This window comes from Gopherus evgoodei, chromosome 4, assembly GCF_007399415.2.
Source record: "Gopherus evgoodei ecotype Sinaloan lineage chromosome 4, rGopEvg1_v1.p, whole genome shotgun sequence".
NCBI classification, from domain to species: domain Eukaryota; kingdom Metazoa; phylum Chordata; order Testudines; family Testudinidae; genus Gopherus; species Gopherus evgoodei.
This window is the reverse complement of record NC_044325.1, coordinates 82,816,695-82,960,873: the sequence shown is the minus strand read 5'-3', so window position 1 is coordinate 82,960,873 and position 144,179 is coordinate 82,816,695.

Sequence of the window (144,179 nt, the reverse complement as noted above, 5' to 3'; positions counted from 1 at the left end):
CCAGTTGATATTATCCTAAACTTTTACTGTATGTTTGTATCTTTTCACAAACTTTACTTCACAATCAATGCAATATTTATTAAGGGTTAGAAGGCCCTGCCTACACTACGTGTCTTTTTTGGAAGCATATGTAAAATAATATGATAGTTTACATCTTTGAAGTATTATTCAAACATTAATTAATTAAAACCAAGGTCCTGACCACTTGTGGTCATTAAACAGCCTTAAAACTTTCTACAAGAGTTAGAACATTAGCCTTAGGCTTCTGGTCAAATTCCAAGTGTGTAATTACTTTCTACCCACCTAAATTTCCCTGGCAATTGTCACTAGATACATTGTTTTCAGTTTCTGTCCTGAACCGTAGTACCATCTAGCTATTATCTGCTTAAAGACCGACACTTTACATTCCAAAGGTGGCTGTATTATACTGATAGAAGAAGGCATCCCATTACAAATAGTATTGTTTGATGCAAGCTTTGGGATTTTCGATTAAAATAAGGTATTATGCCAGTCAATTATTAATTTTAATTATTTTCTTATGCAAAAAAATCTGATGATTTATTCCCAGTCCACCTCCAAACACACGTCAAAAAGGGAATTTGTGTTTAATGTTTTCTTTTTAAATAATTCTCTTCTAGTATATTATATAAGCAGGTGAGACTATGAACTGTGGGAGTAGAGGAAAGAGTTGGTCAGCTTATTAATAAGACTGGGTATTGGAGTAGTTTATGCAATGGATCAAGAGACTTTTGAATATAAACAATTCTCTCTTTTTTTTAATCCCTCACTCCCTGAAGTTTCTGATTTAGCAACAGGGAAAATAAGTGCACAAAGGCTATGTACAATGTAGAACATATTTTAAAGACTTTTCATGTGAACTATGTTCCAGAGTTAATTAAGAAGCAGAAGAGGGAGATAATTTGAGACATAAACAAGACAGAGAAAATTTCCGATTCCAGGAGGTAGCGGAATACAGGAATTCTATTTCATCTGGCTAAAGATATAGAAGAGAGGGCTTTTGCTATGATAAATAGAATGACTGTATTATGTGTATGTATTAAGGGTGTGATACAGGAATTCTTCTAAGCAAGCTTTATTTCCTGTCCCCAGTCACATGATGTAAGTCAGACTTACACAAGGTCAAGAAGCTGTCATGTGACAGGGCTCAGTGTCGACTGACTCCAGTGGCTAAGGGTACATCTACACTACGGGATTATTCTGATTTTACATAAACTGGTTTTGTAAAACAGATTGTATAAAGTCGAGTGCACGTTGCCACACTAAGCACATTAATTCGGAGGTGTGTGTCCATGGTCCGAGGCCAGCATCGATTTCCAGAGCGTTGCACTGTAGGTAGCTATTCTGTAGCTATCCCATAGTTCTCGCAGTCTCCCCTGCCCCTTGGAATTCTGGGTTGAGATCCCAGTGCCTGATGGGGCAAAAATCATTGTCATAGGTGGTTCTGGGTAAATGTCGTCACTCATTCCTTCCTCCGGGAAAACAACGGAAGACAATCATTTCGTGCCCTTTTTCCCTGGATTGCCCTGGCAGACGCCATAGCACGGCAACCATGGAGCCCGTTCAGCTTTTTTTTTACTGTCACCGTATGTGTACTGGATGCCGCTAACAGAGGCGTTACTGCAGCGCTACACAGCAGCATTCATTTGCCTTTGCATGATAGCAGAGACGGTTATCAGTCGTTCTGTACCGTCTGCTGCCATTGTAAATTGGCAGTAAGATGATGGTTATCTGTCGTTCTGCGCTGTCTGCTGCTATCATGGGTGCCCCTGGCTGAGGTAGGCTGGGGGCACAAAGGCAAAACTGGGAATGACTCCCTGAGTTAATCCCTCCTTTATGGTTTCTAAAAATAGAGTCAGTTCTGCCTAGAATATGGGGCAAGTGTACTAGAGAACCAGTGTATCAGAGAGCACAGCTGCTCCGTGTCAGATCCCGCAGAAATGATGAGCTACATGCCATTCACGGGGGGTGCCCCTGCAACAACCCCACCCGTTGCTTCCCTCCTCCCCCAACCTTCCTGGGCTACCGTGGCAGTATCCCTCCCATTTCTGTCATGAAGTTATAAAGAATGCAGGAATAAGAAAGAGTGACTTGTTAGTGAGATAAAATGAGGGAGAGGCAGCCTCCCTCTGCTATGACAGTCCAGGCAGGACATTAAGCGGTGCGGGGAAGAGGTGCCCAGCATCCCGCTGCTTTGATAGCCCAGGCACTACAGAATCTTTTCTTTACACAGGAAAGGGAAGGGGCTAATGGAGCTCAGCCCCTAGTTGCTATGATGAGGATGGTTACCAGCCGTTCTGTACCATCTACTGGGAATGACCGGGAATCATTTCTATTTTTACCCAGGCGCCCCCAGCCAGCCTCACCTGAGGCCAGCCAGGAGCACTCATGGGCTGATGACAAGGACAGCTAGCAGTCCTACTGCACCATCTGCCACCGAGGAGGGGAGAGGAGCGGATACTGCTCTTCACTGCCGCAGCATCGCATTTACCAGCAGCATTCAGTAGACATAGGGTGACATTGAAAGAAGTCAAGAAACGATTTCTTTCCCTTTTCTTTCACCTGGGGGGGAGGGAGTAAATTGTTGAGCTATACCCTGAACCATGCGGGACAATGTGTTTGAACCTACAGGCATTGGGAGCTCAGCCAAGAATGTAAATATTTTTTGGAAACAGCTGTGGACTGTGAGATAGCTGGGGTCCTCCCTCCCTCCATGAGCATCCATTTGATTCTTTGGCTTTCCATTACGCTTCTCACGTAGCACTGTGTAGCCTGGAGATTTTTTTCAAACGCTTTGGCATTTCGTCTTCTGTAACGGAGCTCTGATAGAACAGATTTGTCTCCCTATACAGCGATCAGATCCAGTATCTCCCCTATGCTGGAGCTCTTTTTGGATTTGGGACTGCATGGCCACCTGTGCTGATCAGAGCTCCACGCTGGGCAAGCAGGAAATGAAATTCAAAAGTTCGCGGGGCTTTTCCTGTTTACTGCATCCGAGTTCAGATTGCTATCCAGAGCGGTCACAGTGATGCACTGTGGGATACCACCTGGAGGCCAATACCGTCGATTTGCAGCCACATTAACCCTAATCCGATATGGTAATACTGATTTTAGCACTACTCCTCTCGTTGGGGAGGAGTACAGAAACCAATTTAAAGAGCCCTTTATATTGATATAAAGGGCCTCGTAGTGTAGACGGGCACAGCTTTAAATCGGTTTAACGCTGCTAAAATCGGTTTAAATGCCTAGCGTAGACCAGGCCTAGGAAAGGAGGCTGGTGCAAGAGGAGGGAATGTGGAGAGGCAAGGGGATCAGATACAACCATGCTTCAGAGGCGCACAGTCTGGGTTTGCCATGTTGTGAACTGAGTCCATGAAACCAAATTCACAGATAGTTTTAAAACCAAGGGCAGCAATTTTAATCTGGGTCTTGAAATAAATGTGGAGCCAGCAAAGAATTTTGAGGATAGAAGTGATGCTGTTGCACTTCTTAGTACATGTACAGCTTTATGGGCAGCAGCTTTATGAGTATGCTGTAGTGTCATGAAAACTCCATAGAGAGGCAGAAGAGAGAAGGGGTGGGATAGCCAAAACATGTCAACTATATAGACCTGATTGTCCTCACAGATGTACTTGAGTAAATCAGGAGTATGTCCATCATAGTCAGCATAATAGGGAGAGGAGTACTATACCCTCTACATTGTTCCCATTGGGAAAGCTAAATGGTACATTGCATTAATGTGTAATACATGCACTTCAAAAAGAATCTTCAATAATTTAGTCAAATAGCTGGAATAAAATGAGAATAGAAATGCTTGACAACATCCATTGCTTTATAGTATATGAGTGTGTTCACAATATCATTATTTTAGTTTGTTTCAAAATGTTATTGACAAAGCAATAAAGCATACAGGAGCTCTACTACACACACACAGCAAATTAGTTGAGCCAATGCTTTTTCAGATATAACAAATGGTCCTGGAGCTATACCCATAAGATTATGCAAGATCTACCTGCATGTTAGTCACTTAGCATATAAGCAACACTAAATGTTGAAAGTAGGGCTGTCAAGTGATTAAAAACATTAATTGTGATTAATCACACAATTAATTGCACTGTTCAACATTCATAAAATACCATTTCTTTAAATATTTTTGGATTATATATATATATTTTATATAGATTTAAATTATAACGCAGAATACAAAGTGTACAGTGCTCACTTTATATTTTTTTTATTAAAAGTATTTGCACTGTAAAAAAAAATAGTATTTTTCAATTCACCTAATACAAGTACTGTAGTGCAATCTCTATCATGAAAGTTGAACTTACAAATTATGTACAAAAAAACCGTCATTCAAAAATACAACAATGTTATAACAATTTTATAGCCTGCAAGTCCACTTAGTCCTATTTCTTGTTTAGCCAATCGCTCAGACAAACAAGTTTGTTGACATTTGCAGGAGATAATGCTGCCTGCTTCTTGTTTACTTCACCTAAAAGTGAGAACAGGCATTGTTCTCATGGCACTGTTGCAGTCAGCATTGCAAGATATTTATGTGCCAGATGTGCTGAAGATTCATATGTCCCTTCATGCTTCAATCTCCATTCTAGGGGACATGCCTCCATGCTGATGATGGGTTCTGTTCAACAACAGAACACAAAGCAGTACAGACCAACACATGTTCATTTTCATTATCTGAGTCAGATGCCACCAGCAGAAGGTTGATTTTCTTTTTTGGTGGTTCAGGTTCTGTAGTTTCCGCATTGGAGTGTTGCTCATTTAAGACTTCTGAAAGCATGCTCCACATCCTGTCCTTCTCAGATTTTGTAAGGCACATCAGATTCTTAAATCTTGGGTTGAGTGCTGTAGCTATCCTTAGGAATCTCACATTGGTACCTTGTTTGTGTGTTGTTAAATTTTCAGTGAAAGTGTTCTTAAAATGAACAACTTGTGTTGGGTCATCATCCAAGACTTCTGTAACATGAAATATATGGCAAAATGCAGGTGAAACATAGTAGAGGGCATACAATTCTCCCCCAGTGAGTTCCATCACAAATTTAATAAATGCATTATTTTTTTAATGAGCATCATCAGCATGGAAGCATGTCCTCCGGAATGGTGGCCGAAGCATAAAGGGGCATACTCATGTTTAGCATATCTGGCACATAAATACCTTGCAATGTTGGCTACAAAAGTGCCATGCAAATGTCTGTTCTCACTTGCTGGTGACATTGCATATAAGAGCAAACAAGCAAATAAGAAGAGTGCAGCATTATGTCCTGTAAACGTAAACAAACTTGTTTGCCCTAGTGATTGGCTGGACAAGAAGTAAGACTGAGTGGGCTTGTAGGCTCTGAAATTTTACATTATTTTGATTTTGAGTGCAGTTATATAACAAAAATCCACATTTGTAAATTGCACTTTTACAACAAAGAGATTTCATTACAGTACTTGTATGAGGTGAATTGAAAAATACTATTTCTTTTTAATGCAAATATTTGTAATAAAATAATAATTTTGAATTCAATTACAACATACAATACAATATATAAGAAAATGTAGAAAAACACAAAATATTTATTAAATTTCAATTGGTATTCTATTGTTTAACAGTGTGATAAAAACTGTGATTAATAATTTAATTTTTTTAATCACAATTAATTTTTTTTAGTTAATTGCATGAATTAACTGTGATTAATCAACAGCCCTAGTTGAAAGGCAAATTTTTATTTCAATAGAACTGCATAATTTTACTACTGCATACCCTTGGTGTATTACAGGATGATAAAGGTCAATGATGTGGCTATATTTACTAGCTACTTTTTAAAATTGTCAAATACATAGTCTAGGGAGCATCTGACTTACTGAAGGAGTGGCCTTCTATTAGTAGACATTCAGATATCATGGTGTATGGTCTATTTCTCTTTATCTGTATCTGGGAAATCATCATCTCTCTCTCTCACACACACATTTTCAAAACTAGTCAATAATTTGAGATGCCCAGTTTTGGACAGCTGGGGCCTTATTTTCAGTGAAGTGAAGAACCTGAAACTCTTATTATCTCCAGTTGGAGTTGTGGGTGCTCAGCAATTTTCTAAATCAGACCTAAAGTATCAAAGTGGACGCTCAAAAAACAGAATTCAAATCAGTCACTAGTTTTGAAAAAAAATGGCCTCAGTTCTTTCCCAACATTTGAAAGTTCATAAACAGGGGAAAGAAGAAATGGTGAGAACACTTGTCCAGGTGGAGTAGCTTAAGAATTAAATAGAAACCAGTTAGGTTAGAAAGGGAATAAAATGTAGAGTGCTTACCAGTTCCAAACAAAGTTCTTGTTACATCTGAAATGCACTTCTACATCAAGGAAGCAAAGCCGTCCTTAGGCATAGGCAGAATAGGCAGCCACTTAGGGCCTCACACTGCCTGAGGGCACCACTCTCCAGGCAGCCCAGACAGTGTAGAAGCAGGGCTGCTGGGTCCTAGAGAGAGCTGAATGCAGCACAGTCTGAGGAATGGGATTGGCTGCTGGGGTCTCTGCAGGGCCATCCTTAGGCATAGGCAACATAGGCAGCTGCACAGGGCACCTGAAAATTTGGGGCACCACTGGGTCTTAGTGTCCAGCCCCTTGTTTTCCTATCCCTGTTCTGATCCTTCCTGCAGGCTCCCACAGGAGGCTGCTCTAGCCTGGTGAGTCTTCCTTGGGAGGGAATCTAGTAGTTAAAAGTGAAAAAACCTCCAGCCTGCCAGACCTATTAGCACAACACTGAAACTGTTAAAGAGACATTCAAGGGGTAATAAAGCCATTTAACAGGCATTTGCCAACCCCAAGGCATATATTGACAGGTTTCAAAGTGGTAGTCCTGTTAGTCTGTATCAGCAAAAACAAGGACGAGTCCTTGTGTCACCTCAAAGACTAACAAATTATTTGGACATAAGCTTTTGTGGACTAGAACCCATATCATCAGATGTCCACGAAAGCTTATGCCCAAATAAATTTTTATACTGTCAGTTTCTGACTTTACTGACAAAAACAGTTGTGCATTAATGTAATATTTACACAGAACATGTCAGTCTACAGGACCTTAGTTTAAAATTTGCTTTAAAAATATTTCATTAGTGAGCTGCTGAAGATTATAAAATCACATTTCTAAAAAATGCTTACATAGAGTTTTAGATGCACAATCATCTTTAGCCTTAAATGTGTGGATCTTCACACATAGTTTTTTAAATAAATCCTTCAAAACACCTCCCTTACCTAAAATACACATTTTAATTACTATAGTTTAAAAAAAAAGTGCTTCCAAGTCTTCCTGTCCTTTCTGTCCATCCCTTCACCACCTCTCCCCCCACTCCCCACTGAAGAGAGCCCTTAAAGGGACAACAGTCCTTCCCTTCCAGATAGCTGGACAAAGAGTTCCCTTTCTTTACTTCTGACTATCCGACAAACTAGTTTTAAAAGAACCCTCCAGCAAGACAAAATCCTTGTTATACCTAAAATCTTTTAAAGTTGGTGAAATTTCATAACTATGTCTCTTGTTATGGAGATCACATAAGTAAATTACTGTTCCCTTTTTCTAAAAGCAATGAACATTGTTATGAACACACTAAACCTCTCTGATTTGTTTCAGTGAGTGAAATATGTAGTAATCTGGAATGCTGGCTTAAGATTTGAGTAAATTTAAAATATAAATTCAGCTTAGAAATACTGATGAAAAAAATGTAAAACAGAGAAGAGCTGCATCATGTATTCCATTATATGTAATGTTGTATTCAGCAGGACAGCTGACTCACCCTTACTATGAAGTTTTTGCAAATAAATCTCTGACAAACTTCAGGGCATATCAAAAAACCTGTGACTGACATTTTTTATTCCCAAATTTTAGTGCTTTTAATTAGGTACTTTCTTCATGTCCATTCTGCATGACGGAGAGTGCATGGAAGTCTCTGCGGGGAACTGTGACTCTCCGCCACCATGAGGCAGGCTGGGCATCTCATTATCCTTTGCTGTCAAGTCCATCCTCCCCCTCTCCCACCAGGCTGTGAGCTTGGGCTGCCATCCGGCATAGGGGCACCAGTTTAATAATACTGCGTAGGGCCCCATAAATCCTAAGGACGGCCCTGAAGGGAAGGTTTCATAAAAATGTAATGAAGATTCTACAGTACCTCTGAAAACCAGAGCCGCCTGGGGTGGGGCAAGTGGGGCAATTTTCCCCAGAGCCTTGACCCCACAGGGGCCCTGGGAGCCCTGGCCGAGAATCCCTTTCCTCACCAAGTGGCACTCCGAGTCTGAGGCGGCAGCATTTCAGCAGTGGGAGGCCCTTCAGTGCTGCTGAAGACATGGAGAGAATGAAGGGCCTCCTGCCGCCAAAATGCTGCCACCGATGACGATTCAGAGGGCCGCCCAGTGAGTACTTTGCCCCAGGACCCCTGAATCCTCTGGGTGGCCCTGCTGTCAACTGTTATTTTGGATACATTCACCATGACTTATTTTGGGGAAGAGTCTTGACAAAATTGTTAGCTCTTTGGGGCAAGGAATGTATCTTTTACTAAACTGTACATACATATCACAGATCCCCCTCTATAGGAACATCTAGAAGCTGCTGTCATCTAAATAAACCATAATCAGGTGTTTGGTTTTTTAAAATAAGCCATTCCAGACTTCTCTTACTAAAATCGCATTATTCTGTTTCACTGTGTATCATTAATGTGAAGTATCCACCAGTCAAAATCTACATTCATCTTTTATATCTTCTAAAGATTTGTACGATGTTCCATCACCATGGTGTCTGAATAGCTAAATATGCTACACACATAAGCAAATTCTAGAAATAAAATATTTGTCCCAGCTTGTTAGTTTAGATACTTTGATTTCCTTCCTAGACCTGAGAAAGAGTTCTATGTGGCTCTAGTCCTTGTTCTTTTCACAAACAGAAGCTAGTCTACCCTGTGTCTCTATGCATGCTACATTCAATGAGCATCATTAAAATTTTGATCCCATTTACAGTAGTTAAAATGGAAAAAGAGATACAGAAGTAGGTGTAAGTATCATTATAGGAACACTACTGCAAATGTAAATCCCATCTCACAATAAGGCCTAACACGTATTTCAGATTTTGAAAATGACCATTTCAACTGATAAGGACTGAAAGTAGAAAATAACATGGGATGGCAGCATAGAAAAGAGATTAAGCATAGGACAGCTCACATGTTCTAGGGGAACAGTGTAAGACTTATGGCATGTGAATGTAATGGAATACACATAAGAACTGCTGAAAATACCTGAGATTATTACCAATGCAACAGAGGAGAGTAATAGAGAAGGCAACTTTCCAGACACTAAGGCCTTGGCTACACTGGCGATTTACAGCGCTGCAACTTTCTCGCTCAGGGATGTGAAAAAACACACCCCTGAGCGCAGCAAGTTACAGCTCTGCAAAGCACCAGTGTAAACACTGTCCCAGCGATGGAAGCGCGGCTCCTAGAGCTGTAAGCTAATTCCCATGGGAAAGTGGAGTACCTGCAGTGCTGAGAGAGCTCTCTCCCAGTGTTGGTGCCGCAACCACACTCACACTTCAAAGCGCTGCCGCAGGAGCGCTCCCGCGTCAGTGCTGTATGGCTGCTAGTTTAGCCATACCTTAAGGTCCAGATCCTGAGCTTGGTCCTACAGGCATAACTCAGGAAGAGTGGAAAGATAGTTTTAAGTCACCCAAATCCTCAGGTCCTTCTGCAATGGCATAAAGCAGAAAAGCCTATATGATGGCTGCTCATACCCCGGGAGGCCATACCAGCACAAGGATTGCCTGGGAATGAATGGAACAGCAAGAATTCTGCCAGTCAAGAATAAAGTTCAGAGGCTGTGTATATAAACTTTCACAGAGTCTGCCAAAATTGCTCAAAGCTCAGAGTATTTTATTTTTCCATAAAGACAATCATATTTAAAAACTGGGCTTTTCTAAAAGTTCAGCTGTGACATTATTGACATAAACTGTAATCATATAGATGATTGTTGCAACCACTGTTATACATTTGCAGAAAATATTGTACAAAGGTTGTTGTGTGAGGTGTCTAAGACAAGATTATGATGTGCTGGTTATGATTATGTTATCTGTATGCATATATAATTTTTGTATTCAAAGTTATAAGTATTGACTCTACACTGTCTGTATTTCAAACTTGTGCCATGCTTCTGGGTGACACCTCAGATAATGTGGGGTCAGCACTGCCTAGCCTGATTGATGGCTCATTAAGGAGTATCAGCTACACAATTGACCCAATGAGAGAAGGCAGATACACTTTGTGAGTCAGCAAAACTTCTAAGTTTTTCTATGCCATGTGCTGAAGTTTGTCTTTGGGACAAAGAAAGCAGAGGCCACATGACAAGAGACTATAAAAGGTTGCTGCATTTCCTCCATCTTGTCTTCAATCCTGCTTCTGACCTATGGAGGAGCTTTGCTACAAACTGAAGCTCTGCACAAAGCTCTCATCCCAGCTGTGGACATACTCCGGAGACTTAATTTTAGCCTGCAGTTTATTCCATCATTGCTACAAGCCTGAACCAAGAACTTTGCCATTACTGTATGTAATTGATTCCATTTAACTAATTCTAGTTAACTGTCATCTATATCTTTTTACTTTTATGAATAAACCTTTAGATTCTAGATTCTAAAAGATTGGCAACAGTGTGATTTGTGGGTGAGATCTGATTTGTATATTGACCTGGATCTGGGGCTTGGTCCTTTGGGATCAGGAGAATTTTTTTTCTTTTAGTGGGGTATTGGTTTTCATAATCATTTCCCCCCATAATGAGTGGCACTGTTGGTGATAGTGGGAAACTGGAGTGTCTAAGAGAATTGCTTGTATGACTTATGGTTAGCCAGTGGGGTAAAACCAAAGTCCTCTCTGTCTGGCTAGTGTGGTGTGTCTTAGATGTGGAGAAACTCCAGCCTTGGGCTATAACTGCTCTGCTTTATGCAATTCGTCCTGAATTGATATGCTCAGAAGTGTCCCACCGGAGGCAGCATCATTACATCAGCATTTTAATATTTTCAGACAGTATGCTAGTATTGTAAGAATAATTGTCCATTGTTCTCCTTGCAAAGTAATAAATCTTGAAATAAAGCAATATCCTGTGGAGATCGGTGAGAAATCTACATATTACCTAGCAGCTTTGATAGTGCTATGGCATAGAATCAAGCTAACCTGTCCGAATGGTTGAACTTAGAGCACTGAAATGACCAGAGACATTTTTGTTGTAATTGGCACAACTGTTTAGTTTGTCAAAGCAGCAAAGAGTCCTGTGGCACCTTATAGACTAACAGACGTTTTGGAGCATGAGCTTTCGTGGGTGAATACCCACTTCCTCAGATGCATCTGAGGAAGTGGGTATTCACCCACGAAAGCTCATGCTCCAAAACGTCTGTTAGTCTATAAGGTGCCACAGGACTCTTTGCTGCTTTGACAGATCCAGACTAACACGGCTACCCTCTGATACTGTTTAGTTTGTGTGTTTTCAAAATCATTTTATTTCATCAGTTATCTATGATCATTACTTATCTTCATTTATATTTCTGAATAACTTTTTTTGTAAAATATCGAAGCATTAGAAAGAGGTCCAGCAGTTAATGCTGGGAAAAGTTTGTTCCTGCTGCATTTCCATGAACTCCAGTGTTGCTGCTTCTCCAGTCTCAATATTTTTTAGTCACAGAGAATTGAGACATTGGGGTCATTGCAATAACTCATGGAAGGTTTGTGTGCCAGGTGTGGGACTGCTGGAGTAGGAGCGATGATTAGTGTAGGAGTCTGGTGGACAGGCTGAGAGAACAGTTGGGCAGGGGCAGGGGCAGGGGCAGGGGCTGGGGCTGAGGCTGGTAGGAATGTTGCAGGTGAGGTCTGTGACTAAGTAAGAAGATTATTTATTTATTATTTGTATTATGGTAGCACCTAGAAAAATGGTGGGTAACCTGCGGACGATGGGTAGCACGTGGCCCATCAGGGTAATCTGCTGGCATGACGCAAGACAGATTGTTTATCTTGACCGTCCGCAGGCACGGCCACCCACAGCTCCCGGTGGCTGCGGTTTGCCATTCCCGGCCAATGGGAGCTGCTGGAAGTGGCGCAGACTGGCTGCTGCTTCCCGCAGCTCCCATTGGCCAGGAATGGTGAGCCGCGGCCTCTGGGAGCTGTGGGCAGCAGTACCTGCGGATGGTCAATTTAAACAAACTGTCTCACATCTCACTAGTGGATTACCCTGATGGGCCGCAGGTTGCTCACCACTGATCTAGAAACTCAACCAAGGATCAGTGTACAGTGTGCTAGATATTGGACAAATAATATTACTAAAAAGACTGTAGTCCCTGTCCCCAAAAGTTTAAGTGTGAGGGGGATGGAGGATCCTTAGCATGGGTGCTTCCTCTTTCTGCCCAGGTGTAAATCACTACACTAGTTACAAGGCTGTAGAGAATCAGACTCAATATCTCCAGCCCCTAAAATTCATCCAAAGAACACAAGAACCAGTCCTTGTGTCATATGTGTTCCAAAGGTGTTATGCTTTTTACTTTTTACACATATTCTCACTTTACTATATTAATTTATTATTGTTTGGCTCTAACACCAAACTTTCTAGCTTATCCAGGTCTTCAGGTGCAAGAATAATATCTAAAAAATTAAAAGGATGCAGAAAAAAACATATGTTTCTCATTGAGGGAATTGAAAAATATGAAGTGAAGTTTTTTGTTTTTTTTTGATGGTGGAAAAATGTCATTATTTCCCATGAGGAACAGTGCCAGCAAGACCACATTTATACTACTCTTTCAATGCAAATGTCACTGGAGGAATGAGAACAGAGCCGCTGCCTTCATTGTTCAGGAACAATTACAATTAAGTGGGTGTTTGCAAACGATTTGTAAACATACAGCTGGTATGTAAATTACCACTGTGCATTATTTTCAACATTGTTTGGAATTTCTCCATGGACATGGCTGGAATGAGACAGACACAAACTGTAACTCGTCAACACAGGACAATAGAAAATACATTCCTTTGCTATGTTAATATTTATAGAAGTATGGGAAACTGGCACAATTTGCTGTTAAAACATTCTGGGCCAGATTAAAAAATGTGTGCTCAAAAGCAGAATTCTATTATAATGCTTTAGCACCTAAATAAGTGACCTCATTTTCAAGAAATGATACCCAGTACCTTTCCCTGAAGTGAATTGGAGCTGTTGGCTGCTCTGCACTTTTGAAAGTAGGCCACTTATTTAGGTACCTAAATACAGATTTAGTAGCCTAACCATAGCCACCTATTTTTGTACCATCAGCTCCCACTGACTTCATATTTATGTTGACTATGAACCACGTGGAAATCTCCTGTTTTAAATTTTAGGGTTACCAGGCTCATTTTTGGTACAATGCCTCTCCACAAAATGCTTAACCTACACTATGGGCACTGTTACTTGGTAGCTCAATTTTACTTAATGCTCCAAGACTAAGATAAGAATAGTCTCTTATTTCATGTGCTGTAGAATTAGATTTTCCAAGAAGCAATTGTTTATAAACATAAATTTTCAAACCTATGGATAATGACCACTTTCTGTATTTCTTTATGGGATGAAGCCATGAAACTTTCTTCTGTTGCAACATGGGGTCACAGAAGGGAAAAAATTGGTTACCAGCATTGAAAAATTGCTTTTGAAACCCTACATGTGATGTGAAATTTGACCAGTTGATAGTCTAGTAGCTGAAGTTGCCCATTATTATTGTTTTTTCAGACATAATTGTCTCTTTGATCTGATCAGTATCGTTCACTTAGTATCCTTTTCCTGATCAGGAGTCAGATAGCATAACCCTGATATTACATTTGTATTTTTATCACTTTGGATTTATATCCATGTATATTATAGCAGGAGGTCTCTCCCCACAAATTTTATCTCATTAGATTCTGTGGAATCTTTTGGTACAATGAACCCCCCCACACCTCTATGACCTAAGCTGTCCTCCTTGTTTATTTTATAACCATGTGTTATGATAACCCACTGATTTTTGTCATTCTGCTTTATTTCAATAATGTTGATTATGTTATGAATGAATGGCGGCACTGTCTAGGGTAGCTGATTGAGACCAAAAGACTTACCTGTTACTGATAAAATATGTCTCACATCTTCATGCAAACCTCACTCTTCCTATTTATACTTCCCATAAACTAGATGTATAATTCACCTGCTTGTCCAATGCGCACGCACACACACGCACATGCACACACACTATATTCTCTTAGTACCAAGTAAAGCCAAGCCAAGCCAAGTAAAACAAACCTAAACACTTCAGTCAATTATGTAATGTATGTGTTCTCATTTTTCCCCCTTATATCAGTCCTGATGATCCTTCTAATTACTCCTCTATTGCCTTACACCATATCACCTCTTCCACTTTTGGGACTTCTCTACTTCTTATATACCAAGCAATTTCTCTTTCAGCTTTCGTATCCCTCCTGGTAACATATTTCTTTCACAAAATCATGCAGTGTTGACCTTAATGAAGACATCTGCGCTATTTATTGATCCACCTTTTTGTTGTGCTATAAATGTTTGAACTAGATCACAAGCTCCTTGGGCTAAGAACAGTGTCTCACTTTCAGTTTGTACAGCAACAAGCACATTGAAGATCCTTTATAAATAACAATTAGAATGGAGACAGGAGCTATCTGGAGGTCTGTAGTTCTTCCTAATATCTGAGAAAGCAACTTCACATGCCAGGTCACAACACCCAGAGAGGGAAGCCAGGTCTAGCCCATGGGACAGGAGCTGCTGCTGCACAGTAAGTTCCTTTACAACCCTCTCCCCCCACCACAACTCGCATTGGGCCACTCCTGAGGCCTAGTCTACAGTGGTAATGCTAAAGTGCTGCCACGACAGTGCTTTAACATTGCTTTTGTATTCACAGCAGAGTGCTGGGAGAGAGCTCTCCCAGTGCTCTAAAAAAACCACCTCCATGAGGGGCGCAGCTCCCAGTGCTGGTTCACTGTTTAGACTCAGGGCCGGCGCAACCCATTAGGCGATCTAGGTAGTCGTCTAGGGTGCTAACATTTCGGGGGCAGTGACTGCAGAGGCCGGATCTTTGGCCGCCCCGGTCGTCGGCAGTATTTCAGGGTGGGACCTTCTGCCACCTCTGTTGGGGGTGCCATTTTGGGGGCGGTATGCTCAGGGGAATGTTTTTTCACACCCCTGAGTGAGAAAGTTGCAGCACTGTAAATTGCCAGTGAAGACAATCCATCAGTGCTAATTTCTTTTAAGAGGTGGGAGGAACTTTCATTTCAAATTTGTCCTGGGTCCCCAAAAACCTCTGTGCAGCCATGCAATGCTGAAATAGATACACAAACTTCCCTTGAACCAAGGTTTGTTCTAGGAAAATCCTTGACATTCTAAAACATTTTCATGTTTTGGGGAGAGAGACCTTTTTATTATTTCCTTCCTTTATACTCTTGTGTTCTACCGAGGAGCATAAGTGGAAGTGCATCACAAGAACTGTTTCATAGATATTTCATGGGGATTTGAAGATTAAAACTTGAGAGGACCGGTTCTTGGTTACCTGTCAATTTGTGTGTGTGTGTGCAATTTATGAAGAATACGCACTTCATAACATTCAAATTAGTATTTCAGCTTTTGTTTGCTTATCCAAACCCAAGTTTGACTTGCTCCAATTTAAAACAAAATAATTTTGTGATTTCCTCACAATAAAGTTTTATGTAGCTATGAAAAGAGGCATTTTTTTAAAGTTAATCACCACAACACTTGCTGACCCTCCAAATCAAATATACATATTTGTGTTTTCAGAATAGCAAAGATCAGCCGTCACTGAATTCAGCCAGTCAGATTTTTAGCAGTATGTGTACATTTTTTTAAATCACCTATATAGCTGTATAGAGACATTTTGCAACTATCTTTTGTTGGAAGGAATTATACCCTTAACCATCAAGAATCACTATTCCTTTTCATTATCTAATTTAAGAACCATTAAAATCTCTCAATATAAATAGGAAAAACATTATATACTTGTATTTACTTTTGAGCTTACTTTACTTTGAAATATTTTCAGGACATGTGTCTAGATGCTCTAAGACCTGTTAAATAATAATAAAAAAATGAGTAGGCAGATCTTCACTGATCTGTGGGAAAACAACTGACAGTGTCTTTGGAGGGAGAATGAAGAAAGTTGAAAAACGACTTCAGTGAACTAGGTGAATACATTAACAACCATATCCTGGGCTGAACACATAGATCAGGCAAATGGGGTGCATATTGAGTTGGCCTGGAGGGATCAGGAAATTCCGATTTTCCACTTAAGACTGCAGTGTTATAGTGGGTGCTGATTAAGAGCTGCTACTACAACCTTTTGACTGTCTTAGCCCCCACAGCAGGTTCATGCCGCCTACCCCCAATATTTACTGGGGCTTTAACCAGTGTATTTGCATAATCATAGCTGCACTGGCCTACTTCACTTAAATTTATTTTTTTTCAAAAAGATATGCTCTAATTCAAACAGGAACTAATAGAGGAAAGTCCTATGGCCTGTGTTACGTAGGAGGTCAGGCTAGATGACCACAGTGGTCCCTTCTGGGCTTAGAATCTATGAAAACGCATCCTACAAATTCAAGATGAACTGGGAGCACTCCCTGAAGGAGGAAATAGGAGAGGATTTGCTCTTATCTGCAGGTATCCCCACAAAGTTGGCCTCTGTGCCTTACAGCACACTCCCCGCTCCCAGCATGGTCCCGGCAGAATTTAATTGATTCCATTGTCAAGGGAACCACTGCAACCAGGGAGGCTGGAACAGGATTTGCCCGTATATACATAAACATTCCCTAACAGTGTTTAAGAGTCTATCCTCCTACAGATGTCTCTAACCAAGATATAAAGTGGCACATGAGCGGGGGACATTTCAGGAGCTACTCTTTTCACTGCCTTTACCAACATCAGCATGCTGCTGAGTGCTGCTTCTCCTGATTCCTAAGTCACTCAAATGACTGACTTATCTTCAAACAGCAAACACCTAGAGATGGAGGCAGCTAAAGAAAATGGGCATTTCAAGGTGCATTTGAAAAGCAGCACAGTTCTGTTGAATGTCAGCTAAAAATACATCTACAATTGTAACTATAGACTTTGTTTTTGTGAGTGGAAGAGGCCAGCTTTCTTTTAGCTCTTAAATGAGCAGGGTACAATAATTCTGTTCTTCTTAGGTACAGACACTTGTAATGTATCTGACCTTAAAACTGCAGAGGCATTCAAGGATGCTGAGGGGATATCTGGGTATCTAACAATAGACACAAGCAATAGCCATTAGGCACTGGACTTATCATTGTATATTAACTCTTTCCTTCCTAACTGTAAATATTTGCAAGGTAAGTGAAGTGACTTTGGTCTTACCCCTTTCAGTGCTACCTTGCAAATATATATATAAATATAAAAGGGCTGTTGATTAATCACAGTTAACTCACGTGATTAGCTCAAAAAATTAATTACAATTGTGACATTGTACTCCATATGTTTTATGCAAATATGCTAATGATTGTGAGTATAATGTAACGGGAATATGCTTCATGTAAGGTATAATTACAGAGCTTATAAGCTACTGAGTGTTCATTCCAGTTGTTTGCATGTATTATTTCTATGTCTGGAGTTAGGAGAATAAGATCTAAACTTGTATTACTGATGTAAACATATTAAGTAGAAGCCATTAAGGCTATTTCAGAATCAATCACTGTAAATGGCTCAGTTTACTTGCAGACCTTTCCAGGTACCTGCCGGCCAGCCTTGGAATAATGGAGACTATGGGTATCACGTGATACTGGAATCCATCTTAAACCTGATGCTTTTTCATTTAGAAGGAGGGGTGGGAACCCATAGAGCAAAAGATTCCTGCTTTGTGCCTAAGCTATAAAAGTGGGTGGAACAGAACAAAGAGGGCTACAGTCATGAGAAATCCCCTACTTACCACCTGAGCTGGAACTAATAAGAACTGTAGGGGAAAGGATTTGGTCCAGATTATTGTTATCAAGCAGAACCCCTCATCAGCATGGATGCATGGTCCCCTGGAATGGTGGTTGAAGCATGAAAAGACTAATGAATCTTTAGCACATCTGGCATGTAAATATCTTGCAACGCTGGCTACAACAGTGACATGAGAATGCCTGTTCTCACTTTCAGGTAATATTTTATATAAGAAGCAGGCAGCATTATCTGCTACAGATGTCAACAAACTTGTTTGCCTGAGCGATTGGCTGAACAAGAAGTAGGGCTGAGTGGACTTGCAGGCTCCAAATCTGCACATTGTTTTATTTCTGAATGCAGGGTTTTTATTGTGGTATTTTATTATTGTTTATCAGTGTGATTAATCCCAATTAATTATTTTAATTGTGTGATTAATCCCAATTAATTATATATGATCAGTCAAGTGATATATATGTAACCTGTGGTCTTGTTTTTCTGTGTACTGCACTTTTAAATGTCTAGGTCTCTGTTGTCTGCTAATGAGGCACTGACGTTTTATGAGGTTTTACTTTTATTCTCTTGTTTGTTGTTGCCCATTCTTAAATATAGAAGTCAGTCAGATAATGAATATGTTTGTTCTCTGTGTATGAAAAAGCAAAACATTTTGACAATAACAGGTGAAATCTGAGACAACAAAGAGTTGAGGACATGAAGGAACAATAAGGCAATATAGCAATAAGGGTAAAAAAGATAAAGTGGACACATTTGGAAATATGGACTTTTTTCAGTTTAATGGAAAAGGAAAATATTTTGGATCAGATGTTCAGAGATTTGTTTCAATATTAAGAGAACTATCTATTCATCTTACTAGAGCCAGAATTACTGTATTGCAGGCTTAGAGTGTGTGTGTGTGTGTGTGTGTGTGTGTGTAGGGGTGGGGGTAAGCAAACCTAAAATACTCTGGAAAATTCCAATTTTTTTTGCAACAGATTGTTTCATGTGTCTAAGCTAGGAAACACCACAAGTACCTCTTTTGTTTTAGGCTAATAAAATTTGTTTTTAAAAAACAAAAAACATTTTTCTCCATTATAACACACTGGCTAAGTGTGTATCATGTGTCCTTCTAGTTGCTGATCTACGTAGGGGATAACAGCCTTCTATTGTTATTAACTAATCCTGTTTCTTCTTTACTCAAATGGCTGAGGTACATTCATCAGTGCTGAAAGTACTGGGTTCAAATCCTGGTGACAATCCATATAGAAAGCTGTTATACAATTGGTGAAAATGGTGGGAAGAAACAATGATTTCTGGCTTGTAAAGGAGTTTTAAAGTTTAATTAAACCCACCTCTAGATTCATGAAGGTCTTCTAACACTCAGATCTGGAACAATGAGTTGTTTTAAACTGCAGGGATTTTTGTGATCTTGAGGCACTGAAACCAACTGAATAACTTTTCCACCATCTAATATTTTAAATATATTGTATTTGGTATGTTTTCATTATAAAATATATGTACAAACTAAATATTGGCCAAGAAACTCTGCATTTTTCCTATTGACATTATCCAAATCATGTTTATGCTAAGAAAATTAGAAATAATAGTTAATAAAATATCACTTACTTCACTTTCTGTTTTCAAAGCACTGCATACTTATTAGCTAATAATATAATAAGACTCTATGTTTATGATCATGCCTTACTGAAGGTCAATGGTGGGTTTGCTGTAGATTTCAATGGGAGCACAGTTAGGCATTAATCCAACAAAAATATTTAAGCCTGAAGACACTCAAATTATTCAGTGCTTAAAGTTAAGCATGTGCTTAAGCGTTCTGCTAGATCAGAGCCTTAATGGATTTCCACAAATATAACAAGATATTTTATCATAGCCAAATATAACATTTTGAGAAATGCTACACAGTAATACACTGTGATTCAAAATTCAAATAATTTTTGCATTTTATTTTTTAAGATGTTTATTTTATATTCACAATACTACTTTCAAAACTCAGGACTGGATTTTGAAATATACCATACTTATGTTTTCTGACAAAAATCCAGCTCTTGGCTTCACTTTTTTCTTCAGCTCAAAACCCTAAGTCAAAACCCTCTCACCATAACTTTCTGAATGTAATAACTTAGAATTGTATTGATCATTAAACTTGACACTGCACCAAGTTATTATGCATCTCTCAAAATCAGATATCATAGGGACACTTGTTGCTCATTTTCTTTAGACTCTTGTCACATATGTCATCCACCTAGTGTAGAGATTCATGAATGTATCCCTTCTTTATATCTTGCAGTGGGAAAATACATGCATGTTGGCGTATATGTTGCTAGGATCCATGTCCCCAGGAATAAGTAACATTTCAATCAGAGAGGTGATGTTAATTATATCACAGCTAGCCCACAGCAATGACTCTCCCACCCCTGCCTTCACTGCTGAGATGTAACTTTTCAGTTCGTATTTCCTGAGCCTCCATTAAATTTTCTCATTAGCAACTGTTCTGCCATATATACTAACATTTTCACATCTGTAGGGCTGTGTGGCCCTTGGATGTGAGTTACAATGTTCTCTGTATGTCTGCAATGGTCCGTTGTAAGAATAACTGCTGGGATTTAGCTTTAGGCAGCCTAAGGTAGATTGGGAAAAAAAAGTTTAGATGAGGATAATCTTACTCTTATATAGACTTTTTCATCCAGAAGGAGTCCAAAAGTAGTTCAAAATGTGTGTATAGGAATCTTTTCACCTACCACTAAAATGTAGCCATCTTGGGGGTGAAACATGGCAGCTGTTTAACACCATATCAAAGAATGCCAAATTCCATTTAAAGTACAAAGGAAATTAGAAGTCAGGAAAACATAATTACCCAATTGGAATTTGGGCAGGACATTGAGTTCAACACCATATTCTTGAGAAAAATGCAGTGGGTATATTACACACTGGAGGTGGTCTGGACTTCAGTTTTACTTCTGATGATTGTCCATTTTTCCCTGTTTTTAATAACACTGCCTCTCTCTCTAAAAGCTCTACTGGAATTCCTTTGTCAGGTCTGCTGTAACATCTGGAAGAATGAGCTTTCCCCTAGTGGTGGAAACTCATGAAAATGCATTTGTGAAAAGGGATCTTTTGTGAAAAATCTACTAGACTTTTAGTCAATGCAGCAAAAAGAATTAACTCTACAGCAATATATATGAGAAGCTTCAGTAGAACTGTGTTTAGATTCTGGTTGGAAATTAAATAAACACTGCTTCCTATCAGTTAATCTCTGTGTGAAAAAAACACCACTCAAGTAAAATTCCCCAAATGCCAGTGACTATGCATTCAGATGATATATGGGGAACTACCGTAATAGCAGGAAGAAATGATGTGTTTTCTCTGTTTACAAGTGTTGGGTTAAGAATCTTCCCATGGGGCAGGAAAAGTCAAAGTAGTTTATACAGTCATAAATAAACGTCAAGGCAAAGGCAAAGTCAATGCATGTACTGTAGCTAAACTTGGAGGACTTTTTTCCACAGTGAACATACACTTTCCTATTTTACTGCTATTATTTCACAAAAGCAAAGCACTCTTCAGAACAAAGTTGTGTGTGCCAAGATTACAATATACAGTGAAAGCAGCAAAGAATCCTGTGGCACCTTATAGACTAACAGATGTTTTGGAGCATGAGCTTTCGTGGGTGAATACCCACTTCGTTGGATGCATGTAGTGGAAATTTCCAGGGGCAGGTATATATATGCAAGCAAGAAGCAAGCTGGAGATAACGAGGTTAGTTCTATCAGGGAGGATGAGGCCCTGTTCTAGCAGTTGAGGTGTGAAAACCAAGGGAGGAGAAACTGGTTTTGTAGTTGGCAAGCCATTCACAGTCTTTGTTTAATCCTGAGCTGATGATGTCAAATTTGGAGATGAACTGAAGCTCAGCAGTTTCTCTTTGAAGTCTGGTCCTGAAGTTTTTTTGCTGCAGAATGGCCACCTTTAAATCTGCTATTGTGTGTCCAGGGAGTGAAGTGTTCTCCTACAGGTTTTTGTATATTGCCATTCAGGATATCTGATTTGTGTCCATTTATTCTTTTCCTTAGAGACTGTCCAGTTCGGCCGATGTACATAGCAGAGGGGCACTGCTGGCATATGATGGTGTATATTACATTGGTGGACCTGCAGGTGAATGAACCTGTGATGGTGTGGCTGATCTGCTTAGGTCCTGTGATGGTGTCGCTGGTGTAGATATGTGGGCAGAGTTGGCATCGAGGTTTGTTGCATGGATTGGTTCCTGAGCTAGAGTTACTATGGTGCACTGTGCAGTTACTGGTGAGAATATGCTTCAGGTTGGCAAGTTGTCTGTGGTTGTGGACTGGCCTGCCATCCAAGGCCTGTGAAAGTGTGGGATCATTGTCCAGGATGGGTTCTAGATCCCTGATGATGCATTGGAGGGGTTTTAGCTGGGAACTGTGTGTGATGGCCAGTGGAGTCCTGTTGGTTACTTAACATACAGTGAATTAGTTGTCCAACTTTCCTGCAGTATGATTGATCCAGAAACTTTCTAAATAATCAAATGAAATGAAATCTAACCTGGTCAAGATTTTGAGTGCTTCTGTCTTAAGGGTGCACAGCTTGTTTGTTGCATGGCCCTACATGGGCCTGGTTTTCAGAAGGTGAGCATCTAGCACTTTCTGAAAATCACCCCACTTAAGTTGGGGGCCTCTAAAATCACTAGCTGCTTTTGTAAATCTTGGCCCTCTCTGGACCAGGTCCATTATTTGTTACAAATTTGGCCTATTTCTTGTGATATAAATAATTTGTGAACCTGTCCTTCTTTCTGCGCACGTACTGGTCATTTTTAAGTAGTCACCAATTACTTTAGATAAATAATTCCCATACAATGGAGGTGTTCATGAATGGCTTGCTTGGCTTACTCATGAAAGTTTTGGAATTCCCATACTGTAGATGCATTTATAAAATTTCCTTCTGGTTTTATGGCTATTATAGATTTCAGATAGATACTTTGTACTTGAAATGAGGAATACATAGTAGTGTTTCTAGAACAGAAAATATGCATGAACATGTTCACATACATCAACACAAACAAATAATTCCACAAATCAGCGAGGCCCCAAACTGTAGCTTTTATTAGCAACCTTTATATTCTTTGGTTACATCTTGCATTCCTGTTACAGATAGAGAAATTGAGACACAGAGCAATTAAGTGACTCAGCTAAAGCTATCAGAGTTACAGTCTCATAGCTGGGAACAGAACTCAGGAGTTCTTCCATCCCAGTCCTCTTCTCATTCCACTACACATTTCTGCTTCCTCAACAGAAAAAGAGTAATGGGGAGCAAAACCCATGCAAAGTACTATTTCTGAAAATTAAGTTTTACCTACTAATTAGTACTGTAAAAACAAATTGAAGTCATTTCCCACCTTCCTGACAAATATGATCTTGGTTATTTTTTTCCCCAAATTTCATAATATTGTCATATTTAAATCTCAACTCCCCTAAAACTAATGCATCATTATTCCTTTGAGAGAGAATTTATTCCACTGTACTTTCCTGGAATATGTTGAGGGAGGGTGTCAGGGGAGGAGAGAGAAAGAGAGAAAAGAAAGGAGATGATTAAATCATTTCTGGCAGAGCAGTTTGCAGCTCTTTTCACGGTTTGATGACACACAGCAACAATACAGGACACCAACATTAATGATTTAAAATGAACAATCTGGCAAAAGTCAACCACACAAATCAATCACTCAGAGACATTTTTTCCCTCTTCACTAGTCTCCTCCTTTGAATTCACATTCATCATCCAAGTTCATTTGAATTCATGCATTTCCATTGACTGTAAAAATGATTCCTGGCTAGGGAGATTTATAATAAAAGCTCTCAAAGATACAAGTTTAGATTTAATCAAGGAGGCTCATGGATCAGGGCTCATGGATGGAGGCTCATGTCCTTTAATTCTGAACTGTAATTTGGGCTGTTATGGCCAGGATGCAGTTGAGGATGAGCTTCCAACTCCTATAAAATACTCCAAATGGCTACCAAAATAATTCACGTCTGACAGCCAAACTACCTGTCACTTGCCTTCATGTGACAGAGGTGTTTCTACTAAAAGTGGGGGTGTGAAAGTTGAATGTCTGGTGCCTTTAGAAAAAAAAAACAGACTGCTGAGGGCGAGAGGGGTTCTGCAGCCTTGGTAGACAGCCCACCCAGAAGAAGTAAATTCAGAATTCAACCAAGGCACACCCCTCAAGGCAAATAATCATCCTTGGATGAAAATGGCAGTGGATTCTAGAGAGGAGATGGATGCCACCAACATTGTTGTCCATAACTTATAACAACATGGTAACACTTTACAGTAGAGGTGACATATTGGCTACCATGTTCAGGAGAACAGACATATTTGCATAGGGAAATTTCAGTGGTGCATTCAAGAAGGAATAACTGGATTCCAAGCCAATTAAGTTGGCCAAGAAAGTGTCCTCCATCAGATCACGAAATTTTCATACCATTAAAGCAAGTTACCTCCAGATAGTACAAAATGAGCACTTGTCAGATAAGTGGGATATGACTGGTTTATGAGAGTCCAGAGGGACTTGGAATAGAATGATTACTACAGAAGGATACATTCTGTCATCACCATTCCAGATCAGTATAAGACAGCATAGTGTTGTGCTGCTGATCTGGCAGCAGATCAGGCCTTACGTGATGGTCTGAAAACCAGTCAGCAGCAGCAGTTGATGACCCTCAGGTTGGCAGTGCATTCCTATAAAATAAAGTTTTCCAGTGCTACACTCTAATTACTGACTGTGATAATGAAGGAGTTGAGAAATTCTGTGGCAACATCAAGAGGAAGCTAGCAGCTGTTCTCCGTAGAGACATATTAATTGTACAAGGTGACTGGAATGCATTCACTGGTTCTTAGAATGACAAAGCTGTGTTTGTAAGTTTGGGTATGACATGACAAATGACAGACGACTGAGGCTCATGCAATTTGCAACTGGAAATTGTCTGTTACAGCTATCCCCCTATTCCATTTTGTTTCTTACAGCTGTCCCCATACTCCATTTTGTTTTTGTTCTCCTCCTGTGGCCGCTCTTCCCGGGCTGTTAAGTTGTTTACCAGGGCCACTGCCCTTCTCAAAGGGAGGGCCCCTTGAGTTGTTTAACAAGAGCCATTGCCCTTCTCAAAGGGATGGCCACTTGTGTTGCGTGCTAAATGGGACCACTGCCCTGTTCACCGGGCTCAGTGTAGGGCAGGCAATGTCCAGAGCTGCAAGGCCTATTGTGTTTTTAAGATCCTGGGCATGAGTCATAGGCCTCATGTGCTTTGGAGTCACCTATTGCACAGGACTCTGCCCAGACATGTTTCTGTGCTTAACCTGCAGTTTTTCCCTGTGCCTCCTCCCCTGTGACAGAGGGAGCCTATTAGGATTACTGGCATGAAACTGCCTGAGTTTGCCTTTAAAAACAGACATTTTTGAAACAAACATCAGAAAGGTTCCTGCATTGCTGCCTGGTCTGATGAGCCAGGGGTTTTGGGGGGTCCTTTCTCCGCTCTCGTTTTATTTTTGAGCATACCCCCGGTTTTTTAAACCCCTCCCACGAAGAACGAATTGCTACCTGAGAGATCTCCTGATTATTGAGACCGTACCGAGCCCTCCTTGCTTCTTCTGATGTTGCTCCTGCTTCTGCCTTTGCTGCTGCCTTGGGGACTGGTAAGAATCCCTCTGTGAAACTTTCCCTACTTTTATTTTATTATTTTAGCTGCTGGCTCTGTTTCCCCAGCACACAGACTCAAGCTAAGCCTTGGTTTGTGTCTTAAAACCTCTCTTAAACTCCGCGGCGGTTTGTCGCTAAAAATAAGTTTGTGCTGCTGCTAAGCTCTGCTCCTGTGGGCTTTGCCTCGGGGCTCCCTGCTTTCAGCTGTATCCATTGCTGTAGCCACCTTCCCTTCGCTTCCTTGGGGGCTGCCTTGGGAACTGTATCCTGGGCACATACCACTCTGCCCTCTGTGACTTCCCTATAGCATAAGGTGCACCATAGGTTTTGGTTTTTAGTTTAATATGTCATAGTTTGTTAAGATTGTAGAGCTTGTGAGTACAGCTTCCTTGTTATAGTTTACTGTTTTGTTGCTCCGTATAGTTGCTTGTTATAGTTTTGCTTAGAATTGTGATATCTGTTGTTTTGCCTACTCGTTAGTTAAGATAGATAAGGTTTTTGCTGCTTAAATTCGTCTTCCCACTGTCCCGATCTCTCCCTGAACTTTCCCGTGTCTGTTTTTCCCCCGCTCCAATCTCCCCCTCTGTGTACTTCTCCGTGTCTACAGATAAGGTTTTTGCTGCTTAAATTCGTCTTCCCGCTGTCTCGATCTCTCCCTGAACTTTCCCGTGTCTGTTTTTCCCCCGCTCCAATCTCCCTCTCTGTGTGCTTCTCCGTGTCTCCGTTATAACCCTTTGCTGCTTTTCCCCCCGCATCTGCACTCTCTCCGAACTTCCCAACTCCTTGCTGTTTCCCCCCCCGGCGTCTGCATCACCCTCCGAACTTCCCAAACCCCTTGCTGCTTTTTTTCCCTTTGTTTTTGGTGTCCGCTTGTTGCTCAAACCTCTCTCCAGCCCTTCTTTACACTTCTCCGCTGCCCCTCCCCTACCGAAGATCACCATCACACTGCTCCATTGTCCTTACCCTGCAGGGCTTCAGAGTCTCTCACTGCTTCCAGCCGCACTCTCCTCTCATCAGTTGCCACTAATCATTCACTCCCCTCCCCCCTCCTTTAGGTACACTCTTGCAGGTTATCTGCTATCCTAGCCTCACAAATTAAGTCATTACTTTTCTTTTATACCGTTACATTGCATAATTTCACTTATCACCCATATTGTATTATTGTATTGTGATTCACATTTTACTTGTAATTATAACACCCCATTGGTTGCTTCCACTTTTCTGATATATTTTGTATTTGCATTGATATCATTGTGTTACATTGTGTATAAGGCCACTAACCACGTAATACATTCTATCTAAGATTGTTGACCATTTTATATAGAAGCTACCGTTTTATTTTGCATTTCTTTTGATACGCTTATTGACTGTACTGTATCCCATTGTGCTGAACCCCACTTACTGTACCCCACTGTTAGAACTCCCTACACTGTTCAATAAGAAGAACCCCCCATCATTGTCTATTGTAAACACCCTATACACCCCATCCCATCGTATTTCATTGTTAAATTCCCACCACTTCCTTTTTCCTTTAATAAAGAAATTAATTGGCACCCCACCTGTGTGGTAATTGCTCCCCAAGATCCCATATAACTGCAGGCAGGGACAGAAATAACTTCCTATTAACAAATAGCTTGTTCAAGCACAAAGTGTCAGAGCGATGGACTTGTACATTGCCAGATTTGCAGACTCAGAACCAGATCAACTTCATCATGATCTCAAAGAGGTGGCACTCTGCTCTGATGAGGAGTAGACCCTTCAAGAAGCATAGGATCTGATCAGAACTTAATAATAGCCAAAACAGAGACTAAACTTTGAAGCAAGAAATGACCAGCATACCATCAGAGTCCATTATAACGTTGACATATTGAAAGTCTGTGAAACACTAGTGGAATACCAGAAGATAATTGAACAAAAGCTGCAAGCTGCTGACCTCTGCATTGGTAAATTAGATCAGACAGAGCATAACTTCTCTCACTGTATTACCAAGACCATGGATGAACTCCTGGGGAAACAGATCCTAAAAAAGAAACCTGGAATCATGAAGATTATCAAGTTGTGCAATCCATGAAGGAAGCTAAAAGCTCAAGGGAAGATGGGTGAAACTGAAAGAGAGAAATATTTCTATATGATGTGAGAAATAGATGCACAGATTAAAGTGGCTAAAGAAGATTGGCTTGAACAGCAGTGAATCATATATGCAACTCTTGCAGCAAATGCCACTAGGAATGTCTACCAAACCATCAAGACTCCTCTGAAAGATTTCCCTGGCAGGAAAAATACTATTTCACTCAACGCTTGAGGTAACTATTGCAAAGAACTGCATAATATGAGCAAAGTTAATTCTAAGCTGGAAGTGAAGGCAGAGAAAATTTATGCAAGTAGCTCAATTTATCCCGATGAACTTCCTCTTATGATCGAAGAAGTTGAGGATGCATTGCGACACTGAAAAGCAATAAAACCCCTAGAGTGGATAACGTACAAACAGAACTAATTAAAAGTGGTGGAGAGGCATTCATCCAGACATACTGTAAGTTTGTCAATGTGACTGGGGAGTCTGGAAGATGGACCAAGACTCGTACAGTTGTTGATGATTTCTATTCATAAAACTGGAGACCTTTTTATTACTGCACAACCTTATTATTGACACATCCTAGCAAATACTGCTGCACATCATTCTGAAAAGAATTGTGTAAGAGAGCAAATTTTCTGGATGAAGAACAAATGATTTAGACCAAAATAGGCACAGTGCAGAAAATAATCTATCTACATGATTTATGCAAGAACTTTCTGGAGAATTCTATGTTTGTGTGGATTTTGCTAAGGTGTTTGACAGCATATGGCACAAAATATATTTGGACATTCATTTAGTTGGTTGGTCGGAGTCGGTGTAAATGTAATAAGGCACATCTCTGGAAGCACAATGGCTTCAGTGTTTGTGAGGCGAGAGCAGAGCAGTTGGTTTGCTTGAGGACAGCTAGGCTTGAAAGGATTCAATTTTTATCAGTAAATGCCAATAAATGTTGATTTCCCCAAACACACACAAACCAACAACAAATATTTCTATTTATGATAATAGAAATGTATAGATAGGCAAAGTAATAAAAATGCTACTTGTCAACTTAGAATTTGATTTAAGGCTAAAATGTTGACCTATGATGTTGGAAGTTTCTGTTGAATTCGTGACTGCATTTCTAGCAACACTCAGCCATGTTCGGAGAAACAAATGTTATTACCATGAAGGATAAAATGAAATGCCTGTAGTCTCTTGTCTTCAGCATCTATCTACTGAAACATGCGTGCTAAGGAAACAGGACATTAAGAGCTTTTGGCCTTCAGGTTGAAATGGTACAGGTAATTGCTGCATATTAGCTATACCTCGGGTTATGACTAACAAAGAGGTAAACATCCCAATTTACAGCAAAACTGATGATACCTGGTATCAGTAAGACAATAAGATGAAAAAAGCTGAAGTTTTTGGGACATGTGGGATGGATGAATGGAGAAAGTTTTGCAGAGACTGGTACCAGACGCGGGGTTCCCGTGGCAAGTGTGGTTCGATGATATGGCTGACTGGATGGGTACAATATGGGGCACTTCTCAAGGCTGGGTGAAGACCATGAAATGTGAAGGAAGTTTACTGGCCAATGAATGCTGTATGCTGTGTTTACTGTTCATTTTGAGGTGATTCTATGGCAGTGGTTCTCAAACTTTTGAACTGGTGACCCCTTTCATGTAGCAAGCCTCTGAGTGTGACCCCCTTTATAAATTAAAAACACTTTTTAATATATTTAACACCATTACAAATGCTGACAGCAAAGCAGAGTTTGGGATGGAGGCTGACAGCTCGCAACCCCCCCGTGTAATAACCTCTTGACCCTCTGAGGGGTCCCGACCACCAGTTTGAGAACCCCTGTTCTATGGGGCTTTGCATTGAGAGAGAATGTAAGTCTGTATGTAATTCAGGATATGATTTGTAACATGACTTGTCCAAAGCTACAGGAGGAGCCAAATTCTGGGATGAAATTAGCTTTTCCTTGCATCCAGCTTTGTGTTAAGATCCACAGTCCACTTCCCCTTCATGGATTACAATGCACAAGTTAAACTGAACAAGAGGATTTCCACTACTTTTCAGTGTTCCAAAATATAATAACAATCAGTCATCCTAAAAGATCCCAAAGTGCTTACACATTTTCATAGAGTGAGCATGATTAACATTGCTCAGTATTGCCAGTCCTAAACATTCAAAAATCATGAGCCAGAACCAAAAAGAATCCTGAAATTGGCTTAAAGATATGAGATTTTAAGGAAACTGAGTTTTGATTCTTTTTATTTGCTGTGCTTCCAAACACTCATAGCAACTCCATGCAGTGGGTTTGGTTACAATACTATCATAATACAGTTATTTGGGGTGGGGATTCCAGACCCTGGGGTAGAACAGAGGGGACAGAGAACTCCTATGATGAAGTATCTAGGGAGTCCCTAGATGCAGCAGGTAAAACCTGGTGTGGTAGTCTCCACCACTGAACATAGTGGCATTGCTGAGTAGATCAATGGGATCTTTGGACAGGAGAGTGGTTCTTAGTGAGCTGTTCTAGTCAGCATAACAATTGAGTTGGCTTGTGTATGGTTTGGCCCACAGCCAAGCCAGTGACAGAGGTGGGGATCAGAAAGGTGGCTTAAAACTCCTTTTTGCCTCCAACATTTAGGGTTGTTTTCCAAACATAGCTCAGTTAAACACTGGTCTAGGGGCCTGAGTTTATACTGATGCCAATTTAACTATAGTATGCTGCACTTAGAATATAAAGTCCTTGCCCTAAAGAGGGCTCTATGTTTGTACAACTTGTAGCACAATGGGGTCCTGATCCATGACTCAGACTCCTAGACACTACAGTAATACAAATAATGAATAATAAAATACTTAATGAGATTTCTGAACAGACCATATTTCACATAGAAGTGTAAAAGAATTGGCTAATTGATTACATTTCTACTAAAAAAGTTTTGCAGAAAGCATTTTGTCATGAAAATTAAATGGTTTTCAGATTATATTAAACTAGCCAGTGAAAGTATTGATGTGAAATAGGAGAGCACATTAAAAATCATCATTATACCCTCTTAACCATGTTATTTCACTATGAAATGTAGTCAGTAATAGTACTGGTACATTTCTCATCTGACACCTTTCATCTGAGAGCATCAGAGCACTTCACAAAGAATTACGTAAGCATCATGGACCACTGTGAAGTAGATAAGTGTTTGGGGAAGCAAAGGCACAGAGATGTTACTTGACTTGCCCAAGGTCAAAAAGTAAAGCACTTGGAACAGATCCCACAAGTACAGACTTCCAGAGTCTTCAGTACTCACAATTAGCCCACTTTTCCTCAGTTAAATAACACCATCACATGGAACCAGATTTATGCCCAAGACCTGCTTGGCTTGAAGCAGTAACTGTTTTTAAGAGATTGAAAAGAAAACATCCATAAATCAGTGGCTCCAGCACCTCAGGTGGAGACTTGTGTGGAAAAGTCCCTTCAGATGTTCTCATCAGGAGTGAGAGGCAAGAAAAGTAGAGACTTCATCCTATGTTTTCCACCTGACCCCAGCACCCTGGGACAGCACACTGGGTAGAGTCTACTCAAAGCAGATGTTTTGATTAAAGCTGCTTGTTTATCTTATTACTGGATAACAGTGCACTAATCAAAGGCTCCCAGTAACCAAGGTTCAACACTTCACTCGCCCGGCATGTTACATTTGCACAGAGGGTCAACTCATGTAATGGAGTTGGTGTGCATCAGGAGTTACTCCAGATGAATCCATAACCAGTCTTCAGATAACCTGGGCTGATTTATGTTTTTCACTAAAATACTGAATAAAACCAGGTGAAAACTGACAACTTGATATTTTGTAGTCATCTGAAGCTAAAACTCAAAGCAAAATTTGTGGTGGCTGGAACCCACCTAAATTGAGAGCAAAGGAAATGTAGTCATGAGCCCCCGAGGACTGCAACTGATGAGTGCTAAGAGATGGTTTACAGGACTAGATACACCTCTTTCCTTCTAGTCTGTCTGAGTCCATCCCCTCAGGTGTTAGGTTTCAGACCTTTACCTAACCCAGAGGCAGAATTTCACAGCTCTCCCACTTGTAGACAGGGCCCTGGGTTATGGTACCTGGGTATCAACTGTTACCTTGCAGGTCCAACTGAGTGTTTCCCTTCAGACTCTGTGACTGGTGGTATTCAGTGATCAGGCAGGTTTACAAAAAACAAAAATATTGTTTATTTTAGAAAAAAGCATTAAACAAAAACAGGATTTTAAAAACAAACAGTCCACATCCATGCCTAGCTTCCCTTCAGTCCTGCCATCCTGTTATGATGACCTAGGCAAACCTAGTTCCTCAAGACCCTGCTGGGGTGATTGGATTCTAAGTTTGGCTTCCCCAGACAGCTACTGCTTCTCTCTTTTCTGTGTTTGTGGGCCTTATCCTGTACTGATCAAATCCAGTTTTGTAAGTCCACTGGAGACAGATGCAACATCTAAGATAATAAATCTGACATTGTCCCTCACGTGTTTGCTAAGAATTGGTTATCTTGGACCACTCTTTTCCTTCCTGATTTTTTTTTGTTTTTTTGTTTTTCCCGACAGACAACTAATATATGCATTGGCACCGACTCCGTGGGTGCTCTGGGGCTGAAGCACCCACAGGGAAAATTTGGTGAGTGCTCTGCACTCACGGTCTGCTCCCCTGCCCCAGCTCACCTCAGCTCCTTCCTCTGAGCGCGCCACTGCATCCTGCTTCTCTCCCCTCCCTCTCAGTGCTTGCGCCGCGAAACAGCAGTTTTGCGCAGCAAGCGCTGGGAGGGAGGGGGGAGGAGAAGGAATGCGGCATGCTCGGGAAAGAGGAGGGGCCGGAGTGGAGATTTGGGGAGGGGTACAATAGGGGCAGGGAAGAGGCGGAGTCGGGGCGGGGCCAGGAGGCGTAGGGGCGCAAGCACCCACTGACGCCAAGGAAAGTTGACACCTGTGAATATATGCATACAGTAAACATTCCAATAACCAAGACAACATAAAGGATTAAAAATTAGTAGAGAGTAGCTCCAAATCTGTCACAGATTGATTTTTTTAAATTTGTTAAAAAAGAGAAATGATTGTATGCATTGAATATCTTATTCAAAAAAGAAAAAATAGAACCTCAAGACCTTTAAATGATCTTTCTGCAATGCTTATTCAAGCACACAATTTCTTATTAAATCTACAAGTGCCTTGGGAATGCAAAGAGCTTTCTTTGGCTATATAAAAGCACAAGCTAATAAAATGTAGGGTTTTTTTAGAGGGACATAGTCAATTTACAAATCAACACTTCTAGTTTCACTGCTGGTCCCTGCTGCTTGTGGGTGTCCCTGCTGTTTGGGTGGGGAGAGGGAAGGGACACACAGTGAAAGAGGAAACATAATGGTTTAGAAAAGGAGGGTAAAACCCACAAAAAATAGTAAGATGACTCAGGGGCAGACCCAGGCCCTGAAACTGATTAACATTTTTTATGTAATTGACAATTTCAAAATGACTTTCTTTTAACCCCCTTGATAGTGCAGCCGACATACTAACTATATCTAAATATTGCATGCACACACACACAAAACAAAACTATGGTAAAAGGAACAATAAGGCTGGAAAGTTGAAAGAATTGTCTATGAAGAGTTTATTCACTATGTGATGTTACAGAAAAGAATTAAAAACCTAAATGTTTTTTGTATCTTGCTGCCCTAATTTTTGCTCAGTATATAATCTCCTTTTTTTTTTAATTCATCTTCCATGGGTTTGCATAAAATTTGGCTAATTTAGAAATGGATAGGATTAAAGAGAAAAAACCCAGCTTGCTTATGGGGCAGATGTTTTCAAAATTCCCCCGTTTCAAAATTGTCTATTACTTGCTGTACATGAAGTTACTGAAATGAATCACTATAAAGAATTACATCATCATCAATGTGCAAAATGGAAGAGTTCAACATTCTCACAATGCAAAGAAAAACAAAGCCTGAATGTTTAATAAAAGATCATTTCTAACAAGTAAATTAAAGTTTAAAAGGACTTACAATAGCATGTTTTATTTCTTGTTTAAAAAGTTAATTTAAATTATAATGCATATTGAGCCTTTCAACATATGCACCATTTGTTGTCTAATGGATTATTTCAAGATAATGACAGACACATATGTCAAGATTTCTATTAATTTCATGCTTTAGTACATGTAGCATGACATATTTCAGAAACTCATAATCCACACTAGAAGGTAAGAATAGCATTAATTAGCTGTGTGTATGTCCAATTTTAAACTACATTTAAAATCAAGATGAAGTGGGTTTCCGGTGTTTACTTTATAATCAGATATTTCCCTTCTTTTCTTCAAAACCATTTTCATCTCGTCAATGAGAGAGAAAGAAAACACAGTATAGATTACATACAACATGGATTCAAATGCGAAAGCAATTTTATGTGGTATAAACCCAGAGTTGTGAGTTCAATCCTTGAGGGGGCCATTTGGGGATTTAGTTGGGGATTGGTCCTGCTTTGAGCAGGGGGTTGGACTAGATGATCTCCTGAGATCCCTTCCAACCCTAATAATCTATGATTCTAAGAGTTAAGCTAGTTCCTGAGAGAGGTCCACATAATCACGTGCTCTCAAAAGAGTAATGCAGTTCTCAATCATTCAGAGTAGGACCAAAATTTCAAAATGGCTTCAATAATCTATATATTTACATTGTATGTTCATTATATATACATATTTTGTATAGATGGGTCTTTGTATCCATTTTAACACTCCAAACTTTGGGGTTGTATGGATCTAAGGTATTTAGATTATAAATAAATTATAAACAAATGGGGTAATTTGAAAGTTTCAGATTTCAGCACGAAAAGTTTGGTGTTTGGATCAGGAGTTTTGTTCTGGGCCCATTTCTATCACTTGGATATATCTGTGGATAAATTGTGGCCACAAATTAAGAGGATGGATTGAGATCACTGTGAAAATGTACGTCAGTCTAATTAAGATAATTTCTACAATTATTTTAGCATGGATATAATAAGAAAAAAGTTATCTTAACATCATGCTTCAGGGAATAAACTGATATCCTGGACATGTCATCTCCCCATGCAGATACTCACCATTTACATAAGCACGTAATAAGTAGAATATTGAATTAGGTGGACTAATGGTTGGTCCCTTATATAATTATTTGTGGTTTTGATTTATTCAGCATGCCAGTCACTGGTAGATACATGAACAATGTTTAACACACACACATGCAACATACCTTTATACAGTGACAACTAAAACACTAAAATACTCCATTGGCCTTCAAAACTAAGAGATCTTCTCCACTCAAGTATCAGAGGGGTAGCCGTGTTAGGCTGTATCTGTAAAAGCAGCAAAGAGTCCTGTGGCACCTTATAGACTAACAGACGTTTTGGAGCATGAGCTTTCGTGGGTGAATACCCACTTCGTCAGATGCATGTAGTGGAAATTTTCAGGGGTAGGTATATATATGCAAGCAAGTTCCCTGATTGAACTAATCTCATTATCTCTAGCTTGCTTGCATATATATACCTGCCCCTGAAAATTTCCACTACATGCATCTGATGAAGTGAGTATTCACCCAAGGAAGCTCATGCTCCAAAACATCTGTTAGTCTATAAGATGCCACAGGATTCTTTCCTGCTTTTACTTCTCCACTCAGCCCATCTCCCAAAGTGTGGGTAAATAGAGACAATAAGCTTTGTAAGTATTCTGAAGATCTCAATAAATTCACATTCTGGAAGAGAAAAGCAGGACTCCAAAACTCAGGGTGAGGTAAATTCCCTTCACTGAGAATGCCAGTCCCAGGTGCAAATCTAGAGATTGAGAGTTCCCCCCCATGAGATGTACAGAATCCAGCTGATCTCTAATGCAGTGGTACAACAGGAGACTTTCTTTGAGATATACAGGACCCATAAGGCAACGATTTTATACTCTCAAATCAACACCATAAACAGACACCTGGGAATGCATAGGAAGCCAGTGCCATTTATTAAGCACAAGTGTAATTTGCTCCCTAAAAAGTTCAGCTCAATAAGAGGGCAACAGCAATCTGTACTAGCAGATGTTTATGAATGGACTTCTGAAGTAGCCACTCATGGACTGCATAACAATCATCTAATTTAGAGATGACAAAGGCGTGGATCAGTGATATGAGATCCATACCAGACACGAAATATCTCAGCTAAGCACAAAATGGGAAAAAATGGTGATAGCTTCTCTCTAGATATCTTGAACTATCAAAGGGTTTCATAAGGTGATGTGTAATAACAAGAGGGCACACTCTCCTAATCAAAAGGACAGATTTCATCATATGTATCTCCTCTGGCACCTTCCTATTCATTCTTATATTCTAGCTGATGTGGAAGGTTTTATTGGTTGTGCAATTGATCTGAGCATACTTTCCAAATTCACAATGGGTTAGGCATTTCATTTTCATTCATTTATTCATTCTGGAAAGTGGGAGCATTGGCGTTCCTACATATAGGGACACCAAGACATTGTCCTGACATTAACCCTTAGAACACTGTGTAGTTTCAAGATGTATGATACCCATAATGTAAGTACTGTTAACATTCAGGATGGAACAGTGGGAAGCTGGGAGGGTGGCAGGTCAAGTGGCACCATTTGTCTCGGCATAGCAACAAGATGAAGCCTTTAAGAAAGAATTGGTGCTCAATCTTGGTTCCATTGAAGTCAAAAGCAAAAAACAAACAAACAAACTACCGTTCAATTCACAATGCCAGTTAGACCCTAGGAAAAGGGAAGGATCAACCAGCTGTTGAATAAAGTGTAAAAGTAAATCTGGCCCTCAGATATACACTTACCATGAGTTAATTCGCAAGCTAATGGTTGGTAAGTACTATCTTTTTAATGGAGGCTGCTCTGTGTGCAACTGTACAGTACTTTACTGATTAATAATGTGGCGATGTAAAGATTTATTCTTTCCTTGACCCCACCTATCTGAGAGCAACAACAAATGCCCTTAAATCACAAAGAATGCCCTGGGCTTTCCTGCCCAGAAGACAGGAGCTGGCATTTCATTACTTACTCAGGAAGAAGTAAATTTATTGCATTGTCCATATATGCATAACTTCCTAGTCCATCCTGAAGCTAACGCAACCTTGAAGTCATTAGGGGTGTGTATCATTCAGTCTGTCCCAATGGCTTTCAGGGATCAAGGACATGATGCCGAGAATCTTGATTCTCCACACTGCAGATCCCTGCTATGGGGTATTGGTAAGTGAAATGCAGAACTCTGCAGAACACACTGAGGTAATAAATAAATAAACAAATACTTATGTCAGGAATGTAAATACTTGAGGCATTGCATCTGCAAAAAACAAGACAGTTTCCATTTAGTTTAAACACATCTAGATCCCAGCAATGACAGATATAACTATTATCTCTGTTTTTCATATGTTCTCTTTCTTTGCATCCATTGAAATTGGAGGAAGAAATGCAGACGCAGCAGAGGACATAGTGTCAGGGGATGACAGTGAATTTTGCTTTTAACTACTTTACCTTATAATGCTTTTTTATTATAGGGACCACCAATTACATTTATGCTACAAAAGAAAGGATGTACTTTAATTACACTAAGAATTAGTTGGCACTGTGGTTGTCATGAAAATAACATCATGTAGCAGTCTGCTGGATTGACAGAGTCTTTTACAGATTGCTCAACTATCAATAAGTATTTGTATATTAGGTTTAAACAAGTAAGAAGTTGAAAAGGAATGAGGCCTCTGTCCTTCAAACTCATCTAATGCTGTGCTTGTACAGAACCCCATTAATAGTTTTCCTTTTTCCTTTTAAGTGTATTTCTGAGAGCCCATTATTGGGCTCTGCACAGGTGCCCCCATACATATAAACTCACATGATCAGAACCCAAATGTGCAATTATTTAGAATTGTGTTTTGCAGCAACCAACACTTGACACTTATCTAGCATAAGTCTGGTGCACAGAATCATCAGAAAAAAACACATTGGGATTATTCCTATGCATAGACAGAGAAATATAATAGATCTATATACATGCATATTTTGAGAAGTGTCACCTTCTAATGATTGGCCTACAGAGAGAATAATGTGCCCACTGCTATTGTTAACTAGAAGAGGATTGCTTTATTGCAAGTAACAGGGGTTTGTTTCTTAGAAGGGCAAAGTTCCAATATCTGCTCTGCAGATATGTGCATGTAAAATATTTCTAGCAATTGTCTCTTTTGACTGCAGAATGTGGATTTGTTATGCTCTTTTCCTTGTCAGTATGGGATTGTGACCCTACACACTGAGTGCTAATTTCCTGAGAACTGCCAATAATGAATATCAAGCAGTGGTAAGCTATAAACTTGACATGCGCTCTGATCTTCCCTTCTCTGTGGGCATGGCTACACTTGCAGATGTAGGCCTTGGCTACACTCACACTTTACAGCGCCGCAACTGGGGTGTGAAACCCCCCCCCGAGCACTGCAAGATACAGCGCTGTAAAGCGTCAGTGCAATCAGGGCAGCTGCACGCTATACCCGTAAGGGATGTGGTTTACATGCAGCGCTGGGAGAGCTCTCTCCCAGCGCTGCCACTCTGACTACACTCACACTTCAAAGCGCTGTCGTGGCAGCGCTCCCGCAGCGCTGCCGTGGCAGCGCTTTGAAATTCCAAATGTAGCCATACCCTTAGAGCGCTGTGAGTTAAACCCACCTTTGTAGAGCACAATAGGGAAAGCGCTGCAGTCCATCCACACTGGCAGCTTCTTGCAGTGGCATTGGGAATGGTGCATTATGGGCAGCTATCCCAGCATGCAAGTGACTGCAACGTGCTTTTCAAATGGGGGGGTGGAGTGTGACAAGGAGTGTGTTGTGTGTATGTGGGGGGAGAGAGAGTGGGTTTTTGGGGTGCTGAGAGTGCATCAGCATGCTGTCTTGTAAGTTCAGACTCCCCTCTGCCCCTCACCTCTCTCCAACTCACTCAAAGCGGACAGTAAATGTTTGCTTTTTCTCAGAGCTTATAAGTAGCCAACTTCTCTGAAACAGAGCTTTGAAAGGGCATTTCCGCATTCCTGCAGCTGATTTCACAATGACAAGAGTGGCTACTTGACTTAAGGGGATTATGGGATGTTTCTGGAGGCTGATCACAGCACAGTTATGCAACACCTCGTTCACACTGGTGCCACGGCACTCCAGCAGGGTGCAGCAAACGTTATTTCACTCGCCAAGGTGGAGTACCAGCAGAACTTAAGCCGTGGAGCCAGAGTGCTCTACGTGCCTTGCTACTATAGATGGGGAGTGAGCTACGGTGCCTGGGACTGCTATATTGCTCTGTAACTCACAAGTATAGCAAAGGCCTGAATGTAAGAGACCCTTCATGCTGAAGATATTGTGAGCCGCATCCTGAACTGGTCTAACTCAGTGTGGATCTATGGATTCACTGGAGCTATACTAAGTAACACCAGCTAAGAATGACTCTGTTTCTTTAAATCAATCCATCTTTAAAATGGATCAACCCCTTAACCTCCCCTCCAAACCTTAGATAGGAAATTAGACACTTATACCTGGCTTCTGTTATGAAGTAGAAATGCTTTTCTTTTTTTTTTTTTTGAGATTCATATTGTCTTCTGCAACAGAGAAAGAATTTTTTTCCCTAATGTATTCCCTCCACATTTTTTCCCTAACGTATTTCAAAATCTAAATTAGTGGTAATTTTGTTAAGAATACCTGTGACTTTCAGAATTAATGAGGGGGAAAATCAGAATTAAAGTCATCAAGCAATATAAACACAATTATACAAATATTCCTAAACCTCTTGTTCTGCGGGTTAAGTTTCAATAAGGGGTCTGACTTCCATTTCATTCCAGCACCTATAATTATTGTAATATTTATATGTAAATGTACTTTTGTGCAATAATTTATATTTACATGGACTATCATTTATTTTAAAAAGGCCTGATAAAATATCTGATCTTAAAAATGTCTGCGACTGATCAGCAGCAGTTAGGGATGCGGTAGAAACTTTTAAAAATGTATCCCATTTATTTGAAGGGAATTTTGGGATGGTTTCTCTGCTATTGGTGGAATCGCCCTCTCTTGGTATTGCTAAAGTATCTCTGCCAGAGATGGTTTATCCTTGAGGCATATATTTATTTCAGTTATCAGAGAGAGAGCATTTTTGTTGTTGCTGTTTTTACGCCTCTGCAATAGATTGTACCAATAGCAGGGGAATTTTTTTCAAAAATTTATCACTCATAGGCCCTCTACAAGGTCATTCCTTAATTATTCTTATTAGAAGCAGAGCTGGCAGAGATGTCTATAGTTAATGTTGCCCAACCATTTCCATTATAAGACCCTGCATTCAGAAATTTATGGGGGAAAAAAAAAACTGTAGTGACGTGGTCATTGAGGAGTTAACTGGGCTATTCAGAGTATTATGGATTGGATCCATGCTCCACACCTCCTTTACATCTTGTTTTAGTTACTGTGTGCCCCCCCCAACACACACTGTTTGTACATAGTTGAATAAAGCAGCATGTTCCAAGCCTGCCATACTGTAAGTAAAGTGTGTTTCTTGTACACTGGGTCATCCATTATGAAAACAAAAACAAATCGACCCCTGATTGTTCAGGTTTAAAAAATAGTATGTGATTATGTAAAGACTGTGTCATATGCATGTGCACAAAGGGGAACATTTCCTAACTTTGAGCGCTTGACTTTGCAACCTTAAAGTTTTTCAGTGCAGATTTTTGTATAGCACCAAAGGTAGAAAGGGTGCTGTGACCAAAGCACTTTAGTTTCAATGGGAAATCAAGCTCCTCTCTGCAGCAGACACCTGTTGACACACAAAACCACAACACAAATAACATTTTTTTTAAAGCTGTGGCAAATGAGAAAAAAGAGATGGCTCCCTAGATAGGCTGTTTTCCTCCTTCTGAAAGCCCTTCAGTAGCACCAGGTTCTACATGTTAACTGTAAGCGTATGTATGCATATGCCTGTCCATATATGTATATAGAGCACTTTGTGTCACCCACAACATGCTCCCTCATATTCTATGTCCCTGTGTCACTCTATGCTCCTTCCTCTGTTTTATGTCCCTCCCCTATTTTTCCTGTCCTTCATCTCATCTGAGTCCAGTCTCCTCAGCAGAAGTTTTCTGTTCTCTCCACCTCTGCCAAGAGGGCAGAGGAGCTTCCTCTATTGGTTCCCTTATGCTCCAGTCCTGGGGACTCTTCTTTCCTCTTCATGTACAGTTAACACTGCCTGCCTCTGCCTTTTTAATTGGTGTGCAAGCTCTTTTCCTTTCTCACAAGCTGTTAGGTGGAGGTTCTACCGAAAAGGGAGTGCTAGGTCCTCTGCTGGTGCACCCAGCAGCATATCTGGGGCTGGATGTATGGAGGGATTGTGCTCAGAACTCACTACCACTGGTAGTTCTAATAGCATACTTCTATTGTCTGCTTCCCAGGGCCCTTGAAAAGCAGAAAGTAAATCTGAGCAGCCCTGAGATTGATGTAATCCACAGAAGGAGCCAGACAGTTGCATGGCTGCCCCAAACTATGGGGCATGCAAAGTTGTCTGAGAGCCATCTCCTCTCACCAATCCTGCTCCAAGTGCAAAAACAGAGCAACTGATAATCGGGTCTTGGAATTCAGATTAGTGAAAAAGGCCGCCAGCCAAAACATTTGTCAAGAGAATTGTGAGCCTTTCGTTTAATTCAGATTTACAATTGAGTGTTTTCAGTGTTGGAGATACATAGTAATTACATTTAATTATAGAGACACCACTAGCACCAGTATAACTGTAATTAATGGACTGCCAGCATCTCTTTTGTAAACCTCCATTTTAGAGATTTATAACGCAACACACATACACAAAGGGCTGAGTAGGATTTTGGTATTCTAAGTCTCCAACCATTTTATACATACTTAAATCATTCTGTTTTGGGGGCGGGGGTGTGCGCACAGGAGAAAGAGAGAATGACAGATTGATTAGTGGTTTCAGTTGTTTGTTCTTTTCTTGTGTGCTGCTTTAACTTTTTTTATATTTTAGTGGAAAAGTTGCAGGGAATCATTGTTTGGTGTGCCTCTAAGTTTTTAAAATACCTTCCAATAGAAATACATTCAAGATCAAGGAATTATATAACTAGAGCTTGCTGTGATTTATGAGAGTGACACAGTATGTCAGTTTGTGTTACCGCTCCCCATACAATATATGGGACAAATCCTAGCTGCCTTCCATATACAAGTGTTCCTACTGAAATACATTTGCCTTTTGTGTCCCACATGTCAATTCACTTTCTGCCAGCCACTTTAACATCAAAAGTTATGACCTTGTGAGTTACTCTCTTCATAGGAAATTTGGCATCTGTGTCAGAGCAGATGATGCTGACATAGAATCACTCCCATCTAATTCAGACCTTTTGTTACATTGCGATTTGCGAGAGTTGGTCGTGTCAGAATGGCAAATGAGTTCAAGCACCCCTAACTAATACTGACTGACCCTAAATATTCTTCCTGAGTTCTTACTTCCTGATATCTATGTTGAAGATTTTAATAATCACTACACCACTCTGGGATACAGATAGTGAGATCAAAATGGAGATGACTTATAGTCCTCCCTGACCTTCACCTTATCTATGACCCAAAACAAGGAGTACTTTTCTTTCTTCCAGATGGAAGCAAGACTGCCTGTGCTGAGGTCAGGGGAGCAATCACCCATATCAAGTTACAAGCTGTGTATTTAAAAAACTTTCCACATAGGCAACATCCTCCGATCCTTATCAAATGTAGACTAACCATACTTACTGTGAGCACCAATAAAACCCTTGCTGGAACTAGCCCAGCTTTCTGCAATTCACCAACCGCTACATCGCTTGTATCCCACACATCTCTATTGAAGAAGCTTACATGAAGTTCACAAAATCCATTTATAAAGTTGCGACCAAGTCATTTCCAGGAGGTTGATATAAGACCTATATTCCCTTCCTGGATGAGAAATGTGCAGAACTCCTCAAGCAATATGAAGAAAGTGGTGATCCAGACATCGCCATACAACTTTTAGACCACTTGTATGGATCTAGGTGAGCAAGATGGGAACAGGCTATGATTGAATTAAACATGTCAAGATCCAGTTGCAAATCCTGAATGCTAATCAGAAATTGATGCTGCTCAGAAGCCCGCAGCATACATCACTATCTAGACTCTCCAAACAGCATTGCTTCTTACCTGATAAATGTCACAAAGGCAGATAAGGGCAAAAAGTATGAAGGAGAGTTGAAATAGTAATGGTGGCAATATAAACAGTATCTACCTGAAATACAAGAACACTTCCAGCCTTTCACTGCAGATGAAATAGAAGGAGCAATTGAAACATTGAAAACAAGTAAAGACTGGGGCCTTGATAATATCTCCCCCTAAAATCCCTGAAGAAACTGAGAAAAACTAGCAGACAATGGATAGACATCTTTCTATCAAGAGTCATCCAGGAAAATAATATACCTAAAATCTGGCACAAAGCAAAAGTAATAGCCTGGTCAAAACCTGAGAAAGACCAATGATTTGCAACAAGTTTCTCCTCTCACTCCCCTGCTAAGCTGCATGTACAAAATACTTGAAAAGTGTATGCTTCAGAGAATTGCCCCCACCACTGATGATATCCTCAGTGTAGGTCAAGGCAAAACCACAGTCCTTGTGATCAAGGACTGGCAGTCACCAGAATGGCTTTCAGACCAGGCAGAAGACAAGCACAGTAAGATCTAGGATACTGTGCCTATGACATGATCTGGCATACAGGGTCTACTGCAGCATTGGGCAAACTTTTTGGCCTGAGGGCTACATCAGTTTCTGAAGAGTATGGAGGGCAGGTTAGGGGAAGCTGTGCCTCCCCAAACTGCCAGGTGTGTCCTGGCCCCCCCCGCTCTCCAACCCCCCCGCTGCTTCTCGCCCCCTATGGCCCCCACAGGACTCCTGCCCCATCCATCTCTCCCTGTCCCCTGAACTCCCCTGGACTCCCTGCCCCTTCCAACTCCTCCTCTCATTCCTGACTGCCCCATGGGGACTCCTGTCCCCATTCAATCCCCCTGTTTCCCGCCTTCTGACCTTCCTGCCCCCTATCCACAACCCCGCCCCCTGACCACCACCCTGAACTCCCATAATGCCCTCTATCCAACCCCTCCCCCCACTCCCTTCCCCCTTACTGTGCTGCCTCTAACACCAGTGGAGAACCAGGACAGGTACCCATGCCGCCCGGCTAGAACCAGCCACGCCACCGAGCAGCACAGAGCACCAAGTCAAGCCATGCTCTCTGGCAAGAGCTCACAGCCTCACCGCCAAAAGCACTGCGCCAACGGCTGCAGGGGAAGGGTGTTAAGGGTAGTTAGCATGACAACTTCATTTTGTTAGTTCCCCTATTTTGTATCCATCATTAACTAAATATGAGCACATCACATAGACGGCTCCCAAGGGTAGCATTCAAGAAAGATAAAGTCAGAAACAGGAAGGAGGATAGGAACACAGCTGCAACAACATAATTAAGGAAAAATTCTAGTATGCAAGGTAACAGCTGAACTGTGCACTAGCCAGCACGGGGACAGTGATTAACTGTAATTGTAGAACTGATAAATGAAATTGTTTTCAATTGTTCATTTTATTAATATAACTTCTGTTCACTACACTTGCTTATACTGTAACTTCTGTTCCATATTGTAATTCAAACCCCATTTTAAAACACTCACTCCATTTTGTAAAAGCTTCCTCCAACCTTCAATTTTGCAAACCCTGCTGTAATCTTATTAGTTTAGTTTAGATGTGTGAATGAGGTATGTATGAATGATGGAATCAGTCTCCAGCCCCAGCCTGTCCTGATGAGATAAAGTTCAAATATCAACAGCTGAAGACCTAGACAACAGCCCTAAACAAAGTAAGAAGCATCCACCCTAAAAAGAAAAGGACAACAGAACAACAGAAGGAAGATCAAAGCCAGGTCCAAGGCTGAAAGTCACGCCTGCAATTGATGGGTGATCAATCTAAACCCAGGGGCAGCGTGACACAGCAAGACCTATAGACTTTGAATCCAAACTAAAAGCCTATAAAAAAGAAGGGTGAGATGAGAGACTCTGGGTAACATTCTGCTGCCAACATGGAAGAACATCGGTGCCTGGCCCAACAGAGATCCAGCTCAGCCTTGTGCCCAGCTTTCCTGGCCAGTTAGCTGCCACAAGCTACGAACCCAAGCTGCAAAATCAAGCCATGAACTTAATCTATCTTCAGGACTGGTAACTATGCAGCAGCTGCAGAATACCTGATGAATATGTGTGTGTGTGTGTGTGTGTGTGTGTGTGTGTGTGTGTGTGTGTGTGTGTGTGTGTGTGTAGGTATTATTAGGTATAATGTGAATGTGTGTGTGTATAGGTAATAGGTATAATGTGTGTGTCATAATAAATGTGGCATCTTTGTCTTGTCCCCTTTAAAAAGATCCTGCTGGTTTTTTTTTACTGGTCTAATATAATTGGTATAACATTTTGGTGGAGAATAGCGAAAGGGGGATTATTGGTATTTTTGCCTCACTTATTGTAAACCAATCTGTGTGCACACAACCGGCTCTACAGAGCACGGTTCTATTCTTGGTTAACCAAAACCTGCTGGCCCCCGTGTGGGTAGCAGGAAAATAAAGAGCTCTTAAAATTGTTAACAAAACCTGCTGGCCTCCAGATAGGTAGCAGGAAAAGAAAGAAAAATCAGGGGCAGCAAGATGGTCCCAGGAGCCAGCAGTGCTGCTTGCTGAACAAAATTTAAAATGTTTAAGAAAAGGCAAGGGAAAACAGTCTCAGAGGGAGGAATGGAGTCAAAAGTAGCTTCTACCTCATCTTTTATTAAAGAGATAATGCCTTCTAAACAAATCCTTCAGAGATATGGGCACAGTCCTTAGACTGAACAAGCCTATCTGCACCATTTCGGACCTAGAGGATAGGTTTGGCCCAATATATCCTCATATGTAAACCTCCAAATGCAACAAAAGAGACGCTGCAGGGATCTGGCTGCTGTGGGAGGCTTGTAATGACAGCTACCTCCACCTAACAGCCTGTAAAAAATGAAAAACTGCACCAAGATTTACAAAACCCCTGCTGCAAAAGCAGAGAAATAAAAATGTATGTAGTACTCAAACCTAGTTAGATGCCCTTAAGGTTGAGTACAGAGAGTTAAAACAGCACTCTCACATCTTACAGCAGCAGTAATGTCAGAAAAAGGAACATTTGAGACCTCAGAAGGGGCAAATTTTGGGCGTCTCTGGAGAGTGGAAAGGGGAATATTTGGGTAGATTCCTCCTCCCAGGGCCAAAATGCCATTGCAACAGTAACAACAGTGCCTACTTCTGCCTCAGACCTCCAGGCCATGGCAAAGTGGCTGGAGATTTTAAAATAAAAAAATCTAAAGTCACAAAGAAATGCACCACTTAATTAGCATTTGTGCAGCCCCAAGTACCAAACACACTGTGGCAAAGACTGAGCAGGGTCTGCCATGTGGTAGCACTGTGCTAATTTGTTTCTAAGCTTCTAGTTTTCAGGCTCTAAACCAGAACATCAGGAGAGCTGGTACCAGCTGAAGAGTTATAAATACCATGGTTACAGTGTCGCGACAAAGTCTATGTTCAGTGTTCTGTGTTGCATGTTCTGTGTCTGTCTCTTGTGGTGTCCTGTGCTAGCATTGGGTCCAGAAAAAAAAAAAAAAAAGAAATACTACACTAAACAGAACAAATGTCTTTTCCTCTCTCTACTTCCCCCAAGTTCATCCAACTTAGCAATCACCACTTGTGTCCAAAAAACTTTGGTCCCCAGTGCATCAGGTTTATTTTTTGTTAGGTTATCTAATAGTCATTTGTTGTTAATTTTGTTATTGATACATTTGTATTGTTAGTTACATTGCTTATATTGTTAATTCCACACTTTCCTCTATGCACTCTGGTTCTACTCCCCCAAACCCTAAAGGGTTGTTCTTGGGGCCCTCATAACTTGTAAAACCTTGGCCCATAATTGTAGGGCCCCATCTTTCAGGTTCCCAGAAACCTCTTGAGAACAACTGTTAAAAATAGGGGATTCTGCAACATTTTAGCAACAAAATGTTAGTTTAGTCCAAATCAGCTTAACCTTGCATGACAACTGTGGTCCTCCTACAAAATCTTATTTGCTGTGTGTGCTTAAAAAGGTCCTGAACTTCAGTAACTTTTATTATTTGATGGCTATTACTGCATCAAACTTGGTCCTCATTTTATTTGTCAATGTACCCAATGATTGTAATGGTTTATTGTATTCCCAATTATTATAACCATAATTGTTTTCATTTATGTGTAGGTTATATTTGTTGTTTAGTCAATTGTAATAGGTTAGTTATATTCACTAGTTATAATTATTTGGTTTGTTTGCAACAGATCACCTTGCCCTACAATGTCAACAACTACTGTAATGGTCATAACTCAAGGGGCAAACTGTTGTAGAAGTAGCCCACCTGGTCAGCAGTTCTAAATATAATTTTTCATCCCCTCATTGTCCTATTAGTAACCCTAACTGTTATGTTGGTTCTGCCTTAAAACAATTACATAAAGTGTGACCCATTCAATACCCCTGGATTGAAAGGTCAAAAGGGGGACAATGTAGAACTGATAATGAATTGTTTTCAATTGTTCACTTTATTAATGTAACTTCTGTTCACTACACTTGCTTATACTGTAACTTCTGTTCCATATTCAAACCCCATTTTAAAACACTCACTCCATTTTGTAAAAGCTTCCTCCAACCTTCATTTTTGCAAACCCTGCTGTAATCTTATTAGTTTAGTTTAGATGTGTGAATGAGGTATGTATGAATGATGGAATCAGTCTCCAGCCCCAGCCTGTCCTGATGAGATAAAGTTCAAATATCAACAGCTGAAGACCTAGACAAACAGCCCTAAACAAAGTAAGAAGCATCCACGCTAAAAAGAAAAGGACAACAGAACAACAGAAGGAAGATCAAAGCCAGGTCCAAGGCTGAAAGTCACGCCTGCAATTGATGGGTGATCAATCTAAACCCAGGGGCAGCGTGACACAGCAAGACCTATAGACTTTGAATCCAAACTAAAAGCCTATAAAAAAGAAGGGTGAGATGAGAGACTCTGGGTAACATTCTGCTGCCAACATGGAAGAACATCGGTGCCTGGCCCAACAGAGATCCAGCTCAGCCTTGTGTCCCACCTTTCCTGGCCAGTTAGCTGCCACAAGCTATGAACCCAAGCTGCAAAATCAAGCCATGAACTTAATCTATCTTCAGGACTGGTAACTATGGAGCAGCTGCAGAATACCTGATGAATATCTATGTGTGTGTGTGTGTGTGTGTGTATGTGTGTGTGTGTATAGATATTCGGTATAATGTGAATGTGTGTGTGTATAGGTAATAGGTATAATGTGTGTGTCATAATAAATGTGGCATCTTTGTCTTGTCCCCTTTAAAAAGATCCTGCTGTTTTTTTTTTTACTGGTCTAATATAATTGGTATAACATAATAGGCTAAAGATAAGAAAATGGCTTGTTTATTGGTTAAGGCTTCCGATTCATGAGGGTAGCATGCACTCCTAAAAGATATATAATTTCTGTGTAATCTGCAGCCTGGGTCTCTCCCTGACTAGCAGGGGGACACCACGTTCGAACGTTGTTTGAACCTTGTGCATTAAAACTTTGTAGTTTGGATACTCTGTAAATCTTTCGTTTTTGTGCCTCAGCCTAGAAACAAATGGTGCGTGGCCTACAGGTATAATTCGCAACAAGGGGAACACCAGAGGAGTGGCCAAGGGCGAGCCTCTCAGGCCAGGAGCTCAGGGGCCAGGCAGGAGGGTCCCGTGGGCTGGATGTGGCCCACGGCCGTAGTTTGCCCACCTCTGGTTTACTGGCATACATTGGTCCAACTGAAGTGGGTTGTCATGGCTATGGAACTATTGCTGAGAGGCCACAGGTTCCAAGTTACACTTGGACAAAAAACATGTACTGAAGGTCTCAAAATAACTATCTCAAAGCTCAATTCTAGCACTGATACTTTTCAGCCTCTTCACAAATGATATTCCCAACATCACTACCAGGTGTTTCGTTTACACAGATAACATCTGTCTGGCAGTACAGGACCAGGATTTCGGTCAGCTAGACGTTCTGAATGCTGACATGCAACAGATGGAGACTTTAATCTAGTATCAAAAAAGAGAGTTTCCAGCTGCTTTCATTAATACCACACAAGGGCCAAACAACAGACCATTCAGGAAACAAGCTACTCCATGACCAAAAACTTATGTGTCTAGATGTTACATTGACTGCAACTTGACTTTCAAGGAACATTTTAACAAAACTTTGCTAAAAATAAAGACAAGACCTAACTTGTTCAGCAAACTAGCTGATTCTACATGGGGAGTCAATGCACAGATACTGAGAAATTCTGGGCTTGCCTTGTGCTGTTCTGTATCAGAGTATTACTCCCTAGTGTTGCACAGCTTTTTTTCACCAGGATTAGCAGACATCCAGATGAATGAAACCTGTGCGTATAATTAAAATGTACATGGGACTGACTAACATGGACTGGCTGCTGCTCCTGTGAATATCACCCTACTGACATCAGGTTATAAGTCTCCTTGCAGAATTTGCTCCTTAAGGTGCTAGTCATGCCACATCTACCCCTGTTTAAAGATGTTAATCTACTGAGCCACTGTCTTAGCTCAGGCCACCCTCTTTGGACAATTCTCTAGTATCACCTCTGGGTGGTATACAAGGTGTCAAGAACAAGCTACAAACACAGCCACATTTCACCTTGTGATAGATCTAACAGTCCAGTCCCCTAGTTTTGACCTCCAGCTTTGGGTAAAGCTCAATCACTTCAGGTGTGGAGTGATGAGATGTGTTGCTAATGACTATAAGTGTTCCTCCTTTGCAGACTGCCTGGGACTCTTACTGTTTTGCACAATGTTCTTCCTTCTGCTACTGAGTGGATAAGATACTTAGACTAACACGTGTGGCTTAACTATGTAGACACAATCACGATATGTACATACACACATCCTGTTTGTGAATTTCAGGTGAAGCCAGGGTCTCATTACCTGTCTGACTATAGCAAGCAAGATTTGGCCCTATACTTCATTTCCATTCTTAACTTTAATGCCAGAATTTTGTTATGGATGTTCTTATAATATACTCACTAAGCGATATAGGGCCTGATCCAAATCCCACTGAAATACACTGAGAGATTCCATGGACTTATGGGTTTTGGAACAGGCCCGTATACTATATGTAACATAGATTATCGCATTCATTAAAGATTCCATATCCCTCTTTGCAAGATTAGGGTTGTGAGTATGACAGCCCTGATCAAATTCCAATCTGAGTAATTATTAATCCTGCACCATTCAGCTGAATACTTTATTCTTCACTTTCTGTCTTAGTGGTTGCAGTGGTTGTGGTGATGCTTTTGAGATATTAAATAGTCATGATATTTCTGTCCATTTGTCTGCAGCTCATTTTTTGGCCCAATGAGTTCTTTATTTTTTAGACCTGATCCTGAAAGCCCTCTGCCTAGAGACATTCTGTGGACTTCAGTGGGAGCTCAGCACAAACGCTGTTCTCACAGCTAGTGTAATCAGTAAAAGTCTATAAAGTGTTTGAAAAATATTGAATGAAAGCTATGAAATAAATGCCAGGTCATCATTGTCCTTCATATATTCACCATACTGTATTGAATAAAAGCTGAAGAGCCTCATGGCTTGTTTTGGGAGCGGGATCTAGCATTTTACAACACTGTTCATCACCACACATGTCAGAAGTCCTATGCGTAAGTTATTATGCTAATTATGAGATTCGTCCCATATGATGATAGAGTGATCCGGTGAACCGGGCATTGAACTAGGAATCAGGAGTCCTGAATTATATTCCTGGCTCTGCCACTGACCTTCTGTGTGACCTTGGGCATATCATTTAACCTTTCTGCCTCAGTTTCTCCATCTGTAAATTAGGGCTAATGACACTCATTTCCTCTGTAAAGGTTTTGAGATCTATATAGGAAAAAGAACTTCTAAGCATTGGTAACACCTTGCCCTACTGGAGGAAATAATGACATTTTAATAAGAATACTGCATTGGCCAACCTGCTGTGGAAATAGTTGTATGATTCCTACTGTACCATAACAAAATTCCAAAGTAGAATTTGGGATTAAAAACAGAAGAAAGGAAATCAGTATTTAACTTTTTAGTTTTACTAGGCAGCAGGCCTGCTTAGCATGTCTGTGGTGTTGAAAAGCCAAACAATCAGACAGGCTTTGCAAGCACAGCTATAGGACTTTTTTATATTCTCATTTATCCCATGAGAATGAGAGTTTGTAGTACAATGTCAACTCATTTTATGCTTAGCAGTATGAAAAATGTCCTGGTGTCAAGAGCTGGGGAAAAAAAATACAGCAATGAGAAAAGCTGGCCTGATTGTCTCACAGAAGCAAAGAAATTCAACGTAAAAATTGAAAACCTGGGTTTTCACTCCAGGCTGAAATGACTCTGTGTGCCATTAATGGGTTCTGTTCCATAAGCATGTCAGAAAATTGTTGAGACCTGAAAGCTCACATGCCAACTTCCACATCCTTTTGTCCCTCTTTTCCCCTCATCCTACTATCAAAAGCCCTTCCTAGACCTTTATGTTTCCTGCCTAGTACTAATGCAGCCTTCTCTCTGGCTTATCTTGCAGGCCCTCCTCAACAATCCAGTCACTCTGCAATGCTGTCAACAAACTTGTTGCCTCTCTCACCCTCACAGCATATTGCTTCCTCTTGAGACCCATTTTCTTGCTTATTCCCATCCCACACTACCACCACTTCATGAAAATAAACTCCGACTCCCTACATATGGTTCTGCCATTTCCTATATCTCTTCCCTTGTTTCTAGCCACACATGCTCAGGCTCAAAGGTTTATCACCTCTATTTCCTTTCATGCCCCTTTTATTTCCTATTCCCATAAGAAATATCTCATCTTCTCCTGGGATGCTCCCTATTCAGGGACTATCTTTCCTGATCCCACTTGCCATGCAAACTCCCTCTCCGGCTCCCTTTTCCTATTCTGACTCATGCTAGGCATCAGAGCTCCACAAGGCAGACTCCGTCCACACCTATAAGAAATCCTTTATTGTGCAGAAATGGAACGTGTTTCTTTCAGGGCTTAGGAACACCAGATTGCAGCTGCCTCATCCTGCAAACCTCCACATCTCAAGAGAGTGCTTTGATCCCTTTCTGTCACTGCCTGTGACCCCGTTCTAACCTCCACTTGGGAGCCATGCCAGTTTATTCACATTGCTACATATATCTTTCCCTGCATCAAGTCATGTGGTATCTAACCTAGATTTTATGCCCCTCAGGACAGGGACCATATGTTCACTCTCTGTTAAGCTCTATTCACGCCTATGGCAGCATATAATGATCCTGGTTTCCTACAGTATCTTTACTGTAAAAATTTAGGGGAAACATACTCCAATGAGCTCTGTATGGCAGAACCCAAGTCCTTCAGATGACACCAAAGCAAGAATTCCTGCCTTCCTACAGTTGTGGATTTATATATGGTCTCTAAAAAACCAAAGGGACATACTGCTATGGGTTTTCCAGATCCCAATAGCCAACTCTGTTGGTCTGTGAATAAAACAGTGATTGTAAGGAAAAACCCACAACAAACTTTGACCATGCATCAGCAGGTATTCAACTCTGGTCCTTTGTACTAAAAAGCTTGAGCATCTACCACTTGAGCTAAAGGACTAATACCCTTAGCTGTTAGCCATAGTAGACTCATTAACCTCTTCTGCATACCGGCAACTAGAGAACAAAATCCCACACTGAGGAAATGAGGATTAGATTTTTAATCCTCGTGAGTGACTTACAACAATTTGCAGGAGTTACAATTTCAAGGTTCTTTCCAAGAAACAAAACCACAGGCTTAAACAAAACAAAAACATCCTGCAATAATGAAATTCCCTTTACTTTTTTTGTCTCCTCCTAAACTCAGGTCTAGCTTTGGTACACAATAGATGATGTATAGGACCCGTAAGAACAGGAGTTCATAATGAAATACTAGCAACCCCTTTATTAATAAACATAAAGCAAAATCTATAGAGATCCATGCATTTACCTTCTCCATTGTCAATATTCAGCCTTCAAAATTCTTTCTGAAAAGTATTTTGTTTCATATGCCATTTTGCCAGCCCATTCAGTGAGCAGAGATGGAGATTGTGTAAATACAGTTATTCTCTGAGGATCAATCTATTATGGAAGAAAATATAAATATTACAGTAACTGAGCAATTATGGAGCAATTATGTTGTAATGAATTACAAAGTGTGTACACATGCACTTTTTTCAAATTTATGAATGTTTTTTGCAGATTTTGAAAATGCCAAAATTGAATAATTTACTCCAAGTATCATTATATACAGTCAAAAATTGCTTGTACATCATCTACTTATTTTTCACAATTATTCACATGAACAAATATTAAAAATGAATGACTAATCTGCCCAAATAGTTGGTACAGCTTTGTTCTGCTATGAGAAATAGGGGCTGATAGAATGAGTCAATATTGTCACACATTTATTTTGAATTGCTCCCATTGATATGGTATGCTTATCACTCAGATAATTTTAGTGTGTATTAGAGGATCAAGATCTGTGATCAGAAATGAAAAGTCTTAAACAAGATTTGTTACATTCTGAAATCCTCTACAAATGAACTTGTATTTATAAATGTTTGTTTGAGTTCATTCCCCATTAGGCAAGGTGCAAAAATAAAATGAAAAGAACTAGAAAGGCCTACTGATATAATTCAAGGACTGTGTTAAGATTGTGCCTGATAAACAAGAGAAGGGTGGGAACCAGAAATCAATGGACCAAATCTATGTGTCAGAAATTAGGCCTTATTGGTAAACAAAATAATGAGAGGCCAGGCTATTCCACCTATCACTCCCTTTGGAGTTCCTAAACAGAAAAGGAAAAATAAAACTTTTGAGGGAAACAAAATACAAACAGAAATGAATGTAGACATTTGCTGACTGAAAGAAGGGGAAGGGGCTTCACCATCATGGCTGTCACCCTCTCCATCCTCTGGGACCCTGGGATCCAGCATGACACCATTATGCCTTCTTCATCCTGATACTGAAGGATGTCATAAACAGACAAAACAAGAGAGTGGGACCTGATGACACCACCATCTCCACCAGCTGCGGCTAAATCCCAATCACGACCTGGGATGTGAGACTCTCTCTCTCTCTCTCTCACACACACACATGGCTTTTTCCTTTTACACCTTATTTTTTCTCTTTTCTATCCTTCTTCTTTTGCCTTGTATCTAACAAGAGTCTGACTCAGCGCCCCAAGACTGTTTAATTTGCAACATCGCTGTAAGCCTGTGACCAGAAAGGGGCAGCTAAAAGCAATGCCCTAAACGGGCCAACTGTAGTACAAATTTGCCGGGTCTAGCAGTGGCTGATATTAAGATTATGTACCTTGTCTATATTTTTCCAACAAGAAGCTTACGAATGAGGCTCAACCACAGAGACAAAAGCTGCATTTTCTACCATTGCTGAGCTTTTCTTTCTGTTCTTGTATGCGTTTGTCTTTTTTTGTCTTCTAGGAAATGGGACCAAACTTTAACAACAGCAATAACAAGAGCTCCAGCCCTTCTCAACCACCTTTTGCTCTTTCACCCAAGAAGTTCACTGATTATCACTTTTAATACCATTTAAGAGACTCTCAGTCTGGGGGTTCCTTCTAAATTGAAAGTGAACAAGGGAAATTGTTAAAATGAATGCCTTACTTAATATTTTACTTTTCAAATACTTTAACTTTTCCCCTTCTTTTCTATATCTTTAATAAAAGATTAATAGGTGCATAATGCTGTGTTTGCCATACTATAAGCAGGCTGAGGTCTGTGTATATCAAACCCCCAAGCCTGGTTTAAAACTGTTTAATTTTGAAAAATTACAGGGTCATGTTAACACTTTTGACTCTTTGGGCCCATATATATTCCATCTAAATTATTGCAGCATTCCCAAAGCACTGGAAAGATGGAAGGAAAAAGGACCATTGGGAGACTTTTTCATAGTTTAATTAAACCAATTGAAGCTAGAAAGCAGTGGAAATTCTTGTGAGAAAATCTCATGAGATTTCCACCTTAATTTTCAAGTTAAAAAGACACGTATCCAGTTGAAGCCAATAGGAGTTGAAGGCAGTCAGCACCTTGCTAGAAGTGTTCAGTATTTCACAGGACAGGTCTTATGGTTGGAGCAATTTTTTTCTGAAATTATCCTCTGAATCATTTGAGGTCATCAAATTTTATCTCATCCTCTACTCAACATACTTACTGCAGCAATTAGTACATCAGCAATAACAACAGCAGTAGCCTGGACTTTGGTATGCTGGATTCATTTGTTTCACAGAAATAGAGCCTTTGCTTTCCCTTGTTGCCAGCTGTTATAAAACAAATCGTCTACTGGAATCCTCGGCACTAGGATCTCTCTATTTGACAGTCCCAATTGCATATTATGTAAATATGCAGCTGAAACAAGGAAAAAGTTAACTGTGTCTTTGGGGCTGAATTTTTCACCTTTAACCTGCAGTATTATTTTCTAATACACGTAGCCAGAGTCTAATATAAAAACTGTACACATATATTCCTGTGTTCCTGTGCGTTATATATGTTAAACTGGACAGATTTGCTGTCTTCTGTTTGAATAGGATTTGGTGCTTCTTCTGAATAGGAGTGAGAAAGATACTGTGGCAATCCAGGACAAATAGCTTACCAAAGGAGGGATAGTAATTAGTTCCAGAGGGGCTAAAAGGGCCTCTCCTATTCACTTAGGAAAAATAGCCGTGGAGAAATAAGGTTCAGCTGGAACAGAGGTTGCCAGGGAACTAATTAGGTTCAGCTGGCCCAAATTGCTGGAGACCTTTTTAAACCCTCCCTGGGAGGGCAGTGGTGGGGGAGAGAAGAAAAAGAGGTCAGTGAGTTGGTGTAGCAAAACTCTTCCAGCCAGGAAGACTTGCACCCTTTCCAGAAGGGGAGAAAAACAGAGCAAAGGACTGATTGAGGAAAAGGATCAGCCAGACCCTGTGTGACTGAGAAGGACTTTACTTTGCCCCAAGCCTGTGTCTCCAAGGAAAAAAGGGGACTGACTCAGCAGAGGAGAAACAGGTACTTTGCCACAATACTTTAAAGGCAGACTCCCTGTAGCTTGACTTTCACCTTGGCTACCTTCCTGGGCAATTCTCCTTTCTTTTCTATTTCAGTTTTTTTGACAACCAAATAGAAATGAAAAGATAAAGGCTGATGGACTCAATTTGTCTCAGGCCCTTCAGTCTACAGTCACAGTGAAATGATAAATGTATTCCAATAAATCACACCATGGGACATCTAGTTTCTAACATGGGATTATCTATTTTATCCTTCTTTACCCAACAGGCAGAGAAAAGAAACAGTGAGCCCACCTCACAAAGGGATGATTCAACAGTTTGTTTTCCAAGAGACACAGGACATGCAAATGTGTTTACCTGGGAAATGGTACCTTCCCATCTTTCAGCTCCCAGTGTAAAGTACCTTTTTTCCTTAGAGATCTAGTGATCAGGCCTTTTATTATTGGGAAAGCTTCACATTACATTACAACTATTTTGTGAATAACACCATGGCCAAGAGAAATCAGTGGATAGTTTGTTAAGCACAGTCTGCATGGACTTCTACTCCCATTTGCATGGTGTAAATTTACAGTAGTTTATGTACTAATTAATAAAGAAACACAGTTGGGTTCTTTGGTGTTTTCCAACTTGTACATGAGGGGTACTGAAAAATGATAGACACAAGCATTGCATAAGAGCTAGATGTGGCATACAAGGGTTTAAATCAGTGGTTCTCAAAATGGGGCTACCTCTTGTGTAGCGAAAGCCCCTGGCAGGCTGGCCAGTTTGTTTACCTGCGGGTCTGCAGGTTCGCTGATCGCAGCTCCCGCTGGCCTCAATTCACCGCTCCAGGCCAATGGTGGCTACGGAAAGTGGTGCAGGACCAGAGATTTGCTGGCTGCCCGCTTCCCACAGCCCCATTTGGCCTTGAGCGATGAACCACAGCCAGTGGGAGCGCACTGGCTGAACCTGAAGACCTGGCAGGTAAACAACTGGCCCAGCCCTCCAGGGCTGTCCCTACACAAATGGCTGCCCCAGTTTGGAACCACTGGTTTAAATGCTGTGTGCTGTTTTGGGAAAGGTCTTTTCTCTAAAGAAAGACTGGGAGTGGATGGGTTATTACACAAAGTAAAATCTATTTATCATGCTAATTTCCCCCTTTTTCCCCTTCTGTTGCTCACACCTTCTTGTTCAACTGTTTGAAATGAGCCATCCTGATTATCACAACAAGTTTTTTTCTCCTGCTGATAATAGCCCACCTTAATTGATTAGTCTCATTAGAGTTGGTATGGCAACACCCATTTTTTCATGTTCTCTGTGTGTATATATCTTCCTATTGTATTTTCCACTGCACACACCCGATGAAGTGGGTTTTAGCCCCTGAAAGCATATGCCCAAATAAATTTGTTAGTTTCTAAGGTGCCAAAAGTACTCCTCATTCTATCAACGTAATTTACTTATGAATGTTGCCCACAAGTCTGAGGTATCTGGTTATATGCATGATTTACATATCTTGTGTCAGGAAGTCTTCCACATAAATACACAATTGTTCCCATCACTGTGATCCTGTAGCTATCATCTGCATAACTATTGTAGATGGGTGAGATTACTCAGTCCATTTCTGCTGGTGCAGAAGTGTTTCCTGTTGTAGCTTGTTTCATGGCCTGTCTAGTCTATTTTAAGTGTCTCAAATTCTGCACCTCCCACCATTTTCCTTTGGGAATAATCCCCCTTTTTAAGAGATTTTACTCTTTGGAACTGTCCCCTGATAATAGTCTAAATGTGCCTTTTACTCATGCTACCTCTGTCAACAAGCTTTCTCCATCTTTAGAACCTATCCTGAGAAAAGAATTGCACATATCAGTGTCAGGTTTTATACCCATTTCACACTGGTACATTGCTATCATAACACCTTAGCTCCATAAATATTTTTTGATCAGGCTCTAAATATTTAGTAATGTTAGCCTTTCCTGACCATGATACTGAGACCCATTGGTGGTTCATTGCTCTGTCTCAGCAATTCCTATCAGGCCTGACAAACTTACCATACCTAACACATTTCTGTCATAGTATTTATCTATAAGGAACATGGTAGGAAGTGTCAAATGAAAGTGTATATCATACTAGTCATAAGCATTGCAAGGTGTATGTATGAGTGTTAGTCAGGAAGTTGGATGTATGTATGTACTAATATATTTAAACTCTGTAACAAGGCAGGTTGATCAATAAGGTTGTCCTAGACAAAGGAATGTTGTTTTACCTCGCTGCCTTGGTTTCTGATGTAAATCAATCATTGTAAAAGCCAAAACGCAATGGGAACTTTATGATCATATGAGTCAACAGGAAAATCCAGGGGTTGACATAATTTCACACATTATAGGAAGAAAACAGACTGCAATCACAGAGGATTATCTATGAGTTGGAGGGTGGGGATATGAGGAGAAGCAAAAAGACATTTTGTTGTCCATCACTGAAGGAACAAAAAAGGACAGTGTTTTTTTATCCATAAAAGCTGGATCCTGGCCCCTGGGGGCTGGAGATGCTGAGAGGTTGCTGTAGGTGAGAAGCTTATCTTAGACAACTTTTTCAGGCTAAAACCTTTATGTTTAGTGTTTTAGAAACGTGTTATAATTTAGTTTCATTAGTAACATATCTATTTCCACTATCCTTATTCAGTATCTCTTAAATCTCTCTTTGTTAATAAACTTCTTTCTTTTATCATAAATAGATCTCCAATGTGTAATATTCAGCAGAGTGTGAATTTGTAGTTGAATCAACCAAGCTGGTATGTGCACTCTCTTTGGAAATAGCAAAATTGGTGATTTTGGTAAGTGTCCAGTGGCAAGAGCTTATCATACCTTTAGTCCCAGATTTGGACCTTAGCGTCCAAAATATGGGGGTTAGCATGAAAACCTCCAAGCTTAGTTACCAGCTTGGACCTGGTACTTGCTGCCACCACCCAAAAAATTAGTGTTTTGGGGCACTTTGGTCCCCCTGAAAAACCTTCCCTGGGGACCCCAAGACCCAAATCCCTTGAGTCTCACAACAAAGGGAAATAATCCTTTTTCCCTTCCCCCCTCCAGGTGCTCCTGGAGAGATACACAGTAACAAGCTCTGTGAATCCAAACAGGGTGACTCCCCCTCTCCGTTCCCAGTCCTGGAAACAAAAGCACTTTCCTCTTCACCCAGAGGGAATGCAAAATCAGGCTAGCAAATCCAGCACACACAGATCTTCCCCTGATTTCTTCCTCCCACCAATTCCCTGGTGAGTACAGACTTAATTTCCCTGAAATTTCCCAGTAAAGAAAACTTTAACAGGTTTTAAAAAAGAAAGAAAGAAAAATACATACAAATGGTCTCTCTGTATTAAGGTGACAAATACAGGGTTAATTGCTTAAAAGAAATATGAATAAACAGCCTTATTCAAAAAGAATACAAATCAAAGCACTCCAGCATTTATATTCATACAAATACCAAAGAAAAGAAACCATATAACTTACTATCTGATCTCTTTGTCTTTACACTTAGAAACAGAAGATTAGAAAGCAGAAACTACTTCTCCAAAGCTCAGAGAAAGCAGGCAGACAGACAAAGACCTCAGATACAATTCCCTCCATCCAAAGTTGAAAAAATCAGGTTTCCTGATTGGTCCTCTGGTCAGGTGCTTCAGGTGAAAGAGACATTAACCCTTAGCTATCTGTTTATGACACAAGAGCTAGATACTCCAGAGGGGTAGCTGTGTTAGTCTGGATCTGTAAAAGCAGCAAAGAATCCTGTGGCACCTTATAGACTAACAGACATTTTGGAGCATGAGCTTTCGTGGGTGAATATCCACTTCGTCAGATGCATGTAGTGGAAATTTTCAGGGGCAGGGTGTGTGTGTGTGGTATGTGTAATATATATAAATAAAATGAAGGGAGGAGAAACTGGTTTTGTAATTGGCAAGCCATTCACAGTCTCTTTAATCCTGAGCTGATGGTGTCAGCTTCAGTTCATCTGCAAATTTGACACCATCAGCTCAGGATTAAACAAAGACTGTGAATGTCTTGCCAATTACAAAACCAGTTTCTCCTCCCTTGGTTTTCACATCTCAACTGCTAGAACAGGGCCTCATCCTCCTTGATTGAACTACCTCCTTATCTCTAGCTTGCCTGCCCCTGAAAATTTCCACTACATGCATCTGACGAAGTGGATATTCACCCACAAAAGCTCATGCTCCAAAACGTCTGTTAGTCTCTAAGGTGCCACAGGATTCTTTGCTGCTTATACTCCAGAGGAACATTCTTCCAGAGGGCCCAGGAACTGTGGTGCACCAAGTGTTACCTTCAAGGCAAAGTAAAGGCTGGCAGAGCTTTGGGTGAGATTGTCTGGGTGGCTAACTGTCAGGGAACTGATATAGTGTTTAACCCCAGCAAGTCTCTCTGTGCTATGGCACAGTGGTAACTAGGTGACTCATATAAAATGTCACACTGATGAGTCAGTTGCTCCAACTACTTACAGTGAAATTGACACCACTTGTTTACAGTAATGCCCAGAGGCCAAATTGCAGATTGGCATTCTATTCCTCTAGCAACTGTACAAACACACACTGGGAGAACATCCTTGCTCCAAAGCCTTTACACTATCTTTCTTTGCCTACACATGGAAGCTAATCTGGAAGAAGACAAAGTGTGAATTTAAAAAAAATCCAAATGAAATAAACAAATTTAGAATAATACTCTTTTTTCCACATAAGAGCATCTACATAGGGAGTTCATCTGCAACAGCTGCTCTGGAATCACTCCTCAGGTAGATATGCCCTAAATAGACAAAGGATGGGAAGTGAAACAGAGGCACAGAAAGGTGATGACTTGCCTCAGGTCCCACAGCAAGTCAGTGGCAGAGCCAGGAATAGAATCCAAACTTCTGACTTCTGGCCTATCGACTGGACTATGCTACCTGTCTGTTTACAACAATGCTTTCTATATAGTTAAAGCTTTATTTAATAATCACCATTTCCCAGTTACTCTTTCCTTGGACTTGTCTCCACTGCAACAGTTAAATTAAGTTAGTACATTCTAGTGAGAGTGATCACACTGCAATACATAGGAGGTACACAGAGTGATTTGATTAGCAGAACAGAGGGATGGGACTAACAGTTGACGAGTTGTAATTCAAGCTGGTCTCCATCACTGCAGAATTTCTAGCTTCAGCATCAGTCTATACCCTCCCTTCCCTTGCCCCCTCCCTCCCACAACAGTCCGGCTAGCTTGGGTTTACAGCACCAATTAACATGAGCTAGATATTTTTGTGCGCAGACAGTAGTCAAGTTAGGACCAAATTCCATGTTATACCTTGAGTGAACAATGCAGCAAAGAAAAGCCCACTGACTTAAATATCAAATAGAAATATGTGTTTTAGAAAAATAAAACAAATCAAAGCTCATTTTGTTGGCCTTAGGGAGAAGTCTGAGGGACATGAAATTGACAAAATTTTCTTGAGTTGTCATGTTTGCTCACTAAATACAGTGGCATTTTCCCTCCCCCCCCACACTAGACTAATTGAATAAGAGTGTTATTTCAAACTGCAAATGTCACTTGGGGCTCAGTCTGAGCCATCTGAAGCACCATTCAGTTGTTTTTTCCAGCTGAGCAACTAGGTGGAGTAAAATGGACTGACCTGAATTTCACCTGGGTTGCAGGGAGAGAAACAATCAGCCAGTATCAAACAAGAGATTTCTGAACATCTGATCCTCTTAACTATCAGTAAGGGAATTATAGAGGAAATAGAGCAGATGAAGTTGGCTTGCACATTTTTTGCTTTCTTTTCTCTTTCAAAATCTGTTTAGATTTTCAAACTTTGTAATCAGCTTCTACTATCACAAATTCCATAATACAGAAATTTTGTTAAAGCACACTATTAAAAAAATAATATACATCATCATTCACTAGCAACTGAAGGACACAGCAGTGATGGCCAACCTGATGACTTGTTTCTATGGGAAGAGTAAGGCACACAAAGGCCTGATCTACACTACGCGTTTAAACTGAATTTGGCAGCGTTAAACCAATTTAACCTTGCACCCGTCCACACAACGAGGCCCTTTATATCAATATAAAGGGCTCTTTAAAACTGGTTTCTGTACTCCTCCCTGATGAGAGGAGTAGCTCTGAAATTGGTATTGCCATGTTGGATTAGGGTTAGTGTGGCTGCAAATAGACAGTATTGGCCTCCGGGAGGTATCCCACAATGCACCCATTGTGACTGCTCTGGAAAGCTATCTGAACTCAGATGCACTGGCCAGGTAGACAGGAAAAGCCTCACAAACTTTTGAATTTCATTTCCCGTTGCCCAGGGTGGAGCTCTGATCAGCATGGGTGGCGATGCAGTCCCAAATCCAAAAAGAGCTCCAGCATGGACCGTACGGGAGATACTGGATCTGATCGCTGTATGGGGAGACAAATCTGTTCTATCGGAGCTCCGTTACAGAAGACGAAATGCCAAAGCATTTGAAAAAAATCTCCAGGCTATGATACAGCGTCCACAGCACAGTGCTGTGTGACAAGTGTAATGGAAAGCCAAAGAATGAAATGGACGCTCATGGAGGGAGGGAGGGGTACTGAGGACTCCAGCTATCCCACAGTCTCCGCAGTCCTCTGAAAAGCATTTTTCATTCTTGGCTGAGCTCCCAGTGCCTGTAGGGTCAAACACATTGTCCGGGGTGGTTCAGGGTATATCTTGTCAATTTACCACCCTTCCCCTGCCTTGAAAGAAAAGGGAAAAAATTGTTTCTTGCCATTTTTCAATGTCACTGTATGTCTACTGTATGCTGCTGGTAGACGCGATGCTGCAGCACTGAACAGCAGCATCCTCTCCTCTCCCCTCCCCTCCCCTCCCCTCCCTGGTGGCAGATGGTACAGTGCAGAAGAACTGGTAGCCATCCTCGTCATCATCCTGTGAGTGCTCCTGGCTGGCCTCAAGTGAGTTCGGCTGGGGCGCCTGGGTAAAAGTAGGAATGACTCCCGGTCATTCCCGGCAGATGGTACAGAATGGCTGGTAACTGTCTTCATCATAGCAACTGGGGCTGAGCTCCATCAGCCCCACCCCCTTCATGTCTAATAGTACTGCCTGGACTATTATAGCAGCGGGATGCTGGGCTCCTCTCTCCCCCACCATTTAATGTCCTGCCTGGACTATCATAGCAGCTGGAGGCTGCCTCCCCCTCATTTTATCTCACTAAAAAGTCACTGTTTCTTATTCCTGCATTCTTTATTACTTCATCACACAAATGGGGGACACTGCAATGGTAGCCCAGGAAGGTTGGGGAGGAGGGAAACAACTGGTGGGGTTGTTGCAGGGAACCCCCTAGAATGATATGCAGCTCATCATTTCTGCAGGATCTGACACGGAGCAGCTGTGCTCTCTGGTACACTGGTTCTCTAGTACACTTGCCCCATATTCTAGGCAGGACTGACTCTATTTTTAGAAAGAACATAAAGAAGGGAATGACCCAGGGAGTCATTCCCATTTTTGTTTTTGTGTCCCCGGCCAACCTCAGCGAAGGCCAGCCAGGAGCACCCATGACAGCAGCAGACGGTACAGAATGACTGATAACCGTCATCTCATCGCCAGTTTATAATGGCATGGCAGACGGTACAATAGGGATGGTAACCGTCTCTGCTACCTTGCAAAGGCAAATGAATGCTGCTGTGTAGCACTGCAGTACGGCCTCTGTCAGCAGCATCCGTACACATACGGTGACAGTGACAAAAGGCAAAACGGGCTCCATGGTTGCCATGCTATGGCATCTGCCAGGGCAATCTAGGGAAAAAGGATGCAAAATGATTGTCTGCCGTTGCTTTCATGGAGGAAGGAATGAGTGAAGATATTTACCCAGAATCACCCGCGACACTGTTTTTGCACCATCATGCATTGAGATCTTAACCCAGAATTCAATGGGCTGGGGAGACTGTGGGAACTATGGGATAGCTATGGGATAGCTACCTACAGTGCAACGCTCCAGAAATCGATGCTAACCTCGGTACATGGAAGCACACCCCCTAATTATTGTGCTTTGTGTGGCTGTGTGCACTCAACTTTATACAATCTGTTTTACAAAACTGGTTTATGTAAAATCGGAATAATCCTGTAGTGTAGACGTACCCAAACTTGAGGAGGTAGTTTCCTCCCAGCAGAGGCTCTTGGGGCTTACGAGGAACAATGTGACAGAGCGTAGGCTGATAATAATCATTAGGGACATTTAGTGTCAAGTTAGCAACACAGGCAAGGCTTGGAATATTTTCCCTATTATCTATATTAAAATAAAAGTACACAGAAAGTGCCAGACCCTCTGCTGCTGAAATGGACAAAACTTTATTGACATTAATAGAATTTACTAGAATAGAATTTACTGGAATAGGTCATTTACTAGAATCTGGCCCAAACTGTAGTAGTGAAGGATAGTGCTCAAAAGATGCATAGATTCCAAGTACCTCATGCTACCAGAAGGAGTGCTGACTGACTGTGTTGCTTCCAAATGATCTCTAATAAAGCACTTATAAATCACACTTGCCTCTTTGTACACTTGGTTCCTGACTGCATCAGAATACAACCCCTTGTAGAGGTGCTAAAAAGATTAATCTGTGCATTCTTGTAAAATATTTTGAGATACACGATTCTATATAAGTGCAGTATATGATTGTTACTGTAAACTATCTTAAAGACATATTTTTTAAACTGTGTTTTGTTTTATTTCCATCATTCTGAGAAAGATTTTATTTTCAACCTCATAATTTAAGTGTTGCACCATAATCCAGTAAGCTAGTCTAATTATATTACATTACTAGTCAAAAGTTCTAATCGTTATGCTTTCCTACCCAATGTTACTGATTTTTTTTAACTTGTACATCATTTGCTTAGCAATACACACAAGCACCAACAAACTTGAAACCTTCTGGTTATGGGAAGGGATGTTCTAACCTGCCTGTTTCTAACCACTGATTACTGACTGTCTGAATCTCTGAATTCTTTTAGACTGCCATAATTTCAGATAAAATTAGATGGTTTCTTTATGCTCCCCCAATGATAATATCTATACAGCCTATATAACCGTTTTACAATGAGCTATCTATAAATGCAAAATTAATATAATATAATCCGAAGATGAGAATAGGTCTGACTTGAAGATCTAGTAAAAATTTAAGAAATTTTGAATGATTATTCATGCACTGACCCTTAAGCTGAAAAATCCCTCAGTTTCTCAGTGTAAAATTGTTAAGGAAATTATCAGATTTTTATAAAAGTTACGATCATTTGTGTTTTGATCTGCACACATAGCCAGCTCTGGCTGAAGCACTACAGGCACATTCAGAAGCTTACACTCTCAAAAGTCAAGAAGTATCAGGCTTATCTAAAAAAATTGTTTCTTGCCTTCATGATTGTGAAAAATTTCATTTATACCTGCCTGAGTCTGCAGATAATCTGAAATGTTAGCTCTAAGAGACATGTTTGTCCCATTTATGTATCTTAATGGTTGTTAACGGACTGAAGACAACTGTCAACAATATCCCAGCAGAAGATTGTGGGAGGACTCTTGCTATTACCATCCTATTTTGGCTATGCCGAGGTAGATTTGACATATGTGCTACACAGAATATTCTGTTTAACTGGAAGGGAGTCACATCCTTCTCTTCCTTCATTACTAGTCCCAGTCTTCTGTACCACATTCTAAACAGACAGGTCTTGTGTGGGTGGCTCTGGCCCTCAAAGAGAGGTGGGCCACGATGGAGGGGCAGAGCCATAGGAGGAAGACTTATGTGAGGAAGTCCTAGGGCCCTGATTGCCTTAATTAGCTTGTGAAGACATCCCCCACTGATTTAATATTGAAGATTCTATGCAGAGCTTGGCTGTCAGATTCAAAACTAAGTGTCAATTTTTAAATGAAGTGTTTTTAGGGTTTCAGGTTAGTGCCCCTGGATTCAATCCACACTGCTTCATCACTCATGCAGTGTGCGAACTGACCAAGACACTTCAGACCTCTGTATCTTAGTTTACCCAACTATACAATGCTTACCCTCTATATTACACATGTTAAATAAATACTGCTTGTGAAGCATTTTCAGAAGAAAAGTAATCTAAAATACAATGCTTCTGAATACATATATTTTATAATAGGTACTAATTGGAGAGATAAGGGCATTTTTGCTTTTCTTTTATGGTTTATTAAACTGGCAGAAATATACAAAGAATATCCAATAAATGACTATATAATGGTACAGCAAATTCATAAATGGGCCAGTCTGACAGATCAAATCAAGTCCAGGTCCTATTATTCATTTTAGTTTCATTTCTTTAGGCAGTTTTGACTTTGTTTTTTCCTCTTTCATGAGCCAGAAAGATGAAAGCTCTTATTTAACAAATTAGGAGTTTATTTGATATTGACATAATGTGTCTGAATAGCTAGAAAATATCAATAGGGACAAGGTGTTCTTTTCAAAGACATATTTCTTTAAAATGTCTACCTTTCAGGTACAGAACTTTGCATTCTTTTCAGATCCATTTATATTTTCTGGGTGTGAAGAGAGAGTGTGTTCGAGCTCTACAAATGAATAGCACAACTCAGTTTAGTCAGTCAATAAAGTAGCCCAGTGTTCAGCTCCCCAAAATTTGTGTGTGGTCTTGCTGAACTTGGGAAATGTTGAGCCAGTGAGACTACAGAAACACTTTTTCTAACATCTATGAGGTTTTCTGAAGAATGGATCAAGTTGGAGCATTCACATATTCTTTTCTTTCTATCTACCTCCCAAGGGAACACTAATTTTGACTACCAGAGCCAAGTACGATTCCAGTCACTGGCCAGTTGAACAGAATCAATTATATTTTTTCCCTTAATTTCAAAATTAATCCAGCATGATCTGTTTCAGTAATAGCACATTGTATCTGCTCAGCCATAACATGCTGTATTCACTCACCATAGCTGCAGATACAAAGTCTGCAGAAACTGAAATGGTTCTGTATTTAGTGAATAGCAGTGGGCCTGTTGTACTTGAAAAATGACGCTTGGAAGTTTGTCTGGACAATCCACATCCATGCGAATCTGTTCAGAGGTGGCAATATGCTCATTAAAAGGTGGCATCTATGCCTATTGTACACACCAACCAAAAATAGGTGTAAAAGGTTGCTTTATGCATAAACCGATTAAGCAAAAGAGATTCTTCTCAGGATGAGAAACCTCATATTAGGAATTTTTACAGCTAGAGTTGACAAAATGGTGAAAAAAAACACCTGACCAAGCTATTTAGATTCCTAAATGAACTTCCCTGGCCATATTTGAGCCCATTTTGCATTCTTTCTGTCATCCAAGTTTTACTGGTGCAAATGTTTGTGAAAAGCTAGTATCAATGAGGTAGGTGTGACTAAATATGGAAACTGATGTTGCACTTGTCCAGCCATTGCTTGCACATTCATTGAACTTGGAACCAGAGACAAAACCATGGCACTTATCTGCACAATCACAGCTAACCCACACAACTCAAACAGAAGGCATTGATTACAGAATACTCAGGGATTGTTCTGTGGCTTATCCATAGAGTTAAAAATTAGTCAAAATATCAAAATTTTATTAAAGTTTGAGGAAGGTAAACAATCTGCTTGAGAACATTCCACAAGAAGGAAGAGATCCTAAATTCATCCAATTAGTTATTCATTACCTACTGTTCACTCAGCTCTAATTACACAATTAGATCTGTCATAACAGATAGTCAAGGGTTAATAGAACAGAAGTACTTCATGTCTCTTTTGCCTGTAAAGGGTTAAGTTCAGTAAGCCTGGCTGTCACCTGACCAGAGGACCAATCAAGGGACAGGATACTTTCAAATCTTAAAAGGGAAGTTTGTGTGTGTGCTGTTAGAATTTGGTGGTTGTTCACTCTGGGGGCTCAGAGGGACCAGATGTGCAACCAGGTTTCTCTCCAATCTCTCCGATACAAGCTCTTATAAAGGTCAGAATAGTGAGTACTAGGTAAGTAAGCCGAGTTAGGCTTATGGTGTTTTCTTTATTGCAAAATGTGTATTTGGCTGGAAGGAGTTCAAATTTGTATTTTGCTGAAAGGATTTTAATTTGTACTTGTATACTTAGGCTGGGAGAGTATTCCCAGCGTCTATAGCTGAAAGACCTCTAACCTCTTCCATTTTAAATGTACAAAGATAATTTTACTGTTTTTCTCTCTTTAATTAAAAGTTTCTTGTTTAAGAACCTGATTGTTTTTTTTATTCTGGTGTGAGACCCCAGGGGATGGGGTCTGGATTCACCAGGAATTGGTGGGGAGAAAGGAGGGAAGGGGGAGAGAGAGGCTAGTTCTCTCTATGTTAAGATTACTGTCTCTCTGAGGGAGAGTTTGGGAGGGGGAGAGAGAAGGAGGGGGGGAAGGTGCATTTTCCTCTCTGTTTAAGATTCAAGGAGTTTGAACCACAGTGATCTTCCAGAGTAACCCAGGGAGGGGAAGCCTGGGAGAGGCACGGTGGGGGAAAGGGTTTACTTTCCTTGTGGTAAGATCCAGAGGGACTGGGTCTTGGGGTTCCCCAGCCAAGATCTTGGGGGGACCAGAGTGTACCAGGCACTGAAATTCCTGGTTGGTGGCAGCGCTACAGGTTCTAAGCTGGTAATTAAGCTTAGAAGAATTCATGCTAGTACCCATCTTTTGGACGCTAAAGTTCAGAGTGGGGAATTATACCATGACAAGATCACATTAATAAACATTTAAATACCCAGTGAATTCCTTTTTTCTGTATCTCTTCCTCTGATCCTGTTCAATAGTGGGATAGGTTAAGAAAGATACTTACAGGTCTCTCAAAATAATTTTTTTTCCATGAAGGTCTAGCTTATGAATGCTTACAGTGCAAATTGTCAAACTTTCATAGCAGCAACTGTTCCAGCTAACTACAGCTGACAGTAATAGTTTTTTACATGTCAGGAACGGTATTGGGAGCTGACATGTGTTACCTGTAGGTGTCTTTGATTTCTAAAATGGAGCCTGAGGTGCTCTTCCAATCAATATTTTCCTAGTATTCTGAATACTATTCAAGAACCTTTCCATATATTGACTATTAAGGAAAAAAAGTGCCCGTTATTAATGTATCCCTGTTGTCTGCATATTCTGACTGTGAGAATTTCTTGTGGGGAGGGGGTTGTCACAGGAGAACTTATCCATGTATATACACTGGACCCTCACTAGAACATGGAATTTGGGATCCATGCACGGTACCGCTTTAATGCAGGGACCGCGTCTATAGTGGGGATCGTGTTAAAATGAATTTCAATTAAAGTAATTACGTTTGGGATCCATGGCCGCAACAGCGTTATATGTGAATTTGCGCTGTATAGACCGTGTTTTAGAGAGAATCTGGTGTACCTCATCACATTTTTTAAGTCTTTGGTTTCTGTTTTCCCTATAGCTATTATGAGCGTTTTACTTCCACCTGCCATCACTAGAAATGGGCAAGGTTGCTTTCCTTTGCGATCCAGCAATTTCCCAGACTCCTAGAATTATATGCTGAGTATTTATGGTATGTGGCCTTTTTAATGATCAATGAGAATCAGAAAGGGTATCACCATTATGCAACCTGGGCAAACAAACAAATCTGGCATTTACTGTGCTTACTTTTCCAAGCAACCTTTAACTAGGAAAGAGACATAATGTAAACAATAGAACTGTTCAGGAATTTTCCATCAATTTTTTTTCAACAGAAAATGCAGTTTTCATGGGGAGAACGTTGATTTTGCTGACATTATTCAATTTTCTGTTAGAAAAATATAAAATAAATATTTTATTTGGGGTTTGGTTCACCCAAACTGAAATATTTTGATTTGGCAAAATGAATCAAAATGTTTCACTTTGGGTCAATTCAATATTAATCTGTGTCCATCTGTGGTGTCATGGTGTCATAGGAGCTGTAGTTTGGGTGCCTAATACCCATGTCTTCTTGTGTCCATTCTCCTCTGTGGCTGAACTACATATCCCATAAGCGTGTAAGTTAAGAATTGCATTGGGCTAAGGGATCATCTTTTCATTATCTGGAAGGACCATTCCTAGTGCAGTGGAGCCATGAACACTATGTACTAACGGAAAGAAATGGAAACTGAAATTAAAACAAAAATACAGTTCATTTGTCAAAAAACTTACTCCTAAGGTCTTGAACCCACATCTTCTCCTGTTATAGTACCCAGTTTTTGTAACAGATTTTGCTCATCGTCCTCAAGACAATTAACTGGAACATATTTCAATTCAATGTTAATTGCAACTTGTTGTAAACCTCATTAAAAATGTTAAGAAGTGTATTTAAACATCATATTCATACTGGGTTTTGTAGTGATGTGCCCCTATCAAGACCACTCATTAACTAATTTCAGGCCTTTTATTGGGATGAAAGGAAACTTTTTTTTTTTTTTGGTTTAATATGAGGTGTGTATACCTAGGTTTCTTTTCATCCCAATTCACAGATCCTGAATTCACCACCTGAATTGTGTATCTTTCAATACAATGTAAAATACAGCCAGCGGGAAGGGGGCTCATGGGACCACAATTTAACAGCATGTGCTTCTGTTGTAGCTTGTGCTAGCAGCCATGCACTGCAGAGTAATTTCCCAGCTCCATCTGCCCCTCCACTATCCAGATTACTTTCTTGGGATCTGAGGAAATTGTGCAGAAAAGTACAGAAATAAAAAAGTAAATTTGGTCTTCCGGATATTTATTGCTCAGTAAAATGTTAGAAACACTCAAGTTAATTTGCCTTTATCTATTTGCATTTTATTTTCTATTACCAATGACAAGTTGTTACACAAAAATGTGCATGTTGGAGTGATCTCATACACAGACCACTTGTTGCTCCATGTTTGAGCAGAAGGGTATGCTTTTCCTGTTTCCATGCACATGGGCTATGGAACATAACACAGTTAGCTTTAAACATATGGCCAGTCATTATCCATATGTCAATGTACCTCTTAGACTCTCTCCTCCAAGACAGCCTACATTGCTATCGGAGCTTACCGAATCATCATAGATGTCAATGACATTTCTCTGCAGCCCTCCCACTTCTGGCAGCAATCTCATCAGTTGTCAGAAGTGAACCAGAACAGAGTGGAGCTTGCTCAGTAACTAAGCTGGACACCTCCTGGGAAAAACAAAACAAAAAACAACAACACGGTGCTGCAGAGTGCAATGGTAATGGTTCACTAATGGCACACTCTTCCCTGTAATTCAACTACATCACCAATGTACTTCAGCATGGTGTTGTGAGAAGCTGTGCTGAGACCTAAAAGAGGAGGTTCCCTCCCCCTCCTTGCAGTCATCAAAGATTCCTGTTTGCAGGCATTCGAATTTCAACATAATTCATTATTCACACATCTCTAAAACGGATTCATTCCCTGGTGGAGCAAATAGTATTCCCTTATACCAATTTCATCTGAGGATCTCAAGCACTTTACAAATATTTAATTAATTCTCATAACAGGCTTGTCAGTTGGCATTATTATTTTTCAAATGAGGCCAAGGAGTCCTGATTCAGGCCTTGGTATAATCACTAACTCCTCCTCACATGTATGTCTTCAGCTGTGGACTGGTATAAAGATCTAGTCCTGGGTTGTTGGGAGGGAGATACTAGAAACACTGCAAATTCTGCCCAAAACCACCCTACTTTTTTTCTAATAAATTGGAATTTAAATCATAGTCATGTTTTATGTTCACTTGTGTGCAACCCATTCTTTATGGAAAAGAAACTCGAGCCTCTTACTAATCTCAGTGTGTAGGTTGGGTTTCCCATGGCATTGGTTAACAGTTTGAACTGCAGTAGATGCACTTGGCTCTGTTACTATTGCCTCTCTCTGTATGCCAGTCACAGTTGGATGTAATTCCTTCTTTCAAGCACGGCTTAACATTTGTATTTTAAATGGTTATCTTACAGCAGCTATCAGTCAACATCCAGTTGTGCTTCTGCCCTTGTGCACTAGTGAACTCTCACCGGGCACCATGTTTAAGAGACAGTTAATTAGGAACCAGGTGACATTCATTAAAATGAAACTCAAACAAGTTTGTGTTTCAAAGGTTTAAAATAATTTAAGATTATATTCCTTCAATATTTCTGCTTCTGAATCCAGAACTCAAAGAGAAAGATCAACTCAATCTGTACCGAATTCTTTGATCAGTTTACACGACAGAAAAATTGATGGGAATAAGCTACCCCTCTGACATTAGAAAGTAGAAACTAATTTAGAGCTCAGACCTGCAAGTACTAACATCAAGGAAACTGAAGGCATTCAGGTCCTCCATGTGTTTTACAAGGCCTTACAAAAATCAAGCAAAAAAACCATTTGCACGAAAACTAAGCTGTTTACTGGGATGGAGGTGGTAGAATTTTATATCAATTTGGCACCACTCTTGGCTTTGGTTTTGAGAAACAATTTCATGATGAATAATGTTAGATTTATACTAGCTAAGGTAAGAGCAACCAAATCACATGCTTCAGCAAGGTTCAGGAAGGATTTAATTCTTCCCATGAAGAGCATTAGTCAGTTTTGGTTTCTCTTTTTCCCCCAAACTGCATAGAATTTGCTACTGATGTCAGTGACAGGACACTGAACTTTGATGGATTGGTGACCTAATCCAGGATAGCAAACCCCTATGCTTCCCTCTTTATCATTCCTTTGATTTTGTGGGAAACCAATGAGGAGATTGTACCTACATTACAGGCTCTAAATTCTTCTGGAAAGTTAGAAAAATATACTTTTACCAGTTGAACCAGTACTATTTGTTTCCCCACCCTAATCCTGGAAGTCTTACATATGCACTGTGGCACTTAGCATGGAATCAGTGCTTTATTTCAGCAACTAGCTGTGAAAGCAATAAGGCTGAAACTGATAGAATAATGCAACGTAGCTTTACACATTGCTAAAATAAAGTATCTGAGCGAGCTAAGGAAAAAGTACTCTAACAACTGGAGAGGATTTACAGCACTGGAGATAGGTAGAATTTGCTAGTTCAGAGCAAAGATTTTCCTCTCCATTATCTCTGTTCACTGCAACTGAGGAATCATACAAGACATTCAGTACAATTCTGTGTACCTCCAAACTGAAAGAAAAACTGGAGTGGAGACAGGAACTCATCTAAGAGCTTTTATATGGTCCCTTATAGAGAGCTCATATTCTTTGCTGTCTGCAAAGCCTCCAAATAGCTCTTTCATTTGAAGGCTGCCCTTTTAATAGAAGAAGTGCAAATTGCTTCTCATGGCATCCTGAGGAACAATAGAACATTTAAATGCTCTCAAGTGAGGAATATAATACTCAAGGGGTTGCACATGTTTAGCAGATACTAGTCAAACTCAGGTGCCAAATAAGAACCAAGGCTGAAGGCTGAGTACCTCCTATACTGCTGCTTTGCAGTGCTCATATCCCACGTGGACAATTCCACTTACAGTGTTATTTTATAGCAATACACTTAAGTGATTTAGTGCTGGTAAAAGTGCTGGATGAACTTCTCTGGAAAACAAAGCCCTTTCTTAGCCACAGAACAGGTACAGCAAAGGCAGTTGGCCACACATACACTTCTTCCACGTTACCCTGCCAGTGTGCCTATCCTAACCTGGAGGGCCCACCACTACAGCGAGAAGATTTTAGTTCATACTCCACACACTCCATTCAGTCACTGGTCTCTTTGTTGAGGACTGCCTCTATCTCTGCTCCATACTGCCTTTTATTAAAAGAGAAGAAGCTACTGGTAGAAAATTTTCTGAGGAGCTCTGGAATCAGATTCCATTCGGGCCATAAATAGCCAGGTTCTCCTGATTTTTAAGCTAGCATTTGTAGAGGGAAAGGCTTGTGGGAATGATGTTTAGAGTGCTGGGAGGATCTGAGGGGAAGTTCCTTCCCTTTGAGTGAGTGTTAGATGCTGGGTTTTAATGGATTGTTTTAAATTCTGTCAAAGGCACCAAGTGTAGGCATCTTTTTTGTATCCTTACCTTTAGGATACTAATGAGTTCGATTCTTTTACTGATAAGATGTCAGATAACACAGCTCATCAGATTTAGTAGTCAAACATACATCATGTACAGAGGGAAAAAATACCGCTCCCTGGGAAACAGGCCTGCAGCTCAAATCTGTTTCAAAGAATATGAGCTCACTTCTGAGTATATTTATGCACTTTTTGTTTACAATAAACAGAAAATGCCCCCCCAATATCTTCTTTTCATACCTGTTTTAAGGAAGATAGAACATTTTGACCAATTATCCTAGCATCTAGTCCAGAGACACTTGTACCAATTATCCATGGCATTTGTGCAAACTGTACCCAGAGCACTAATTATTAGTTTGGCAAGTCTTAACAAAACATATGTCTTCTTTCTGACAGTTCCTGCGTGTACAATATACTGGGGTTATACAAAGTTCACTGTAAGTCTGACATAAGTGAAAGGTATGCTGGGAGTCCTGTTTATAATTAGCATAAGCACGAAAGCCTTTTAGAAATATGATATTGGTTAACACTTATAAGGCATTGGATTGGAAAGAAAGAAAACAAACAATATATTTGGGATTGGGGAATCTGGATTTTGCTCACGTGCATGTGCAAGGGAGTCTATAGGTGAGAGGTGGTCTGGTAAGATTCTGGAACTACCTAGCAGGCTATATTGAGTAGTCTCATCTGCTCATGTTTCCTCCACTGTCCCTTGATAATGGTTTTGTAAGCCCCCCAAAACTATGTCTATACTCCCCATCTATCTCTGGCTCTTCAACCATACCTAATGTAGGGTGACCAGACAACAAATGTGAAAAATCGGGATGGGGGTGAGAGGTAAGAGGAGGGCTGTATAAGAAAAGGACCCAAAAATCAGGACTGTCCCATCTGGTCACCCTACTTAATGGACTGGCAGTCAGGGATTTTTGGGAGGCAGAAAGATATATAGGTTTAAGTCAAGTTATCCAAATGCTTTTCTTTGTATCATTCTCTATTTAAATCCTGGCAGAAAATGAGAAGAGCTGGACTCAACTATCCTGCATTGCTATTTTCAGGTGCTAATCAGCTCATTACTTAAAAAAAATAACAAAACTCATTTCCTCTGCAAGTGTTCCTGTAGAAGATGCTTTGCCAAAGCACTCTGGTAATTAACAATTATTCCAGCATTGCCTTTTCAATTCAAATTATGTTGCAAATTTCACTGAAAGGAATGTTCAATCAAGGAAACGGATATTTGGCATGGTTCACTGATTGCAAGCAAACAAAACGAAAACCACCAGTGTTTCATTGTGCCAGTAATATATACTATCCACTTGTTATTTATCTAAGAGCCTGTAAGTACTGACATTTCTTCAAGCAGAATTTGGTGAAATGCTTCATAATGGATTTGCTGTTTTGCCAGTGATTGACTCAGAGAAAGTATTCATTGCCAAAGCATAGACAATGAAGGACTCTAAAATTCTGCAGTCTGGATTTCTCCTTATGAAACATGAAAATCGCAGATGAACATAGACCTTTGTTTATATGAACTGATTCCAATAGGCTTACATTTTTGCCAGTTCTACACTCCCAAAATAAAGGGTCTCTAGGTGGATATAATCATGTAGCCAGTTAGTCTTTTTTATTATCCATTTATCATTGTGTTATGTGGTGTTATGGTCATTCATATGCTATTTCATTCATAATCAATGTATGCTAAATAGATTTAAGTTGTAAGTCTATAGAAATTTACTACTGACAAGTATTTAGGAGTAATGAGTGTATATTGGGTATATAAGCAAAGCATGGCTGTAACACAGGGCCTACCAACTGAGACCTGTAAGATTTTAGCTTAAATAGACTAGGCCATAGATGTAAAAATGGTTGACATGAGTGTGTGACCAAGGAATAACCCTATGTCAGTAAGGTCACAAGATTACTGGAAAAGATGTGCCAAAAGGTGATGTTATGGAAAAATGGATTGCAAGAGTCAATGTATTGACCAAGATCACCAGATATCTGATTGTAACATCTTTGAATGGTCTGCCATAGACACATGTTGCATATAGATGCTAATGAGAATAAGTGCAGAAAATGAAAAGGGTTGAAACCTTCATGCATACTCATGAGGTATGGTCAGAACAACACATTAAAAAGAGATTCCCTGGTTGGGTAAAAGTGGGAAGACCCAAAGGATGACCCCATGGGATAACACAGCAGGAATCATCCTTCTATGGATGATTATCCGGTGAAAGATCCATCAGACTCTGGAATCTCTTGGGGATGGGAGCATGACTACAGTTATAATTCTTGCATGGGTTCTTCTAGGATTTCTATTTGCATGGATAATTGTAACTTTACTTATTGCTTTAATAAAACGTGTAGTACAGATAAGATTTTGCACTTGTGATTGTGTCTGTGGTCAATATCCTGGGACTTTGTGTGTTCCTAAAGGCTCCATGTCTGAAAAAAGCATCAGAGGCGATTTTCACTCAGTTGAGCTTGAAACTGTAGCAACCGGAGCTGAGCCTCCAGTGGTGTAATATAAAATCACTAAATTCACTTTAAATAAATAAAAAGGCTACAAACAAAACTTGACAGTAAAATGTAAATACAGACATGGATCTTTTCTACTCCGTTTTCATTGAGTTGAATGTTTGCCTGGCGGGGCTGTGGGCCTCAGTAAGACCTTAGAATGCTACAGGCCTTGGAATAAAGCAGGCCAATAGAGACTTGCATTTAAACAGGTTAGATTATTCTGGGGATGTGTTAGGATTCAGTGGATTAGAATATTGGAAGGTAGGAGGAAGGGGAATAACAGCTTTTAGCAGATGTTTCCCCCTCCCAAGATGGGCTACTTTATTTGAGGTGAAAAGTTTCATACAGATGCATCAGCTTAGCAAAAATATCCTCTCTCTATTCTCTCTGGCCTCCTTCTAGTCTCAACCTTATTTTACACTGCAGAATGTGATTGTGGCACTTGTGCATTTATTTATTATTATTTTAAATCCATTACTATGCACAAATACTAGTAACAAGCCTTTTATATATCCAGATGGCTAGTGATTCTGTATTTGTGGGATAAAACAAGGACATAAACTTTCTCATTCTTCAAGGATTATGCTAATCTCCCTGGGGATCAAAAATATTATTTGTATTGAAGAAGCACCTACATTTGCCCCTCCAAGCATAGACCCATGCAACAGAATAGGCTACGTGCAGAAAAATTAGGTCTGCTGGAAGCATGAGGTCATTGCAGGAGGTAACAGAGCAGACTTTATCAGTGATTTGCTATAGGATGGGAAATACTGGTTCTACCTCCACCCCAATAGCCATTTTTTTTGTCCATCAAAGAGAAAGCTGTAATTTTGGAGACTAAATCCATTTTTTCCTGATATCTTACATTTCTGTTGAAACAATTTCTGTAAAACACTGTAATTATTACTAAACTAGTGCATTTAGAGGGTGGTTGCTATGTAACTGTGACAGAATTATGGCCTATATACCCCATAAAAAACACAGCAAAAGCTTATCAGTAGGACTTTTGCCTTTCTTCTATTTTAGTGAATAAAAGAATGACCCCTTCACCTCTTATTTTTTTTTTGCCACAGACTATTTTTCTTTATCACTTTCAGGAGCTTGCATCAATGTGTCAGCCTGTGATATTTCAGCAATCCCAGTAGCACAGTAAAGTGCACACAACCCTCCCAGCTGTGAATCAAAGCCTGCAGTAACCAAACAACACCATCTAGAAACTTTACATTAGAAACTCGACTTTGTTTGGGGTTATAAACACAACACCGTCCTCCACAGAGCCCACATTTTCAGAGACCTGCTCTCTTCAATATCTATGCATGTGAGATGTTTACAGAATTACCTAGAATCACAGGTTTTTATATCCCTGTTTTAGTGGGGGCAGGAGGATGTAACTGAGGCAAGGATTCTAATTTACTAGCCATCACTAAAAAGAAAAATATTCAGAAGAATCCATTACATTTCAGCATGAAAAAGAGACTGCAGAATCAGTGCAGCACAACCAGCATACGCCTCACAAGGTTTGGGAGCGAGCAACTTGTAAACTCACTCTCATATGGCCTAGGTTTTATTTGCAGTATTCAGAAAACTCCAAATTACATTAGCATGGTACACAGGCACCAGTCTAGTGCATCTCTTATAGCAGAGAGAAAATGGGGTCTAAATAGCAGCCTATCATACAAAACTAAACCTTTGCAATTTTCCTACAGAATAGCCTGAACCACATCCCCTCACTCCTGCCTAAAGAAGATTCTCATCCTTGCTCAAGCTCCCTTTATAATACCCCTTAATGAGCTCATTACTACAAGTGGAGACTACTTGCCTTTTTTGAATGATTGTTAAAGAGGCCCAGCTGCTTTTGTAAAGATCTGCACATATTTGGAAGGCATTTGTAAATCCTGGCCAGCACAATAAGGATTTGGAAGCACATTTTTTTGTAACCCCACTATCCACCCATAGATATCTTGTGCCATGGTGGTGGTGGAAGCACATCTCTGCAGCATATCCAGAGAGATAGGTGTATCTCTGTCTTAAAACGGTTCTCCTGTTAAGTCCCAAAGTGTTTGTACTCCCCATCCCATTGTTATTGAAGTAACTTGCCTAACTTTTATACAATTTGAAAATCACTGAAATCCAAAAACCTTGGGGATATAATAGATGGGGAGTATGGGATCCACAAAAGCCAGCACACTAGATAGGGAGCCATCTGAACTAGTCAAATTAGGAGGTGCCAATGTGAGGGGTGTGTGCTAAGCTTTGCCGCTCTCAGGGGGCTGGAGGGATGTGCCTATCTTTGCTTGGGATTTACTTGGGAGTCCAGGGACTCTCCTGGAGTCATCAGCTGGAATGGCAGTTACACATGCCTAATGCCATACAAAATGGCTCACTGTGGATAGGCAGCAATAGCCTCTCTATAAACCTCTAGCCTAGCGGTTAGGGTCCTCACCCAGGAGATGAGATACCTCAGTTCAATTCCTCCTTCTGCATGATGAGAAGAGATTTAAACTCCCACCTCTCAGGTGAATGCCTTAACTACTGCCCTATACTCACTCTCTCCCTTTGGCCCAATGTGTATTTAATGCAGTAGAACAATTTATTAGGAGAGATTGAGAGCTCTCCCCATCAGAATATCCTCTAGCCTAGTTGTTAGGGCATATACCTGCAAGGTAGGAAACCTGTATTTAAGTTCCTTCTCCTTATCAGGCAGAAAGGAGAAATGAAGTTGTGTCTCCTATATCACAGGTGAGACTCACTGCAGAACTAGAGACAGAATGCAGATCTTCTATTTCCCAATCTAGTTTGACACAAGCTCTGTTCATTATTGTGTAAAACTGTCATGGTATATTTTGTAATAATTATAAATAAAAGAACTAAAATCCCAGATCCATGCTCATCCCCAAATTTGGGTTGGAGGTATGTACGTTCAGAAAACTGTAACCAAATTTGGTTGGAAATCATTAATGCTATGCATTGCTTGCCAGTTTGGACCATGCTATGATAGACACTGAAGTTGCAAACTATTTAAACTGAGGTGACCATCTGTCCTGTTTTGGCTAGGGCAGTCCCTTTTTAAGCACTGTTCCAATTTTTTTGACAACTGATCGAGGTGACAAGAACAAATGGGACAAATGCCCACTTTCATCAAAAAAGTGGGGTGAGGAGGAACGTGTGTGAAGGGGTGAATGGTGATGCCAGCCCTGTGAAGGTGGGTGAGGCAGAGCATGGGCGAGCAGTGATGCCAGCCCTATGCAGGGTGGGGAGGGTGGCACGGGGAGGCCCTTGGCGAGTGACTTGGGCCAGCCCCACATAGGGGGACGGCTCAGGCTAGCCCCATGCAGTGTCCCCGTTTTCCCTTGGGGAAATACAGTCACCATAATTTAAGCATGAATGAAAATAGTGGAACTCTGACTGCCTGAGTAAAATCTGCAAACCCTGAGACTTTGATGGTAGAACTGCAGAGCAAGGAATAAAAAAAATCTGTTTTTCAAAACCTGTCTCTCTCTCTCACACACAAAAGACATACAAGAAATGAAGTTAAAAATTGGAAAAAAAATGGTTGTCAAGTTTCTATCATGAAATAAGGTGGAAAAAGTCATTTCACAATAGAAAAGACCAGTATTGATGTAAAGGTGCAATCTGTAGGACCCTAAATCCAAATGAGCTGACTAAATTTCATTAGATCTGGTAGAAGAAGAGAGGGAAATGTGATCTGGATTTCAAGTACCCCTGAAAAGCTAAGGCACAAAGTAGTGCTGCCATGGCTCAGGAGATAGGCAGTGCGCAATGCAGAGGGATTGTCCCTCTTTGCAGCTGGCTGACCTCTTAAGGATTGGGGCACTGTCATCAAGTGCATGTCTGTCCCTCCTGCTGCTTCATGCCCCTCCTGTTGTCCCAGAGACCAGGAAAAGAATGTCTGTTACACCTCCATGGCTATTCAAAGCAGTAGAAGTAACATGCAGGCTGAGGTGTGAAATCCATCTACCAACCTCCCTACCCCATCTTGCAGCTTTCTATAAAGCTCAATTATTGACTTCAGTGTACCTACGCTGATCTATATCAAATGAGTATCTTGCCGTTAAAGTCTTTATATACCTCTACATACCTACATTACCAATGCACAAAGGGCTGGCCCTGCAGAAACATTTTGTTTTACTAACTTCTCTAACCTCAGGGGTTTTAAACAGACCTTTTAAATAAAATGCATACATACATAAAAGGGCGAGAAAATAGGGTCTTGCAATTTGATAGGTGTAATTTTCTCCCACCCTTTTGGGACCTTTCACTACAGGCATATCCCACACAGTGTGCTGCTGAAATCAAAGTGCATTTTTCTTGCAATTTGTCTGCTGAATTTTTATAAACCATAAATTGTCACTTTGTCACTCCGTTGATTGACAGCCCGTCCCACTCTGAACTGCAATATCCAGTTTTTTAAACTGACAGTATATTACTGTCTGACATCAGCAAGTCCTGATTGATTTGAGTTGTAAATTAAATGCCCTGATGGTTGTAATATGGTGATTTATCACTAGAGTCAATGTCGGGTTTTCTTTGCAGTGGATATGAGCATGCACAAAAAATAATTCCCGAGTGTGACTTTTCCATAATTTTCATGGAAACCAAAGCATGAAGCCTGCCCACCTGGGAGTTTCAGGGGAATAAAGTTATGAAACTAGAGGACGTCAACTGTGTGCAGCGCAGATCCTGTAAAAACCTCTATCTGACAAGTCTCATGTTTTTAAATACTTAGCCTGATTCAAAGGTTCTTGTGTGCAACCCATAAAGAGTTCTTCTAAAATTGATTTGGGCTAGTAACTGAAGCAAGGGACACATAGAGGAAAAGCAACAAGAGGCATTTATTATGTTTTTAAAGGGATGCTGACAACTTACATATAATATATCTTTAAATGACACAAGATGCATTCCTGGCCTCATTGAAGTCAATGTCAAAACTCCCATTAACTTCATTGGGGCCAGGAGTTCACCCACATTTTTTATTGGTATTATTATTAATACATTTTTTAAAAAATGAAGACTTAAAATGTAGCTGAATTTGCATGATCACTACTGCTTTCCAAAAAAAAAAGTAGACAGAGATTGATTTCTTTTATAAATTAAAATAAATATATTTGTCTTGGTTTGGATCTTAGGTGTAGTAAACCTTTTCCTGTGTTTGCTTGGTTTTGGTTCCCCCTGCCCCTGCATAAAAATCTACATTTTGGGCCTAAATACCCCAATATCATTCCTTTAAATACAAGTCATTATTTTAATAGGTTCCATCATGTAACAAGAAAAAGAGTGTGTTTATCACCCTCTCTCTCTCTCTCTCTCCTCTCTCTCTCCAAATATAAGTGGAGGGGTTTGGCTGGCTGTTTCTCACTTCACACTTTCTTTTGCCAATGTAAAGATACAGTTCCACTTTTTTATGTGAAAGAGGTTTCTGAAGGGATAAAAAAGTTGGCTGAGCATTCAAATGGAAAGCCATGAATTCAAATCTCCATGGAAAACTTCCAGTACCATCAATCTCCTATTTTCACTGGTGGTCACTTGAAAATAAAAAGCAAGAACTTCCTCCTTGTGACAGATTATTGGGAAATCTCTTTTGCTGAGAGGGGAAAGGATGGGTGCCACTGACTAAAACTGAGGGAAGTCAACCAGGGAGGAAAGAAGGGGCTCTTTATGAATGACTGCAGTTTATGTTTGTCAGATTTTCATGAGCATGGGCTGAGGCTCATAAAACCATTGACCTTACAACCCAAGATTAAGTTGGAATATATTTGACGTTCAGTGTGACTATTTCACTCACTCAGATCTATAATTGTATAATTAACATTTAAACTGCAGCTTCTGCAAAGCACACAGGACTGTATAAACATTTCTCTCCAGTATTACAGTGCTTTCTGCTTACTATGTACCTGTTAATTGCCAAAGATAGTTTGCTCTTCCTATAAACAGAAAGGTCTAGAAAGACTGTGTTCCTTGTTTTGTCATCTAGCAGAAGGAAAGGTGTGAAAAAGATTAGTTATGATATTTCTCTCCCTTTGAGCTCAAAGTAAAATTTCACATTACAATTAAAAGAAAGAATGATGGCCTTAGATGTACAGTTTATAGACAGAAGTTCAGTTGACATATTAAAGAGACACTGATTAAAATAATTAAATGTCTGAATATTACTAAACACTTTGCCATCAATGAAAAAGTAATATTCAGTCATCCTCTATTTTAGTAACTTTGTCTTTCTAGCTTAAAGCTGCTATTAAAAAAAAAGGGTGGGGGGGGGGTGAGACAGGGAGTCCCAGCCAAAAATCCATCCTTCTTGTGCCTGAACTAGTGGCAGGCAAGTACATCAAGGGCATCAACCATCCCTATAAAATCTTCCTGTTTCCTGCACTGAAAGAAAGGAAACATATGAAGAAGAATGAGACAGAAAAATCCTGTTGGAATATTGGTGAGCACAGTGTGATTTCCACTAATTTATTTGTTATCCACAATTATTCAGCAAATGTTTGGGGAATGTTTACATTGTGAATTGGCCAGTTAAATCACATGGTATTGTTTATGTTCCTCAGCTGGATGAGCATTCAAGCGCTTCAGGTATGAATGCTTGCAAACGTCAGAGTCAGTTTCTGTGAATACTCATGTATGTGACTTTGAAATGCACATTCTGTGAACGTTCATACCAGTAAGACTCAGGTTGTCATTCATAGAAACAAACACAAAAGGAGTGTTAACAGAGCTAAGCAGAACCCAATGTGTCCATTCGCTCCTTGGTTTCCCTCCTGAGACTATCAGCAGAGACAACCATGGTAATAGTTTATGTGAGGTGGACACCTGCCTGCTATAATCTGGACTGAGATGTGTTAATTTCTTTCTCACAGACCACCAAGAAGGCTATCAAATAGTGACAACGTTTGAACTTGGGTACTTTGAACTATGTTTGACCAATGTCATAGAAGTTTGGGGCCTACAGATTTTACCTCAATCTTACAAATGTGTAATATAAGCAGAAGTCTTTACTTGCTGCCTCATTTCCAGATGCCTTTCCTTCACCCTGCCTCAGCTGACATTGTGTTACCCAGTTCAACATTCAACTCACTAAAGGTCTCCGTAACACCAAGCAAACCAGAAAATGAACATCATGAAGTCAGAGGTGATCAATCTCAGAAGAGAGAAAGAGAGACGTGCTGTTTGAGAGCAGGAGCAGCAAGGCATAGACAGTAGCCTGGGAGGTGGATGCAGAAGGAAGGCTGGGTGCCATGCACAATTGGAAAGCTGTGAATGAAAGCTGATAGGTGGGATGCAGAGGTGAGAATTTTAAGATAATAGATACATATTCAAAAGCTCCAGTGTGACTTAGGGGCCTAAGTCCCCATTACCAAAATCACTGTGGCACTTCGTTACTTCATGTAATCAAATGTTATTTCATGTAATCAAAGAAGATCTGACCACTCTAGAGCTGTTGCCCCTAGACTGTGGATTTGCAGAATCTCCTACCATGTCTATGGAAATCACTTTAATCTATAAGACAAGTCTCCCTCTAACTGACTGCCCTTTTCCATTTACCATCTCGTCTGGGGAAGGGCAGCCAATCACAACTGCTGAACATGCTGAGGGACAGACTGGTCCTTCAGCACCTGCAACAAGAAGAGACCTGTCCCCACATTCCCCTGCAAACACAGGGCTGGAGTATTCAGTCCTGGGCACTGAGTGCTATCTGGGGAAGCTGTTTATCCTGCTGATATGCTCCAAATCCTGCTGGCTATGCAGCATTTTCTTTGACTGCCTGCTGCTTCCCCCCTTCCTGGTTTAGAATGTCAGGATGCTGTTGTTGCCACTGATGATCTTCCCTGAACTTCCCAGGGCAGGGTTTCAAAATGAAGTGCTGGGTAGAGGGAGGTGATATCATATTTAAAAACAAAATGCCTGGGGCAATTACTATGGCATTCTGAGGTCTGCATTACTCTCTGCTGCATTCATGCTGATCTGTTCTGGCTTTATAAATTGACATCTATACACATTCGCACTTCTTTTCAGCCTATTCTTGCTACAAAGATGTTTGTAGATACTCTGAGGCCCTAGTTTACCCTGCAGCACTTTTTACTGGTGTCATTGTAACCCAGTGGTGATTGTATGCTGCATGTTCCCCTTTGTCTCCAATAAGTTTAGGCTGCAAGTCTATTGCAACCCTAGCTGTAGAAGTTCATGTGTTTTAGTTCTGGAGGTCACCGGTTCAATCCATGATGTGGTGGTCAAGATGGTAACTGTTACTCTAATGTATATGAAGAACAGAACCCAGCTTGGCTTTCAGAAGGTTGGATTTACAGGAGTAGCAGTTAAAAGAAATATCTTTTCACTTGTAAACTGAGCACGTTTAATCTATAAGTCATGGGGAGAAAAGACTATTTTTACTGAGACATTGTTAAGAGTAGAACCACATTTTAAGTGCCCAAGGTCACACAGCGAGTCAATAGAAAAGACTAACCATACTAAACAATAGATCAGACTGCACCCACACACATAAAATGTGCAGCCACCATTTGATTATGTATTTTACTGAAATGGTTGTTTCTTGGTGATTTGTGTTCTTTTCCACAGCATTTGAAAGAAAGCCCATATAGCAGCTCTATCTGTCACTGTTCATCTGAGACTAATGCAAGATAATGTCTGCTAATACTCTCTGGGTCTGTTTTCCCCTTGATGTGTAAACACTGAATCCTGTTAATGGAAGTGGTAATAACATGCACACTTCATGCTAGAAAAAGATCTTGAACTGATTAAGATCCCATTAACATTTCGGCTGTGACTATATGATCTTCTTTCCTAATCCTGGATGACTGTGCATTCACCATAGACCTCACCCGTGCACCAGTCTGCTTCCATATGATGTGTAAACTTCAGCTTCTGCATCAGATATACATTGCCCACTCTGGTTTAAAATTGAGATGGAAAGCTATGAATACGAATTGAGGCACTGATTTCCTCTGGAGGAAAAACAAAGAAACAAACAAACACTCTTTCCAAAATGTTACAAATACTGAAATATTATAGATCAGTCTCCTGCAGCTCCCCACCCCCCAACTCATTATAACTCAAATGTTAGACTCCACAGAAAACATTTAGGGAAAAATCTTGGGTACCCTTATGCAGGTGCATTAAAGAAGAGAGCAGGAGCAGGGAGAATGGACCTCCCAATTTTTCACTCACAACTTAGGTAAGGTTCAGCACTCTCTTGGTTGCTGGGAATGAGCATACCTGGTGATGTTTTGGAGACCCAAGGGGAAGAGCCCTGGAAGGCTGTGGCACTAACATGTGTCTGCATATGCTGGAGGAAGCACACTGAACTCCTTTGCAAACAGCAAATATGAGGTATTCTCTTTTAGAACATTCCACTGTTGCTTCCTGAGACATTGTGCCTGCGTCTATTCTGCATAGGCAGAATGATTTGGAGTATCTCCACTCAGCTCCAGCAGCTCCAACTTCTATCTCCAGCAATCTAGCAAAGAGGAAGACCACATTACTCCCCACAGATTTCTGCATAATCAGGCATCCCAAGAAATACCTTTTCAAATTATATAACTGAAGCAAAAAATCAACATTGAAACTACATGAAACTTGTTGATTTGTGTTCATGGTAGTTTGAATTTAGATTCCATAGGGCTCAAACCCCTTTTGGTTTTGAGCTTAATGGACCCAACAACTTGAAGTGAAGCAACCAAAACTGCATGTTTTGAGGTTTAAACTACATTGAACTAATGAATGCTTGAAGTCAGAGCCCCAGTTACACCCAAAGTGAAGCCCCGGTTTCTTTTAAAACTCAAACCAGGTTCTTCAAAAGTTTCATGAATTTCTGTAAACCTTACAGAAAAGCTAGCCTGAATTTTAAGGTTGAATTTGTAATTTAATTTCTCTAGGAAAGTATGCACAGCTCAAATCAGTCTTTTATATTTTTATTGTTGCAAGTACAGAGAGAAAATATTTAAGTGTCTCCTCTTTCCAAATCAAACTCTCACAAACAAACACAGAGAGATTAAAAAGATCTTATTGTTCATCCACTCTGTTCCTTTGCTAATTGCAGGATTGTTCCGTATACAATACATTTTCTAGAGTTTTGTCCAGTCCACTTTGAAGTCTCAAGGGATGGGATTTTCCTTCCCAAACACAAAAATGAAAAATCAATGATACCAGAGGTTGCCTGACTATCATGTCATTCTCATATTTGATGTCTTTATTTCTCAATGTGTTTTTTTCCTTAAAGAAGGCACCTGGGTCATCTTTTGACAAAGCGAAAAAGCAAGGGCTAAATGGATTTTTACTTGTCTGAACAGTAGTCTCTCTCATCTGCTCAGGAACACAGAGTGAAAATATTTACTCACAAACCTCTGTTTCAGGTACAAGCTGGCTAAGTAAAACCTTGTATTCTTGTGTTAGTAGTAGGAAGTCTCTGTAAACAGTAATGTTATAATTTGGCCACTGACAATTCCGGAAGAAAAGTTGGGAAAACATAAAGACATCTGCTTGGTGGAATGGCAATAAAATATGTAAATGTCCACCACCTCATACAGTGTGGGCAGCCAATGATCATGGACTGGCATTTATTTCTTCTGATACATACCTTCCTTCCCCAAGTGATTTATGAGTCTATTATAGTATTATATCCCTCCTTAATTCCAGCCTAAACACACTTTTGTTTCATAGGACTAACTTATAATTCAAGATCTGATTTCTTTCATTATTAATTTAGTTTTATTATCCCCAAATTCTAGTTCTGATTGGCCAATCATTTAAGAATAGAGACCAAAAAAAATGCCTCTTTGCTTAAGAAATATATTGCTAAATCATTTTCATTTAAACCAGATATACTTCTGGTACGGTATGTGGATTAAGGAGTTTTATATTGCAATTATTTATCTTCAGGCATACAATCCAAAAATGAGAAACCTAAATGACCCATGTCAATATATATATCCCCCTCAGTCAATGCACAATTATTGTATACAGTATATTCTTTAATGCTTATGCACTTAAATGTTAAATGATTCATGTGATAGGGTTTCCAGCAACTTCTGTTTGAACACTGTTCCATGGTATAGAATAGATCTTGTCACTAATACATTTTATCTTGATATTCAGCCTGAAATTTCCTTAATTTTGATGCTTAATTTTATTCCATTATTCCTAATTATAATACCTTATACCACTCTGGCCAATTCATTGCAGTCCCTGTTGAAATGCTTGCATATTTATTCTAAGTCAAAAGAAGCAGAACATATTTAAGTTATTAGAGCTCTGGAATATAGGTAAGACTAGTGCATGGTATTCTGCATTTGATTTTAGTTTGCCACAAAAGCAATCTAGGAGCTGGAGGGTGTGATTTATTAGAAAAGATTAGCAAAGATAAATATGTGTAATTTAACTAAGTGACAACTAAAAGGGGGCAGTGCAACAGTTTATGAAGTTTTGAAGGGCACTCATAACAAGGAGGGGTAAGAATTATTTAGAGCGACATGAGTTATAAGTAGAAATAATGGGATTCATTTCAGAAAAGGAACATTTAGGCTGAATATCAGGATAAACTCCCTGACAGTAAGATTTGTTAGGCAACAAAACAATCTGTCAGGGGAAGTGGCTGAAATCCTATGGCTTGGGATGGTGAAAACTAGACAGGGCAGTTACTGGAAAATGTGCTAAAGGGAACAATCCTGTACTGGCAGTGGCATACATTGGATGATCTAGTACAGTAGGCATTTTCCATCTCTAATTTCTATGACTTTGTGGTAGTTCAGGATGTGGTAATGTGCATGATTAAATTCTTATTTTGGTTTGTGATTGTTCAAGGCCTGAATTTACCACCTTTACTCATGGCACCTTGCTCCATGTTGAGTGGTTCCATTGGCCTAAGAGGTCTAGATTTAACAGAAGGGCATAGCAAGTGCAGTTTCACCGCCAGGAGTATGCCAAGGAAAGAAGTGTGGCCCAAGGTCTTCAATTTCCCTCTTGCTCTGAGGATTAATACTTTATTGATGGCATAGACCATAAATAACTATTTATGGGTATGCTGGCTCTCGAGTGGTGGCTGGTGGGATCCAGGGCTCCTCCCAGCTCACTTTCTCCAGGCATAGAGTAATAATATGTATAGACTCGTGGGCCCCAAATTGTGGGATGTGTCCCCTTAGGTGGGTAGGAACTTTCATGTGGGGTGCAGCAGGGCCCAGGCCAGCCCCCATGGGAGGTAGGGAAGGAGCATCACCCAGCCCTGCTCTTCCCTGGCTCCCACTCACCCCCAGCCTCAGCCCTAGCTCCTGACCATGGCTCCACTTCCAGCCCCGGCCTTGACCTCTGGCTCCTGGCCTGGCCCTGCACCCTGCCACAGCCCCAGCTGCCGGCATGGCTGTTGCTCTGCCCCTGGCTGCAGCCCCAGCCCTGTCCCCAGCCTCAGGCCCCGATTGTGGCCCAGCTGCTGCTTTCCTCCAGATCCTGTCTGCAACCTCAGCCCTGGCCTCAGCCTCAGTCACCAGCTGTGACTCTGCTCCTGTCCCCAGCTTGCCCCCAGCTTTGGCCCCTGGCTCCTGGCCTGGCCGTGACTCCAGCCCCAGCCCTAGCCCCTGGCTCTGCCCATGGCCCTGCTCCCAGCTTCAGCTTCCAACCTTGTCCGGGTGGCGAGGAGGCGTGGACAGAAGTAAAAGGGGACGAGAGGTAAAAACTTTGGGGATCACTAGTATAGACCCTCTTACATCTTCATGTCTGTACTAAAGGTCTGGGCAGACTGAGTAAGAGGTTATAAGTGTGCAATCCAAATAGTCTAACTGAATGGTATTATTTGTTGTGCATAAGGGCGGCAGAATGGTGGTGATCAGTACTGGGGTTAAACATGAGTGGCACCTTTTCTTATCCTATTTCTGTACAGGGATTCAGCCTGCAAAAATGAAGGCACTGCCTGTTGGTAGAATCTCAATCAAGCCCTGATATTAAGTACAGTTTAACCAAGTATGCTTACAAATGCTGATGATCTCATCTGACACAGGAGTTAAGTTTCATGTTGTGAGACAAACTACAAATGACTAGCCTATCTAAACTGGGAGAAAAAAGTGAGCAGGGAGTCATTTTCAACTGAGAAATTACTCTAGTATTTCTTTATCCTCAGCTCCTTCTCCTTTGGGCAGCTTTGTAATGCTGTCCTATGAGACGCAATTTAACATTGCTGGAATTGAAATTATGAAAGGCATATCACCAGCTGGATTAGCAATAGCTAGTAATCTAACTGGCGCTGATATATGCTATGGGTGACACACAAAAAATAGTCTCTAGTGAACTAAATGCTAATTACAGTCAGAGTTAATTCCATACAACTGTCTAAGGCAGGGGTCGGCAACCTTTCAGCAGTGGTGTGCCGAGTCTTCATGTATACACTCTAATTTAAGGCTTCGCATGCCGGTAATACATTTTAACATTTTTTGAAGGTATCTCTATAAGTCTATAATATATAACCAAACTACTGTTATATGGAAAGTAAAAAAGGTTTTCAAAATGTTTCAGAAGCTTTATTTAAAATTAAATTAAAATGCAGATCTTATTAGTTTAGTGTGATCCTTGTGGAGTTTTCCAATGTCTGGTGGCTTGTATTTGGATACTTTAAGCTGTACACAGGCTTCTGAGTTATCAGTTGATAACCGGCTGGCAGGAGGTCAGCGGTTGGAATGCCAGATCAGTAGCTGAGATGACTGGAGCTGGTGGCTGGTAGGGCTGAGCAGGGCCGGAAGCCTGGACCCTGTCTGGCAGGGGGCCTGCTCTGGAACTCCAACTGGAAGCAAGGTGAGCGGGACTGTGGGGACGCCGACTGGCAAGGGGCCAGTAGCCAGAACACCAGAGCAGAGGTGGGCTGACCACCACCACTCTGGGGTTTCCACCACCGGCTCCTGCCAGCTAGGGTCTCAGCTCCCTACCAGCCTGGGGTTCCATCCTCTAGGCCAGCAGGGAGTGCTGAGTGGGGCTGCGGCAGGGGGGACCTCAGCTGGCAGGAGCCGGCGGGAGAAACCCCAGAGTGGGGGGTGGGTTGAGCAGCTCAGCCTGCCCCTACTCTGGGGTTTTGGCTGCTGGCTCCTTGCCAGCTGGGGGTCTCAGCCTACCACCAGCCTGGGGTTCTTTCCCCCAGGCCAGCAGCAAGTGCTGAGTTTGACCGGGTGGGACCCTGGCTGGCAAGGAGCCAGCAACAGGAACCCCAGAGCGGCAGCGGGCTGAACAGCTCAGCCCACCCAGCGTGTCATGAAAAATCGGCTCAAGTGCCACCTTCGGCACGCGTGCCTTAGGTTGCCGACCCCTGGTCTATGGCAACTATATTGTATGCAGTTCAGTTATAGTCGGTCCCAGGATATTAGAGAGGCAAGGTAATATCTGAATGCCCCAAGAACAACACGTGGATGAAACCAATCACTGTGCTCTCAAATGAACTCACACAGGAAAATAATGAAAGACACAAACACCCTATCACCTGTAGGTGAATACTCTTCACAAAGCAATCACTGTATATCTGACCTATCAGTCCACATCCTCAAAGGAAACCTGTGCAATCAAAAGATGAAACTGGGAGCTTAAAATCATTACTCTGCTAGACACTAAAAGTGATAGACTGAAGAGACAGAGTGGATTTATGGCTTATTACAACAATCTGTAATCCACTAATCCCCTCTTTTTGTTCTATAAGTGCAGAGGTGTTAATGGGCTACTCTACCTTGAATTACCCCTTACAATATGTTGTAACTACTTATCCTAAACAATCAGTTCCATCTTGCATTTTGCTGTGATGCTGGGAGTTGCTTTCCCAGACCGGAAGAAGAGCTCTGTGTATCTCAAAAGCTTGTCTCTCTCACCAACAGATGTTTGTCCAGTAAATGGTATTACCTCACCCACCTTATGGTAATGATGGATAACTATGCCAGAAGAGTGGAATAGCAAGTAAAAAAAGGAGATTGCAGGAACTATTTCAATTTCAATTACAATACACCAGGGGCTGACTGAGTATCACAAACTGGGAAACAAGAAAGCAATTTTCTAATTGCTGTGCAATGTGTGAAGATTTAGGACTTTCACTCGGAGCAGTGGCCTTTGCTGGGATGAAAACATGCATGGCCCTTTATCAATGAAGAAGGCTTGCAAAAACTCTGACTGAACAGAATTGGCAGAGATAATACAGTCTAGGCACTGGCAGGAAGTCTTCATAGCTATCAGCAAGGACAAACTCCAAAAAGTTAGAATTTCAATAGGAGAAGAACCATTTGTGAATGAAATATACTTGTTCTCATCATTTTTGCCTGCAATATGTCTTTAGGAGATAGTATGTTTAAAATGATCAATAGAAAGTATTGGTAATATTTGGAGTGCTCATTTATTTTGCACTACATTCTGTCATCCTTTTTTACACTGAGAAGTTTCTTACTCCACAAGTTGTCACTGATCTCAGTGAAATGTTTTAAGGAAAGGGTATATTCATCATGACTAATGGTGGCCAAATCTAGTTGTGTGTGTGTGTGTGTGTGTCAGAGAGAGAGAATAAAATTAGTGGTGATGATCTATTGACCACAAGACCTCATTCAGGAACAACCTACATTAAAAAAGAGACAGTGGTTGTGTTTGTCTCTCCATTGTTTGGGGCCAGACTGGGACTTGGTTTGTGGAACCCCAGAAAGCAGTGACGGGTGGTAAGATGCCCCATTATTCCCTGGTGTCAACTACCCAGATTGCAGGTAGCAGCGTATTGAGGAGGGCAGCTGCCATTGAGCTACTACACCCCTTCACCCCGTGTAAATGGATAGGGGTAGGTGGCGGGTGGGAGCATGTAGAGTCTTGATCAGGGTATTTATCCCATGAAGCAGGAGGGAAATGGAAGGCAGATTTTGACTCTCAGGGCTTGTCTATAGTGGGCCACTCATGAAAGTTAAGTTGAATCTAGGCATTGACTTAGGCCATGGCTACACTAGAGAGTTGCAGCGCTGGTGAGGGGGTTACAGCGCTGCAACTTAGGATGTGGCCACACTTGCAAAGCACGGCCAGCGCTGCAACTCCCTGGTTGCAGCGCTGGCTGTACACCCGGTCGAGCCTCGGGTGTAGCGATTCCAGCGCTGGTGATCCAGCGCTGGTCAGCAAGTGTGGACCCCACCAGCGCTTTTATTGACCTCCGGGGTATAAGGAGGTATCCCAGAATTCCTGTCCACAACAAACCGGAAGAAAGGGGGAGCTCGGAGTTTAGCCAAACTGCTTATTTAAAAAACAAACACAGCTCCTGTTTGCTGAGCGAGCGGAGGCAGGCAGAGGAATTACTTTGGAATGTTCACAGCTGTTTGCTTGAAGAGAGAAACAGCACGCTCACACGGCAGAGGGGGAGGGGGAAGTCCATGTTGAGCAGATGCTTATCTGGTCTGACGGCTATTTAGGAGTGCATAATTTGCATTTAGTGAATGAGAGAGGGGTGGGGGCAGGGGTCAGAACTTTTAAAATGATTGAAGGTAGGCACTGTGTGTCTTCCAGTCCTTAGAACTTGCAAGGCAGGGAGCTGAGAACAGTGTCAGCTCCAAAAATCCATTCTCTCTGTCTCCCCCACGCTCCCTGTCACATTCCACCCCACCCCCCTCTTTTGAAAAGCACGTTGCAGCCACTTGAATGCTGGGATAGCTGCCCACAATGCACCATTCCCAACAGTGCTGCAAATGCTGCAAATGTGGCCACACTGCAGCACTGGTAGCTGTCAGTGTGGCCACACTGCAGCGCTGGCCCTACACAGCTGTACGAACACAGCTGTAACTACCAGCGCTGCAGAACTGTAAATGTAGCCATGGCCTTAACACCTTTAGTTGCTTTACCTTAACTTTCCTATGTCCTCATGTGGGCATGGCCACAGAGTGAGAGTCTTCTTCCTGGGATGCTCCTGGAGAGAACAACATTGCACAGCCTTTAATCAGGGCAAAGCTTTGACTGACATTCTGGGCTTCTGGGAGTGTGTTATTTTCCTTTAAGAATCAGCTGTTTAAAAGCAATTAATGACCTTTTTATTTATTTTCTACTAATAAATTGCAAAATAAAGCATTAAAAGAAGCAGAAAACTAGAAGCCATTCTTAATTCTCTCTGGAATATAATACCAACATATTGATCTCACCACAGTGTTGTATTTCTCAAACATTGTGCTGGATGCTGCTTCCATTGAAGTCAATGCTAAAACTTCAATGACAGCAGGATCTGGTCTATTGTCTAATGTTGTAACCCTTGCTAATGTGTTCACATTACTGATTCCCCCTAGGGCATGTCATTCATGAAAAAGGTATCAGAAATTAGAGAAAAAAACCAATCACCTTAAAAATCAGAAAAGAATTATTCACTCATTGTCTTCTTTCAAAGAGACAATGTTCTCCCAATCTAGAGATCTCAAGGAAGCAGGCAAGTAACAATAAACAAGAGCAAAGCTCATACTAGCCATAATCTCTGATAAACAATAGAGGTGCTAAATCTATTGGCTCTTAAAAATAAATAAATACAGAGATAAAATGCAAGAATACAATAATCCTTCTCAGAGCTATGTTGAATCTGACGTGAACATAAATCCATGTATTCTGCTGTTACACCTAACAAGTGGGTCATTTACAGTCCTCCTGGAATAGTTAAATTAACTGCACCGGGTAAATGGTCTTATGATTACAAAGGTCTTACTTTATGCAGGGCCTGAAGTGTAACATAGTTCACTAGTCATATGTGGACCATGGATCAAATTCAGTGGTCATAAAAATGGTGACAGAAGTTACACATCCATGTAACATGGGTTACATGGGTGGAAGGGTGAGATCATAACTGAAAAAGTAACTAACAGAATAGTTAAAGATACAGTTCCCACACCATACACTTTATCCCCCTTTCATCTCCATATGGAATAGCCTTCTGAAGCCTCAGGGGTATTTGCAGGGTTCCCAAACAAACATTCAGAATTAGAGGAGCCTGGCATCAACACCAGACACAATCACTTTGACAACTTCCTAAGATAAACAGCTAAAAAGGACAATAGCTTTTCTTGACACTGACTGCATCAAGTCCTTGACACGCTAAGTACTTATTTGATACACAAAACCTATCTTCTCAAGTTGACATATGTCTTTCTGTATCTGTCCCACTACCTGATAATACAATGCAGGGAATATTGGGAACATTTTTTTCCTCGGCTGCTAGAACTTTTTTTATGTGTCTGAAATATTTATTTTCAGCGTGTTTACATTGATTTTTGACTAAATTAATAAAAACATTGTACAACATTTTAATGATACAAAACAACTTATAAATTCTAATTCAATTTTTGTTAAAACTGTAGCGTGCATGCAACATTTTGCGAACATGTCGTATTTGTATTTCTCTTCTAACAGTTCAGTAATAGCAAACATTGTGCCAGATGCTGCTACCATTAAAGTCAGTGCCAAAACTCTCATTGACTTCAATGGGAGCAGGATTAGCTCCATTGTGTAATATTGTAACCCTTGCCTAAGGCACTGGAATGTTAATACATTCACAGAATTGATTCCCCCTTGGCCTGGCTCACATGAAACAGGTAAAATAACTGGTTATAAATATGTATAGTTAATAAATTTCTCCCAGAATATTTGTACTTGTGTTTGGTAGAGTAACAGGATCTCACTGGACTTTGAAAACAGGAGTCCAAAGGTGTGAGATCCTAATAAACTCAGTTCCACTTTTAAAATGCAAGTTTAGGATGCCCAACAGTTTACAGGTTTGGTCTTAAGAAAACAGAAAGCCCGAGAGGCAATAAAATGTAATTGGAGGCTGTGAGTCTTCTATTTTGCTGGGCTGGTATGCAATACTCTGGGAGAAAAATTGCCTTCAACCACACAGGAGTGTAACTACTGCAGACATCAGTGGGAATTATGCATGCAGATTGTAGGGCTACATGTTTGGTTCTCTAATCATTTTGGAGTGAGATTTGATATCTTTGATTTGTTTCCTCCTTCCTGACATAATATTAATAAAAATACATTAGATGTTATTTAGCTTCTTCAGAAGTTTGGTTTGCAGCATCAAGAAAATCAGCTTGCAAAGGAAGATAAAACACAAGCCACAGAACTGGGGAAGCCAACTGTCTTTGATGAAGTTTGTGTGAATCACCAAAACAGAAATTTTCAAAGTCCTTAGGTGGGTCTGGCTCAGCACCTATGAAAATAAACTTCGCCCTTTATAGCGCCCTTCCAGCCAGTCGGGTAAATGCAACTGTTCAGCATATTGTGAAGAAACCTACATTTGACACAAATGATTTTGCAAACCTCCTCCACATTAGATAGCTTCATTTGCAGATAGATCTTTGTTCTTCCTCATCAAGAATCCGCACAGCAACTCAGTAGTGAGCCGTGTGGGCCAGAAGGCTCAATAAAGTCACTCTTTCTCTTTAACATATATATGAGACAGCTCAAAGAGTTGGTGCAATCTCAGATATTAAAATTTGCTTATCCAAAGGTTATTCTTTGCTATTTAAAGTACCTTACATAAGTTTAGCTATTGGCAAACTACTTTTGTTTTGGCCCAAACAATATCACTCTCTCTCTCTTTCTGAATATGGTCTCATGTTATTTTATTAGCTTCCACTGCCCCCACCCGACCTCCAACCTACTATGTATTTCTTTTTATTCTCTCCATCAAATTGTATCTTTTCCAGGATTTATTAGTCAGAAATGGTGCAAGACAATCAAATTAGGGCCAGCATGCTCCAGCTGCCAGAAAACCACCCAGCTATGATTGATTGATAGCAAAATGCATCTGATTGTGAGGTTCAGTCTGCACCCCCAAATTGCAGTTATTTAATATGATTCTGTCAGCAAAACCTTCTCAGCTGACAATCTTTATGGAACAGCCATCTGTTTTTGAGGATTACAAATACTTTATCAAAATATTTATGACATGTTTCTCCTGAAAGATGATATCGTCTCTTTTTCAATAGATTAATGTCTTAAGGGTAACTGCAAAAGCTAAGTATACAGTGAGAAAATAAACTTTAAGCTTTATCTAATTCACCAGCAAGTGACATAGCCCAGAGCCTGAGTCCATTTTTTAGTCATAGGGGATATTAAACTAATATCAACATAACCAGAGCAGCTGTCATTTTATTAACAAATTTAAAGGTCATGTTAAATAAAAAATAAGTAGAATTTAAAATAGTTAATTTGAGGTTGCAGCTTCTCTCTCCCCCTCCTCCTGATGTGTCAGCAACTTGCCTCTGTTTCTATGCCATTTTGAAGGGAATTAGAAGGTATTTCCTGTCAGGCATTCATCTTGAAGTTACACAGATGCTTCAGAATATACAGTGACTTTCCCCCTTCATATCAGCTAATTTATACAATTATTAGTATTCATTATTTATATTAAGGACATGACTAGGGCACCAGCTAAATCAGAGCCTCGTTGTGCTATGCATAAAGTAAAAAAAAATCTCTGATCCTAAGTCTCTACAATCATAAAGACAAGACAATAAATGGGCAACACAAAGAAATAGAAGATGAGAAAGAGGACGAGTAAAAAGAGCATGCTTTTGCATAGACTACATGTGTGCACATTCTGAAGTTGTAAGAAGCTGATCAGTAGCAGTATCACTCACTACCTGCCTAGTCATTATCAGATGAATGCTTTTTGTAGACATCCTGGTAGGAAATGCCTTAGAGGTAAGATTGGCCATTATATATTTAAAGCAAGTCCTATATGAACCTTGTTAAGATAGCTAAGGCTTCATTTGCTTTTCTAATGGTTTATACTGCAATGACTTTGATTTTCCCTCCCTGTGTAATACACATTTTAATAGATTCACATATTTGAGAGAGGAGGCTTTTTGTAGTTGTGTCTAGGAGGCATATAAAGAAATAATACTATTGAAGAAGTGTAAATGAACTTCTGGAAAACCAGGGTATCTTTCAGAAATATCATGTATTTCACCAAGTTATTTCTAACTATTACTTTTTATTTTACTTGATTTCCCTTTTATCTTTTCCCATCAACATAGAGCACTGCACAGCCTTCCACACCGATAGACTCTTTCATATACTTATTGTTTTGAACAGAAATTAAAAGGGCAGTGTAAAACAATTGCATGCTCTTTTCTTCATAATTTTCTTAGATCTAGGGAAAAGAGATTATTTTTCAGTTCAGTTATTATATTTTAGGAGGATCACATTAGGGCCATATATATTTATTAGAGAAAACAAATAAACAACCTTTCCATATCCAGCACAGCATTCATTCACTGTTGTAACTTGTTACAGGATATGGCCTCTTTGAGGGGTTCTTGAAGGACATAAATCCACACCACGTAGTGGTCAAGCATAGGAGTTTATTACACACAGCACCAGCGGAGTGTCACCTTGCTTATTAGGCTCAGAGACACTGTCAATCAATTGATTACAATAGAATATATGGATTTTCCATGAGCAGGGGGAAAGTGACAAGGTAGACAATTCCACACCCGGGATAGGTTTTTCATCAAGACAAGATAGCACAGTAGCCAATGGTTAACAGGTTACATAATGTCTCCACCCATGGTCTCAAGTTAGCAAGTTAACATTTAATTAATACTTTGATAAAATGTTATTAGTTTAAATATATATGTTGAATTTTGATTTGAGGTCCAAAGGAATGGAGCAACTCCTTTGACTGTCCAACAGATACATTCCTAGGTGTTAAAGCAAAGAAACAGTGAAAGTATGTGGCAATAAAGTTTGTCTCCTTTGTGTCTTAAGGCAGGCATTGGTCCCTGGGAAAGGGAGGTGGGAGGTTGCCATACCTTATACTAATATGTGCCAACCTGTCACAAACTCAAGGTTGGATTTGTGGGAAGAATATCTCCCTACAGAAGAAACTCACAACCGAAACAGGAGTTCTTTGTTCAATCTGCAACTCTGAATAAGACACAATTATTTAGTTCTCAGCTCCAACATCTGGAAATTTGCTGACTAGGCTTATTTTAGCCAAACAAGATTATCTGTTTACCCTAGCTTTCTCTTAGCTAATCACTATTTGCTAGTCCTCCGGTCCCTTGACCATATTCTGGACTTTGGGTCTGGAAAAGAGGTGGCACTATCCATATACCAGGTTGTTATATACAATGCACATGGATTTTAACCCTTCAGTTCCCCCCAGGGTGCCACCTGGAACTGAGGTACCACTGAGTGGCCCTGACCCACCAGCCTGGGCTCCCTCTCACACTGTGCTGTTGTGACAAGTTGCTAAACTCTCCAGGCTTACTATTTCAATCATCATACGCACAGGTAGGCACACACCCAGCTGTAGTAATATGCAGGCAGACTCTCTGACCAGTCCCTGCATGGGAAGGCTATACAGCTAGGGTACTTACTAGCTTCTCAGGCGCACACCCACTCTGGAGTAATTATATTATCTTGAGCTGCACAGGGAACTGTACAGCATAAGCTCATGAAGTTCACCCCCTCCATCAGTGTGGAGAGGAATATACACAGCTTTCTGCCCAAAATTATAATTTCCACACACTGGTTTTAGACAACAACAACAACAAAACAAGTGTATTAACTATAAAAGATAGATTTTAAGTGGTTATAAGGAACAGCAAACAGATCAAATCAGATTACCTACCAAATAAACAAAAATGCAATCTAAGTTTAAGATACTAAAGAAATTGGATATGAGTAGCAAATTCGCACCCTAATTGTTGATTTAGGCAGCTTGCAGAGATTCTTAAGGGACCAGCTGCACTTGCTTGCACCTTAAAAAATCCAGGTATTTCTTTCATAAGCTAGAAATCCCTCTAGCCTGAATCCAACCCTTTTCCTCAGGTGTTTCCAGCAGTCTTCTTGGGCAGAGAGTCAGTGAAGAACCACAATGATGTCACTCGCCTGCCTAAAATAACTTTTGCATATGGCACAAACCCTTTGTCTCCAAGTTTAGTTCCCATGCCTTTCAGTGGAAAAATACTGATATTCCAAGATGGGAGTCTAGTACTAGGTGACTTGGTCACATGTCCTTGTAGGATCAGAGCAGCCATAACTCAGAGGCTGCTTGTAGCATCCTCAGGAAGGCTCCCAGGTGTTTTCCTTAATGGCCCTTCCCAGCCAGCCATTTAGACTGATTGCATCCTGCCTAGTGGGTGTTCCCCAGGTGTAATCACATTTGTAGTAAATGCATAGGCAATATTCCTAACTTCAGATACGAAAATGATAATGCATACAAATAGGATAATCATATTCAGTGAGTCATAACCTTTACAATGATATCTTACATGACTTATCTTTCATAAAATACATCATAGTTATTCCATAATCGTATCATAATAACATTACTATGAATAATATGGGGCATAATGCCACAGCCTCAATATTGCAAACATGATCTGTATGTGCCTAACATTACTCATGGGAGTAAATATGCATATATACATAAGTGTTTGCAAAACACGCTTATAAGTGGAGATTTTCAGATTACAGGTGTCAAGATTGAAGCACTGGAAAAACTGTACAGTGTACATACGATGGAGACATAGGCACCAACTCTGTGGGTGCTCTGGGGCTGGAGCACCCACAATGAAAAAATGGGCAGCTCCCCTATGAGCTCCCCCCACCACTCAGTACCTTCCACCTGCCGGTGGGCCTAGCAGATAGGCACCTACCCCTCCCCCAATGCCTCCCACCCACCGCGAACAGCTGTTTCATGGTGTGCAGGCAGGAGGCTCTAAGGGAAGGAGGGGAAAAGTGAGGATGCATCATGCTCGAGGGGGCAGAACTGGGTGAGAAGAGGCGGAGGTGGGGGTGGATTGGGGCAGGAAGAGGCAGGGTGGGGCAGAGCTGGGGGTTGAGTACACTCTGGCATTTTGGAAATTCGGCACCTTTGGGCGGAGGATTTGCTATTTGACAAAATAGTGGGAGGCAAGACCTGCCCATAAACTAAATTGTGGCATTAGGCATAACACTGAGAAAGGGCTGGTGGGTAAACCACAATCATCTGTGAGAAACCCTCAGTGCCTTGGAGGCATCCTTCTGAAGCACAGTTCCTCAGGATCTCCTCTCTTGTTGAACTATGTGGGGTGAAATCTACTACATGGTTTTTACAAAGTACAGCACACTCCCTCTAGAGATGGCCAGAAAATTCCACAATTTCAAAATTCTTTTAATTCCAAAGAGAATAAAACAAAAAAATCAAAATTTCCTATGAAATAAAATTCTGAAAAGAAAATCATTTGGGGAGGATGGAAACATTTCATTCTGATAAAAAAGAATCCAGTCTGACTTCGACCTCTTTAAAGTATTTTTTTTAATTTTCATATTTTAAAAATTCATTCTAAAAAGATGGTTTTAAAGTTAAAAATTAAAACTTTTTATTCCAAAAATGCATTATCAAAATGCTCCCTTTCTTTTTTTCTAAATAAAATGTTGTTGAAATCAATACTTTTTTAAAATACTTAGATTTTGATGAAGCTGGCATTTTTTGTAAAACAAAACATTTCAGTGAACTCTGCTGGGAAATAGAGCCCCATTATCAAAGGCAAATAAAAAAAACCCTGCATATTCAATGCTTTTGGGGCATTTCATATATTTCTGATGTGAAACATTCTACTGTAGAGGTGAAATTCTAGCTCCACCACAGTCAGTGGCAAACTTCTATTAACTACAATGAAGCCAGAATTTCACCCTGTGTCTTTTAGTATCTCTTGTGCCAATCAATGTTATGCAATGGCAGATCATTTTGTTTATTTCTAAGATTCAGTCTCTGGTGAACATCTTATTCACCCACACATTCACACTCCTACACAGTCTCAAATTCATGGAGATTTTCTAGTACTTTTCATTTTGACATTGACTTTAATTGGGCGTATCTCAGGCTTATAAATTTGAAGAGCATTTCATAAAGGCAGGCAGTTTTCCCACCATGTATTTCTCTCTAAGCTGTCACAACCTAGCTCCTGCTAGCACTAGAATATTATTTATTGTCGTGCTGAATACACAAATTAAAAACAACTAATATCAGATTTTATGTATTGCTGAAAATGTGCTCACATTCACAGCATGCATCAGACGGGTGAATATGTAATTTTACAATACCAAATGGTGTGCAGTCAGTGTTTGAATGTGAGTTCAATACATTGTTCAGCACCAAAAATCAAAATTTACAATTTTGATATTCAGGAAAAAAATGGCTGGAAGGGTAAATTGTCCCTGTTTTAGCTGAATGCAGTATCAATGACTGATCATTGTTATGGTAAAACAATTTTTTTTTCGAGGGATGGGGGAGGGGAGGGGAAATGACCTGAACAGAACAACAAATTCCTGAAAAGGTTAGGGCAGACATATATTTCAATGAGCAAACCTGTCATCCTTCTGTTCTGGATAATGTATGCATTTCATAGACTAATGTTATTTTATTCATAAACGAATGGATATATATTCATAAAACAAATGAATTGTCTTACACAGTATATATTGCTACTTTTTGGATGGTGTCTGTGCAATATTTGCATCTGCTCCATTCACTGGATAAACTGCATCTAAGAACCTACGTAGGCAGGTAGATTTATTATGTAGACAGAGATTTCTGAACCCCATATAATACATCAGGAGTGTAAGTATGTTGGATAGGGATGAAGCAAATGTGTAAAAAAATAAAAGTTGAAAGTACTTTGATATTTTTATTGTTATGAGGAGTGTTATTCTTGCTATTTGGATGCATGCTGCCACATGGGTAATTCACATATCATCCTCCATGTTAACAATCAGAAGGAAAACAAGCTATACAGATTCCGAAGTTGTTTTGGCAAACTATAGGCCCAATCCTGCAGCCATAGCAAAGACAACATTCTCATGTCAATTATGAGTTTACACCACCTTCCTGAAGAATTTTTTTTTTTCTTGGAGGTCAAAATACCTACCAGGCTTGAACATATTTGGTTTATGACACTTAACAAGATCACAGGGCAAGGTATTGTAGTTGCCACAGTAAGAAAATAATACTATTTAGGTATCAACTAGCTAACTATTATTTTAAATTTACTCCTAGGAAAAAATGATGAATTAGATGTGCAATTCAGATAGGAAATAGCTGCCATGTGTTTAAATACCTGCCATGTTTTCAGCAATAATGGAAAACAAATCAAATAAGCAAAAAGGCATTCTATTGGCATTACAAGAAGCACATAAAGTGTCTTAAGGGAAGCTTGCAATTAGTCTTGGTCATTGATTGTTTGACTTTTACCATGATATGCTGGCACGTCAATATTCTTAGGATATAACTTATGGATTAATCAATATACTTTAAAAGTATTATTTTAAGGGCAGTATTTTCATTAGCAATTTATGCTGCAAATCAAAGTCTGGGTTAAAAATATAAGGCTAAATATAATAATCATGGTGACTATATAAACTACAATAAAGTTACAACTGGGATAAATTTTATCCCCCCAAAACTTCTTTTTGGAGATGAGCTGAAGTCAAAAGAACTAGGATTTTCAAAGCAGCCTAGAGGAGTTAGGTGACTGATTCCCATTGGTTAGGAAATGGTTACCCCCTAGCCTCCATTGAAAATTCCAGCCAGAATTCAGGTACGGATCTGAATTTTGATCACCTGGAAATATGGAGAGTTTCATATCAGGAGTTTTGGTCCAATTCCATCTACAGTTGCTTTAAACTGTAACTGTAGAGATAGACAGTGAGGTGTATTGTCTTCAAGCTGAGCCTTATGCATGCAACTCTTGTTAATGTAATAGGATTCAAAGCTATAAATCTCATACCTACATACCTTAAGCTAAGACTAGAATGATTTTTCAAGTATGTCTAACAAATTATCAAAACAATTAATCCAAATTAGTTATTTGAGCCAAATTTCTTAATGAGTCACAAACCAGCTCCAAAATTTACATGTGCAGTTGTTGAACTACCCAAATAATAGAATTCTGTGTGCAAAAGGGATTTGCTCACACAAAACTGGACAACTTTTGAACAAGTGGCATATGGAAATTCTGAGACTGGAGTGAGACCCCTTCTGAAAAACAAAAAAAAAGGTCACCCTCCCCCTTACAAACAGCATGCTATCATTATTTTCTTTCCCATAAAATATAGAACGGAGTTGCTGACAAAAAATTTAACCTCAGATCTGAACTTCTTCAATATCAGTGGAGTGGGGATGATGGGTCCCTGGATTCTGAACCAATTCTTGTTGACTGTGTTCCAGGTCATCTGCAAAATGAGAAGTTTGGGTATTATTTTCCTAGCTTGAATTTGGGTATAGAAAAAATCTCAAGAGTAGAACAAATGGAAGAGTTCTCACAAAAACAAATCATGAGATATTGGTGCCACCAAAATGTGAGCCCTATCCCTGACTCTTCCTAGGTCATGATCTTAAATCCTTGTCTTAAGCTATGGATCTGAACTCATTTTTTCATACCAACTCTAATTAAAAGGGATTCACATAAGAAAGAATTTTCTGACCCACTCTAGCAGTAACACCACAGAGACTGAGCAGGAAGTCACATTGGATGATAAATAGCATGAATTTAATGTTTGCTTGCAGATGAAAAACAGGCCAATACTATAATGTGACATGTTAACAGGAGTTTCCTCATACAACAAGCCTAGTATTTACACTGACAAGGCTTCATTTTAAATATTGAAGTCTGTTTAGGACACCGTATTACAAAAAAATGCATCATCAAACTGGAAAAAGATCAGAGGAGAATGACAAAAAGAGGTAATGCTTTGGAAAATAAGAACTGTGACAAAGGGGTAGCTCGGAACTGGAATAGTCTACTCAGGAGATATTGAGGAGACAGACGTGCTAACTGTTCACAAACCCATAAATGATGTCATGAAGAGGTGATGCCTCAAGTATTGTCAGCAGTAAACTTGAACAGAACAAGGAGCATTAGCGTAAGTGCTACAGCAGTGCAAATTTAGGTTTATAAATTAGGATTAACATGATAAAATCAATAGTAGACCACACTGCTAACAAAGGGGGAAAATATCATAGGCCGGAGTTGCAGACCAAGCTGGATGAGCAAGCATCTCAGAGAGGTGATTAAGAAAAAGCAGAAAGCCTACAAGCAGTGGAAGATGGGAGGGATTAGCAAGGAAAGCTACCTTACTGAGGTCAGAACATGTAGGGATAAAGTGAGAAAGGCCAAAAGCCATGTAGAGTTGGACCTTGCAAAGGGAAGTAAAGCCAATAGTAAAAGGTTCTATAGCCATATAAATAAGAAGAAAACAAAGAAAGAAGAAGTGGGACCGCTAAACAATGAGGATGGAGTGGAGGTTAAGGATAATCTAGGCATAGCCCGATATCGAAACAAATACTTTGGCTCAGTCTTTAATGATGCTAAAGAGGAGCTTAGAGATAATGGTAGGATGACAATTGGGAATGAGGATATGGAGGTAGATATTACCACATCCGAGGTAGAAGCCAAACTCTAACAGCTTAATGGGACAAAATCGGGGGGCCCAGATAATCTTCATCCAAGAATATTAAGGGAACTGACACATGAAATTGCAAGCCCATTAGCAAGAATTTTTAATGAATTAGTAAACTCAGGGGTTGTACTGTACGACTGGAGAATTGCTAACATAGTTCCTATTTTTAAGAAAGGGGGGGAAAAATAATCCAAGCAACTATAGTTCGACATCTGTAGTATGCAAGGCCTTGGGAAAAGTTTTGAAGGAGAAAGTAGTTAAGGACATTGAGATTAATGGTAATTGGGACAAAATATAACATGGTTTTACAAAAGGTAGATTGTGCCAAACCATACTGTTCTCCTTCTTTGAGAAGGTAACCGATTTTTTAGACAAAGGAAACGCAGTGGATCTAATTTACCTCTATTTCAGTAAGGCATTTGATACAGTTCCACATGGGGAATTATTAGTTAAATTGGAATAGATGTGGCTCAATATGAAAATTGAAAGGTGGATTAGGAACTGGTTAAAGGGGAGACTACAATGGGTCATACTGAAACGAGAACTGTCAGGCTGGAAGGAGGTTACTAGTGGAGTTCCTCAGGGATGGGTTTTGGAACCAATCTTATTTAATCTTTTAATTACTGACCTTGGCACAAAAGTGGGAATGTGCTAATAAAGTTTGCAGATGACACAAAGCTGGGAGGTACTGCTAACTCAGAGAAGGACCAGGATATCATACAGGAAGATCTGGATGACCTTGTAAACTGGAGTAATAATAATAGGATGAAATTTAATAGTGAAAAGTGCAAGGACATGCATTTAGGGATTAATAACAAGAACTTTGGTTATAAATTGGGGACACATCAGTTGGAAGTAACAGAGGACGAGAAGGACCTTGGAGTATTGGTTGATCACAGGATGACTATGAGCCGCCAATGTGATATGGCCATTAAAAAAGCTAATGCTGTTTCAGGATGCATCAGGTGAGGTATTTCCAGTAAAGATAAGGAGGTGTTAGTACCATTCTATAAGGCACTGGTGAGACCTCATCTGGAATATTGGGGGCAGTTCTGGTCTCCCATGTTTAAGAAGGAGGAATTCAAACTGGAACAGGATCAGAGAAGGGCTACTAGGATGATCCAAGAAATGGAAAACCTGTCTTATGAAAGGAGACTCCAAGAGCTTGGCTTGTTTAGCCTAACCAAAAGAAGGACGAGGGGAAATATGATTGCTCTTTATAAATATATCAGAGGGATAAATATCAGGGAGGGAGAGGAATTATTTAAGCTTAGTACCAATGTGAACACAAGAACAAATGGATATAAACTGGACACTAGGAAATTTAGATTTGAAGTTAGATGAAGGTTTCTAACCACTAGAGGAGTGAAGTTCTGGAACAGCCTTCCAAGGGGAGTAGTGAGGGCAAAAGACATATCTGGCTTCAAGATTAAGCTTGATAAGTTTATGGAGGGGATGGTATGCAGTGCCCTACTTAACTTGCTCTAGCATACAAGCCCAGAGGGACCCTTAATGAAATTAAAAGGCAACACATTAAGTGGATAGAAGAAAAACATGCTTTTTTACACAGCATGTAACCAGTCTATGGAGGTCTGAGCTGAGCTGAGCAGTTAACTGATCAGACATTCCTGTGCCAGCTATGCCTAATTTTGGCAATTAATTGATCTTTGATTACACTGGTCTATAATTTTTGAGAAGTCGTCTGCTTCAGAGATAAAATGTGATATTTATTATGTATTTTGATGTGCTGAATTCAAATATGACAAAACAACTGATTGGCTACTGTTTCTAAGATATTTAAGTTTTTACATTTTATGTCTAGGTATATTGTGTAGATAGTAGAGTTTTAATCATAAATTGTAAACCTAGGTCTTTTCATGGGTTTATGGTTGCTTTACATGATAATATTTCACCTATCCTGTTTATGTAACACTTTTTAAAAATCAGCAAAAGGGTTATATAAATAAATTTTTTTTATAAAACAAAAGGCAAAAAACTATTATGTGCATAGTTTAGTCCTATTCAGTGTCCACTTGGTGCTTCTTGGCTTGTCTCTTGTATTCATTAAATGGAGCATCTCTTGTCACTGTCCAGCAATAGTCTGCAAGCATTGATGGGCTCCATTTGCCCTGATAGCCTGCCAGGAGATTCCACTGCTGTAGTCTGGAGCCCAACAGCTCTGCCTTACTCTTGGGTAGTTCCAAATCCCTGACAAGGTCATTCAGTTCACCTTGTGTTATGAGGTGTGGTTCAGAGGAGGAGGATGGGAGAAAATGTGGGTCCTGTGACATTGATGGTTCAGGACCAGAAGTTTCATCCTCTTCCTCTTCCTCGTCTGACTCAAGTGAGAATGATTCTGGTGCATCAGGAAGCAGCAGTCCTTCTCCGGGGGGTACTGGCTGTATAGCTGATGGAATGTTTGGATAATGCACAGTCCACTTTTTCTTCATTGACACATCTTTCCCAACTGGAGGCACTATGCAGAAGTAACAATTGCTGGTATGATCTGTTGGCTCTCTCCAAATCATTGGCACTTCAAAAGGCATAGATTTCCTTTTCCTGTTCAACCGCTGGCGAAGATTTGTTGCACAAGTGTTGCAGCCTATGTGTGGGGCCCACCTCTTGTCCTGATCTCCAATTTTGCAGCCAAAATAAAGGTGAGAGGCTTTCTTAACCATAGTGGTTATATTGTGCTTTTGTGAAGCAAAAGTCACTTCACCACAAACATAGCAGAAGTTATCTGCACCGTTCACACAAGTACGAGACATCTCTGCTCACTTTGGCTAAACAGAAATGTGTCCCTTTGCAAAATCAAACACTGACAAATAAGAGAGCACGACACTGTATGATTTCTAGAGCTGATATAGGGCAATTTGTTCAGCAGAGTGATGGAAGCTTCGTTATGATTGCATCATCCATGACTTCTAGGAATAACATGATGCAATTCATATCATGTATAATGCAATACTAGCTTCAGATTGCATCATTCATTGTTTTGTCTAAAAAGCAAGTGCTGTCCAAACCAGTCATAGATTTATTCATAGATCCAGTCAAAGATGTATTTTAGTCATTTCTGGTTTAAATTGAGATCCCTTCCCTTTATAACTCACTTATCCTCCGCCATTCCCAAGTCAACAGTCGTATATACTGACCCAATAGCATATCTTGAAAACTAGAGCAATCAACAATTTTAAGCATCATTTTAGTTCTCAGTGACCCAGAATTAGTAAAGTTGGACTACATTTATTTCAGAAGCATTTTGGCTGTCGAGCAGTGTTATTGGCAGGTAAATATGCCCAATGGTCTGTGATGGGATGTTAGATGAGGTGGGATATGAGTTACTACAGAGAATTCTTTCCTGGGTGCTGGCTGGTAAGTCTTGCCAACATGCTCAGGGTTTAATTGATCGTCATATTTGGGGTCAGGAAGGAATTTTCCTCCGGAGAAGATTGGCAGAGGTCCTGGAGATTTTTCGCCTTCCTCTGCAGCATGTGGCACAGGTCACTTGCTGGAGGATTCTCTGCACCTTGAGGTCTTTAAACCATGATTTCAGAACTTCAATAACTCATACATAGGTTAGGGGTTTGTTACAGGAGTGGATGGGTGAGATTCTATGGCCTGCATTGTGACCACAAGGGTCCCTTCTGACCTCAGGTCTATGAAAGAGTCACAATCTATGAAAACTTGGCAATGGTAGACTTTACACCCATATATAACATGAGGGGTAGTAATTATGACAGAACAAAATCCCACCTGTTGTAATAAAAAGAGGATGGACTAGATGACCCATTTGAAGTTTCTCCAGCACAAATGATTTTGATTGTCTCTCAGAACACTTATTAGATTTGTGTGAATGTATAAAATGCCAAGGTTACTCGTTACCTTTTAGCAACAGAGAAATGTGACCTTATGCCAATGGCACCAATGGGAATCAGAAGGATATATGTTAGTAGGATATAAGCCTTTAATTTAATCCTAGTGGCTGAAATGAGTGTGAGAGAATTAGTTTTATTTCAGTGTTTTCTTAATATTATTTTCAAAAGAATAAATGCCCACGAGAACACAGTATTTATGTCCACACACATCATGTAAAGACAAGGAGTGTTTTTTCTGGCTTGTTTTAATTAAATTAACTTTAATTAAATTAAAGTTAAATCTAGAGAGATGTAATTAAAATTTAGATAACCACAATAGATGAAAGAATAACATTTGATTATAATAATTAAAAGTTTTGGGGCCATGGATTCATGTCATTCATGTCGGATGCCCCGTCAGTACTTAGCCCCAGCTAGGGAAGCTAATGACCCAATCAACGGAACAAATGTGGTGACAAATCCTGGTCACATGCCACCTGAGGCATGTTGTGCATAGACTAAGAAGAAGAGTAAAAGCTGAGACTTTAGAGCCTTCTGTGTTAAAGGGAAAGGACAACGTTGACATTTAATAGGTTTTGGAAGGCACCGTGTCAGTTTAACTGAGACTCAAAATGTAGCTCAAATATTAATGAAAAATGTAGGAGGTTACAAAAGCTAACTTTGGAACAAATTCTGCTTTTTCAGCTCCACTCGTGTAATCCAGGTTAACCCCATTTAAGTCAATTCTGATTGGTCCAGGTTGTGCAAACCCTTATACATGAAAGTGATCCTCACTCATGCAAAGAGTCCTTACATACCTAGGTAGGCACACTGGTTTCAATAAGCCATATCCAGCACTGTTGTTTTAGTGCATTAGAACCAGGAAGAGAATCTGCTCAGCGTTATTTAATTTCCAAGCTGAATAAAATTCAAAGTAAGTAAACAAAGGACATCAGTGAGTAAACAAAGAACATCATGACAAAAATGAATTTGGTCTCTATTAATTCTTTCATCTAAGAATCATAATAGCCTCAGTTTAGAACTAGCACACAATCTTATGGGGTTTCTGTAAGCCAAATCCTTTCAACTTTTCCCTAAGAAGTGGGTCTCCAGAGGTCCTGTTCATTTGCTGTACCTGGAAGAAGGGCCTAAGCCTGTTTAAAACTAGACTATTTATCCAAAAATCCTTTCTTTGTCTGTTGGTCCCTGGAGAATCCAGTTTAAACTAATATAGACTAACCTCTCCAAGGGCGGCTTCAAAGGGCTAAAAGCCAGAGAACTTAAGTTAGCATCCCTCTCCTTCTCTCAGGAAGATACATACAATCTCACAAGAACACATATTTGATTGCAGTTTTAATACAATGGACCCCAAAGGTACTGAACTTAATTCAATAATATTTAACTCAATTTGTACACTATTGTCATATGTCACATTTTCAGAATGTGTCACCAGCTCTAAAGTAAAACAGAGAGAGAGACTTTAGGAATAACACTATTTTCTTAAAGTTCCTTGTTCGGCTATAGAAGAAAAGAACTCTTTCAGTTGTTCTTTGTCACAGAATCAGAAATTGATATAAAGAAGAGGAAAAAGAAAATGTCAAAATTCAACATTTCACAAATCTTTCAGTCTGATAAGCCCAGGAACTGTCCTGAATGGAATGGACTCTTCTTCGTATTTGGACTGCAATGAATTTGGACACAGAGCAGCAAAACACAGGTTGGCTTATTCTTTTTTGCCTGGGAATGAGCCTGAAAATATTTATAAATAATTTTCCTTCATGGAGGAGGGAGATAATAAGGCTGACATTGCTCTTAAAATGCCAGTGAACATTCAGTTCTAAAATGCTGCTTAATGCACAATGGTCCAAGCTTTGGCCAAAAGGGGAGATTGAGGATGAAGGATACTGGATAAGTCAGAAGAGGAGTGGAGAGGAAGAGGACATGGCAGATCTTCTCTTTGAAAGCCAATCAGTTTTTGTGTAGAAAAGGCCGGGGGGGGGGGGGGTGGCGGAAAGCACATCAAAGGTTGCAAATGAGTGACTGCAGCGTGGGCATGGTAGTCAGCAAGTCTGAACTCTAAAGATGAGTCAAGGAGTGCTGTTGGCATGGAATATCACAGAAGAGAAAGGGGAGAGAATAAACATGTAATGGAAGAAGTATGTATATTAGTGAGACTTTCTCCAGAAGCACCCAATGTGATGGGAGTAGGAACAGAGAATGAATGTTGGTGATGGAACCAGGGTTGGGGGATGGTGAGATAGAGTTTGTGGTGGGACAGAGAGGAGCAAAACTGCAATAAATGTGCAGTTAAAGTAAAAATGGCTTTCTTTTTCAATTTCTCCTTGCATTTTCCTCATGTTAGTCTGTGTTCCAGACAGGAAACTCAGGCACATTGCTTGATCATATAAAAAGACATATTATCAAATAATAAAAACAATTACAAAAGCCAAGTTGAAAATAGAGCACTGTTGTTTATTTCTTCAAAGCTTGTTTTGCAAGACAATTTTATTAGCATTTTCTGCCTGTTGTTCTAAACAGAGAAAGATAAATACTAGGGCTGAGAGCTTCAAAGCTATGAGACTTGGATCCCCAATTTATATTCATTCTAAAGAGAATTGGACATCCAAATCTTTTAGGTAGCTCTCCAAATCATAGTTTGGACTTCTAGCAGAAACTATGGACTAACTTCTGCTCTTATTGCACTCATGTAAACCTGGCTGAACTAAAACTTTATGCATAGAAGAGTGAAAAAGTCAATACAGTTATCTAGATTTATTTTGGTGTAACTGGGAGTTGAATTTAATTCAGTAGGGAGTTCTACATGTATAACAGGGCAGAAATTGTCCTGAGAAACTGGAAGTATGTGTAATACAAAGTAGGAAATGGCTTGTATTAACTTGCAGCTTTTTAAGCCTTCCTACTGGTTGCTTTTCCTGCTACATTCCTTTCCTCTAGCCCCTCAGCATGTAAACTAAAACATATCCACTTAGGCTCCCAAGCAGCTCCCCAGCACGCAATTAAACTCAGAATCAATTGAACTAAATATATAGGTTTTGATTTGAAAAATCCCTTCTGAAAAAAAATTAGAGTTTTTAAATTTAAGGGTCTGATTCATTTGCATAATTAAAAAACAAAGAAAAAAATAATGTTGATGAGAATACTGGTGTTGACAAAGTGTAGATAAGTTTGTCATAAAAATATTTAAAAGACCAAAAAAAAAAAAAGAAAAAGCATTCACAGACTTGAGTAAATAAGAAAAATCCAAATAGATAAGTGTTGTTCTTTGCAGCAGCTTGAGAGATGCTCAAAACACAAACATTGTTGGCTGTAGCAGTGTTGGTGTCAGCTTCTATTAAACAAAAGAAGAGTATATCCAGAGTATAAATTACACTATGACATGGTAGTAGTAATAACTGGACCAGACAACATATATTAGAAATGCACCACCTCAATGACACATTAAGAAGTACAATTGTGCTGTAGTTACTTTGAAGAAATTGAATTCTCATTTAAGGGGTGGAGGGGAAGAGGAAGAAGGATTTTGCATACCTATTATCCATATCAGTGTATGAACAAGTTATACAGAGACCAACTTCCTGAAGAGATAACTTACGGCAGATCCTATTGGCTTGGATAGGAAAGTAACCTGGAAAAAACAGCTGCACATTAATCAAGGACCCTGATTTGAATCTGATCTTTCACAATTCAATTGGGGGCAGGAATAGCTCAGTGCTTTGATCATAGACTTGCTAAACCCAGGGTTATGAGCTCAATCCTTGAGGGGGCCACTTGGGGATCTGGGGCAAAATCAATACTTGGTCTTGCTAGTGAAAGCAGCGGGTGGACTTGATGACCTTGCAAGGTCCTTTCCAGTTCTATAAGATAGGTATATCTCCATATACTATATTATAATTCTTTTCTATAGGTTTGTACACTCCATATAATGGTGAGGGATAGTCATGCAGAGAAGATGAAACTAGCTAGGGGACTTCTATTGTTTAAATTAGTCTAGCGGGTTCTGGTTTGATTTATAACATTCTGCTGTAATAAGATGCTAATGTCAATTGGATGGAATACAAGAAAATATTAAAAAGTCTTTTTTCAACTATTATAGAGCATCTGGTAAACTTTGGTTTTCTGGTTCAGAGTTTAAAACTAGTATGTGAGCCACCACTGAAGCTAATATGTGAATGATTGATTATTTTAATAAGAAAATCCCATCATTAGCACAAAATTAGGTTTGGAAGAATTTGATTTTTTTATATAATTTCTACTGATAATACCCATGTTTATTTGTAAACATTTTTGCCTAGATATTGTTTTAAATGTTCACAGTTGTGGGAAATTATGTGAAGGGTCACACAATGAGGTGTATGGTGACATGAATGTTTTAATGACAGTAGACTTTAATTTCAGAAATTTAAACTTTTATAACTGTTAAAACATAAATTGTCAACATCACATGTCAAGGTATACATAGTAAATATCCTGAAATCAAACTTTAATACTTTCTCAAGCAGGATTTTTTTTATTAGCTTATCTGTACATTTCAACTACTATAGATGGAAATCTTTGATGTGTGTGTATGTGTATGGTGAAATTGACTGACATTTATAAATAAAAATCTAACCCTTCCAAGGCTACAAAACACAAGTATTAAAGTATTTGAATGAAAACTGGTGATGAAGATACATTCAAAGGCACATTGCTGCGCACAGTATCAGTCTATCAGGATCGTAAACTATACCAAAATTGATGTAGCATTTAGTATTCACATTATTCATACTAGTAGATTATGTTAAAAGCAAAAGACCATTTTCCCGCTGTTCAGCAATGCCAGGTATGGGAACTAAATGAGATTCAGCTACCGGAGATAGAAGAATGTCTTCAGTTATTTTCCTATTACTTGTCTTTTCAATCCTGTCTTCGTATACCATCTGTATGGGCATCAAAAAATGATCTAGATGCTATACTGACAGGTGCATTAAGAACTTAGATAGATTTGAAATATATAGATAGATCTGTCTCCCCTTACTCTTGTGTAAACAATGAATACAGAGAATAAAAAAAATATATAGAAATCTTGAGCTGATGAATTTAGACTGGAAATCTAGCCTGTCCTTCTTCACAGTGCTTTGCAATTGCTTCCAGTCAGTTCTGGCTTTATTCTATTCTATTCGGGTTCTTGTATTGCTGCTGTCACTGCTGAATTATAAGTGCTTTTCTGGAACAAAGAGGAGCATGAAAATGAAAATATTTATTTATTTATTTATTTATTATATAATTAAAAGGACATGTAGTTCAATAAACTCCCTAGTACCTCAAAACATTGTTTCAAAATTAATTCATGGACAGAATACGTGTGTTCAGGTCAACTGGAATTCCAGCTGATCTAATTCTCTGATCCCCTACTTGAAACAAAGGGGAAAATTTCTCCTTAAAACTTCTAAACAATTCTTAAAATTGTATTTACATTTTTAACTTTTATATGCACAAAATACAGAAAATAGAAGCTGGTTATAGCATTTCTTTTATTCCCCCACCCCCTATTCTAAGCTACTACAAGTGAATGTGAAGATGTTGAAGAACAATGTGAAGATACCGATGAACAATGTGTGCTAAACAACAAATAATAACTACAATCTAGTGAGGTACCCTACTAAAAAGTGTTTGACAGGAAGACAATTGATTCTCTTGCTCTTTGTTTTCTGGACAATGAGATTTACAAATGAGTCAGATAAAGCTATATAAAAACGCTGTTGCCAAGAACACAGCAAAGTTCAAAGTTTTGTCTGCACTCCTTGCCTGTTGGGGTATTTCTTCCACTTTTAATAGACTGTCACAATTGCTAAATCTAATACAGGTCTGTGGTTCACTTTGGATATGAATGCATAAGTTTAAGTGCCATGAGTTAAATCTGCAGCCCAGTGCCTAGCTCAAGTAACTGGGCTGGAGGCTGGGCAGATGAATGGGGGAGTCTTCCTCACTGCCCGTAAGTGTCAGTATCTCTATGGAGACTACTTGCCTCTACGTGGGCTATTTCAGCTTAATGGATAGAGTAGCCCTGTGGGCTCTATATCCCATCTCACTATGGGAACAAATACGGATTCTTGGCTAGCTCCACCACTAATCCCACATTTGCTGCTGCTCCAGGAGCAATGCCAGAGAAGTGCTTTGCATTCGCAGTGGTTGTAAACCCTGCCCTTGCATTACAAAACTTCTTTCCTTCATATGCCAGGTGGCTGTGCATAGCTGTAGAAAAGGGAATGTAATTTACCCCACCTGAAACTCTTGGGGCCACAACATTTGGCTAGGAATTATTCTGGATAGGTTGTTTGGTGATATTTCTAGTGCTTTCTGCCTCTGGACAGAAATATCACAGGGACTAACTTTCTGGTGAGATTTTAATATTTCTGCTTCCAGCTCATTGGGAACCAGGAAGTGCCGAGTTGTATGAAAATGAAAGAGGAAGGGGAAAAAAAACAAACAATATAAAGTTTTTGAACCTTAATAAAGGTTTAGTTTCAGGCTCGCTTGTATTTTACAGGAAATGTTAATTTTATTTTCACTTTAGTTATCCAAAACAGATCATCCATTTTAATTTTTAACAACAAAAAAGTCATTTTCAGTCTGTTCTGTTTGAAGTTAAAACTGGCAGAAGCTAAAACGGGTCTGGCTGGAAGTTTTATGGTAGGAGAGGATCTGCTCCCAGTGGCTGTGGCAGCACAAAACAGTCTCCTTGCTGCTGGAGTAGCTCCGTAGGCATCCAGTTCCAACTCCCAAAGTGAGTAGCACTGACTGGGCCAGGCTGCAGCACATCTCCACTGCAGCCTCTACTCCTGGGAACCTTGTAGGATTCTTGAGCATAAATCAAGCCTGCCTGCCCTTGATAGATGCCTCATGGAGGGAGGAATGGAAACGATGCCTGCCTATCTATAGGCTGATATGCCTGGTCACAGCAGGCTGGGCTGGTACAGGGAGACGCCATGCAGTAAGAGTGAATGTGGCTCATTGGTTGTGCTTTGGCTTCCTTTGCGATGAAAGGTGTTTACATATATATGGGGATAACATTCTTCTTATCATTTGCCCAGAACCCTATAGATTCACTTGTATCTTCAGTTCACAAATGGGAAACAAGGCAATCTACATTCCTCGAATTGTTGCAGCTGTTCCAGTTTCAGACATCTGAAACAATAATCAGAATCAAACATCAGGCTCTTTCTTAGTACCCACCTCCAGCCGCTAAAACAACAGTTATAGTATATACTTTGCTTGGTATCACACAGCATAACAGTATTCTAAGGTAATTACTATATAACATCCTCAAGACCTAGATGCCACTCTTTCTATAATTAGTAAATATTAACCTTTTCTTATTTCTATATGTTAAACTCTCATCATTTATTTACGTGTTAACCAACATTCTTTTTATGTTGTGTATCTAACAGATCTAAATCTGCTGAAACTGAAAAGTTCTTTGTCCTTCAGTTGAACCTAGTGGGTGAAGGGAAAATTAACTCAACAATGGATTGCTCGTAATCTTTTACCCTCCTTTGCCACTGATGTTCCAATATAGCCTAGACATCCAGGCAGAGAACCCTGGAGACTAATGAAGGGACATACAGAAGTTTGTTATAACAAATAAGACTGGGTAATCGATAAGAGAGTGCTTATAATCAAATTATACTTTGTAACCAACAAGGTATCTTTGTTATCACGTTTTAAGTACCCATTCAAAGATGTTTTTGACTAATTTGGAATTGCTTATTACAACAGGTGCTCTTAATAACTGAATTAGAAATCTTTTTATATCATAAAAGAAATTCCATAAATAATGAGGTAAAATAAGATATCTAAAACAATAAACCTCTGGGAAAGTAATTCTTCTCCCACAAAAGGAATTTATTTGTATTTCATCCTAAAAAGAAAAGAGGTTTGGGAGTTATATTGGGAATAAAAATTGTAGGAATTCCATCAGTTACAGAAGGATGATCCAGGTGCCAGCTTTTCACCTTACACAAAGAGTGGTAACGTACTTTTTTCCATACTCCTTATAGTGCTGTATTAATCTTTGAGTGATAATCTTTTATTAAATAATTCTATATGAGCCTGTTAATCGACAACCTCAAAACATTATTAAATTAAAACATGCAACAGTTCTAATAAATTACTTACATTTCATTATAGTGCCTATATAACTTTGAACAGTATTTACTCAATAACAGAAGGCTGTGTAATGTAATTGCTTGAGGCAAACCATGACAAGGGTTTGCATAGCCTGGTGTTCCCTTCTACTGTATATCATACTTACAGATGTAAAAAATCCTCAAAGCATTGAATCATAGAGAATAGTTATTCTCTTGGGAACCAAAATGAAGTTTTAGGCTAAAGATAGTATAAATGAATTGGAAATTAAAATCTCTCCCGCCAACACACCTTTTTCCCCGTATTTTGAACAAGGATCAATTTAATGACAATAAAAGCCAATTATTTGAGGTCATGGATCTGAGTAATTCTATTGAATATTTATTACTTATCCCAAAAGACTGCAGAAGGCTTTCAACGTAAATTGAACTGTTTCACCATTCCCATCATATGGAATCAAAGACACACACATACACAAGAGTAGCCTGAAGCCAATTTTAGGCTTTCAAAAGGAAAGCAGAATATTTCTATTGTGACCATTTCCTCCAAAAAATATTTTGCCAAATCTTTTTGCCAAATCAAAAAGTGTTGTATATAAATGAGGGCAAAAGCGCAAACACAGAAATTGTATAACTGTTTTAATTCTCTCAACTTCCTGAAACATGAGAAGAATCCTTCTCTTTTTAACAACCCTTCTCTGGGAAGCTGAGTTCACTGAAGTCATGTACAGTACTATTGCTGCCCACAAAGGATTCAAAGAGTGATTTGAGTTTTCCAGGGCAAAGTATCCTAAAGATAGCATATGTCACAGAATAGTGTTGCCTGCGGAAACAGCAAAGCTGCAGCTAATCAGGGTGAATATCTTCCCTTACCTGCTTTATTTAAAAGTATAATTAAATTGGTGCATCAAGTCCACTGTAGTTACAGTAGGACTTAAAATATATTTGTGCTGTAGTTGTAAGAAGCAAGATTTAATTCTAATAGTGGTGTGGAGGACTAAAATAGCCACGTTAATAACAATTATTAATAATAATAAATGGATATAGCATTGCAAATGTAAAAGGTATTTTAAAAACCAGAACCAGACTTGGTGCAACTCCATAGATAGTAACCTGTCACAGAGAGAGCGAGCAGTGATTGTAGTAGTGCAGAACTTTGAAAAATTACAATCTGTCTCCCATGCAATGTCCATTGTATATTACCCCTCTTTGGGTGAGTCTTTGCTATAAGTCAGGCACACCACAGCAAAGTATAACAGGGAGGTTGGGGAGGGATGCCATGTGACACCAGAAGCCAGAAGTGACACCTACCGGGATGTGACCCAGGAACCTCTTAGTGCCAACTGGCAAGGGGCACAGAGGTGTACAAGGATTACAGGGATCTTCTGGGTCTGGTGTTTACATTCTAGTTCACCAAAAGAGTTCTCTAAAGAAAGTTGGTTTCACACTGGTCATCAACATCATTGTAAAATGCATGTACAGATGTTGCATAAGGAGTTATAAATATACATTGAAAATTATGTTCTTAAGATCTGTGTCTAGATACTGGTCATCAAGAAAGGTGAAAAACAGGTTTTCTTTCAGGCTTATCTACCTCTCTGTATATTAAGTATTATATAGTTCACAGTGGGGATCCACTCACCAGGCTAAATGCTAATGAAAGATTGTGAAAACTTCAAAGAAACAAAAGTAAAAGTAAACAATAGGATGTGGAGGGACCCTATCTTGAGGTGCATATCAAAGGTTTGTTCTGGTTTATTTTGGGGATAAGGAAAGCACCCTGTCATCCTTCATCTAAGAAGTAACAGACAGCAAGTTTGCTTAATGAAAGATGAGTCTCAGCCAGGTTTGGCTGAAAATGCTGGAAAAAACTTTAAGTGAGATAAGCTTCTTTAGACAGGAGGATAACTTGTTAAGTTTAGTCTCTAGAAAGGGTGTTATGATTTTGTTTTATATGTTGCCATTTGTTTACAATATTCTTACTCATCAAGACTTGAATCTCTGTTTTTGATAAACTTATTCTCCTTTTCGTTATACATATATCTAGGTGCAGTGTGATTAGCAGAGCTATGCTGAAAGGTATAACTAATAAACTGGTGAGCACTGTTCCTTTGGGAACAGAAGGCTTGATAATTCTGTGAGTGTTCAGTGGGTAAGAGGCTGGACACTAAAAGGAGCACTCAGAGAATTTGGGTATTGGAGTGTGCCTATTGCTAACCTGCACAGAGAGAGCATGGCCTGCAGATGCCTGGAAGGTAATATTTGCCATCTCAGAGGTTGGTGATTTCAGGGAACTGAGCCACTGCAGGCACGGACAAGACTTCCTCAAGCTCAGAGCAGTTGATAGTGAGATGCCTCACAACCCTGTGGAGTGTCACACTGGAGACCAAAGGATGCAGTCATGTGAAAAAAATAATTGGAGGAAACTGGATATTTACTAGCCCAGGGTTAAATGGAGGTGCTATCAGGATTTTTTTTTTTAAATGCTCTGTTGACTCTTACATACTTGTCAGTTGAAAGCAGTGGAAGTAGTTCAATCTGATTAGGCTTTTCATGGCCAATTAGAGTTAGAACATTAAAATGTTTTAGGCGACCTGAATGTCACACTATCTTAAAAAGTTCTTCCACTCTGTTCCAGGTCAAAGGAATGAATAAGTGAAAAATGGATCAGGTGTATAAAAGAGAGGTCTTCAGTTACCAGGAAAGAAAAAGGTCTTTTTTCTCTGTAGTCATCTTTAAAGGTCTTCAGGGAAGGGAGGGAATAAAATCAATTTTGGTTATATTAATACTCAATTCTTTTTTATTCTTTAAACTATTTAAAATTAAATAATTAAGAATTAATGTGGAGCCAAAGTAGTATTTTTTTTAAATGGTTACATGGTTATATTTATTAGGTTATATATAGCCCATCCCCTCTTTGCCATTACAGAATTGTCCCTACAGTATATTCTCCAGGGCTTTATCTAGTATTTTTAAATGTCTCATAATGATGTGTCCACCACTTCCCTATAAAGACTATTCCACTGTCTAGCAGATTTCAACAATAGGAAACATTCCTGATAACCAAGAAAAGTTTTTCTTTTCTCCTTTTTATCCCATTACTATTCATCATATCCTTAAACCACCCTAAAGAACTTCCCTGGTGTTTGCATACCTCAAATGCTTGTAGACATTTACTGTGTCTCCTCCCACTATTAGTTGATGATTATTAAGCCATATTTACTTCTTTTAGCCTTTCCTGACAAAGAGGTCACTTCCTTTGTTGCTCGGGTTTTGGCAAATGGGTCATAATGGAATTATGAGAGCACTGAATGAGGCTTAATTGCAGAGGTTTTTCTGGGGTTTTCCCCATGGACAGTACAGGGTGGCAGCATTTCAAACATTGCTACTTAGGACATGCATATGGTCCAATGGAACGCTGGCATAGAGTGTGTATGGAAGCAGTTGATAATAATGCATTTCAAGAGTTATTAATTTTAGTGTTTAATGTCCACTAGTTACAGTAAGATCAAGCACAAAAATGCATATATTTACTTATCCCTTGATTAAGGAGAAGAAGTGACAGGCAATTTAATAGCAATACAATTGTTAACGTATAATGCTGCCATGAATTAAATACCTACGTGTTTATACATCAGACTCTTCAGTGCCTGGCTAAATCACAGATACATCTTCATCTTCTAACCAACATTAGTTTGAGAGCTCTGATAGATATTTTTTGAGCAGGTAACTCCTGCTTTGCAATCTCTAGGCTACCATGTAAGCAGTAGGTCATCAATATGATATATAGAGTTTCCTGAATTTACTTTTCTATGCTTAGAAATCACAGTTTCATTGGAACTGTCAGAGAGCAGTGAGGGATAGAAGTATATATCCTATTGAGAAGCAAAGTGGGGAAAAATGCAAGAAACCATTTTTGCTCTACAGAGACTTCAGACTTTCACAGTGTATAATTTGAATTCTGGAAGATGATTGGTCAGCTGGGCAACACTTTTGTCTCTGAAAACCACAAATGGGACAGTCAGTTCAGAAATGATTTGGAGATCCCAAAACATCAGAGGTAAATTATTTATACAACATATGGTGTGGACTAAAACTGCAAGCAGACAGGAGTTACCTGCTTAAAGAACACAGTAGAATGCATGATAGAGCAGGAACTGGATCCAAGGGTTTTGGAATGTAATCCAAGAAGATAGCATGATCCCACAGATTTGACCAGATATGTGATTCCATCCGATAAAGGAAGGGCGATGTTTCAAATACATGTGAACAGAGTGTATTTATTCTAAATAGTCTTAGACTGAGTACTCCATCTGATACCTGAATCCTACCAAAATCTGGAAAAATGTAGATGAAAACTTCATAGCTTGGCCCTAAGTCTACCATGGCTGAAACAGCACCTTGGTTGAAATCATGATCCATGAAAGACAATGGAAGTGTTCCTAGTGATTTCAGTAGGGTCAAGATTTCACACCTTTAATCTAAACAATCTATAAAATGTTGGAGAAGCTTAGATTTGAATCTGATTCCACTATTAAACTTCAGCCTGACAGTCTAAAAATTACATAGTAGAGCCTGCACTTTACTAATCTACAGGCTTTATAATTTGCACTCTAAGTACCTGTGTATATTCCCTGCTTCTCATTAAATATCTGATGGCAGAGTACTGCAGTACTTGTAAGGCATTATTATTTTCATAAATTATATTATAAAATATTTACTAATATATGATGAAGTGATTATAGTAAATTCCCCCCAATTGTCAGAATAATTGAACAAATTACATTTTGCAATGCATAATCCCACGTATATGTTTATTGTGTTCATTCAATTATTCACTAATGTGCAAAACTGACAATTTCTGAACGGGTATCTGAGTCCACATTGTGAATTGTCACTACCTTCATTTATATAATGGTAGACCAAATTGTAATTCTGAATTAGTCATTCTTTTTCTCTTATTTTGTTAATTTCACTAACCAGCCCTTGTGGGACTTCATAATGGGTTTCTCAGCACAAAGGTAATGGCACAGCAACTCAAAGCCCTGTCACATGTGCAATGTGTTTTGCAAAAGCAGGCATTACATTTTACGCTTAACAATATTAAAGTAGTCAGACTTTGGGGGACACTGCCTTCCATTTGGATAGGAGTTAATAATTGGGATTCTTAGTTTTCAAGTTTAGCCAATAAAACCCCAGCAGAAGAAAATATGGTTTTGGTAAATAAAAAGGAAGAGCTCAAGTCCATCAGATGAAGTCAACGGAAGTGCAGAACTGAGGGCAGAATTGGAGCTAGTTAGTGAAATCTTGGAGTTCAATAAGTCAGGATTTCACCCACTGTTTTTAACTATTAGACAAAACTGCATACTTTCTGAGCCCAAAACGTGTAATATGTATTGGTTAATGCAGAGGTAAAAAAAACCAACACATCATATTCTGAAGAGTGAGCTGGCACCCTTTCAAATGGGTGAACAACCTTCAAAAGAGATGATCTTGTGGATGGAAACTGAGTGTGTCTCACAGTACAGAACTAAAGAGATCAACAGACAGTGACATGAAAAGTTGATAGCCCTGCTAGATTTTATAGTTCTGTTAGCTGCTCCACACCAAATGCCCTGGATGCAAGTAGAACCACAGAAAGTTGAGTGGCTTCTGTAACATTAATTAGTTCTTCTAATACAACTTCTTCTACCTCCAGGCAGGAATGAGCCTGTACTCAGGGAGCAACTTGAACATGGGTTTGAGCTATACATTATTTAGTTTAGAATATTTTTCTCCTAAGAAAAATCTCTCCTGCTCAAAATCACTGAGTAACATCGGTTCAGCGGTGATAGAAGCAATAGCCATTGTTCCATTGAACTTAATGGCAAAATTCCTATAAATTTGAATGGGACCAGGACTTGTCCATAGTGAGTAAACTTGATCTTGACCTTCATTCAACTTTTAAACTGAACCTGGATATCACTATTCTGTAGTTTTGTAAAAATTTGTTATTTTTCATAGTATCTTCTCTCTGTACTTTTTTGTCCCTGACAGGACTGGAGACATAAATGACACCATATCACAGGAAAGGATGTTTTCATAAAATACCTGTCTATTGCTGAAATAGGACATATGTGAAATCTCACAATAAAGCTTATCATGAGAAAATCTGAAGCTCACAAGAATTCCATAAGCACCTGAATACACGGTCACTTATCCAAACAAAACAAAACCACCAACCTTATCAGGATTTAGTCATCTCTATCAATGGGAAAACTTTTCAAAGCTGAAGGGCTATGGGGAGGATTTCATAGTGGAATTATCTGAGCAAAACTTTGAGTATGAGAAACTGAGCTGCCAGAACAAGGGTTGTCCTGTTTTCACGTATCCTGATCTTCTCAGGGGAGGTACTGGGGCTCTTTTCAAAACTTCTGGGTCTCATTTCTTTAGTGTGAGATCTTACTATGAGTTACTAAAGACTCCCTCTTGAATTACTGTCATGCAGCTCTGATGGAATCTCGTCTAATCCAACATTGCTTAGCACGCTGATTTAGAGTTAAAAGGATAGCTGGCCCTTGCATGCATGTGCAAGGGTGGAGCAAGAAGATGCAAAAAACCAGGGCAAGCCACAATATATCTAGTTTAACCATATCCCCTTTTGCATCCCGGACCCATGTCAGGTGACCGGTGGCAGGAAATAAAGATCAAGCTCTGTGACATTATCTGATTAAATATAACCATATAGATTGTTGTTGCAACCACTGTTATATATTTGCAACAAATCTTGTACAAAAGTTGTTGAGTGAGGTCTCTATGAAAAGGTTATGATTTGCTAGTTATGATTATGCTATTTGTATGCATGTATCCTTTTTGTATGTGAAGCTATAAGTATTGGCTCTACACCTCGATTTCAAATGTTTGCTCCTGGGGTAATGCCCATGAAGAAATTAGCCAGCACATCTTGGAGGCACTATTCAAATTGAGTTGCCCATCAAAGGAACATTTAACTAACAGTGGACCATGGGAGACACCTATCTACACTTAATGAAATTGCCTGCTATGATTAGGTGAAATGCATGGACATGTGACTTGCCCATGTGACTCCAAACGCCATCTTGTTGCTGTAATTTTCCACAATAAGAACAATAGGATGCCCTCCACATGGCAAAAAGCTATAAAAGGCCCTGGAAACACATCCAATTTGTCTTCAATCCTGCTTCTTACCTTTGGAGGAACTTTGCTACAAACTGAAGCTCCGAACAATGGACTGAATGACCCATCCAAGCTGTGGAAGTATTCCAGAGTCTTGCTAGCAGTTTATTCCATCACTGCTACAAGCCCAAACCAAGAACTTTGCCATTACTGCATGTAATTGATTCCTTTAACCAATTTTAATTCTCACCTTTTTCTTTCTTTCTTTTTATAAATAGCCCTTTCGATTTTAGATACTAAAGGACTGGCATCAGTGTGATTGTTGGGTAAGATCTAAGTTTTATGCTGACCTGGGTGTTTGGCTGGTCCTTTGGGATCAGAAGAACCTATTATTTGATGAAACAGGTTGTAAAGAACCATTCATCTCTGAGTCCAGTAGTTTTGGGGGTGATATAAGAACTGGAATGCCTGAGGAAACTGCCTTTATGTTTTCTTGTTGGCCATTGTGGTGAAACAGGAGTTGATTTTTGTGGCTGGTTTGGTATATCTTACAAAAGAATAATCACCAATTTTGGGCTGTGTTTACCCTATTTCTCAGCAGTTTGTCCTGAATTTGGCATTCTCAGTTATGACCCAGTAAGGCACAGTTACAAGCTCTTACTAGCACTCCTGTGTGTCACCCCTTTATAACAGATGGAGGGTGAAGCAGGTGACTCACAGGTATGAACTATTTGAAGTGGGCACAGATGGGTGGGATGAGCTGTGATCTGTGGGCAACCCAAAAGAATCCACAGATATTAGCTGCAACCTTGTCACTTGGCAACCGCACCTTTTGCAAAGGGTAAGGTCTAGCCCTTAGTTTATTGGCATTATCAGCACGGCTACATCTCATTTATTATTTCCTTCATGTAAATGTAAGTCAAACTGCTGGTAAAAGATGAGCATATTGTTAAGTGCTCCATTGCTTTTTCCCCCACTCTACCCTCTAATCTGCTTCCACGGAGATTGCTTTGGGCCATACTGTCACAAATTGTGGGAGACAAGGGATCCCAAGGTCACCGAGGTGTTTCCCAATTAACACTTCAAATTACAGTTGTGAGGGCTGAGCATCTCTGCTCTCCACTCAGCTGTCAGAATTGCTGGAAAAAAAGACTGTCAAGGAGCAGCCTGCAGAGAGTCATCTGACCTTGGGTATCATTGAAGATGTAAATGCATGTAAAGGTCTTTAGAAAGAGACAGAATTATTTCTCAAACTGTGTTTGTGGCTGCTACCAGTAAATCAGAATTAGTGGCTTTTTTTGTGGGGTAAGGGTGGGGGGCGGGGTGAGGATGGAGGGGTGGTTGCTTGTTGTTGTGGTTGTTTTTAGCTGCAAGGGATAGAAGCGGGGATCAAAGGATGTAATAGAAGGTGCCATCTGTCAACAATAACAACAACAATAACAACACATGACAGCATGCTGCAAAGCTAGCAGCCACTTCCAATTCCTGGTGTGAGGTATGTGGGGTTTTAATTTATCAGCTGAATATACTCATTCCAACCAGTGTGGATAGTGGTTTGTGTTCGAACAGGGGAATGTTAAGGTATCCCAAGTGGCATTGAAATTCAGTGCTAAAAAGGACTGCGTTGACGAGATGCGAGTACACCACAAATATGAGACCCATATTTTGGTCATTTCATTTGTTTGCCATTTGAGAAGATCAACAGTTAAAGGCAGACTGGGCAAAGCACTGAGAAATGCACCGGGAACAATCCTGTACTTGCTGAAAGACAGACTAGAAGACCCAATAATTTTCCTCCCTTCCATCTCTGTAATTCTGTATTCAGTAATTCCATACTATTATGTGCTTTGAATTATATCCTTGAAAGGCATGTGCTGAATCCTTTCTTTATATCAGAAGCCTTGCTGCAAGGCACAACCTACTGGATCACACACATGTTTGAGAACCAGGGATCCTGGTTTCTGTTCCAACTCAATCACTAACTTGCTCTGTGACCTTGTGCTAGTCACTTTATTTTTGTGCTTTAGTTACATTACCACTGTCAGTAAAAATGGGCTCACCCAGCTTTGTAAAACACTCTGAGATCTATGGAAGAAAAAGAAGTGTGGTGGATGCATGCACTGTGTTATTAAATGTCTGGAGCCCAGAGACATTACTTTGAGAATTTTGCTTCTCCAAATATAACTCAATGTGTCAAAAGGAGCCTTAAACTTGGTGTTTGTAGATGAATCAAGATAAGATGCATAGTCTATTTTTGTGAGTGTGGTATGGTTTTTTTTTTCTGTTTTTTTGTGGGTGGCTTTTTTTCTCGCCTTGTTCAGTTTGTAGAGGGGGTTAGGGGAAGTGTACTGTGACAGAAACAGAGCCCTGATTAGGGACTGGGGCTTGCCTGATTAGGGGATCTATAAAGGCAGCCAAACAGTCAGCCAGTGGTAGAGGAGCAGCAAACAGAGCAGTAAACAAGGGCATTTGTGTGGGACTTGAGGGCAAGGCAGGGGAGTGTTCTGGTTTTGTTTCGGTGTTTGTTTGGGTCTGTGGTGGGTTTTGTTTTTCTCCCTTGTCAAGAATTCAGGCAGGAAGGCTGTGACAGGTATAGAGGCAGTAGTGGTAGTGACCAAAGCCATGGAAGAAACAATGAAGATGACAGGATGTGGAAGCTGTAAACTTTACATAACGCTAGAGTGGGTACCTGAAAAGAGCTTCATTTGTTAGAAGTGCTACCTGATAGAGCTGATGGAAGAGAAGGTCTGAGACTTGAAGATACAAGGTGGAGTTTCAAAGGGGTTTCAAGCAGATGATGGAGCAAAGGCAAGAGGAGGCTGAAAGGAAAAAGCCAAGACTTCTTGTAGGTGCAAGCTGGACTGAAGAACTCAGAGTGGAGACTGCTGGGTGAGGAAAGTGGTCAGTGTTGGAAGCTAGTGAAGAAGAAATAATGCTCAGAAGCAGGTTTGCTGTGTTGGATAATGAAGAAAGTCTGCAAATGAAGGAGAGATGGCAAGGAAGAAGAGAAGAGCAGCTAGTTCTGTAAGAAGAGGGGAAGAGCCAAAGGAAATACCCATAGTTCAAAGCTCAGGAGGATACAGAATGACTTGCAGAAGATTGTAAGGGAAAATAAAAGAAATGAGATCTGACAGCCAGAAAGAACAGAAGAAAGAAAATATAGAATACATCATCACTAGAAAAAGCTGGTCTATGTAATTGGGGACTTCCTACTAAGAACAACAGATAGGTATGTCACCAGAACTGATCTGGAGAACAAAAAGATGTGTGATCTGCTGAGAGCTAAGATACAAGATGTGGACCTGAGGCCGAAGAGGATCCTAATGGGAGCAGGAAAGAATCCACTGATTGTCTTCCATGTGGGAACAAATGACACAGCTAGACTCTCACCGAAACATATCAAGGGAGACTATGCCAGGCTGGGGAAGATGCTTAAGGAAATGGAGGTTCAGGTGTCCCTAGAGGAGGAGAACAAAGGTGAGACAAGATTATGATGATCAATAGATAGCTTAGGCAGCTATAAGGTGCTATAAGAAAAGTTTTAGGATGTTTGACTACTGGGAGGTATTCATGAACAGTGGACAGTTCTCATGGGATGGATTCCACCTGAGTAGGGAGGGAAATAGACTTCTGGGATGGAAGTTGGAACAACTCATTAAAAGAGCTTTAAACTAGGAACTCAGAAGAGACTGTTGGGAGAGGCTCATGTAATCTCCATGCCTAATTTTAACACTGAGAGGAAGGAAATCAAATAAGAATGGATACAGCAATGGAGAATGGACATTAAGAGGAAGGATAGTGTTGATACCAGTCAGATAGGTGATACTGGCAGTAGAATGACTTTATTGAATCGGGCAAGGAATATGAGCAAATCTAAGCAGCAATGGGTAAGATGTTGGTACACATATGCAAGGAGCCTGTGTAACAAAATGGAAGAACTAGCACTACTGGTTCAGTAAGTGAAACTAGGTATTAAAGGTATGGTGGAGTAGTAGTCATGACTAAAGTACAGGTACCAAAGGGTATGTGCTGTTCAGGAAAGACAGAAATAAAGGCAAAGATGGTGGAGTACCATAGTATATAAATAATGAGGTAAACTGTAACGAAATTAGAAACGATCGAATGGATAAAATGGAGTCTGTTTGGGCCAAAATCACTTTGGGGAAGAAAGCTACTAGAGGTTCCCAATACAGTGCTTGAGACATGTTACAGACCACCAGCATCCAATTGGAATATGGATAGAGACCTCTGTAATTCTTTTTAATGAAATAAATGCTACAGGGAATTGTGTGATTATGGGAAACTTTAACTTCCCAGATATAGAATGGAAGACAAGTGCTACTCATAATAGTAGGCTCCAGATTTTCCTGGATGTGATAGCTTACAGATTTATTCACCAAATAGTTGCTGAACCAACAAGAGGTGATGCCATTTTAGATTTGGTATTGGTGAGCAGTGAAGACCTCATAAAAACTGTTTGTAGAAGACAACCTTGGTTCAAGTGATCATGAGCTAATTTAGTTGAAATTAAATGGAAGGATAAACAAGGGTCTTTGATTTCAAAAGAGCTAACTTTAAAAAATTAAGGGAATTACTTAGGGACGTGGACTGAACCAAAGAACTCAAGGATCTGAATGTGGAGGATGCTTGGAATTACTAAGTCACAGCTGCAGTAATTATCTGAAGCCTGCATCCCAAGCATGGGGAAAAATATCATAGGAAAGGGTTGCAAGCCAAGATGGATGATCAAGCATCTCAAACAGGTGATGAAAGAAAGCAGAATACTTACAAGGAATGGACAATGGGAGGGATCAGCAAGGAAAGCTACCTCTTGGAGGTCAGAAAGGGTAGGGATAAAGTGAGAACTGCCAAAAGCCAAGCACAGTTGGACCTTGCAAAGAGAATTAAAACCAATAATAAAAGATTCTATAGCTATATAACTAGGAAGAAAGCAAGGAAATAAGAAGTGGGACTTCTAAACACTGTGCATGGGGAGAGATTAAAGATTGTCTAGACATGGCCCAACACCTAAACAAATACTTTGTCTCAGTTTTTAATGAGGCTAGTGAAGAACTTAGGGGTAGTGTCAGGGTGTCTAATGGCACTGAAGATTTGAAGGTAGAAACTACCACATCCAATGTGGAAGTCAAATTCAAACAGCTTAATGGGTCTAAATCAGGGGGCCCAGATAATCTCCATCCTAGAATATTAAAGGAACTGGCACATGAAATTACAAGCCCAATAGCAAGGATCTGTAATAAATTTCAAACTCTTGGGTTGTACCATATGACTTGAGAATTGCTAATATAGTTCCTATTTTTAAGAATGGAAAAAAGGTGAAATAGGAAGCTATAAGCTTGTTAATTTGGCCTCAGCTGTATGCAAGGTCTTGGAACAAATTTTGAAAGAGAAAGAATTAAAGACATAGAGGTGAACAGTAATGGGGATAAAATATACATGGTTTTACAAAAATTAGATCATGTCAGACCAATCTGATCTCCTCCTTTGAGAAGATAAATGATTTTTTAGAAAAAGGAAATCAGTAGATCTAATCTACCTGGATTCAGTAAAGCATTAGATACAATTTCACATGGGAAATTATTAGTTAAATTGGAGAAGATGGGGATTAATATGAGAACTGAATGGTGGATAAGGACTTGGTTAAAGGGGCAACTACAGTGGGTCATACTGAAAGGTGAACTATCAGGTTGGAGGGAGGTTACTAGTGGAGTTCCTGAGGGATCAGTTTTGGGACCAATCTTATTTAACATTTTTATTATTGACCTTGGTTGGTTTAAACTACTGTAAATGGTGAATTGTCTGTAACTTGAAGTCTTTAAACCATGATTCAAGGACTCCAGTAACTCAGTCAGAGGTTAGGGGTCTATTTCAGTACTGGGTGAGATCAGACTAGATAATCACAATGGTCCCATCTGACCTTAAAGTCTATGAGTCTACCGAGATTTTTTTTCTTTGATAGTTCTCTGAGGGGCTGTGTTGTCAGAGACAGATTACTGGGGTTGTAATCCTGAATCTGGCATTCACTCATTGTGTGACCTTGGGGAACTCATATAACTTCTCTGTGTCTCAGTTTAACCATAGAATCATACAGGTTAAATCACCCAGCACAACTCCCAGTACAACTCAATGAAACCCCTAAATCATGTCATTTGTGCTACAAACTATTAACTCAGGCCAGGCTTGTCTAAAGATTCAATGAGGGTTCATATGAATGTGGCATTGTTCATGGTTATCATGTGATATGGTTTAAACTGGTTTAAACTGAACAAATGTCTGCATGAATCTCTGGTTAGTGAAACCACCATGTTTTGCACAGCTCTAGTAACTGAGCTACAGAACCTCACAGAGTTATTGTGAGGTTCAGCTTCTTAATGTATGTAGATTACTTTTCAATCCATAGATGGAAGGTGATGTATAAAATGCCAAAGGTTAGCTGACCTGAACAGTAAATCTTCAGGCACTAAGACAGGGGCATAGGGTAATGTGACAATTGTGCATATGCTTTGAAAGTAGCAAAATTTAAGACCTACCATGTTTACTGCCCATTGGTCAGATTGGACTTGGAATTTGGAGTATTCTTTGCGCTGAAATCTGCAGAGGTAAAATTTCAGTGCTACCAGTTTCATTAATCTCACAGGATTGATATGTTTTTAGCCATTAGATTCCTTTGTGTCATCAGCCTGTCTTTAACTTAGTATCTCATTGTTCAAGCTTACAGGGAAAGACAGAAAGACCAAAGAGAAACTGTTTTCCTTTATGCTGCTCTACTTTTCTAGTTGAGGCTGAAGGTGTTATATTATATCTTTATGTTTGTCTTATTACAGCTCTAAGCAGAATACCTGAAAGGTGGGGGGAGGATACAAACCACATCTGGCTTCAGTTTGATGCTATTTGTTAGAACTGGTTGGAAATTTCCAACAGCACATTCTTCTGTCAGAAAATGCAGATTATTCAAAATTTAAATGTTCTGCTATAATGTGTCAATTTTGACAAAACTCCAGTGGAAATCAGTCAGGTTTCCATCTGAAACCTAACTGGTTTCCTGCCAGCTTGCTCACCCATATTCTCTGCAGCTTGCCTGATGGGTTGACAGGCAGCTGAGAGCCTGGTAGCCAGCTCTTGGGTCCTCAGCAGCCTATGCTCCAAGGTGAGCTGCCAGGGAGTCCTGGATCCCAAGCTCCCAAAATCATGGCTACCCAGAAAACTAGAGTCCCCAGTCTTCCAGGTCAGCTTGCCAGGAAGACTGTCCCAAAGCTAGAGCTCTCTGAGTTTCCAATCTCCTGGCTTCCCAGCAATTCTAGGACTCCATGCTTCCCAAAGTGCTCAGCTCCTTATCTGGCAGGCTGCTAAGGTTTGGGGCAGGCCAAAGGGTCTCAGAAATATTATTTTTAAGGGATGAAGCAAATATTTTTACTTTTTCAGAACAAAATTTTGGAATTCCTGTTCCACAGGAAATTTCAAATGTTTATTTTTCATTCTGTTTAGGAACATTTTTTTTAATTGAATTGCTGCACAATGGGGATTCCGGTTTCCAGCCACATTGTTTGTTCTTATTTAAAGGGTAAAGGGCAGAAATAGTACAACATTCCAACTGTAGTGTTCACTTACAATGGGGCTATAGACTAACAACAACACCACTACCTAGAATGGAGTAAACAGAATCCCACTAACTTGTAAGCAAAGACTAAAACCCTGAACTCCTGGCACCAAGTTCCCTGCCTTAACTAATAAAAAGAAGATGGCCTACTTTCTTATTTAGACACCTTTGATTTTCGATTAATTCTAATCATTGAAATAGTTGTATGCTAGAATCTTTTGTGCCTCCAATAACATTCTAAGCTAATTTACCGAGTATGTTCCTAAAACCTAGTCTGACTCTCAGAGCTAGGAGGTTGACATATTTAAAAACCTTTAGAGAACATACCAATCTATTATTTTATATGGTCTTCTTATCACTTCATCTAGAGAAAAGTGATTTATGATTCATATAACAGTTTGCTAACTGACTCTGACTGTCCTAATTAGGTCTCCTTCAGAAGTGTGTGTGTATATATGTGTGTGTGTATAAGGGATTTCCACAATTGTTTTGGAATAGAGGCCTATCAGAGGATATGTAAATTTGGGCAAATTTAAAACAAAATAAGTGACATGGAATAAAAAGGATTTTCAACTTCAAACATGAAACTAGATAATAGTATTTATAAGCCTATAAATTTTAAATGCTCCCAGCCTAATTTAAAAGCAGTTTAGTGATGCTACTGAACAAAAAGAGTATAAACAGAAGGTTCCTTTGATGATCAGAATGTTTGCTTCTGAAAATTAGAACATCGCCATTTATCAGAGGGTGTCTCAAGGCTATAATCAGTTAAAGATATTCAAGAATGGAGGTAATTTAGTATGCTGAATGTCAATCAAGCTGGGGCAAAACATGAAGCAATGTGCTAATGTAAATGTAAAATATGCATATGCTAAGGTAACATGTAGGAACAAGTGATAATCAGGTACCTGATGTGTTACAGTCCTTTTAACACACAGTCGTGTGTGTGTGTGAACTCAAGGGATGCCCCTGCAAATTATGAAAATGAATATGTACCGTTAGTTTTAGCAAAACATGAATATGACTTCATGATGCCAATGTCTTCAATGAGGCCAGAGATTACTATAATTTCACAATAGTTTCAAATATTAAACAAAAAAGGGAAAAGAGGGCAAACCTTCTCCATGCATCGTCCTTCCTTCAGCCCCTGCAGGTATTCCACAATAAAGTTAACAGTGATTGAATCAAGATCAACTTTGATGTCTGTGATCTCTTCTGTGAAAACTTCCATCTTCTAAGAAGGGATTTGGGTGAAGTGACAATAGGTGAAACCATAGCAGCATGACTCCATTGGTGAAAACAGGAAGCTCTAGAGAACTGGGAAAGTTCTGATTTATTTTAATAAAAAAAAGTGGGACTCAATTTTGCCTCCCTCCTTGTGCAGTTACCTGTGGCTGTGAAGGGTTAATTTCTTTTTGAAATAGGACTAGCAATGCAAGGGTGAGGAGGTGATGTCACATAAGCCTGAATATATTATGGAAGACTATCAACCTATGTATTGAGCAATGGAATCACAGAACATTTGAAAACCAATGTCTCCGCTTCATATCTGTTGTGTATCTTGTAAGTGTTATATGGGATGGAGGGTGAGAAAGAGGGCTGTAGGAACTAAAAATCACTGTACCACGTTGGAGAGGGGGACCTAAATCCATCACTGGGAATAATTAATGCAAATCCCTAGGCAGACAGACAAGTCTGGAAAGGAGCTTTACCACGCTGGGAGAAATTGCATATACTAGTTTGACCTGATTAAAGAAGGCCACCCAAACAAAGATGAGAACTGTAGAAAGTGCCAGCCTGATATTGAGGAGCGGTTACTCTGACTCGATCCAAGAACTGATATGACACTATGACCAAGAGGTGAAGATGGAACTTTAAAGATCTGAGACCCACTATATGTACTAAGTTGTAGAGAGGTATTACCAGGTAAACTTGTGCAGTAAGCTGTTTATTGTTTCATGATTTGTTTCCTCTGTAATACTTTTGTTCTAAATAAATACTTTGCATTATGAAGCTGCTGGCTGATTAACCTTGTCATTGTCCCTGAGAGAATAGAACTGCCAGTGCTAAACTAAACAACAATTGTAGTGAATTGCAGCCTAAAATCCTGATGTGGAGGGAGAAGAGCTCTGAAAAAAGAACATTGAGAAAAGTGATGAGTAGCAGCCCACTACCTGAATGGGGGTCTCAAGAAGGCCACAAGGGGGTCAGAGGTGCCAACTGTGGCAGAAGCGGGTAGCCAGTTTGGAGACATAGGTTCCCCTCAAGGATGGTCCTGGCCTATGTCCATTTTCTTTAGGTTGTAATTCCTACTACATTTCACTGTGATCATCTCAGCAAGTCTGAGTTTAATTCAGCACCTGCAGTCCTGCTCTCTCAGGGGCAAAGACAAGGTTAATAAGCCAGCCAGCCACATAAATCCACATGGGGTTTGCATGTCCAAACTCCAGTTAATTCTGTGAAGGAAATGAACCCAGGTCTCCATAACTGCCGGTGGTCAGGTATGGGACATAGCAGGCTCTCATCTTTGCTGGCACCACTTTTTGACTTGGCCCTCCATTCAAGTCACACATTTATGTCCACCCCTTTGGACATACATAAGCAATCCAGAAACTGCATAGTGCTGTTGGTTAGGTGTGGCCCTTCAGCCATACCCTGGGTCAAAGTCTTAGGGCTTGACTCTTGTCTCCAAAACCTTCTTTCAACTAGCTTCCCCATACCCGAGATAGGCTTTCTGCACCTCCTTGAGGTTGTTAAGGGAACGCATCAGGCAAGCTGCAGAGAATATGGGTTCTGATCCAGGGCCCAGCAGTAGACACTATTACCCTGCACCCAAAAGTGTGATATTGCTGCTTCCCTGGATCACTTCCTACCCGGGCCAGCTCTAGGTTTTTTGCCTGCCCTCTATCCCAGCCCTGGGCTCTCAACCCCCCCTCCCACCAGTCCCTTCTCCCACCCGCACACCCTGCTGTCCCAGCCCTGGCTCCCCCGCACCAATGCTGACTCCGCTCACTCCCACCTCGCCTCCAGCTGGTCTGGCACTGGCAGGGTTGGGGTAAGCAGAAAGATTCCCAGGCCACGCCTCACCCCAGGGTCCCTCCAGCTGGGGATCCTGCATCCAGGACCAGCCAGGACCTGGGAGAGCTGTCCAGATAAGATATTATTTTAAAGTTCTTAAAAACTTATTGCATACAAATTAATTGAAATATTAGCACTGAGCCCTTTGGGTTAATATACATAGTTTTTTCTTCATTCTGTATGAAGGATTTCTACTTCAACTGGTTTCCTTTGGAAAGTAATTTATTGACAGAAAAGCTTTCCATTCACTTTCTTACTATAGTGAGAACTATTAGAAACACAAGAGTCATTGTAATAGATCATTGATACTCAATTGGTGACCTGTAGGCCAAATGTGGCCCTCTGAGGCTTCCAGCATAGCCATCTGGCTCAACTTTGAAAAAAATGTTTAAAATTAAATTCATGAAGTGATGCACTGCCTATCATTTGCCCATGATTTCCTTAGTAAGTAACTTACTGGCACTGCTTAATTTGTAATGAAAGGTGCCAGTGGTCAGCTCTGGCAACCCCTGGCACAAATTAAGCACTACTGGGTAGCCAAAGAGCAGAGGCTGATGTCCAGGGACACTGCTTTGAAGGTAGTGTTGCCAACAGCAGCTGCGCAGAGGTAACGGTTGCATGGTATGATGTATTGATATCTTTATTTCTGCACTGCTGCTGGTGTCAGCACTACCTTCAGAGCTGACAGCCAGAGAGTGGAGGCTGCTGGCTGGGAGCCCAGAGATGCTGGGGGTTAACTGCCAAGGTTAGGGATGTGGGAGCTCAGCCTTGGCAAACCCAGGCACAAATTATGCACTGCTTACTGGATCTTACGTTCTTGAGATAGCTGTCATAAACGGATAGTTAAGAGTTAATGGAACAGAAGTACTTCATATCTCTTTTGCCTGTAAAGGGTTAACAAGATCAGTGAGCCAGGCTGTCACCTGACCAGAGGACCAATCAGGGGACAGGATACTTTCAAATCTTGAGGGAGGAAAGTTTGTGTGTGTGCTGTTAGTTTTTGGTTGTTGTTCTCTCTGGGTTCTGAGAGTGACCAGACGTACAACCAGGTTTCTCTCCAATCTCTCTGATACAGTCTCTTATATGTCCAGAATAGTAAGTACTAGGTAGAATAGGCAAGTTAGGCTTATGTTTGTTTTCTTTATTTGCAAATGTGTATTTGGCTGGAAGGAGTTCAGATTTGTATTTTGCTGAAATGATTTTAATTTGTATTTGAATACTTAGGCTGGGAGGGTATTCCCAGTGTCTATAGCTGAAAGACCCTGTAACATATTTTATCTTAAATTTACAAAGATAATTTTTACTGTTTTTCCTTCTTTAATTAAAAGCTTTTCTTGTTTAAGAACCTGATTGTTTTTTTATTCTGGTGTGAGACCCCAGGGGACGGGGTCTGGATTCACTAGGGAATTGGTGGGGAGAAAGGAGGGAAGGGGGAGAGAAAGGTTAATTTCTTTCTGTGTTAGGATTACTTTCTCTCTCAGGGAGAGTCTGGGAGGGGGGGTGAGAAGGAGGGGGGAAGGTGGATTTTCCTCTCTGTTTTAAGATACAAGGAGTTTGAATCACAGTGATCTTCCAGGGTAACCCAGGGAGGGGAAGCCTAGGAGAGGCAACAGTGAGGGAAAGGGTTTACTTTCCTTGTGTTAAGATCCAGAGGGTCTGGGTCTTGGGGGTCCCCGGGCAAGGTTTTGGAGGGACCAGAGTGTACCAGGCACTGGAATTCCTGGTTGGTGGCAGCGCTACAAGTACTCAGCTGGTAATTGAGCTTAGAGAAATTCATGCTGGTACCCCATCTTTTGGACGCTAAGGTTCAGAATGGGGAATTATGCCATGACAATAGCATTGGCTATGACTGAGCTAGAACACTGCCCATTTTTTCATTAGTGATGGAAATGGTGCCAAAAATGAATGAGAGCGGGAGTAAACATTGCAAAGTCAACAGAAAAACAGAATATTTAACCCAAACTGAACAGTGGATTCTCTTTTTATCATGTTACCTCTTTTAAACACTAAACCTTTGTGTTTCACATGCCAAACCACTGTATCCATCTGTAAGGTCATCGATGTGAGGCACCACTTTGAATCAAAGCACAGTAACTTCAATGTGGCCTATCCTCCTGGCAATGTTGCAATATGTGACAAAATTGAAAATCTGAAGTCTTCGTATCACACTTCAAATTTCATTGTCATAACATCAGCAACTGTACAGGAAAAAGAAACAGCTGCTTCTCTTCAGATGATGTTGGTACCAGCTAAAAAGAAAAAGCCTTTCCTGAATGCCAAGCTTGTGAAGGCGTGCATGTTGGAAATGCTGGAGGAGTTTTTGCTGGAGATAACAAAGATTACATTGTGAATTGTGTGAAGCAAGTTCCCCTGTCTGATTCCATGGCAGCATGAAGATTGGAGGTAATTTACAAGGATTGTTTGTCAGCACTGCTTTCCAATTAAAAATCCACACCAAATACATGTCTCTTTCTATGGATGAATCAAACAATTAAAGTGACACTGCCCAGCTATTGCTGTTTGTAAAATTTTTATGATGGTGAAATTTTCAAGGAAGAATTTTTATGCTTAGTACAATTAGAAACCTACACCACAGGAGAGATCATTTGAAAAGGTAAAAGGCTTTTTTGAAAAAAAAAAATGGTTTAGATCTGCAGAAAGTAACCTTACTTGTTACAGACAGAGGTCCCTCCATGACAGGGAATGAGAAGGCTTTGCTTCGTGTTTGGCAGGGACATACCCTTCATTAAATACACTTTAGTGAATGATGCAGCAGACTATCCTGTGTGATAAGTAGTCTGGGGGCTTGAAAAAAAACAAATAGTATTGTGATGAGATTACTGAACTGCATAACGATCAACTTCTAGCTTGCAACATCATCTTTTAAAAACTCTTTTACAAAACATTTCAGATGAATAAAGTGACCTGTTGCAGCCCAATGATATTCACTGGTTAATTAGGAGATGTGTGTTAGAGAGGTTTTGTGAGGCTCAAAAAGAAACAACAAAATTTCTTTCAAACCAGAAGAACAACAAGGCTTGTGAGTTCCTGGAATTTATAAATGGATGTCCCCTTTACGTCACTCATAGATTCTCTATCTGATATTCCTGATCACTTGAATTCCCTCAACTTGTAGCTCCGAAGCCGAGCAAGCAGTGTTGGATCTGTTCAAAAAAGTTTGTGCCTTTGAGGAATCTTGAATTCTTTCACATAGATTTAACAGGAAAGATATTGCACTTTCCTACATGGTGTATTGTTGCTTACGATGAAATATAGATGAAAATGATGTAAGAATTTCTAAACAAGCTGACTGAATTTTAAAATGTGATTTGAGAATTTTCAAATTCCAAGTGATTTGCTTTTATTTGTTCATGATCTGTTTGTTGTCTTTGCCAGTGGACCTTTCAATTAGACATTGTAAAAGGCTCCAGAACTGAGATGTCTTGAAGATTTCTGGACTCAGTATCCTGACCAATTTCAGAATACCCAGAATCTAGCCATCTATCTTTTAATGATATTCAGATCAATGTACCTCAGCAAATCTGGGTTTTCTACCATGAACATTAAAAAAATCCAACACTGCAATCATCTGACAGATGAGTATCTCCACCAGTGCATGTGCCTTGTCCTGACCTCCTACAAACCACTCTTCACAAAGCTTGCCAGACATCATTGGTCACCTCTCCCATTAGAGATTGCCACAAAGACAGGTAATAATGTTGATTTATAAATGTTGTTAAAAGACAGAAACACTAATACTTATGTTATGATCAAAGTATTTTTATTTATTGGCAGATGAAGGTTTTGTTTCTTTATTTTGACAGCTTTCTGTGCAAATAGTCTGTCTCTTGTCATAAAGTCCTCAAATTGGCCCATGGGTAGATCTAATTGAGTCTCACTGTAATAGGTGATACATATTAAGGCTTCATCAACTAGTCTGGAAAGAATTAACATTATTGACCACAACTTAAACTGAATCTTGATCCAATCCTTTTCTTAGAATAGATACAGATTTTCTATATTTTGGATTATTATTTTTCATTTTCATGCACGTATGTGCATCTTGATTCCATTAGAGACTAAAAGTGCTAAGTGCTTTTATAGAAAAGTCCTACCGAATTTAATAGAAAATGATGAACTTTCTATATCATTTTTGAACCACTCTATAGAATTTAACAGTGAATTGTATTCCTGATCATTATAAAAAAGATAGTAAGACCACTTTCTACAATATTGTAACAGTTTTCAGAATAATATCCATAGAATCTTGTAGTTCTGAATGCTATGCTAAGAGCAAAAAAGTATCTTGCTTCAAGGAATAAAAGTTCAGTGATCTTTTTATCTATGGGAAGTACTGCAAAACTGACTATGAAGATTTCTGCCATCTTCAGAAGAATCAGAGATAAGCAATAATGGAGATAAGACACTGTATTTGACCAACTGTCTAAAACTGATCCAGTACACAAAAATGATATTTTATGTTCCTATGATTATGTTCTTATGTCAAACAACCAAGAGCTCTGTTTTCACTTTTTTCCCTCTAGATGGTATTTTATCATTTAACTTCCGTAGACATTCCGCTGAGCTGAAGAAGGAAGAGAAAGATCATTATATATAATTCTCCAGAAATACAAAGCAACTTATTCAGTGAAATAGTTTCAGTAAGACAGCCCAAAATACACAGCTAATTTAGGTCTGAACTGTTTAGACTGTGTAATCTTCTTTTGTACACTCAAACCCTATTATAACTGGATATACAAACAATACTGAAAGACTCAAATTCTCACGAAGTAAAAGCACAAAAGCTACTCTGCATTATACGCATTGCTTGGTTCAGATTCTCTTCTCTCCTCTCTCGCTAATTCCCTTAAAGACAATGAACGTTGGAAGAATAAAGACAAATGGAAACAAAATAATAGAATGGGCTATTTTTTACTATAGTAAATGCTACATGTATTTTAATGTAGTGTATTCCCAATCTTCACGTAATAATTACTTTCAAAGTCTGAAATAACCTCGTTCTACTCGATTGTTCCTTAGCATTTTTCTTAGGGTTTGTCTACACCGCACCACAGATCAGTCTATGATGGTGCCAATTACAGAGTGCTCTAACAGGAAGCACTCTAACTGCCCTGTGTAGACTCTGTTGGTGTGAACTAAAAAAGACCTAGCTGATTTAGTCCTTTTTCAAACAGGACTGGATTGACATGTGCTAGGTAGCAGTCATTTCACAAAGTATGGAAATATCATTTAATTTAGGTGACCAGTCACACTTAAAAATAAAATGAATATTCATAGTGCCCAATTCAAGGATAATGTGCAGGCTGAGACTTGATGTACAATTATGACTAGTTAATAAAGCTGGGGCTACTGAGGTCAGTTTGTTGATTGATTCTACAGATAGTACAGAACTAAATTTGTCAGAAAAATTGTTCATTGCAAACAGTTCACCTAGCAGTATCAGTAACTGCCATCTGTGCTGGGTGCATCCTCTCTCAAAACATGTTTTTTCAATTGCAGCGTAAGTTTCAGAAATGCATAATGAAGCTTGACTTCAGGATTCTCTCTGGTATATCCATAAGAGGTTATACTTGAATGGCATACTATAAAACCTATACATACAGTATGTCATAGATTATACTATATGAAGGACTAGGATTCATACCCTTGAACTATCTCAAATTTGCCTGCAGTCCACATGGATATTTGCTGTACTCACTTGTATGAGACAAGTGTTAACAATGAAACTGAGGCTACAAAAAGGTTAATGATGCTAAAGACATAATTTTACATTTCCAGCACTAATATTGTTCTTTGTTTCATCATGTAGGGTTATAATGCAACTATACAACTTCCAGCTTTAATCTTATCAGATTTTACAAGCTAAGCAGGGTTGGGCCTTGATGGCCTCTGGATGGGAGACCCCCACAGAACATCTGCATGCTTCAGGAAGTAGCAATGACAGCTCAGTAAGCAGCATTCTTCCCACTCAGTATTGAAACAATGCTGGTGATAAGGGATGCATTGAAAAATGGGACCTAAAACCAAAGTTCTTACCATATGTGCTCATTTAATATCTAATGGAGCTTTTTCTAAGCATCAGAGTTTTAACTTTGCCAAATCCTAGCCAAACTGTAACTTGGGTAATGACATTTTGCCTACCTACAAACTGTCCCTGTGGTTTCTAATGGATGGGACACTATTCTTTTCTGAACTGCTGTGTCATGCTTCTTTGTACTGTTAAATACCTGTGGTGTTTTACCTTGCAGGAGGTCATAATTTCAATGGGGCATGAGGTGATTCATGTACATAAGTAGGGCTTGATTCTGCACCTCCAGTATAGTTTGTAAAACACTTTAGGAGCTTTTTGAGACGAAGTGTGATATTATAAATGTAATTCATTATTATTTTTCTCATGGTCCTTTGAGAAGTATCATCAAAATTGTAGCGAGACTCCAAAAAATATTACTTTTTCAAGATGACTTAGTTGAAGTTCAGTAGGTACCACTGGTTATCATGGAGCCATTGATTAACAAAGGACTCAAGACACATCTGAGAATCACAGAGCAATCATTTTAAATTTCACTTGTGGGAAAAGTCTTACAAAGTCTTTTAAGAGATCAAAACAGGAAAAGTACTTAGAAATACACAGTGTGAGCAAAGACTGATGACCTCTAAGAAAGGAAAATCATGCCTCACCATCTAGTTGTATTTCTTTGAGGATAAGCCTACCATGGGAGACAAAAGTGGGATGCAGTGGGCATCACATCCTCAGATATCCAGAAAGGATTTGACAAAGGTCCAGTTCAGAGGTTACTTTCTTTATTGTAAAGTTGCTCAAAAGCATGTGGGTTAGCTCCCTGTTAGGGCTGTCTCTCTGTTCAAAGGCAGTGGAGATATGGAGGAGGAGCGGGTTGGGCAGCAGGGGCATCTGGCTATATTAAGTGCTGTGAAATGCCATACATTAATGTTTCACATGGCAACACTAGCGCTATTGATCTCTGTCACTTTCCACAGTAGCTACTGAATTATCTTCTGAACTGTTGCTTTTCCATTGGAACATAAGTCTTTCTAAGTGATGCACCTCGTACAGCACTTGAGGTACATTTTTCTCTGAGTATGTTGGGAGGCATTTCAGCCATTAATTCTGAGTGTGACTCTGGACCATTGTCCAAAAGTTTGGGAAACATAAAAAGGTGGTTTTTACTATTACAGAATTTACATATGAGGCATGATCTTGCACAACTCAGCTGTTGAGTTTTGTGCACATTAGCACAACGTAAAATGCAATGAGCGGGACAGGAAGCATAGAGGAACATGTTTTTAAATCAGGGCCTGATCCAAAGCCCAAAGAAGTCAGTGGAACAACTCTCATTGACTTAATACATACCAAGAAGGGACCACTGTGGTCATCCAGTCTGACCTCCTGGATAATGCAGGCAATAGAACTATCTCCGCATATTAGTTAGAACATATATTTTAGGAAAAATCTGATATTGTTTTCCACCACAACCCTAAGTAAATTGTTCCAATGATAATTAACCTCACTATTAAAAAAGTATGCCTTATTTCCAGTCTGGTTTGTCTAGCTTCAACTTCTAGACATTGGATCATATTGTAAACGTTATCTGCTAGATTGAAGAGTCTTATCAAGTATTTGTTCCCCATGTAGGTATAAACTGTGATTGAGCCATTCTTTAACCTTCTCTTTTTAAAAATAAATAGATTGAGCTATTTGACACTAATCACTATAATGCATCTTTTCAAATTATTTTCATGGCTCTTCTTTTAATCCTTTCCAATTTGTCAACATCTTTCTTGAATTGCAGATGCCAGAACTGGACACAGCATTCCAGCAGCAGTCACACAAGTGCCAAATACAGAGGTAAAATAAACCCTCCACTCCTACTCAAGATTTCCCAGTTTATGCGTCCAAGGATTGCATTAGCCCTTTTGGAAACAGCATTACACTGGGAGCTTATGTTCAGCTGATTATGCACCATGAATCCCATATGTTTTTCAGAGTCATTGCTTCCCATAATAAAGTCTCCCATCCCTGTATATAAAACCCACATTTTTTGTTCCTAGATGTATAATTTACATTTAGAGATATTAAAATGCATATTTTTAGCTTGCACCAAGCTTACCAAGTGATCCAGCTTGCTCTGTATGAGTGACCTGTCCTCTTCATTATTTATTGCTCCACCAATGTTTTGGGTCTTCTGCACAATTTATCAGTGTTTAATCGTATGTTTTCTTCCAGGTCATTGATAAAAATGTTAAATAAAGTAAGGATAAGAACTGATCTCTGTGTGATGCCACTAAAAACATACTCACTCAGTGATGAATCTTGGCTCACAATTACATTTTGAGACATATCAGTTAGCCAGTTTGGAATCCATTTAATTGTGTATGTCTAGTTTAAACAAAGTGTTCTGTGGTTACAGAAATCATCACTATTATCTATACTGTTATCTTTATCATCCAAACTTGTAATCTCATCAAAAGAAATATCGGGTTAGATCCTGTCAAACTATTTTCCATAAATCCATGATGATTTGCATTAATTATATTATCCTTCGTTATCAGCTGTTCTATTATCTTTCCTGGGATCAATGTTAGACTGACAGGCCTATATCTGGTCATCCTGTTTACCCTTTTTAAGTACTGGCACAATATCAGTTTTCGTCTAGTATACTAGAACTTCTGCAGTGTGCTAAGACTTATGGAAAAAACAACATTAATAGTCCAGCAAACTCCTCAGCCACTCTTAAGACTCTTGGATGCCAGTTACCTGGGCCTTTAATGTTAATACCTGCTTTTTATCATTCACCCATGATGGGAGAACTCAAAGGATCCCGAATGTAATTGCTGCTGTGTGCCCAGTAAGTGATTGTTTCCTTGTAGCATGAATAAGAGGGGACCATTTAGTCAAGTTCCATATTAAGGCTCCTGCCTCCTCAAACTTGCCCATTCTTTATCTGCATTTTGCATATTTTCTATCTGTAGTCTTGAGAGTAAAGGAGCAGATGCTGAGGGACCTTGAGACTGAATACAGCTCAGTGAGAACTACTACTTAATGTTTTGGGTTTTTTTAAACAATTAACAAAATCATCCAAAGCACAGGATTTGGTGGTGTTGGGGAACTTCAACTACCCGGACACCTGTTGGGAAAATAATAAATGATGGCACAGATTATCTAATAAATTATTGGAATGTATTGGAGACTTTTTTTTTTATTTCAGAAGCTGGAGAAAGCTACTACAGGAGAGGCTGTTCTAGATTTGATTTTGACAAACAGGGAGGAACTGGTTGAGAATTTGATAGTGGAATGCAGCTTAGGTGAAAGTGATCATGAAATGGTAGAGTTCATGATTCTAAGAAATTGTAGGAGGGAAAGCAGCAACAATAAAAGATAATGGATTTCAAGAATGCAGACTTCAGGGATCTAGTAGG